Source organism: Citrus clementina, unplaced genomic scaffold, assembly GCF_000493195.1.
Source record: "Citrus clementina cultivar Clemenules unplaced genomic scaffold, Citrus_clementina_v1.0 scaffold_4, whole genome shotgun sequence".
NCBI classification, from domain to species: Eukaryota; Viridiplantae; Streptophyta; class Magnoliopsida; order Sapindales; family Rutaceae; genus Citrus; species Citrus x clementina.
The window spans coordinates 24,228,818-24,362,845 of record NW_006262274.1 but is presented as its reverse complement, the minus strand read 5'-3'; the positions used below and the strand labels follow the sequence as shown (position 1 = coordinate 24,362,845).

Genomic DNA, 134,028 nt, shown 5'->3' with positions numbered 1-134,028 from the left:
TATGCACCAATCTCTGGTCAGCTGAGGTCTCAAAGCTTGCTGCCAATGCCTTCCTGGCGCAAAGAATTTCTTCTGTCAATGCCATGTCAGCACTCTGTGAGGCAACCGGTGCAGATGTCTCTCAAGTATCACATGCTATTGGTTTTGACTCAAGAATCGGGCCCAAGTTCTTGAATGCCAGTGTGGGATTTGGAGGATCTTGTTTCCAGAAGGATATCCTGAACTTGGTTTATATTTGTGAGTGCAATGGCCTTCCTGAGGTTGCAAACTACTGGAAGCAGGTCATTAAGGTGAATGACTATCAGAAAACCCGGTTTGTGAACCGTGTGGTTTCATCCATGTTCAATACTGTTTCAGGCAAGAAGATTGCTATTTTAGGATTTGCTTTCAAGAAGGACACTGGTGATACCAGGGAGACCCCTGCCATTGATGTATGTAAAGGGTTGATGGGTGACAAGGCTCGCTTGAGTATATATGATCCTCAGGTTCCCGAGGAACACATTCAAAGGGATCTTCAAATGAATAAGTTTGATTGGGACCATCCAATTCATCTTCAGCCCACGAGTCCTTCAACAATCAATCAAGTTATAGTTGCCTCAGATGCTTATGAGGCAACAAAGGATTCTCATGGTGTTTGCATTCTGACCGAGTGGGATGAGTTCAAAAATCTTGATTACCAGAAAATTTACAACAACATGCAGAAGCCTGCATTTGTTTTCGATGGTCGGAATATTCTCGACGTGGAGAAGCTCAGGAAAATTGGGTTCATTGTTTACTCCATTGGTAAGCCACTGGATAAATGGCTCAAGGACATGCCTGCTGTGGCATAAAAGACTGAAATAGCATAACAAAGCAAGGCTTGTGACTTGGTTGAGTGTTAGAATAGATATTTGAGAGATTTAAGTATCATCCTATATTTTTGTTTTAATTATCATTTTTATATCTTATTTTTACATTTCATATCTTCAAGTTCTGATATCATGTCGTTTGTTAATTTTTATATTGTAATCCCATGTCAGTAGAATATCAGAATTTGTTGTTCACTACTTGGATTAGTTTAATGAAATCAGAAACTTGGCAAATTTTTTATACTGATTGTCTGTCTTATCCCTGACCGTGTCGTTATTTCATCCATTATTAAATTTTCCAATGAATTTCTTGGAGATGATGGATTTTTCATGAATATTTATCTGCGACTCATGATGAGTTGATGGACCTTTATATAATGAATTAGAGGATTTTGTTCCAGACTTCTAGTTAATGGCAGGGCTAAAATAAAGCATGTTTGCAAACAGTAACTGTGTTCACATTTAAAAAACCAACTCAATTATAATTCCCTTTTGTTGGAATTATGTTTAAATGATACTTAAAATTGATGATAACTTTATAGTTCCTAGCTACTTGGAATTATTTAAAATAATTGGATAATGGCACATAAAATTTGTTTGATGGGATTTGAAAAAATAATGTATTATCATTATGTATACTTCCATGGCCTATGGTTGGCGTATTTTTCATGACACAATTCTATAACTAGTTATTTTATAATTCGAAATAAGTAGTTTATGAATGTATATTTACATAAATTAAAAATATTTATTGTTTTAGATCTTCACTTTGATCTATTTTTGACTTTTAAAAAAATTAATTGTCTTCGATACTTTAGTCGTTTTACAAATTTCCTCTCATCTAAATCAGGAATGTTAATAATAATACGAATAATTAATACAAAAAATTCCTTGGCAAATTTGGAAAAAGGGGAAAGACATAGTAAATAACGCAATGTAGGGAGCTTTACGTAAATTTCCCTATACATGGGCCGGTTTAGCTTAAATAGGAGGAGTCTGATCCAACTCTGAATTCACAAGGATCCCACAACCAAGAAAAAATAACCGGGTTCTTTTATTTGGACCGCTTTCTTTACAGAGAAAAACACGAACCGTATCTCTCTTCTCGGCGTCTCTTCGTTACGTCAACCCCCCCCCCCCCCAAAAAAAACGATCTCTTTTTATAATCTGAAATTGCTATCTAATCGTCAACTGTAAAATCAATTGTTTTCGATTCTCAATCTTCTCTACAGATCAATAATTCTTTTATTCCCGGCCGTTAATTTCATTCAATTCTAGGGTTAGGGTTTCGATCTCCTCAATTAACGATTATAACCTCTTGATCTGCTGGATTTTGCATCGATTCTCGATCTATGCTAATATTTATCCTAATTAGGTTCAATTTTTGTGGATAAGTCTCTATCCGTTTTCGTTATTTAGGTTTCGGAAGTTTCGAAGTTTTCGATTCCTCAGTGTTTGATTGAATCTGTAAATTCATAGAGGGCTTTTGCTTCTTTCATTGATTCGTATTCTTTCGTGCGTTTTTGGGTGGTAATTTCGTGGTATTGATCTGCAATTGAGAATCTAGGGTTAGGGTTTCTGTAAAAATTAGGGGTTTTTACTGTTGTGTAATTCGATTGGAAAAACGTACTTTCTCGTCAAATTAGCCAGACTTCGGATATAATTGAGTGTGTTCCCAACTAAAGTAAGGTCTCTAGGGTATCAAGTCGCTTGAAGTTTGAATTTTGCATACTTGTTAAGGTAAATTTTGTTATTGACTGTAATTGTTTATATGTCAGTGCTATTTAACCTTCTTTTTATGTATTGATATTTGGCAATTTTTTTTCATTGAGTTGAATGTAATTCTGTTTCTAAATGTATTATGTTATTTGTTTGTTAAGACTTAGATACTGATAAGCTTACTTTTCTCTGTAAGTTTCTTTTGGATATTTATTTATCAGTGCTGGAATGTGAGTGGTGCTCTTCGTAGCAAATACATTTTTGGAATATTTTTTTAATAGTGCATTTATACTTCAAAGAATGCCCCAATTGTGTCTTTGTTCTACGTGTTATTTGTTTGAATTAGTGGATGCACTGATTTCAAGCAACATCTTGTTTGACAAGGATCAGTGTGCCTAGCTGTGCCATTGTGCATAAATAAAAGGATTTTTTATTTTGTTTTATATTTGGTCGCTGGTTGAGAATATGCACAAAGGGGATGACCTAAATTTGAAGTTTCAATTTGGCTTAGTGCCTATTTGGTATGACTTATTTAAGAGCCATAAGTGCTTATTTAATTGTATAAGCACTTTTTAAAAAATTTTATGGTGTTTGGTTATTTTTTTAGTAGAGTTTTTTTAGCGTAAATAAGCTAATTTACCTCTACTAGCAAAAGCCCAAAATTTAAGCTTTTGGGAGTAGAGGTTAGAGAACTTTTCTAAAAATATATAATATAAAAAATATCACACAGTTCAATAGTTCAAAAGTGCTTTTTTTATTGACAACCAAACACCCAATGACTTTTTGTCCAAAAGCTCTATTGGTATAAGCTCTACTGTTATAAGCTCTATTTAATAAGTTGTACCAAACGGAGCCTTAATGTTGGTTGGTTGTCCTTCAGGTCGAGGTAAAGAATGGGATTTAAAAGGCCTTTTGATGATGAAGAGTTCCAGGAGCTCCCTTATAAGCATTCCAGACAGCTTGATATAAACAATAAGATGATTCGATTTTCAGAGTTTGGTCCTTGTGATGCTGCCTCTCAGAAACATGATACTTCGGGTAAGATGGCAGTCCATATCTGAATCTGCATATACGGCGCAGATGGTATAAATTGTAATTAACTGATTAAGATGTTGAAATTGTAGTTGATCTCAATATTGGCTGTTCTTATCTTTATATGAACTAGGTGAGGATGGGAGTGGCTTTTATGAACATCAATGGCATGAGGCATCTGAAAATGGTACTGTCGCTAATGAACTGACGAATTTGGTTGACAAGGATTTTGAGACCAGTGCCCCCTTGTCATGGGTCACAAGCAGTTCTTGTGAGGAAGATGCTGGGTCTGGTTCTACAACACATGCGCCTCTTTCCTTGGAACATATTGAATACGACTACCCACGGAGAACATTTGTTCCTTTTGAAGATTCTTATTCTTCTCTGTTGGACCGTTCTCCTAGAAAACAAGTTCCTCTTGGACCAAATCATCAAGCTATTCTTCCATCATGGGACAGGAGCATGGGGAAGAACATATTAGATGGTAAAGCTACGTTGCGTGGGAACAATTCCTTAGATCACCTGGGATCACATAATGTTGTTGACAATGACAATGAAGAAAAATGGATGGGGACTTGTATCATTCCAATGCCTGACTCAAATTCGTTTGCTCACAACATTGACCAGGTTGGACGGGGTATTATGGACTGTGACTGCCTGGATGAAGGCTCTATCAGATGTGTGCAACAACATGTCATGGAAGCCCGGGAAAAGCTATTGAAATCCCTTGGCCATGAAAAATTTGTAAAGTTGGGTTTATGTGACATGGGAGAGGAGGTGTCTTGTAAATGGAGTGAAGAAGAGGAACAAGTTTTCCATGAAGTTGTTTACTCCAATCCTTTTTCATTGGGTAGAAATTTCTGGAAGCAATTGTCAGCAGTGTTCCCTTCTAGAACCAAAAAAGAAATTGTCAGCTATTATTTTAATGTTTTTGTACTCCGTAGGCGGGCCGTTCAGAATAGATCTGACCTACTAGAAATTGACAGTGATGATGATGAGTGGCATGGAGGTTATGGCGGTTCGGATGAAATTCGAATTTCAGAGGAAGATGAAGACTCTGCTATCGAGTCTCCTGTTGATCAAGAGAATGCAGACTGTGGAGAGGATTCTTCTGATGAAGATGACGACGACGGAGGTGACAGTGATGGTGATGTGGGAGATGGTGGGGGAGAGGTAACTGGAGAAACCTGTGGGACTGACCATGTATCTGACACTAATATTGCAAAGTCATTTGATGAGGGTGGGTTTGATGCTGTAGTTCCTCACATGGATAAAATTCCAGGGGACGCTGGGGATGATTTCAATGTTGAAGATGAATCGTGTACATCTTTTGAGTTTCAGCCTGATATGTCTGATTCTTGTGGGGCAATTGATGCTGAACATGCTTTGCAATTAAGTGGAGTAAGGACGGAACACGGCAAAGCTTTGCACGGCAGACTTGATGGGTATAACGATCTAGTTGGTCACATGAATTTATTGGATTCCTGTGATGCTAAAGTTTGGGATGCCAGATACCTGAGCCCTATAAAAGGAGTGGAGCTCCTGCCTACATGCAACATCATTGAAGAGATATTTGGCCAAGGCACTTGGGATACCAAGACAAGAAATGACTAAGACATCTAGCATGTTGAGTCTCAATTTGTTAATGGGTTCCCCCAAATGGCCAAAGATTGAGACTTTCGTAGTGAAGGTTTTAATGGAAGAAAACTTCTATCTGAATGATGGGAGATTTTTGCCTTTTGTTCCATCTTTGTAAATTCTTCTGTGGTATGAAATGTGCTTCAGCAAGTTGAAGCACCCGTAGAGAAATCTCAGTGTTGTTTTTGAATTGCACAAAACCTCAACACGCATTCCGGTCCTTAAACCGACACCTGGAACACATTTACTGGGAAAAATATTATTGATTTAACTTTGTTGAACAACCCTTGTTAATTATCTCACTGTTGGGTTTGTACACATGGGATTGAGAAAAGGAATCCAAGTGTTTTGACGAAAAGAACATTAGGTATATTCTTCCTTTTCGTTTTCTCTTTTTCTTTTCTTATTTGAAAAAACTTTATTGTATGGATGAATTTAACTCCACCACCACAAGAATTATGCTACTCTTGTGGTAATTCAAGAAAGTAGAGAGAGAAGGAAAAAAAAAAAAGTGTTGCTAGTATTTGCGACATTTCATTTACCCGTCATTAAAATTACTGCGTTATAATTTTGGCTGTAACGTGTAGATTCTTCGTTTCATCGGTATAATTATCTTCTTATCTTCAAAGTCAATGCTATCAAATTGGTGATTTTTTTTTTTTTTTGAGAAGAAAGTGGTGATATTTTATTAACTTGGTTTGGCTCAACTCAAACTTGGTCAACTCCGGAGATAATTACTCAAAGAATAAAAACAACCTAAAGCATAAATACACGTTAGGTCATATTCAATCTAACCACCAAGAAGAGAGAATCTCTAATATTTGATAAAATAAATCCCATTAATCTCTCTTTCTTTGTGACTCATGAGATTCATGCGTTGCCAAGATATCATTCCCAATGGCTTTTGAAAATAATTCTGGTTACCTCATTTGGTACTTCAATTTCTCGTAGTATCTGTCCGACCTTTCAATGAAGCTAGGTCCTCGATACCTCATTGTTTTGTTTATAAAATCCAAGTCCGTCCAACCAAACCAAGGCAGATGCGTTGCACGGAAGACACAGGAAACAAAGCAAAATAAGGGTCATTACAAAGATGCCTTGACTTGAAGTCTTGAACATTGAATGAAATCTACAACCAATTCTTTTGAGAGACCAAAACCAATACCTAAACCTGCTTTTCTTTAGCTGCAAAATTAGACTATCAATTTCATGACGTTGGAAAGTGAAAACTGTTACATTCATGTGCCATTTTTATCTTAAATTTGTAGGGAAAAAAGGACTCTGATGCTCTTAAGATTTACACCGAGATAAAAAGTAAATCCTCCACAAAGTTTTTGGAATAAATACACAAACCTTTATTATTATTATTTTTTTATTATTTTTCTATTTATTTGAGGATATCAAGCATACCATCGCATCTCTTGTTCTTGACTGCGGCAGTCCAAACTAAAAGGGAGTTGTGTATCCATTTCAAGTACTTGATATTTTAATTGTGGAGAGGACATTAATTATTGAGAAATGCAACGACTTTGCAAACTGGTTTGGTTAATGGGATTGTAAATAAAAGAATTGACCAAAAGCGTTATACAATAAGATCCGAGTACATAAATAGGTGGAATCGGTTTAATTGGGGTTGCAAAAGTGGGAGTGGGAAGGTGAAAGGCGTAGCAAGGCAATAACGGTTGGAGATTCTGACCTTCCACTTGAACGTATGTGAATGTGAGGGAGCTTACAAGCAAGACAAAGTAAGGCATCGTTTGGATGCTTGAGTTCGCTAATTTAATGTATCTAGTACTCCTCATTCCTTGGGATCCTCAAAAGACCTCAAAATCCTGACCGTCCAATTCAACAGCGAAGGGTCCTCACTTGAGTACACGTGCTGCCTATCTTTTCTTCCCTTTTTAATCTTTTGCTTCCATGCATGGAATTCTCCTCCAACTACACAACACAAAACAAAGAAGAGAGAGAGAGAGAGAGAGGGAGAGAGAGAAAGAGTCATGGTTTTTGGTTTGATTGTTCTCTTCTTAGGCCTCTTCATCGCCATCATTGGCGGCCTGTTTCTTTGAAATTTCAATCTCTTCTTTTGAACCCCCATTGAATTTGAAACATTCAAGATAAAAAAGAAAAAAAAATGAGTAGTTGTTGTATATGTCATAATATCTAATTGTTGGAAATGGGATTCAAGGGCCTTTGCCTTTCTCTCTTTTTTCTTTTTTTAACCCTTTTCTTTTTTTCTCTTTGGGTCGGATCTCGTAATTAACAAGAACTGTCACATCTCAATTCGTAAATGGTAGTTGATTTGATCCTCTTCTTCTGATCATCATCAACCACCGGTAGTAAAAGCAAGGCAAAAGTTTCAATCTTTGGGTGCTCATCGATCTGGGTTGATTGATTCTTGCTGGTTCTTGTTTCTTCAGCATTCTTGAGGCTTCTCTAAGATTACGAAATGCAGCATTCTTGAAGATTTGAGTTAAAGGTATGAGTTACTGATCTTGTTTCCCTTAGTGGGTAATTTTTCTTTTGTGCTTAAAGTCATCAGATCAATAATACATGGAAGCAGCAAATCAAAAGAAGAAGTTGTTTGTATGCAAGTATTGCAACAAGAGGTACCCATGTGGCAAGTCTCTAGGTGGTCACATCAGGACTCATATGAATAATGGGAAATCAGCTGAAGCTGAAGGTGAAGGGGAAGTCAAGCTCAACATAGACAAGATTTTCTCAGGAAGAAACATTAAGAAAGATTCATGCTTTGAAGCTGGTGGCCAATCTGGTTACGTTCTTAGAGAGAATCCCAAGAGAACTAGAAGGTTTGTTGATTCAAACACGCTTACTTCACAGCAAGAAATGGTTTGTAAAGAATGTGGTAAAGTGTTTCAGTCGCTCAAAGCTCTTTGTGGTCACATGGCTTGTCACTCTGAGAAAGATAATAAGATGAAAACAAGTTTTCAAGATCATTTAGAGGGTAGTGATTTGAAGCAAAAGCTAGTAATGGATAGTGAATCAGATACTGAAACATCTGCTCCGAGTAGGCGAAGGAGATCCAAAGGAACTGGATACATGACCATGGGTGCTTACTCTTCCTCTGTTGATGTCGCAAATGGTTCTTCATCTGTTTCAGAACTTGAGCAAGAACAAGAAGAGGTGGCTATATGTTTAATGATGCTGTCGAGGGATTCTTCTGGTTGTAAGAAAGGCTTGAATTCATTTGCTGATTCTTCTGATAATAATTCAGTGGTTTTAGAGGCTAAGTCATCGTCAATAGATATGAAAATTAGTGGTGCGAATTGTGTCCCTAACGGTAATGAGTTTGTGGAAATGAACAAATCTAACGACAGCAAGTTCAAGTCTGCTGAAATCGATGATGTTTCTGATAATTCTGATTCTGGGTATTTTAGGAATGGACCCAAGAAGGCCGAATCAAATGCTTCTTTTGATGGATTTATCAGGACTGGTAAATGTAAGAAGTCTGGAGTGGAATATGGACCTGGATTTGAGGAGTTCGATGCAAAATTTGAGAAAAGTTCCAACAAGAGAACTGAATTTGGCAAGCATTTGACCAAGGAAGAAGATTTTGCTTTAGTAGATAGAGCTTCAACAAAGCATGGTTCAAGAAAGAGAGCTAAGAATGATTCTTCAAGTCCTCAGATTTTCCGCAACAATGCTCAGAAGAGAAGTCAGTTTAAGTGTTTGACATGTAACAAAGTTTTCCACTCTCCTCGGTCTCTATGGGGACACACAGCCAGCCATAGTAAGATAAACGGCTGCTGTGAATCCATAAATGAAAGCAGTGAGAACAGCAGGGAGACTGATTCATTTCCTGTTCCGATGCCTAATAGTAAATTTTGCAAGTCTGTCAATGGCAAGACCCCAATTGCACAAAATTTGTCTACCAATGTCGATAAAAGACTGGGGTCAAAGAAAAGCAAGGGGCACGAATGCCCATTCTGCTTCAGGGTTTTCAAGTCAGGCCAAGCCTTAGGCGGTCACAAGAGGTCCCATTTTGTTGGGGGAAGTGAAGATAAAACAGTGGTAATTAAGCAAGAGCTAGATGAGATGCATGGTCTAATTGACCTTAATCTTCCTGCTCCAGTCGAGAATGAGGTGATTAGAGATGCAGAGTTTTCGCGATGGTAGTTTGGGAGCAACACAAGCATGAGTTGCTGCTGGTGGGTTTTTGAACTCTAGCCGAAAATTTTTTTTAGCATAGTTTCATCAGGATGCAAGAAATCTTGAGTGTACAGACAAGCTTGATGAATTGCCTTTTATGTTTTTCTTTTGCTTCAGATTCAAGGATATCTTACAAAGGTAAATGTTCCATTTGTTGCTCATACATATATGCGCTGTAAGAAGTCTTTAGAAAGTATCTTCATCTTTGGAAGTTTTTGTTCGCCATGATGTAATGATTTGTTTCATCTTGAAGCATTGATTTTTTTTTCCCTTAAATTTCTTCTTTGTGTATTGCATTTTCCATGATAATTACCAAACTCAGGTAACATGAAATTCTGGTTTTACATATAGCTAAGATGATGGACTAAATTGTCTCTGTCAGCATTGGTCCATTGGGTAGAGAACATGAACTCCAAATTCTATAAAGAGCATTAGCCATAATTTAGACTTTTGTACTTTATGCAAGTAATCAAAAATTGGTCTCTAAATTAAGATATAACTTGAATGAATTTCACTGTTCTAACTTTTGGGTGTTCCCTCCCCCCCCCCCCGGCCTTCCTAAAAGAATCTGGGACCACCTCTGCTTTATGGGGAAACACTTAAAAAAAGTGCCATTTTAAAATTAGGAGAGAAGCTTCCTTTTACAATTTACATGCCCAACTCTGTTTTTAACATTAACTTATGCATGTTACATGTATTGCATTTATAAGGCAAAGCTAAAGATTTTCAACTAGAAGGTCTTAAATATATATAAATATTCCTGCTTGAAGTCACTTGTTAACATGCTCTTGAGTAAATGCATTTGCTAATGTTTAATGCAACCTTCCCTTTACATTAAAAGAGGTTCTTCTTTTACACAACATACCTCACATGCCCCAATTATTGTCACATTTCTCTTTACCTTATAATAATTCAACGTTTTCGATCAACCCGGTGTCTTATTCGCAAGAACAGTTCCAATAGGCGTTTCAAAGAGCATTGAAATGAAATATATGGAGTGGTTGGGCAACTCTTAAGATCCAAGACAAGAAAGGGTGTGTATGAAATTATGAGGAATCACATATACAAACTTTGATGCACTTTTCATTATTCAAGAGGAAATGTCACTCAAGGTGGTGGTTGTGTACTCACCTACCATTAAGCAAAAATAATTCGTCAGCTCATTCTTGTGAATACTCCTTGCCTTTCATTTTCACTTTCATTTGAGAGGTGTAAGATTCTTATTCATCTTTATTTTGCACATCATATATATATTCTTTTGAGTGTGTTAGGGGTGAGAAATAAAGGAGATTGGCTTTGGGTCAACTGGCATTATATTGAATGTTGTTTTAGTTTCCAAGAAAGCTTCAAATTGACTATTAAAATATAGAGCAAGCAATGAAATTAGATTTTTCCAATGGGTCATCATTGACTTTTAGCCATGCTCAATTCGGTCACATTTGGTTGCTTGCTAATGCTTGCGTAAAGAAATTTGCCAATGGGCCTTGTCATTGGGCTTTTTCCCTCTTTTTTCTAGCACTGAGTTTGGAGTAATGATTTTCTTTATCTTCAGAATTGTTTCGCCGGCCCTTACTTTTTACTTTTTAATTTATCTTACGATGAGATTTGTTGTACTCTAAAAATTATGTTAAACATTTTATTATCTTGTACAATCATTTATTATTTTAAGAAAATTAAGTTTCACTTTATGCATTCTTAAAAATTTTTTAAAAAAATCCTTATTCAAATTAATTAACATTATTACTTAAAACATCAACAAAATTATTTACTACACCTAATTTTAAAAAATTTAATATATACTTACAAGTTACAACAATATATTGAATTCAAGTTGTAAACAAATTATTTAAGACAATTTTAGTTGTTAATTTCTTGTTTATCTGTGCTCAATAATTTGATATTGAGAAGGACCTTGAAGAGAAGGATTATCATGAATTACGATTGTTGGATAATTGCTCATATGGTGCACAGTTTGGAGGAGGATGACAAGATGTTTTCTTTTTGCAATGATTGTTCATTCTTTGTCTCATCTAATGAGTTTCTGGGACTCGAAAAGAATTGTTTTTATTTTGATGGTGGAGAGCCCCCACAGTTTCTAGGCCACCACCAACTTGGCTGAAGAGTGGAGAGAATTATACTTTGAACAATAAGTGTTCAAAGTAATTATACAGTATCAAATTATAATCAATTGTTGATAATGGTAATTCACATTATAGGCACTTTTGTAATAATTTTTTTAGTACAATTAGATTGTTCTGAGTAATTTTTAGAGTATAAATAGCCCCAATCCTTATCTTATTATTTTTTAAAATTATCTTTATTAAAATTAAAATATTTTTATTTTCTCTCTCCCCTCGACAATCCTCTCTCTCTAGCATAACCATCACCCTCGTCACATATCTTTTTCACCATCAATCCATTAGATCAATTAGCATATAATGAGTTTTCATATTAGGCTTTGTTAAAATTTATGAACAAGTGGTAGATTTTGTTGTTAATGATAATGGTTTTTCTTTGTGTGATAATTTAAGATTTTTTTGAAATTTTAATTTGGGATTTGATTAAGACTTAAGAGTTAAGAGTTGGTATTTAATTCACATTTTGAATTAATTTTTTTTTTTAAAAAAAAGAGGGAGATGAGAAGTTAATCTGTTGAGAGATTGAGTGAGAAAAAAATATTTATTTTTTATTTTTAATAAAAACAAAAATTTTAAAATAAAAGATTAATTAAAAAATAAAGGCTTATGAGATAAATTGAGAATGTCAAATATCACCACTTACGAGTTTGTTGGGATATTAAAATTCTGATAATGTCTCGTTATAGAATCTAGAGTTAACTAATCTGTGTGATTTGACGGTGAAAAGTGAAAACGGAAGATAAGATCAAAGGATTATTTATTTTTTTGGCAAATCAAAACAAAATATGTGTTGTGTTGTGGGCTGGGCGAATGATTTTTCTTGGGCTGGAAGTCTTAAAAGCAATGGGCTAAAATGTGGATCAATTTAAAATGTAGACCTTGATGATTGAGTGACGACCCACTTAGATACCACTTTCAAATTTAGGGCGGCACCTTCTATTTTTAGCTCTTTAAAACAATGAGATCACGCATGTGAAGCACAGGAATATCTATGAGTATTTATCCAACTTTCTAAAAATACTATTGGCGGCTAGTTTTTAGGTGTTATTCTCAAAATTCTGGCCCACCATTTCAAAATTCCAATGCAAGACATGAGTTAATGGGCCCCCTTAACGATTTAGTTGATCTGACGGTTCAGCGGCTAGTGGACTCATGATCAGTATTTAACGTTTTGTCGGCATCAATTTTTATGTTTTGCTTCTACACGTGCAATAAGGCCCAGCAAAGATCCACAAAGAGATGCTTGGTCCATCTTTTTGATTTTACAGCACAGGAGTCGCTCATGGCCGGTTAAGTATTGGAGTGGGAATGACTGCATGGGAGTAAAAAATTCCGCAAGAATGATGCAACAAACTTTTACCTAAAAGGCCGCGGAGGAATCGGCGATGAAATGAGCGATAACCGCCCGAACAAAGCGGCGAATAACGCGGCATTTTTTCAGTGGCGACTTGGGCGATGCCGCTAAAGCTAACGTTACTGAGTCAGGCATTGGTAGCAACGCGTAAGGTAGCTACAGGATTTGATCAATTTGAAAACTACACATGTATAGAGCATCATTACGTTCACGCGCGCCCATTCATTTTGACGGGGACCCCTCTCTCTCTCTCTCTCTCGGTCTTTCGCTTTCTTTGACCCTATTCTTCTCGGGAAATTTTTACACGAGGCACGATCCTCCTTTGTCTTTTCCCGCTTGATCTGACATCAACTTCATTTGTACCGTATGAACTCATGTCTGTTTTCAGCAAGTCTCTGAAGCAGTCAGACGATATTGGTTATTTATTTATTTAGGTTTCTTTTATAAAAGAGTTCACAGCTTTCTGTGAGTAAGATTCATTATCAATTATCAACCAATACGAGCCTTAATTAGAAAACCTACCAAAAGGGGTAGCTTTGCTCTCAAAAATCTTTTAAACTTTTCCTCCAGCAAACCAGGATCTTTTTTCCTAGCTAGTTTAAACATACTGGTATTACTATGGGCTGATATCATAATAAGAAATCTACCAAAACCGCTTCTTAGATAGTTTTGTTGTGGTGCAATAATATATGGGCTGAGAACTGGTCAAATTTGCTTTTACATATTCGAAAAGAAAACAACTCCTCTCAGAACCCCAAAAAAGTTAATAATAATAATAAAAAATGAACTTCTTTCCCAATATGTGAGAACCGAAGTGATCAAAATAATCTTACTACTTGATGAGTTGATATATCTTCCTCCACTACTTGCCATCTAGAACAAAATATTCTCTGTCCACTGCAGTTTAGTGCTCCACCTTCGCATTCCAGGCAAATCTTGATTCTTGGGTGACTGTTATATTCATATAATGCTGGTTTTTACATCCGACGCTGGGTATGACAAACTAGTCCATTCAAATTGAATACCTATGTATCTAGTTCAATTAGACTAGATCTTTTTGAATATGGATATAGATATTTTTTAAACTATCCGATATTGAATGGACGTGAATATTAGATGGATATCTAATGTCTAATCCATTTATTTGATTGTTAGATAAAAATGAATAAATACAAAAGCATCTTAAACAACAACATTTAGTATCTAATTACCCTCAAAATAAAATTATAGAAAAATGTTTTAATTTAAGAAAAAATATAAAATCATTCATCGGTGACTCTGTCTCGTCGCCGGTAGCGGTGCCATCTTCGGCGATGGTGAAAAAGGTCATGGGTAACGAATTTCGTATCACTGGACTCGCCACTTTGTGATCTATACGTTGATACTAATTTTATCAACAAAAAGGAAACAGTGGTGGCAAAAATGCCACCTAAAAGTGTGGTGGATGCATTACGCCGACATCAGATGAAGTTGCAGTGATGTGCCCTGCCACTTTGATCAAATATATCACACGCTGCCAGTTTTGATCCAAGTGGCCGTGCTCTTCATTGCAATGCCTAAGACAGTGAAATCAAGTTGTAGCTGGTCTTTTATATGGCATTTGCGCCACCACCGTTTAGTGTTTGTTGACAAAATCTATACTATTATATGGATCACCAAATTTCAAGTCCGATGGTATGGAATTTGTCACTAGTTGGCCACCTTCATCATCACTGGCAGCGGCACTATTAGTCGAAATAGTAACACCGATGATTTTATTTTAGTGTTATATTTTGAAACAATATAATTCTGATTAATTTTTAAAATAAAAAATAATAAGAATTTCTTAGTGTAATACATTATTAATTAGCTTTTACTATATTAATACGTTATATTATTAATTCAAAATGTACGGACGTTGTTAGATATTCATATTTATCCATGTCCAACATTATTAATTACCCATTTTTTACACATTTTTTAAAAATACACAATTTCTTTATTTTTTGACTGGAATCCACCTAAAGTTACATTTTGTTTCACTTTTCAACTTCCGTTTGAAATCCGTTAAGAAAACTAACGGAAACTTTAAAAAATGACCATTTTACCCCCAAAACGAAAATTACAATTTCACTTTAAAAATTACCAAAAATAATCAGATTAAATCTAATTATTTTTTCCATTGGTCAATAAAGAAATTAATTCCACAACCATCAAATGCAGGTTTTTTTTAAATATGTCTGTAATTAGAATGCTAAATTATAACAGTAGTATTAAAAATAGCCCAATCTCGCAAACCATCAATTGAATTTAAGATAAGTAGAGTTTTATTATTCATTAAGTTATAATCTCTAGTAGTTAAGATTTTTTTTGTACTTCATTAACGTACCAATAATGATATTCATCATTAAATCTTATTATTTTTGGCATTTTTTAGGATGAAATTGTAACTTTCGTTTTGGGGGTAAAATGGTCATTTTTTTAAGTTTCCGTTAGTTTTCTTAACAGATTCTAAACGGAAGTGGAAAAGTGAAACAAAATGTAACTTTAGGTGGATTCCAGCCAAAAAATAAAAGAATTGTGTATTTTTAAAAAATGTATAAAAAACGGGTGGACGATAGATATTTTTCTAAAAATAAATATAAATATAAAAAAATCTATCATAGATAATTATGAATTTACATAACGATGAATAATCAGCTAGATATCGTAATCCCTAAATCATACTTGATTTATGAAAGTAATAAAGCCAGGGAGCTAATTGCAGCATTATGCTGTTATGCCCTTCCATTTTCTTCTTTTTTATATACTAATGGGAGAGGACAAAAGTGTGCGGTGAAGTCAGAATGACATGAAATGAAAAGTGATCTAACGTAGCCCTAAAGGGGAAGAAAAAAAAAGGGGTAACAGGAGTGTAAAGTCCAAAATAGCCAGTGAAAAATAAAGCAATGTTTGGAGGAAAAGGTTAAATTGCAAAAGAAGCGAAAAAAAGGAGAGAGAGAAAGTTTTGTCGGCTGACTCTCTGACTCTGAAGCAACATTGAAATCCACGCAACTGAGAGAGAAAAGGGGCAAAAAATCGTTGGCCCCCCAATTTTGCTGTCTTTCTGTCAACTTAATTCAAATTACAATCACGTACGAAACCATGAAGAAATCTTAGAGAGAAGGAGTGAGAGAGAGACCATACAGGATGCATCCATGTCCATTACGGCATTACCCAACAAAAGCAAATTAAATGCAGCATATGTACTTGAGATCTAATTCTCTTTCACAAATACTAAAATAATTATATGAATAATTACGGGTGATTACAGATGAATCAGAAGATTGTTTTGGATCTAAAATAATAACCTATCTCGTTATCTAACCTAAATCAGAAGAGTTAAAAGTGTGAATCCACTAGCTAATAGATATAGCTTTGGCAGCTGTATGTTCGATATTTACATATTTAAATATCTAATATCTCATCGATCATCAAATGAAAGTTAAAAATGAGATAATCCCAACAGAGATATATAAACAGTTCTTAGTTTCAGGTCGATTCATCACTTCCAGTTAACAGCATCAAGTTCATGGTCCTTAAATGAATGGCTTTGCTTTGTATCAGCGGCACTGGGCATGGCCTGCACTGAAATACATTTCGAGAGAGGTTAGTTTGCTTAGACTTTTTCTTTTTCGTCTTCTTCCAGTCTGACAGTATGCTAATGGAATCAAAGTGCTAACCTGGCTTCTTAAAAACACAACCGAAAGCACATGAATACAAGTAAAATTTTGTAAAGAAAAAAGCGACAGCCAGCCCAGCATCAATTCATCAAATATAAGCCAAGAATATTAACATTCAGATATTCCACACCTCACGTATGCTTTGTTCCAAATAGACGGCGAGGGCGAGTGGCTTATATTCTGTAAGGCTTAGACCTGCAACTGGATGCAGTGTACTTTTCTTTCTTTTTTTAACTTTTTTTTTCCTTAAACGGATGGGTGGGCGTATGTATTTGCTTCGCCATTCTGGCCTCCGGTACTGATCGGGCAACAATAATAATACTAATAATCTTGATGGTCATAATAGAGAATATATACCGGCCCCCTAAAATAAATAAAACAAAAAAAAAATCTATTTATCAGAGCTAGATTCAATAGCTAATTAAACCTCTTTTAACATATAATATAATTATAACCACATCGAGCTTACCGATATTAGCAAATGGGCACCTACAACATATAGCAAATTCGCATGACTTTAGGACTAACATATATAGTTGAGGGTAATACAAGATTATAGATTTTCATAAGACATGACGAAAATACTGAACTAACAACAAATCTAGCATTTATTTATGCATCAGTCTCAAAGCAGCTGTAGCCAATTTCTCCCTTTAAATACATTAAAGTAATCAAAAGTTCAAAACTAATACTAAAATTTAGAGGAGGGGGGAAGGCACTCTACTGAAAATGAGTTTGTGCTCTTGTCGAGTGCATTGGAACTTTTTACTAATCTAGTCAGTTTCTTGCAGTTCAAAGAGTGGTTATATGATATATAATTGAAGAAAGAATACATGAAACCAGTAACTCTGGAAGAATTATGTCATATGACCAGTTGAGTGTCTGTATCTCCCTTGCACAACTAGACACCTTAAATTAAAGGACAGTGCACCAATGGACTGTTTGGGAAATTAAAAAAACAATTAAAAAATAAAAATAAATAAAAGGAAAAGGACTTACAAAAGGGGAGACGCAAAGTATAGCAAACATGCACAACGAAGGAAATATGTGATTCTCATTTTTTTTATCCTGATTAAAAATAAGTATGTATGTGTTCAATATATGGGTCCTACTTTATTAAGTTTACATCTTTTTATTTATTGTGAGGGAGGACAGCTATTACGTCATTTGAGACCATTTGGGTGGTTCTTAGAGGTCTTTCAATAAAGTTGCTCGGTATCACACTTGCCCAAAAGGACTTTTTGAAATACTAGACTAGGACACTAGGTCTAATAAATTAAGTTGGGGAAAATTAGTATAGGGGGAGTCCACGAGCTCTAAATCAGAAGCTCCAAGTCATAAATTTATAGTCAATGAGAACTACTACACTTTCGTAATGATGTTTTGTAATGGGGAAACAAGTATACATTGCACATCGCAATTCACAAGCGAAGCGAGAGAATGGCCTACCACAGCACCAAATTTCGGCTTGATGAGTCAAATCAAATGTCCTAATGTAAGGAATTGATGGTTCTAGCTAAGATTATCTAGCACTAGTGGAAACCATCTCATTTCATGTTATTGGGGTATTTATCGAAGGCCTAGTCACCATTAATTTTAGGGCGATAGCGAATCAAAAGAAAAAAAAAATTGTAATCATATATATTATTACTAAAATTTAAACTATATTGAATAAAGTGATGCCTGATGCGTACCAATTTTTTTCAAAGACTCATCTATTGCGCATCCCAGGAGGCACAATATCTCCTAGTAATCCTTCATCCGTGGGGGGTGGTAAGGCTGGTGGTTCGGGCAACGCATTTGGTTCATGTTCTCTTGCTTCAACTGGGATTAATTCTTCTTCATGTGACTGCTGCTTGATACCGGGAGTTTCTTGGGTTATCTGAACTCCTTGATGATAATAATATGGTGGGATTGCGTGAGTCAAATGGCTAGCAAAAGCAGCTGCTTCATGATTAATTAGTCCACCACGAGGAAATCCAACGGTATGATGGCAGTGTTGACCTTCATACGTAGTAATTACAATGGTGGGATCTTCAGATGATCGTTCCACCCTCTTCTTCACTGTACATTTACTGTTTGTGCAGCGGTAGTAGCTCCTGCAATTCATTTACTAGTAAGAAGTTTCATAACATTTCCATCTAATGTGTATAAATTAAAGAGAGCAGCTGAACTAATATTTCTAATCTATCTCATTTCTCATTCACAAGGTGATCCGAAGCATGCACAAATCGATAAAATTACTTGCAAAATCATGAAGTATTGATTCTAACAAATATATGACTTTATAAAAAGTTCCCCTTATATCTCTAGCATAACAAAGGCTAAAGGAAAACTCCTAACAATCATCGGCGTGATTAAAGATTCAATTAACTATCTGTTTGAGATTGTGATAGATTGTCAAATAAATTTCTTGATGATACTTGTATATTTAGTTCAAAAGAAAAATATATCCGAATAAATATGTTTGGTAAAATAATTTCACAATTCAATTATAATTTAGGTATTAAATTCTCAAATAAATAATAATTTGAGAAACCTAAAATGCACTAGATTAGAAAGTAGAAAAGTGTCGGTTTTCTTTTAATTAAAGGGAAATAAGTACGGACCTAGGGAACGGACTATTTTTTACAGCCTTCTGACCATACTTTCGCCATCTGTATCCATCTTCAAGGTGATCAACTTCACTCTTGGTCATAAATGCAAAACGTGGCTGCCGAATTCGCTTTTGTCCTTTCTTTCTTGCTTTGCTTCTGCAAAATATTTCACCTACAATTATGAAAAGGAAAGCAAAACCCAAAGTTTTTCAAAATAAATGATTGAGTGGAGGCATGCTCTCGAGCAGAAAGAAATCATGTGATAAATTGTCAATCGTATCCATTCTTTTGCTCTTGAGGAATAATTGGACTGAACCCTATCAATGCAATGGACTATATGTGTAATTGCATGAAGAAAAGTGTTTCCCTTGATGATTGTTGTCATTCAAAATCTGCTTTACAAGGTCAAGGACCAGTGTTCGGATGTGAAAAGTTAGATATTCACCTCCACATAATTGCGATACCATAATTATAATAATAATAATAATAATAATAATAAGGGAGCTCTACTAACATAAAGAAGGTTAATTATTTATTAAATCAGAAGTTAGTTAAATAAAAAGGGTCAACAAACAGATGCATATGCAGCTATATATGCCAGCACAATTATTCCTAAAAATTAAATATATAATTAATCGCAATCAGCATGAAGATTTCTCGAGTCTACTACTAAAGAAAATAAACAAAGAAAATCTTTCAGTAGGGTTGAGATTTGCAAATAGCAAGTGACTCGAAACTGCTGAAATGAATGGAGAAAGAAATGATTTCACTACAAGGAACACAATGAGTTCATTGCAAACTACATACACAGCAGCAGTTGATATGAAAGCAATTCTATACGCTATATATGAAAGCAATTAAATTTTAATTCAGTAAACATTAACGCTAGTAATCTTCAAGAAAACCTGAAGAATCTAATACAGCATTCATTACATGAAATGCCCAGAACCCGCTAAGCAAACAACATTTGAACATCTAACTTCAAGAACCCGCTAAAAGTAAAACACTAAAAACTCCTTAAAGCAAAGCAAGCTATATGTCATACAGATGAAAAACAAGAGACAGTTTTCAAAAACAAGCATCAAATAAACAAATAAATAAGAATCTTTCTAACACTTTCTATATATTCTCTTCACTTGTTTTTGTTACGTATTATCGAACCAAAAAATATTCCTAAAAAAAAAAAAAAAAGAGAGCACGCCGCAACGCCATTTCTGCCGCAATAACGGCGCTGTTGAAAAAAAAAAAAAAAAAAAAAAAAAAGACACTTTCATTTATTGAAAATTCTCTTTCACCAGACCCAATGGATTCGCTAAAATTACAAAACTACCTTTCAGCTTCATAGATCTACATGCATGAACCTCATCTTTTTTTTTCTTTTTTTTTTTTTTGGGACAGATTTTTGGCCGCACGGAGACACAGCGTCATTTGCACCCGTTACAGAAACGACAACAGAAAGAATTGAGTCAGACAAACCGTTGACGGATTTAATACGGTTTCTGATGTAATCCTCTGTTTTGGTTTTAAAATTTTAAATTGTTAAAAAAGAAAACTGGATATGGCATTTGCCACTGAAAAAAGCATGTAATTACGAAATTACTCATTTTGATTTTCATTTGCACTCACGGTATCTCAGGAGGTTTACCGCCGGAGCCCGTAGACTTCTCCGTCGGATCCTCGCTGGAGCTCGACGAAACCGACGGATTCGAAGTCGACACGTCAGCAGACCTTCCAGGATTTGTCAAACCGCCACCGTCAGTAGTAGTTTCGGCCGGAAAACTGCTGCTGATATTTCCCGCCAAATCGGATCTTTCATGATCAGCAGCGAAGTAGCTGGTCGAACTCTCATGCTCTTGCAGATTCCATCCAAACTCGCTCAAAATATAACTCACGCAGCCCGCGTCCGGTGGCTCCCCTAGCTTCCAGCTCGACTGGCCTCGATCCGATTTCTCTTTGCTACTATCATCCATAAGAAACTCCGTGGAGCTCAATGAATTTTACAAAGGTAAAATGAAAGAGTATTCTGTTCAAAGCAAGTGTTATTAGGGTTTTTGGTGACAGATAGGGGAGGTAGGAAGGACTACGCGTAGTTTTTTTAATTTTTTTTTTTTAAAAAAAAATTCTGTTCAAGGCTTTTGCTTTTTCCTTTTTTAATTTTTTCTGCTATGCGCGTGTGTGGGTCGCGTCCAATACACAGAGAACGGAAGAGAGAGATTGACAGAGAAGGGAATAGAAAGGAGATAAGTTAGAAAAATCGCCGTCAACTGAAATAGTTCGGGAGGCTGTTATTTAGCGCGAGATGGGCCGTGGGGCCCACACGCATGAATTAATAGTATTTTAATGGAGGGTGATTGGAGGGAAGGGATACTTTCCGAAATGGGGGAGCGCCTTGTTTTCACGAAGGCAATTCGGGATTTTAGTTGATTAGGTAATTATTTTACTATTTAGTTATAATTCAATTATACAGCTTAATTAGTGAAACAACCTCGCGTTGATCTTACTAGCTACATCAACTTCATTTTATTTTTTGGTGCTCCAAGTGTGCGATTCCAACATTTGAGCCTTATAAATACTTGTTGTTATTTTCAAATATATATCTAGAAAAAAAAATAAATTTATTTTATTTTACAATACTTGACTAAAGTAGACAAAAGTGGATTGTCATATTATGATAAAAATATATTTTCGTAAACCAAAACTGTCGCTGCCAAACATTTTCAATAGGAGCGATTTTATTCTTTAATATTCACTAAACTAAAGTTTACAACCGGATAAAAATTAATATACATACATTCTTTAATTTTTTTTCTTTTATGTCCAAAAAAAAAGAAATTTTGTTGTAAAAAGAAAATATTATAAAAGCAAGCTAAAAGGAACAAAACGTAAGGATAAGAGTGTCAATAATTTAACTGCAATGATTTTTGAGGTTTTTTTTTTTTAAATATAAGGATTAAAAGAGAATTAACCTCAAAATATAGGGACAAAACGAACTTCAAATTTAGTATTATATATATGATAGGTTTAATTAGGATTCAAGTTTGCAGGTTTAATTTTGAGAAGCGTGAATGTAATTTGGGACTCGCCTATCGTGCAACAGTGGCACCGTGCCACTGCTTTTGTCTTTTTTGTGTAAAATTTCATGAAGCCCTTTCATTTATTCTTATTTAAATTTTGCTTCACAAATATTAAGTTCATTTCTCCCAAACCCGTGAATCCTTCAACGGCCCTTCAACGGCAAATCGGCTCCTCCGGTGGCTGTGGTTGGTCAGAAAAGACAGAGGGAATTGTGGAGAACAAAACTCAAGTGGTGGCGTCACCGGAAACTAGAGAAACAGTGGCGAATTGAAGCGGGGATTCTGTGACTTTTCACGGCTTCGATCGGCAGCTTTCCGAAATGCTTTACAGCGACAAGGATGGCATGGAGATGACCGGCGTCATACGAGCTTCCGATCGGTACCAACCTTGGCCGGTGGAGTTGCCGGAAACGGAAATAAAATCTGGGTTGGGTTCGCGGGTCGGGTTGACCCGGTTATTTTTGTGACAAGGATGGTGTGGAGATGACCGGCGTCGCGCGATCTTCCGATCGGTACCAACCTTCGCCGGTGGCGTGGACGGAAATGGAAACAAAATTCGGGTCGGGTTCGCCGGTATTTGTGATAAAGAGAGGGGTATTGTGATAAAAGTGTAATATTGAAGAAAAATGTATAAATAACAAATAGTATAAGGTGCTAATTATAATGTTTATATGGATGCAATAGAAATTAATTTAATATTTATGAAGTAAAGCTTAAATAAAAATGAATGAAAGGGGTTCAATGAAATTTTACAACACTGCTGGCACAAAAGACAAAACCAGTGGTACAGATACCACGGTGGTAGCGTAGCTGGATCCTGTAATTTGCTTCTTTAAAAAAACAACAATATAGATTTAAAAAATGAATAGTATTAATTACGCCATATTTCAATCATAAATAAATTTTTAAAAAAGTAATTTCATCCTTCTTAAAAAAAAGAAAAAAGAAAGAGAGAGTGCTAGATATTCTAAAATTTTATCTCTAAATTTCATTAAAATTATGTGGCATTCATAGATGGTGAGATGGTGAAATTAATTCACTTTAAACTTGTGAAAAATTATTAATCATTTGATGAATGACACCTCAAAAAAAAAATGCATTTCACACAACAAAATTAAAAAAAAAAAAGAGACAACTTAGAATAATACTGTATCATTTAATTAGCAACATCATTAATTTGTGAATAACAAGTGATCAAACTTTTACAATAATTTGATTTCTTCTTCTTCTTCTTTCCCCCCCCCCCCTTTTTTTCCTCAATACGGCCCACCAATAGAAGGCTTGATGTTGATATTAAAAGTTAAAACTAAGCTTTTGGATTCATTAACTTGAACTCATTTTAGATAATGGCACCTTTTAAATGCAAGGACCGATTATAGCGATTCCAAAAGACATTTTCCAAATGGTTATAAGAGAATTTATTATTACTCATAATACCACATTATTGAAATAGGTAAATTTCCCTTTAGTATTTACGGTTAAACATCAATTTTCAACTGGTTCTCCTACTACTAAAAAATAAATTGAAATATCTTTATTGTTGCTTCTGTTAATGTTTAACTAATGTTATAAGTAAGGGGACACCTTACAAAAAAAAAAAAAATCGTTTTTCCCCTAAAACAATTAACATTTAACATCATATATTAACGATATCAATATTTCAAATTATTTTCGAAAATTCAAGGACCTAACTAAGGTTGGGAGTCAATGCCGCCTAACCTTCTAAACTAAAAGTGAATTTTCCCATCGAAATATATCAATGGATATAGCTCATGTAGTAGATTCTGCACTAAATAAATTAAAAGCAACATCGTTTTTTTTTTTTTGGGGTAGCTGAACCGCAGAAGCAAAGAATACGAAGCAAATTAAGCAAACAATGTAGCAACCAGCAAAGACGTACGTGCAGATCTTCGTTTAATTTGGCCTAATTTTGTGATTCTATTTTCTTTCTTCTCACGATGAAACAAAAAATTGCTGTATGGGAAAAGTATAGTAGGTGCTTGAAATCTAGAGCCTAGTATCAATTCATAAGAGTTTGATTGGTTTGAAACTCGACGGCTGCGCGCTTTTCTGTTATTAAAGGTGGCGAAATTAATTATATCTATTTGTTTTGGCTAACAATTGATCCGTGCACATTTGATTGACGTGGAGGTGTTATGTCCTTGTATGCCAATCTCAATTATCAATCATCTTGATATATATATATATATTTTTTGGGGGTGTAGGTTAATTGCCTTAAATTAATAACGTTTAGACGGAATCACGCAACGTTAGGGGATGACATAACCAATTATTGGGCAAAGCTTATATACATATGTATACGGTGAAAGCAACATGATATTTTATGATCATTATTCCTTTCTTTCGTTGCTGGTAATCTTTGTCATTGTATATTTAATTATTTAGTATTTTAATGTTTCATTTAATGAATAAAATCGTGGGTTGCTTATAAACAGTTGAATGGAAACCGTTTTCACATATGATCCAATTGATTCTCGTTGCAAATATAGTGACCAAAGAGATAAGAAGAAATAACCACAATCAATTTGAGAAATACAAACAGGTAATATTACCCCCAAAAAAACAAAGTTTTAGATATTCTTAGTTTTATCTCTTAACCAATTGGGTAAAACCAGACATACATTGACTAGAATTTAATGAATAATTAACCAATTGGGTAAAAGTAAACATACATTGACAAGAATTTAATGAATAATCTGTATACAACACAAGCACCCAAAATGTTTTCACTCATTCGCAAAATAAAAATAAAAGTTGTCGTTTTTTTTTAATATTAAACATGTAAATAACTATTGGGGAAAACAATGACAAAGATTACCAGCAACGATGTGAAAGTCCACAAATTAATGCCGACATTTGCAATTTACTGAATAAAATCACAGAAATACAAAGTTATTTTGCTTTTATTTTTTCACAAAACAATGGTGTTGTTTTTGTTTTATAGCAACAATATTATTGTACTGATGAAAGCCGACGTTTGCAAGATAAACCTACAAGCACGGAGCTACAGTATTTTGATCAACAAGATTCACAGGTTTCTTGCTTGTGAACATTTTGTCAATTGCCTATTTTTATATTTTTAGAACAACATGATTCACGAATTTCTCCTTTTTTTTTTTCTAAAATACGATGTTACAAAACAAAACGATCCCATTTTACTATGTTTTTGGTATGGCTAGATAGAGACAAGTGTACATTTTGTGTCCATAAAAGAATTATCGTTTTTTTTTTTAAATTGAGATGAGATCAACAATGATATTAAAACCTTGAACATAATTAAAATAAGTTATCTCTTCGTGGTCCCAACATTAAGATTATAGCCAAGAATCAACTATTTTGTTAGCATAAAAGAAAGTTTTATAATTGCATTTAGAGTCTAGACACTTTATGAGCTTTAATTGATTAATTACAATTGAGAAAGAACCAGAAATAAAGAAGCTTTTCTTTGTAGGTCGATCGAGAGGAAAGGGCACGACTGTTTGATGGAGAAAGAGCCAAATGTGGGGACTGATTCGAATCTCCTTTTATTAATATAGAACTATTATCATATACGGTTAACAGGTTAACTTGATTCTTAAGCAAAGGAAAATAATCACCTGTGGCATGTTCCATTATATTATCACTTACTGTCGAATTAAAGATCTACACGTGTTAGGAGATGGCCCCGCGGGTCAAATCGCGGAATCTTCCAAGTGGAAGGATGAGATTAGATGGGTGGTGGGGTAATTAGATGGTCGCGTATTCGAGTGGATGCAAGAGCTGCTGGACCGTCAACTAATGTGAATTTTGGGCAGTCAAACATCGGGATCTCCGTTGGACTGTTGTTGAAAGGCTTTCTATCCACGTGTTTGGGAGGGAAGGGCTAAATGTTCATTTTGTTCCTATGACTTGAATTAGTAGTAATGGCTTAATTAGCTTGCATATCAATATATCATCAAAAATTAGCAAAATGGCTCATGTTACATGTCAAATTTTGCTCAAGTTATATCATGCATAATTTGCATTTTATATTTTATCCTTGAAAATTTAGATTCAACGGTTCCGAAAATAATGTTATTTTAGATAATATTTTGAAATATAAAGACTACTTAATTAGTCGATTGACTTAATTGAGTAATCACTACACGAACGTTTGTCCCATACAAGAGATGAGCAGGTTTATATTTGCAAGGAACCGAATGGTCCTCCGAACAACAGTGATTGGACAACTATTAGATGAGCCCTTTGTGTGGATCTCATCTCGAGTGAAAAAAAAAAAAAAAGATCATTAAATTAACCTTCAAGGCATGTCTCAATAGACAACCAGATCTCACCTTTTTAGAAATGGATTGCTAGATCTCCGGTATCTCATAAATGGGAATTTAAGTTCGCTTGTGCGAGTGATTCCATCTGCATGGATGGGATAAGGGCATTATGGCACATTGATTTTGGTGATATAAAATATGCATACTACTTTATATTCTTAGCGAGTATTATGGTAATTTAGTGTCATTATCTCCGTCAAAATTGGTGGAAATCACTAATTGGGGAGAATTTGAATGCTAATTTCTAAAACTATATGGATTTAAAATTATCTATTGAAATGGCCTATTGACTCTGAATGTATTTTTCTCAGAGATAAGTTGTCAAAGTATAGTATAAAAACTCATTTTACCAGCTCTTTATATACATCAAATTCTTCGTATAGCATGATAAAATCAGAGAACTCCGCAAGGTAAGATCAAAAGAAATAACAATGTTAATTAATATTTTGCTCAGCCCCAAGGTCGCAATCAACTTGATGGGTCAATTCAATTCGGTTGCGGTTTCGTCTTCAGCGTACAGTGCGGAACCCTCGGCGTTCTTACCTTTAACAAAGCAATTGGCTCCACCGATTTCGATTGAATTTATTTTTATTTAATCATTACTTTTTCTACACACACACACACATACATATATATATATATTTTCCGTCATAATCACAATTTTTAATAAACGTTTAATACACGAAAAGAACACCACCAACATTTTGATCGCAGATCTTGTGAGATCAGTCTTTTGTTGTTTCCATATGCTGAATTGCAGTTACGATAATTCATTTAAAGAGGAAATGAGGTAACAAACATTTGTTATTAAAATTTAGGTCTAAAACATGCATTCCGCCTCCCCGTTACACTAATGGTTATAGTGTACATGTTTCATATGATATTTAGGGCTCCATGCATAATTCTGAAGAAGGATGAGAAGAACAAGAACCCAGTAACAACAATAACTCAATAATTAAGCAGCAAAATTGAAAGTAACTGTGCCTTGAGCTCTTTTGGCCATTGATTTCAAGTACCAGATCTCTGCCGACATATTTTAAGCAATGGATGGGATCGATGCACAAATTACGCATAACCCGTTTTCATAAGTATGTATATGTATGTATACATAATAATTATAAATAAATAAAGCACGGTCCGTTATCAATTGTGCCCATGCTATGAAACTCACATCACTTCTCTATCAAAACCCTCTTGGCTCTTGCTTAGATTACTGCTTATTCATAAGGCACCAAGCCCCGTTTTTAGGGTCATGTATTTTTATATATACAGGCCTGCGCATTCTAAAACTTCGAGATGATTTTGATTTTTTAGTGCATATATGTTATACATGATCGTCATCATATTGTTAAATTCTTTCAGGACCACCTTATTTTATTTCGTTTTAATAATTTTTTTTTTAATTTATTCTACAGCTAGTGGGATTCTTATTCATGTAATCCAAAAAGAACCAATTGGATCCAGCTCCCCTTTTTCGGTTTACACCGGCTTTCATGAAATGATAGCGTCACAACTCACAAGTGTCACAGCCTCGACTCTATTTTATAGGTGCTCGCATATATGAAAGAAAATTAATGAATAATTACGTTGTACCGATCAGAGATCGGACGGCTTAAAAAACTTATGGCCGACACAGGGTACTATTTACTTGCAGTGGGCCATTGGAGGTTGATTGTACCATAACTAGAAGCATTGAACCTCGACGATACATTATCTGTATCGTCACAAATGTTCCCTTATTAGTTAGTAATTAAATTGAGTAATCATCATTGCAGTTAGTGGAGGGTAGAGCCATAATTCTTGAACCAACCATTTTATGCTCCCTTTAAGAACCCCCTAGTCAAAGTGACTTTCACTGCAATTTCGGTAACAATTAAAATATTCAAATTATTTGTGTATCTTTCTTCACTAGTTAGTGTGACTGAGATAATAATAAGCACAAAGAAGAAGCATGAGTATGCGCATGACCCTCTGTTTGCTGTAAATATTTCACTGACACTTAATAGTTTAGCTTACGATTAGTTTACTAATGGAGCCAACACAACTGGCTAAGAGTCCGTTTGGGAGCGTGCTAAGATGGTTGGACTGTCAAAGTCCAGCTATTAAGGTGTTTGATAACATTTATAACTGGACTTTGACAGCTTAGTAAATTTTTTTTTTCAACTTCTACTCTACAACTATAGCTTTTACTCCACAGCAGTCGTAGCTTAAAATTTACAATACCTCACTCCTAATCACACCTAGGGATGGCAATGGGGAGGGGAGGGGAGGGGACCGATCTCCCCGTACCCATCTCGATATTTTGCGTATGTCCCCGTCCCCTCCCCATCCCCGTCAAAATTATTTAAGAGAATCCTCATCCCCTCCCCGAATAATAACAGGGGATCCCCAAGGGTCCCCGATCCCTGAATAACTAATACATTTTTTTTTGTTTTCGATTTTGAGTTAATCATATTAAAATAAAAAATTCAAATAAAAGTAAAGTTCGAAATATATCTTACATTAATATCCATTATAAAAGTCACATACATTAAATTAGTAAGTAACACAATATACGAGGGATACAAACTATTATGAATAAATTAATAGCCTAATACAAAATTGTTACAAATAAAATCAAATTTAGATTCAAAATTAACTTTTCAATGGTGGCGTGAGCACTTTATAAATGTGGACTATTCCTTTTACAACACAATAGTTAAGTCGAAGCAAATCAAGAGCAAATATTAGATTAGATTAGATATTAAAATTGTGATTTGCTGTGGGCAAATATAACATCTAAAAATAAATAAATAATAGATTTAAGATAAATAAAAAATAGATTTAAGTTTAAAATATTTAATGAATATTAAAATTAAAACAAAAGTTTTGGGCTAATAGAATTTGTCCGGTCTTTTTAATGTCCTAAATAAAAATTTAGGACTTTAATTAGTTAATTAGGCCTAAAAGTTTAATAATATAAATATTTTTATTTTTTTATTTTTACCAATACTTATAATTTTATAATTCAAATTTTATTATTTATTTACTAATAATTTTAAAAATTAAAAATTAAATTAAAAATTAAAATGGGGAAATGGGTAGGGGATGGGGATTCCACCTCATCCCCGTTCCCTCCCCGAATAAGAAATTGGGTAAAAAAATTTCTCCGTCCCTTCCTCGAATAAGAAATTGGGTATGAAATTATCCTCATACCCTCCCCGAATGGAAAAAATCCCTGAGAGTACCCGTCCCCGTGGAGATTTTTGCCATCCCTAATCACACCCTAAGTTAAATCGTAATATTGTTTAAATCGTAATATTGTTTCTATGGAGTTACAAAATCATGAATAGCCTGCGTGCTGCCCACCAAGTTTTTACGACAATATCACACACACACACACACACACACACATATATATAAATGAACTGGGGATGATTATTTTGTAAAATCCAATTCTTTAATCTAACGAATTAAAGAAAAAAAATTGAGAGAAGTTGAAATATAATCAAATATATGTAGGGCAAAGAGTAAGAGAGGATTGGATGGAGCGAAAGAAATTGAGACTTAGATGAATAAATTAAAAACTATGAAGAAACGTTGAAGTATTATCAAATGTAACGAAAAAATTGATAATATAATTATTGTCAAATCTATTTCTCTAGAATAACTTATTCGGAACTTTTCGCAAAATATTGAGCCCATCCTAGCCCACAAGTCGCTCCGCCGTATGTGGAAACCTCATGCATGGGTTTTAAATTAATACTTGGGTTCGGAATTCACTTTGTTGAGCCGAAGTGATCACATGCAAGGCAATGCATGCATGACATGTAGGTTATGGGCTGAGGAATCTTTATAGATAGCGAGAGGGTGATGAGTTCCCTCATTCACGCAAATAATTTCTCCTTGAATTTGCTTTGTGGTGTTCTTTTGCATGCTTGCTTCTTGGGGGGGACATGGACACAAAATGGAAGCATGCCTAACTTGATGTGAGAAAAAGAGAAAGAGAAACCGCAACTAATTTGAAATTTTAACATCCAAGAAGGGAAACAATGAAAGGAAGTAAAGCGATCACTTTTTTTATGAGACAAAAAAAGTGCTTTTATTAGTTTGCTGCATGCTCTAGTCTAGTGACTTGTAGACTTTTTGCATAGAGCTGGGCTTTCACACAGGTCTTGGTGGTGAGTTATTAACATCAATTTTCCATCGACAACATGGGCATCAAAGCACCCCCATCAAAATGAGTTCTTATTTTGTCAGATGCCAAAATTTGCATTTTAAAAGGTTACGGAAGAATAATAACTCTTTGAATGCTGCTAAAATAAATAAATATATAAATATATAAAATGGTATTTAATTTTTTATATAGACAATAAGGGAATTTTCTTTTTTCATCTTTTGGACAAATCTTTATAAAAAAAATTTCACCTGTATTTGGGCGTTCACACGAGATAAAGACTTATACCTATATTTATATGCCTTATTGGAATATTAGGCTGGTTTCCATCCACTTTTAATGGCAAACAAGCACATTTTTTAAAAATGATTCTATAAAGAACTTTAAAGCAATTGACGACCCAACAAAAGCGTGCAAGTTTTTAATTATATAAAATTAATTAGGAAATGGGTTTCTCCTTGAGGTTGTGCAGGAATATATATTTAAGGGTATGAAATAAATTAGAATTGTATAAAAGTAAAATTTGATATTAATAAAAGTTAATCTTGCTCAAGTGATTGGCCAGTAACGTTGCTACCATTATAAAGATGAAAAATTAGATTGATCTCACTGCCTATTTCTTGTTGGACGATGGGGAACCAAAGATTCAATTAATATAAGTGCTTGGAACTCCAAAAGTGTTTTGTCAAAACTTTCAGGGTGTAGAAGTACAAGAGCCACTTTGAGAGATTTTTCCCCTTTATATATTTATGTTTAACTAATAATTTTGTATATCAAAAGTTTATAACCAAAAGCCCAAAGCCCATAAAGGCCTACACTGTCATTAATCTGTAGTATTGTCGCAAAGCCTAAGTGGCATTATGCCTGAGCAAGTGAAAAATTAAACATAAAAATATATACTAACGTTAAAACTAGTTAATTAATGAAAATTAATTTCAGTAATTATTTGATTGTAAATATTAATAGTGTTCTAATGTAGTGTCAGTAGCAATCTCATATAATATAATTAAAATTTGAGTAATATTATCATATAATTAATAAATAAATAAATAAAACTAGCATCTAGCAAATAGCATTTTGGTATTCTTATTTATAACGTCATCCAACATCTGGGAGCTGGTTCTTAATTTCTACCAGATGCAACTGCAATACTTTTATTGACCCATTAACAAAAGCTGCGGTAACGACGAAATCATATTTATAGCTTGTACTCTCTACTTACGTTTGGTAATACAGCAAGTTCAATCCTCCATATATCTCTAGCATATTCATGAATTGTCCGATCACTGCTGAGCTTATAGGAGCCGGCTGTGTTCAAGATTGACATTTTGGTCCATCTCTGCTCACAGTTCCAATCATGTCATTAATCATAGTGTAAAAAGTATTTGCACAGCCAAATTTAAGGAACCGTTACTCACTTTCAGGTCTCTGTATGCCTCATCAACTTTCTCTTGGCACTCAATATAACTTGGAAAGTCCTTGCCAACAAGGAAATAATCAGCGCGGCCATAACCTTCATTTCCTTCCAGTGATCCCATTAATTCTTCATAATTGTATATATAACAATTCATAGACCAATTTTGAATAACATTGCGATAATCTTTTTTTTTTTTTTTTTCCTACTTTGTGATATGTTGTTGTATTGGTAATGCTGATTGCTGACCTTGCCCTCAGCTCTTTCTTTCCTTAGCCCTGCAATTTCGTGAGCCCTTGCACCAAAGAGGAAAAAGCTCTCTTCTCCAACTTCTTGTCTTATTTTGACATTAGCTCCATCTAGTGTTCCAATTCAGATGCATCCATTCATTGCAAATTAATTTTATATTGCTCATTTCGTTGGCTTCCATTCCAGCGGTACTAATACATATGAGATGGATCAGTTATCAGTGCGAAAAGATGATAACGCTGCATATATTATTCATTGTAGTATGTGGCAACCTCATAGTACAAGCAAATTTAGCAAATACCTTATATTGCCAGGACAGCTCACTGCTAGGAATGAGCACCTCAGCGACACTGACATTGTAATCAGGAACAAAGACAACCTACAACCAAGATTATCAATGGCAAAAAAAAAAAAAAAAAAAAAATTGTAACCAGATTTCATGATTTGTTGACATTATGCACAAAGTCATACCTTCAGAAGATCACCAATATCTGGATCATGGTTCACAGTGACTCCACCATCGGTGATGAATTTGACAATCCTTTTGGCTTGGACATATGTAGCAAATGCCTTTCCTCCAAATATGCATACCCTAGGAGTAAAGCTCGCTTTCCTTTCTTCAGGACTCATTTCTTTCATTTTCTTACAGCGGTAAACAATTCTCATTATGTTGAATAACTGTCTTTTGTATTCATGGATGCACTTAAGTACTTAACCTAGAAATACATCATTTTTAATGCTTATGAAAATAGAAGTAGAAAAAGTGGGCCTTCTTTTCTCTGGTTTGTTATCACTTTTAACTCTCACTTTTATGGGGGAAAAATATTACAAAAATAATATTTGAAATATATCAAACAAAGCTCTTATTTTTTCTTTGCCAGTAAAAAACCGATTAATCATTACTAAATAATGAAAAGTTAGGTGGGTGTTTGATAATTTTCTAATAATATTTAAAAATAGTGAATTTCTTGTGAATGATTATATAGTCCCAAACACTTGTGTGGTGTGTGTAGATATATGTATACAAAGCGGAGATGAATTGGTTTCAAAATGATGGTCGTTAATGAATATAATTATGTGAGTCCTATGGAATAACTCTGCTGGTTTGGATTTGGATCACGTTGCCAGATCCACAAATTGGGCCCAAAGCTATCCCACCCCCCCCCAAAAAAAAGCCTGAAAATAACCCAACGGTCAAAAAAAGTTCTACAAAAGCTGTCTGTCACTCTTAACTCTCTTCTTTTACGCCGTGCCTCTCATCTGTTTGATTTCTTCAAAGGGATAAATTGAGAAAAATCGCATATAAAGTAAACAAAATTTACCAAAGTGTTAAATTGTTTCCCGCTTCTCTCGTTTCCGCACAACCCATTTGCGGTTTGTGTACGAAGCTTCTTCTCAGAAATACAATCCCAATTATTTTTTTCCTCCGATTCTTTGAAAAGAATGAATTTCAGGTGCCCATTTGTTGTTAAGCGTCTACCTTTTCATTTTCTACAATCATAATCATTTTTGGGACAGTGTAGTTACGTTATCAAACATGGTGGTTGGTGTTAATTGACGTGTCTGTCTTTGCCCGTATTGCCACGTGCCACCATCTGTTTAATCTAAATTTTTCTTTTTTTAAATAATTGTGTCACATGTCCATTGTCCAATTGCCCACTACGTGATGGGAAACTTGCTCCGTGTTGGTACCCCAATTTCCATATGCTTTTGATGTTTGATTTATGGTTTTATCATAGTTATTGAATTATATGCATTAGTCACCGGTTAATTGATCATTATTTCCAGATTGTTGGGGCTGGTGTTGGATGATATTTGTTGCTACTTTTTTTCGTTATGATTCATGTAAGATTGGCGGATGATGCAGCAGTGATATATTATCAATTCTGTGACTGCAACCGATTGAGATTGCTTATTTTTTCTTAGGCTCTCTTCTACCGGGATCAAGTAATTGGCTTGGCTTTCGGTACTTTGGAGACCAGCAATCGTTTCTGGTTGTTTAGTTGATAGATACAATCAAAATGTTCGATTTCTTTAGATCACCTGCAAAGCCAAAGCAGAAGAAAGTAAACCCAGTAGCGGCTTCAGACGATGAATGTGATAAGAAGGCAGCTATAAAGCCTGCAAGAAGAACTTCTTCCGAGCCTGTGCTTATAACGCCGGACTTCAGCAACGATCACAAGGGAAGAGACCATTACAAGAATGATTTCCGCGATTCAGGAGGATTAGAGAACCAAAGTGTGCAGGAATTGGAGAATTACGCCGTCTACAAGGCTGAGGAAACAACAAACAGCGTCAATAATTGCCTGAAGATTGCTGAGAATATCAGAGAGGACGCTACAAAGACACTCGACATGTTGCATCAGCAGGGAGAGCAAATCCATAGGACTCACAATATGGTTGCTGATACAGAGAAAGATTTGAGTAAGGTAATTAAGCTCATTATATGGTGCTCTTCTTTTGTTTTGGCTTCAGTGTGTTGTTATCATAATTGATTTCTCAATGCCAGGGTGAGAAGCAGTTAAATAATCTTGGGGGCATGTTCTCAAAGACGTGGAAGCCGAAGAAGACCCGAAATATTGCAGGGCCTTTAGACACACCAGGTTTTCTTCTAATACAATACAAATTTCTTCTTTTTCATTTACTTGCATAACTCCATTTCGATGAAACATGAAAATTGTGGTTAACTTTGTTGGCTTGGCAGATCATTCGTCCAAAAAAGGTGTAAACAAAGGGGAGAGGGAAAAATTGGGCGTAGCACCTGTACCCAAGCCACGCTCAGCTGGTCGAACACCCCCTCCTGAACCAGCAAATGCAATGCAGAAAGTTGAGGTTAGTGCTATGCAAATGTTGTGGATCACTTGTGTACACGTTTTAATGGCTTTGACTTATCAGACTGGCATTTATTTACGTGTTATCAAAACCAGATGGAGAAAGCCGAACAAGATGATGCACTTTCAGATCTAAGTAATATCTTGGGTGATCTAAAGGGCATGGCAGTCGATATGGGGAGTGAACTTGACAGGTTAGTTGCTTTGTACCAAATTCTAACAAATGCACATACACACACTCAGTGTCTCAGTCTCTATTCTAATAATCTCTATAAAATGTAGGCAAAACAAATCTCTGGATCATCTTGACGCGGATGTGGATGAGCTCAACTCTCGGGTTAAAGGTGCGAACCAGCGTGCACGCCATTTGCTTGGAAAGTAAAATCACCATGGATTTCTGCGTATACCAACACCATGAACTTTCCTATAATCGCTCCAATGGCCTTTTTCCTCCCTCCTTTTGATTCAATCTTTTCACCTCACACTATTGGATTCTTTAATCTCCCTTCTTAATCTTATGCGTAATATATGCAATTGTTATCTTCTTCATTTTTGTTCACGTGGGGATTTAATGATGGGATGAATATCATTTTTTGAATTCTTTTTGTGTTCTTGTATACTTTCAAATAGATACAATGAAACAAATCGTTCAGCGAACCATGTAAAGCCGCAAAATTACTTTTTTCTTTTTTAATCAAATGATCAATTTGATGATACGTTAATCTAATGGCTTGCATGATATATTGTTTGCAGAAATTTTTTTCATTAAAATTTTAAGAAATCTAAAGATGGATTAATAATCATCATTAGATGTTACTTTAATATTCAATATCTATAATTGAATTATTAGAAATCAATAGCTCAAAATTTATGTCAAATTTTTAAGTTAAAATAACTCCATTCAAGAAATCTAAAGATGGATCAACAATCATCATTAGATGCTACTTTGATATTCAATATTTATCATTAGATTACTAGAAATCAATAGCTCAAAATTTATGTCAAAATTTTAAGTTAAAATAACCCCATTCTGATTTGAAAGTTGGCTACTCAAGAAATGGAAAGAAACAGATTACTGTCACGTAGCTTTTAATAGGCTTATGACAAATGATCCTTCAAAAATCCTAAAACAATGAGACAGCCTCAGTAGCCCTCTTTCACTAGAGTTTCCAACAAAATGTACGCTATACATAAGCTAAAAATACTAAGGTTGAAATAATACGAGATATCAAACACATTCATCCGAGCATTACAACACAACTCAAAAACTCAATTCTATATACTAAGTGAAACACCTCGTCTAGTATTTTTATTTCACAATAAATATGTTGATAACTTTCGTATTTACAAAAACTTGTACATGTGGCCTGCAATTTTGGCCATAGCCAAATTGCAGGCCAAGAAGTAGAATACCATTGCTTCGAAAGTTCAAAACCTAATCCCATGGAGGAAACAAGTTTCGAAAATTAAAAAACACAATCATTTGCAATTTCTAGCAAAATATTATCACTGCTATTTATAGTTCATGCATCTTCGTTAGTCTTAACAGGAGTCCAGCTCCTTCCTGATGTAGCTGCCTTCTTGGTGTGTGAAATGTAGCCAATGACATAGCCCACAAAAGCCCCCAGCACCAAGATACTTGCTCCCTGGACAAACCATGAAAAAGTAGACTTGGTTAACTCACCTCTAGGTCCAGAACCAGACCCACTACCACTACCACTGGTAGTTTCACTTTCCTTGACACTCGCAGTAACATCACCACTGAGAACCTGTCCAGATGCAAGGATCTCAACCATATCATGCACCTCTCCGTCATGATTCCCTACATAAGAAAGTGTGAGCTTCTCCTTTGTGGCAACCAACCTCGTATATCCAAATTCACCCCCACGGTACAAAGATCGCATAGGCTGAGGGAAGACTGGATCATCTGGGTGGTCTGGTCTAGGTTGCCATATCGGCTGCCAGTCTTGTCCAGCCATCCCGATCACAATATGAACCAGAAATGCCTCTGAGTGCTCCCCATCCATGCCCATGCTTCCACATGTGAAATTATTCAGTGGGCAGAACCTCTCATATCTATGGACATGACCCCATAATGCAAGAGTCACATTGTTTTCCACAAACAAAGGTTCCAAGTGCTCAAGCATTCTATTCCTCAACGGGGCATCTCTGTTTTCATTGCTTGTAGTGTACATTGGCCTGTGCCCTTGGACTACAACAAATGGGGTCTTCTTCCGATCAACTGACTCTAGATCATGCTTTATGAAGTTATATTGGTTACTTCCCCGAAGGAAATTGGTCTCGGTTGATATGTAAACAAAATGTACCACCCCCATATCAAATGAGTAATAGAGATTTCGAGTGGCTGGAGCACGGGTTCCAGTTGGCTCTAATGAGTTCCCAGGCATGTGAAATTTAAGGCTGTAGGGTACTCCACATTCACCACCACCATCGGTCCCATAAACTGTGTATGACCAATCAGGATTCCAAGGCTGCAACGGCCAATCATACTCATGATTGCCAATGCAGACATGATATGCTACTCTGGAAGCAACAGGCTCAATAAGTGCGAAAAACTCGTCCCACAACCATGAGTATCCCCTTGCATAGCTGATATCTCCAATATGCGAAACAAAAGCAGGTTTGTCACCAAGAGCTTCGATATCGCGAAGGATCCACTTCATGGTTGATATACTTTCATCCTGTGTACGTTCAAATGTTGTATATGGTGTTGCAGCCCCCATATCTCCAAATAGGAAAGCTATAGTTTCATTTGAGTCTTCATTCCGAGACACAAAGCTATGAGTCTCACTCCAACCTTTAGAGTCACTCCCAACCTGCAACAACAAAGCATAGTTGTTCTAACTCAGATACTGGGAAGAATCTAATACATAGATTAATCACATGCATATAAATCGCAATCATGCTAAGTGAATAAATCTTCGGGAGGCACATTTAGAGCAGGTTTTTGAACCATAGACTACCAAAAAAACGAGATGTTACAACTCATAAATCACGCCTCATTATTACTTGAAAAATAATATTAGCACAGCAGCCAGGCTAAATTATGCAATATTGCAAATGAAGCCGCTCGTCTACTCATAGTAGCAGCGATTTATTCCAAAAGTGGCGCGACCTGATCAAGCTACCAAACTAAAGCTAAACACGCAATGAAGCTAATTAGCTGACAACGATAACACAGTAATCAAAACAAAATTTAAACAACAAATAATGAAGAAATGATTAAATACCTTATAATAATACCTCACACCTTTCTTCAAACCCTTGATAACAGCATCAAAAATCCAGCCAGGATCCCTCCAGCCAATGCTCGAATTCGCAGGCTTATCGCACATTTGATCCCTCTCATACCTCTCCACACTTGTCGCCGCCACTTGTCCCATCTGATCCTTCTTCTCACCGTACTTCACATACCTCTTTTCCCCATCTTCCGCCAGAAACATCACCCTCATCTCACTCGCATCCTCCGTGAACGCCAAGTGCACCTGCTCGGGGCCCCGTCCCGTCTCGAACCCGACAGACCCGGCACTAGCCAACAAGTGGGCCGTACCGGGGAGAGGGTTGTGATCGTGGTCTTGCTTCTTGGGGTTGATTTCGGAGTCGGCCCAGCGGAAGATCCGGAAGGAGTACGAGGAGCGGAGGTTGGTGAGGGGAATTGAAATTGAGCCCGACCCGGAAGCCCATGTGGGTGATTCGGAGAGGAACTTGTAGCCGATGAAATGGTCGTGGCGCGAGTCGGGCGGGGAGTAGATGCCGAGCCAGTCGAGCTTTGAAGGGGAGGGGACGTTTGACCATTGGATTGAAACACTGTCGCCTGATTTGGTAAGGGTTTTGGGGGTGACTGTGAGCGTGGTGGGTGCGGATAGAGATGGGGTGGGGGCTAGAAAGAGGAGAATTAAGAGAGGGATCATTTTCATCTCCGTCGTGGTGGTGGAGGAGAAACTGTTTGTTGAAGGAGGATGAAGAAGAAGAAGAAGAATATGAAATGAAAATGAGTGATAAAATAATATTGAAGAAATAGAGATTCGAATATGCTTTCTGTTTTCACTTTTAACTAACGTTACTACGGACCAATTACAAGGACCACAAAAAAATAATTAAACTAAAAAAGAGTTTATCGTAAATTGGCCAACGAAAAATGTCTCCTGTTATCTCATCAAATCTCACCAAAAAAAAAAAAAAAAAAGGTCTCATATGAAATTAAATATAAATTTACTTCTCTTATATATAGTTTTTTTTTTGGGGAATCTTGTATATAGATTTACTTTGACAAATAAACGAACGAATTTCTAAAAATCATCCGCGTATTATTATTAATGAAGTACTCTTATTGTTCGTCTTAAAAAAACGTTTGTTTATTGTTGAGGGGGAAAAAATTAGAATAAGAGTATTGATGAAGAAATATTACATTTTTTTAAAAATAAAATAAGTTTATTTTTTGATAAATCTAAGAAAATAAACTTGGTTAAATATAAAGGGAGTATATCTTATCAATTGTTGTGGATAATTAATAAACTTTTAAGTCATCATTTTGAGAGTTATTTGGTTTATCAAACACCATTGATTAATATAAAAAATAACACATACATAATCATTAAAGGAAAATATATTCTTTATTATAAGACATTTTTTTTTGTTTACTTTGACTTTAGTGTTGTTGTGCAAAATTTTTGTACAAATATATCATTATTCAAAACTCGGTGTTAATCTTTTCGAAAGAACTCGAGATAATAAGCTATTTTAATTATTTAGTTAGTAGATGTGTCATTTTATTTCCTTTAAACTTTGTTTTTATCAATTTAGTTATATTTTTTAATTCATCCATTATGGTAAAGCAATGACAGAAAAAAAAATACAGAAAATAACTTGTCGAAGTATAATTGTGACAGTTTCACATATATTTTGATTAGTCGATAGTTTAAAAAAATTAAAACTAAGTTAATTAATTTATTAAAAAAAAAAATAGTCTCATATATGAGCCGCCTCTTGCGATGGCAGGCGCACCTGTCGCAAATGTCACTAAACACTTCGCCTTAGAAACCATAGCCCATCCAGTTCACACGGGCTCATACCAATTCACATGGGCTCAGACAAATAAGTCCAAATAAGTTCCAAATTCTTATCCAAAAAAAACAAGTTCCAAATTAGATTCATTGATCAGATTTTATTTTATTTTATTTTATTTTTCATGAAAATCCCATTTCTCTTGTGGTGAAGGTAAATTTAAATTTTATACCACAACATCGTAAATAATAATTAATAATAATAATAATAATAATAATGTGGCGTAGGCCTTATCATTATGTAACAAAACTTTGAATTTTAAAATCTTGAAGACGTAAACTTTAATAAAATCATTAACAAAAAAAATAAATTTAAAAATACTGTGTACAAGCACCTCAAAGAGTCAAAATATGCGGAACTACGTATTTTGTATAGTTAATGTGTCCGATCATCCATTGCGTAAATTTTACCCAGAAAAGGTCCCCAAAACGGAAAAAAAAAATAAATAAATAAATAAATAAAAGAAAAGAAAAGAAATCGCAGCTTTCTTAAAGCTATATTAAAAGCACTAAGTGTTACTACAGACCTACGAAAATACGTGATCCATTTGATGAGAGAGAGGAGATGTAGTGAATGCAGTGACTAAAACAACTTCATAAGTCCCTTGCTGCCTGCTTTCTTTGCATTATTAGAAACACACTACCAGTGAAAGTGAGTCCCTTTCTGCATATGCCAGTTTCCCACAACACCATCAATCCATCATCCACATACATCCGTCCCTCGATCGATCTCTTTCACTACAAATCGCTCCCATCGCCCTCTCCGTATTCCAAGAAATTGAAATCAAAATTAATTAATCAATAAAAGCCATGGCCATGCAGAGGCAGAGCTCTCCCTCCGGCATGCACATGCACGGCCATCATCGCTTCTTGATGATGATAGTCTTGCTTCCTCTTCTTCTTCTTCTGCTCATCTCTTTCGCATCGTCGTCGTCAGCCGCCCGGTTTCCCATTCCCAAGCCCTACGACATAAAGAATCCCAATTCTTGTGACACGTTCTTGAACAAGAACTCGCGTTCTTTGTGCATTCAACTCCAAATAAACCACCACCAACACTACTCCCCACCACCACCTCCACTTGGTCATGATCAGATCGTTGATCCCAGATACGGCGTCGAAAAAAGACTCGTTCCCACCGGCCCAAACCCTCTTCACAATTGATGGTCATCCCCCTTCTTTAACTTATCATTTCTTTCACGCATTTTCTTTCATCTTCCTGCTCATGGTATCTTTCTTGTTCGAGAAACATTTGGGTGCAGCTTAATTTTCAGGAATTCCTGAGGATATATGATGTCATGATCTCTCTTCTCAACGTACGAGGTTCTACCTAGGTGTTATTGTCTAATTAAGTGTTATGTCTTCAATTTGTTTTTGATATTATATCTGTGGTTAATTGGTTGCAAATTAAGTGGTTGCTATTTCCATGCTTGTTTCGGGATTAATGGGTCCTGCTCTTTAGGTGGTAATTAAAGAGTATTCATTACTATGACATGAGTGGTATGTACATTTGAGATTGAAAGTTTTGTGGGAGGCAGCAACCAGAAACAAGCATGGAAATGGTGAACCCTCTAGCCTAGCTAGTGTGTTTTAATTACGAGTACGGCCTACTGGATCAAGTATTATTGGACGGAGGTGAGCTTCAAGAGAAACCCATGAGTTTCATTAATTTGGATCTATCTGCCAATTGCAATTTGCAAGCTTTTTGAGTTTAAGAGATATATCTTTTTTACATCTGCAATAATATCATATTCATGTTCTTATGTATAGTGACGTCTGAATTTTTTGATATATATATATATATATATATATACATATCTATACGTATGCATATGTATGTAGCAATAACAATTACATTTACGTATAATTGATATATTTTTTGGCTTAAACACATTAAAATATGTGATGAGAACTTCACTAGTGTATTTAAAGAAAATTTTGGTATAATTGGATGCTTGAAACGTCGTGACATTTCAATATTTCATCTAATTTACAAAAAAAATATAGACATGTCATCGAATATTTTAACCCAAAAACAGGACTATCGTAAACAATATGCTTGGAGGTAATCATTTACAATGAATCGTCTATACAGAATTTTGAAAAGACATGTCGTTTACTTTATAAACATAGAGACAACATGTCATCTATTGTTTTAAGTAACAGATGACAAGTACTTCCATGATTACTTTACAAATTTAAATTAAGCAGTGTTCGTTTATGCTTAACAAATTTGAACAAAAAATGGAGATGGATGACGTTCAGTGACAATATTGTGCTTAATATGGTGATAACTACATATGAGTAAAGAACATAACCATTGTGTTGCTAATTTAATTTAAATTTCGATTGGTTTTTTCCTATCGCATTGTGAATCAATTGCTCCGTTGGTTGTAGTTACCTGTCACGCAACAAAATGACTGGAGGCATACCATCTGGACTTGCTCATATCCCTAAATCAACTTGCGATTTATAGTCGCACAGAATTTATGAGTGATTACTTTTGACAAATGGTTCTACTGGGAAGGTTGGGCTAGAATATGCATATCTTTTGATTAGTGATTACTTCTGATTTAAATTAATGGCTTCAAAAGGGAATATGCATATCTTTTGACATTGATCTACGTCTGGTGGAATGAGTATATTGCACAGTTTGTAATATGTACATATGTTCATAGGTCTTTTTAATTGATTTTCAGATACATGGACTACAGACACCCAATTTTAAAAGAAATGCGAGATTCCTTGTTTTATTTCCTCAAGAAAAGTCATGGAAAGCTACTTAGATATATTCCATCTAATTCTGTAATTTATACGAAAATTCATCTAAGCCCGGTGTAAAGGCTAAGAAACCTTGGAACTTTCTAACTCAAGAGTCTTTTGATTAGCATGGAACTTCACTCCGTTCTAAATACTGAGATTGTTTTCGTAGCTCGGTTGGTTAGAGCACCCGTTTAGTAAATGGAAGGTTTTGAGTTCGACGACTCCGACTAAAGCATCATTTTTTTTTATTAAAAAAACAAAAATTGTATCTTAAATTGGAATAAAAATCCCAGATGTACGCGAGAAGTAATTTAATCATAATTGACATGAAAGCAGAAATGGTTGAATTTTGTATCTAAAATTGGAATAAAAATTAGAAGAAAAACAGAAGATATAAAACACTTTATAATTATCTTCCACTTAAATACGAATGGGATAAGATTAGACAACTAAGAAGAACAAGATAACATCAAGAGACTAAGAAGGAAAGAATCATGAATCATCTAACAAATTAGATAATGCTAAAAAGATTAGATTTTCTCTCTCTCTCTCTAATTTTTTGGGGTTATTTTTTCGGTTCAAAGTATAGTAAAATTAGATGAATTGGTTATCAACTTCTAACAGAATTACTCTTCTGTTACACCACTTTTATGCACTGTACTGGCAGTATATATATAATGTCTTTGTACGTATGTCAGTCACATCATTTTATTTTTTTAATTGCAGTTTGATTCTTGATCATTGTGGTGATAATGATAGCTAAAGTGACAGTATTGTCTATTCTTCTGCTACTGCTTTCAGCAGTTTCTTCTTCAGCAGAAGATGTAAAGGTGACGGTTCAAGGAGTGACCTCTATAGCCAACACTGACGACAACTTTGTTTGCGCAACTATTGACTGGTGGCCAATTAACAAATGTGATTATAACCAGTGCCCCTGGGGAAAGTCTGGCGTTCTCAATCTGGTATTTTTTTTCTTTTTTTCTTTTTTCCCCATGTTATATACATGAAGCAGAAACTTATTTAGTTTTCTGGGTTTTTAAATATTTGCAGGACTTGAAAAACAAGATACTTTCCAATGCAATCAAGGGTAAATATAGCGTTATGCTTAGCCAAGCCTTTGTTAGCTTGTTTTATTTTTGTTTTTGTTCTTACTTTAAATGTGGCGAACGTTTTCAGCGTTCCAGCCTTTGAGAATCAGAGTTGGAGGTTCATTGCAAGATCAGGTCTTGTACAAAGTTGGCAATTCTGCAAAGAAGTGCCCCCATTTTAAACTTAGGAAAGATGGTTTGTTTGGCTTCAGCAAAGGCTGCCTCTCAATGAATAGATGGGATGAGATCAATGATTTATTTAACCAAACAGGGTATTTACTGCACGAAAAATTCAAAATCCTTCTATTCTAAACACGTATAAGATTGAACAGTAATTAACTAAGATGCATTTGTTTCCAGAGCTGTGATGACATTTGGATTGAACGCTCTCATTGGAAGGAAAAAATCTAAAACTGATGACACACTTTGGGAGGGTGATTGGAACGCACAAAATGCTCGAGATTTGATGAAGTACACAATCTCTAAAGGATACAAGATTGAATCCTACGAACTCGGTAAAAATTAAGATTGTAACAGAATTGGTAGAATCTTTTTTTTTGCATAATGCAAAGTTGTGCATATAATTTCTGTTATGTTTATCATTATCAGGGAATGAACTTTGTGCATCTGGGGTATCTGCTAAAGTTTCTGCTGAGCAGTATGCTAAAGACATTGTGGCACTCAAAAATCTTGTGAGAGAAATGTACCCTGACGCCACAACACAGCCTAAAGTATTGGGACCTGCTGGCTTTTTTGATAAGCAATGGTTTAATACTTTTCTAGAGAAATCAGGCCAAGATGTTGTCGATGGACTAACGCACCATATCTATAACCTTGGACCAGGTTTGTCATATTTACTGTATTTTTCCTTGAAAATTTTTAGGAATCTTATTGGGTTCTGGCTTAAGAAAATTCTTTGTTATTTGCAGGAAATGATCCTGAACTTATTAACAGGATTCAGGATCCGTATTACTTGGATCAGATTGCTCAGACATACAAAGATATTTCCGAGACTGTCAAGGAATTTGGGCCGTGGTCAGGAGCTTGGGTGGGGGAAGCTGGTGGAGCTTTCAACAGTGGTGGCAAATATGTGTCACATACCTTTGCTGACGGCTTCTGGTAAAAACCATTTTGCCTATAAACCTTTGTACACATGTATTTATTTACACATAGTGAAGTGGTATTTTATTGAAATAGGTTCTTGGACCAACTGGGCATGACATCAACTTTCAATCACAAGGTTTTCTGCAGACAAGCTTTGATTGGTGGAAACTATGCTCTCCTTAATACTACAACATTCATTCCTAATCCTGATTATTATGGGTAATTATTTAGCAGGGTGCTTCAGTGGTTCAACAAGTTTGAGTTATTAAAATTTCACTAACATTCTGTGTCGCCTTTTGTGCCAGTTCTCTTCTGTGGCATCGCCTGATGGGCAAGAATGTGCTTGCTACTACTCAGAATGCCTCTCCATATTTGAGAGTATATTCTCATTGTTCCAAGGAAAAGGTAAATTAAGTTTCTCTATCTTACAAATACAGCATGCAGTTATTCTTTTATTATAACATGATTAAAAATGCTACATTATTTTGCAGCCTGGGATTACTGTACTTCTGATCAACTTGTCAAACTCGACCTCCTTCGATGTTTCGGTTATCAATGATATGAATCTGTACCCTTCACAAGAACAAACCCAGGATTCTCAAGATGAAAAACCAAGAGAAGAGTACCATTTGACGCCAGAGGGTGGAAATATTCAAAGTGACGTTGTATTACTTAATGGTACTCCATTGAAGCTCACGAATTCATTAGATATCCCTTCAATGGAGCCAAAGCTTGCGGATCGTTATTCTCCTATCACAGTTGCTCCTCATTCTATTGTTTTTGCAACTCTCAGAGATTTTAAAGCCCCCGCTTGTGCTTAGAAACATTTTCAGAGTCCAATTTCAACTTCTTATTAGTCTTAGGTTGCGTGCTTTACTATTACTTTATTTGTGGACACTCCAAAAATATAGGCACCGTAGAAGTTTCCTCAATTGCTTGAGGGGGATCAAGTGATTAAAGTGGTCAATTCTTCTTCTTTATTTCTTATCATTGATGTTGGATAAAGGCGTTTGTTCGTTTTAATTTCAATCCCATCTATTGCACAAAAATATAATCTTATTTATATTTAAATTTTGTTCTTTTTCAAGATTATTCTCAACCCTTCTTGAGAGCAACTTCATTGCATAAGCTAGAGGTTGTATTTATTTTATTTGAAGCTAAGAGTGAAGGCAAAGAATAATTTGCAAGAAAGTAAAAAGGTGAGAGGGGAAAGAATACTTTTCTTGATGCAGTAGCCCTTTTAAAATCCAAACCAGTGCTTGAATGCAAAGCACATCAAACTTTGCGTGCGCCCTCTCCACGCCTAGCCATACCCTAAGACTAACAATGTGAAGCCTTCTCTTAGGGCTTCTTCTTTGTATAAACGCCGAAGCCATGAGTAAGGCATGCGGATCATTCTTAAGAAAGTTGAGATTTGAGAAGGGTCTTAATAAACAACGATGGATAGTTTGATCAAGCAAGTGAGGTAAGGTAACTAATTTCTTGAATCAGAAAATACTCACAAACAAATCTTTGCATGTGTTTCATTGAAATTAAATTCTATGATTGAACGGATGAAAAGAGAACGAATTTTTTTGGTGTTTTTAATGTACTATCGAGAAGCTGTAGCAATTGCCCGTTTTGTAACATAACTGACCACTTGTGTTAGGGTAAGATTTTCTAGTGTAGGACAAGAGAATCCTGAAGAACCTATCAGCTTCAAAGAACGGCGAATACTACTCCAGAAAACACAATATTTCAAAGGAGGTACCACTAGATTTCTCATCCTGTAGCATCTTATCTTTAAAATGGTTCATCACAATGAATTGATATAGCCACAGGAAATCATCAAAAAATTTTACTTGAAAACTTTTGACATATGATTGGTATTTTGCAGAGAAGAGAACTCGGAACTGGTTAAGGAGACAATTTTCTAGGCAAATGAGCGGGGAATTTGATCCCAACACCCAAATGGACCATGCAACTGCGGTGGCAGCTGCTGCCTATGCCATTAACAAATCAATAGAAGAATCGCGCATCCCAGGTCAAAGAAAGACCAGTGTAGTTGCTCCCCAGCCCTCTATGAGCAGGGTCAAAAGCCAAAAGGAAGATGCATTAATCTCAAATATGTCAGAACAGAAAAAGAACAGTGATGGCCCCGATGCATCTTTGAGAAGGCAAAAGAGCAAAAAAGACGATACACCAATACCAATTACAGAACCTGGTAGAATATCAAAAAGGTTCTCAGGTAAATATTCTGAACTTGTGAAACAACTTTAAAATACGTCAAATGAAAGTACAAACATAATGGAATTGTTTGTAACAGAAGACATTGCAACGACAAGTTTGGCAAGTCCGGATAGGGAAGTGCCAGTAACTGCTGCTAAAGATGAAGGGGCTCCTGAAAAAGCCATTGATCCATCACCAATTAAAAAGACTCCAACATTTCGGGATGAGCTATTGAAGAAGAGCCCTGACGGTACAAAACCTAAAAGATCACCAAGCAAGGTCACTGATCCCAGTCCATCATCAATGAAAAAAGCTCCAACTTTTGCTGATGAAGTCTCGAACAGAACCAGCAGCAAAAAACCTGAAGGAGATAGGCAGAAAATTGATCTGCCCCCGAGAAGCCCCGGAGGGACAAAATCAAAACCTGATATTCCTCCCCCCATTAAGCCTGCTACCCCACCAACTGAAACAAAAAGACAGATTCCAGCAAGGCCTCCAACAACTGAAACTCAAGCAGATGCCTGGGAGAAGGCTGAGATGGCCAGGATCAAGGAGAGGTAACTGAAACATTTGCTTCAACATGTTCTTTGCAATTTGCGCAAGCACTTAGAAGTAGTAACAGATAGAATTGTCAGGTATGAGAAGTTAAATGAGACAATACTTTCCTGGGAGGAGAGGAAGAAGAAGAAAGCCAGAAGAAAATTGGACAGAGCAGAGGTAAGTTTCTTGTTGCCTCGAGTGAGTCCTAATTAAAACTGATTCTTAGGAACTGATAAGCGATATCTCTCCCATGTCTTCTTGGAGATGCAGGGTGAATTGGAGAAAAGACGGGTAAAAGCCTTGCAAAAATTTCGCAGTGACATGGAATCTATTGATCGGATAGCAGGAGGAGCAAGAGCACAGGCACAGGAGAAGCGAAGAAAAGCAGAGTTTAAGGCAAAAGAAAAGGCTAATAAAATCAGAACGACGGGGAAAATTCCTGCCACCACATGTTCCTGCTTCTGAATATCATCACTTCACCAATGTAAATATTTCTTTAGGATTCTGTAAATGCTCAGATTGTAATTTCCATCAGATTTATAAAAATATAAATGATCCAGTTATTATTTCTAATTAAAGGAATGCGTATCTTTGACTTCTTTACATAAAAAACAACTGTCAAAAGTAAAATATCAAACATAATCATACATAAAGAACAACCAAGCGCATCGCTTGAGCCTTGATGAATGATCCAATATCAGTCTATATGACAATATCAAAGACTCAATGCTTCCTAATTAAACCTTCAGCTATCTTCAAGTAATCTTCATACACGCCACCAGAATCCTTATGACCACCACTAGGATTTGTCTTAGAGCTGCCAGAGTGGCCATAATGATCATCATGAAGAGCTGGGTTTATCGCCGTGACCTGAGTGGCCAGAATGAGAGCTCGAATAGGTATCCTTGGAAAGTAGCTTATTATTGTAATTTGTGCAAATAATCCTCAGCCTTCCTAAAAACTTGCCATAGCCCGTCTCATCTTCACTTTCCGTAACGAGACCCGGCTTTAAGAAGATCTCCGGCGGCATGGGCAACCTTAGTCTTGTCTACCTTGTCATGATCACTGTTCAACGTGTCTTTCGCTGCGTCAGCAACCAATTTGGCGCTAGAAAGGAGCTCAGCATTGGATGGTTGATGGTTTTTGGCAGGTTTGCCTGATTTGTCATACTCAGAATATTGATGGGGCTTGGGGGGCTTGTCATTACAGGAAGGATATTGTTCATTATGGCCCTTGCAGGGCTTGTCACCATAGGAAGAACATTCAACATTGTGATTCCTGAACGGCTCACTGTAGGAAGAATTTACATTTTGGTGCTTGTAGGGCTAGTCTCCACAGGAAGAATGTTCGTTGCGGTGCTTATATGGATCTCACCATAGGAAGAAATAAGAGTGCTCGTTGTGGTGCATGTTGGACTTGCCATCATGGGAAGAATATTGTTCATTGTGCACGTGATGATTGTCACGTTGTTTGTTTGGCTTGTGAAAAATGAATTCATTTTTGCTCAATTATATGCAAAAGAAAAGAAGAAAGATAAAAAATGATGCTGTATAACTCAATAGATCTATTGACTCATTGACCGTGCAACCGACGTATACATCATATAGGTGGTTAAAGTTTCATAATCTACGGGGAACCGATTTCTTTTTAGCATTGGATATGTTTCCTGGTTTTAATTTCTCACAGGGTCTGGACTTAATATTGCCTGTCTGTTCACAGAAATGTTGGCTGTGAAATCTCGGTCGCCAAATGTTATTAGACATTTTGGAGCCATGAAAATTGTAAATATTCCTAATAATTATATTTCCTGCTAACCAAGCCAACACGCGAGGCCCGAGGTCCACTAAAATGAAATTCCATCCAATCACAAAAGAATTTTAGAATACAAATCAGAATCAATATCTACAAGATTCCCACAATACAGGAAACAAGGAGAAAGTTAATGCACTTGAGATAGATCGTGATGTATATCAATATATGAGAGGGGTGTGTGTGTGTGTGTGTGTGTATACATACATACATGCACAACCAGTAGAAATACCTTCTATAGCTAAAGTGTCACACACACACATCTATAAAATCATTATTTAGAGAAGCAGATTATAGTAGTTAAATGATCCAAACATTACAATATGACATTAGTTAACAATAAGCACGCACATATACAGATATGGCTAGCTTTAGCAAGCAAGCCCAATCTGGAAAGTTGACACATTAATACACAAATTTGTAGTTTATAAGAACAAAAGACACAATTAAAAGGAAACATACAGAACAGATTATTTATTTGTCCTAGCTCATCAACAATACTAGAGTCTATTAGATAAGAGTCACTACTTGTTCAAGAAACCTTGAGCCGTCTTCAGGTAGTCTCCATAGCCACCTCCAGACTTTTCATCACCACCACCTCCAGATGGAACTGATGATGAATCATGACCACCTTGGGCTGAGTGGCCAGAGGTGTCGGTCTGGGCAGTGGAATGAGAAGAGTGGTATTGGTGAAGATAATCCTTAGCCTTGTCTACATACTTGTTTTCTTCAAGGTTGCCATATTTGGAACCAGCAGCCACAAGATTTTCAGCAGCCCCAGCAACTTTGGCCTTGTCCACCTTGTCTGATTCTTTGCTGAATGTGGCCTTTGCTGCCTCTGCTACACATTTAGCACTAGCCATGAGCTCAGCGTTTGACGGCTGGTGGTGCTCCTTGGTGGGATTTTCATTGTGAGCAGTAGCTGACTTTGAATCCTCCTTGTTTTGTAGTTTAGAAAATAGAGAGTCCATGCTTTGTTTCAGAAAATATGCAAGAGAAGAAAATTGAGAGATTCAGAGAACTGATCAAGCATAGGCTGGCCTTAATGATATTTATCTTTGAAAGTGTAATTGCATTTGCTGCCAAAAGATCAAGCAATAATTGAAGACAGGTGGCGGTTGTTATTAACGGTTAGCTAATAAATGGACAGCGATGGCTTTCTTTTGCTGCCGGTGTCGGTAATTGACTTTGTTGATATTTTTTCATGACTCTTTATGCATCTGGAAGACAATGGAAACTGGAACTCGCATTGGCCACATATTTTTGTGTGGCTCCTCCACCGTCCATCTGCAGATATTTTTTTTTTCAATGTCCTCACTTTTGCTGGGTAATTGTAATTTGTAATGTCACACAAAAGCTGCGGTGTGGATATAATGGGGTAAAAAATCTGAACGTGCATGGTTGCCGCATATGAGGCGCCCTCCCAATTCACGCGGCAAAGTATGATTTGAAGAACATCACAATAAACAGTGACCTGGAGCTGGGCGATTGATTCATTTGGATATATTACTTTACATAGAAAAGCTATGACATAATTTTATTGGATTTGGGTATGTATTTCAATTGGCCCACGTTGTATGCAAGATGACGACATTCTATTCTATATTAATTGCTCATATATATATCTGTACATATAAGATGTTGATATTATGACCACATTGTGTCATGAGTTTGCGCGTGTGTGTATATATACATATATATGTAGGGTTATAAAAGGAGAGAGATGAAGTCGACCACCCATCATTTTGTGAACCATTAAGATATATATTATGGCTGCATAATGCAACAGATGTGAAACCCCAGAGGAGTGAACCTGAGAACAGAGGGTGGCGTTGGCTTAAATTTGATTTGCATTGCTGCTGCCTGCTCCTGCCATACATTAAATCAAAAAGATTGTATGTGGCCAACGCACCTTGTGTTCTCAGGTCACCCCTTTGGGAATTCAATTGTCAATCAGCACGTGTCATCAAGTTACTCAATTGCTCTAACATTCGCTGCTTCTGATTCAATCTTTAATTTTACCTGATAACATGCATACGCTTTCTATCTTGCATGTTTCAGGGAAATTGCGCGAAGGTCGACGCAGTTCGTCGTGTAGTGCGTACGTCTGTCACGGCATAATCGAGTAATGAAGCATTACGTGGCCGAAGGGATGCGGCAAGTTATGCTCTGGTTGCAAATAATTCATTTCAATTTCCCCATAATTCTGTGAAAAGCCATGAAATGTAAGGAGAAGAAACAAACAGTCACGATGTCCCCATCATCATGTTGCACACGCAACTTGAATACATTTACGCGGTGGATGTTTGAAAATTTTCATTATCTTTTTATTGGGTTTTTTTTTTTCCTTAAGTAAATCCTTTTTTACTAGTAAGTTAGAGTCAAATAAGGATGCATGAGGTACCAAAAATTCATCCTTCAAAAAAAAAAAATCAAAATTAATCAATTCCACAAATTGGAAAACGATATCCATTATATAAATGAGATTATTATTATTATTATTATTTTGTTTTGAATATCATTACATTACAAGTTTTTCTTTACCTAACCCTTTCTTTCCAATGGAATGCTTATTTTATTTTGTATTTTAGGCTTTTGATTGTCTTCCCTCCTTTTACAAAATACATGTCCATCTAAATCTAAAACCTATGATGATTTCTCTTCACTTAGATTTTGATTGATGGTGGTTTTGATAGGTTCTGATCTTTTTATATGGCTTATGGGCTAATTGTTTCTAGACTTAAAAAGAAAAAAATATATATATCAAACTACAATAGATTGATAGATCTGTATTTATATTAGTCAGAAGAGCTAGCTTAATCTAGTAAACTAAAAGATTGACCGATTATGTAACTGTATTTATTGTACCGTTATCTGTGTTGTAGAGTAATTAAATTGGGGACTGGCTTAGATATAATTTAATTGAAGCTTATTTCGAGATGTGCTCTAATTGAAAATTAAGTGAAAAGAGAGGTATATTCCGAGAACATGTGCATACTTCTTCAAGGAGTAAAGTGACGAACCGCGCACCGGGTGAGAACCGGACACAACCGAACCGCACCATACCATTGCACCGCTTTCGACTTGCAACTAGCTCGCCGCTGGACCAAATCACACCGTCAAAACTCTAATTCTCGGCAAATTGACAGTACAATTCCGGTATGGACATGGACATCGATCAAACAATCAAGGACAAAGACCTCTTCAAAGCCGCCGAAACTGGAGATTCCTCAACATTCAAATCCCTCTCAAAACAGCAGCTCTTAAAATCTCTCTCCTTGCGGAACGACGACGACCGCACCCTCCTCCACGTCGCCGCCTCATGTGGTCACCCCGAGGTCCCCGACTCTTACCTAATTTTTCTTCTACTCGGGAAAGTTTCGTTTTTCTTTTTTGTACGGTAATTTTTTTTTTTTTTCCGTAAAATCAGGTGGTGGAAATATTGTTGAGTGTTGATGAGTCGGCGAATGTAGTAAACGCTGTTGATGAAGAAGGGTGGGCTCCGATTCATTCTGCGGCTAGCATTGGCAATGTGACAATCGTGGAAATGTTGTTAAGCAAAGGTTAGAACAAAGAAATAGTTTTTATACATGATTTAGGGTTTGTTTGCTGTAGTATCTTAGAAAGCATTTTTTTTTCTTTTTTAGTACAATCACTTTCTGTGAAATTAATTTGATAGTGAATAATGATATCCTTCCTCCATTGATAATTAAAAAAAAATTTGGGAAGTGCTTCTTGAAAATGCACTACATTTTTTTTTTTTCAAATCCCAAAAAGCACTAGCTTACACGAAGCGTTGTGAAATGAAGATAGCAGCAGATTTGGTTGTTTTAAAGCACTTCTAATTATTATCAGTCATCACCAATGTTCAGATTTGTGATACTTTCTTAGCTATTATGGGTTGTTTGTGAGCAGGAGCTGATGTAAATTTGAAGAATGATGGTGGGCGAACCGCTCTTCACTATGCTGCCAGCAAGGGATGGTTGAAGATTGTGGAACTTCTGATCTCACGTGGTGCAAAAATTAACTCCAAGGACAAGGCTTGTAACTTCTTATATCAGTAATTAGATGTTCCTTCATTTTATTTTATTTTTGTTTCATCATATGATTATGTAATACACATTGCATTCAGGTTGGTTGCACAGCATTGCACCGGGGAGCTAGTACAGGGAATTCAGCATTGTGTGAACTCTTAATTGAAGAAGGAGCAGAGGTTGATGCTACTGATAAAGCCGGACAAACTCCTCTTATGAATGCAGTGATTTGCTATAACAAAGAGGTAATCTCTGTTAAATTCATATAAGTTGTGATTGGAACCCGTGGGGCTTTTCTCTGTTTAATGATAAAATTTCATCGTTGTATGTTTTCTTCTTTCTTTTAACTTTCCTAGTTTTCAGGTTGCTCTTCTTCTAATAAGACATGGAGCGGATGTTGATGTGGAAGACAAGGAAGGCTACACTGTGCTGGGTCGGGCTTCAAATGATTTTAGACCCATACTGATTGATGCTGCCAAAGCTATGCTCGAAGGATGAATTCTTAGTTTGTAGCAAAAAGTGTAGCTAATGGTAAGTGGCAGGCTGTGCATGCTGAAGGAATAATTGTACTGCAAGGACAAGATCCATGAACAATTTTTGGAGAAAAATAGGCAAAGAAATCATTGTTCAACTTTAGCTAATGTCCTAGCTTTTTAAGATTATGAAGAAGCAATGAAAGAGGATTTTTCTTCCTTCACATTGTTATGGCAAAACCTTTATATGAATTCTGGGTGCCTTGCGCAGGTGAAGGTTGCTGTTTGTCTGTACTGTCTTGTTTAAATTCTAGACTTATTGTGCTATGATCTGCAATTCTCTTAGTTTTGGAGGGAAATTTTAGTTGTTATTGATATTTTTTCGGCTCACTGCGCGTTGCTTCTTTAGTGGCCTTGTCTGATTACATCCTTGTTTTTGTGTGTTCCCAAACTGGGTTGCAACCTGCGATTACTTGTCGCATCATTCATGCTATATTTTAAGAATAGATGTAGTGATGCACAGCATTTGGAACTTGCAAGATTGGTGGAGAGTGGGGACCGTCAGTAAGGAGAAGGGCAAAAAAAAGAAAAAAAGGGTGAAACTTCTGCTTCTGCATATATTAATTGATTTACATGAATAGGAGAGCTTACCAAAGAGCTTTGGCTTCCTTCCCTTGGTTCATCCAGGATTTACCTAACCCACATCTTGGCAGCATCAAGAGTGTCAACTTCCGGTGGCGTTGGCTTCCATCCCCATGTTGCTCTCCTCGTCTAAAACCCTTTCTTCGACTTGCAGCATCACTTGTTCGTCACAACTGCCATATCACCCTAATCACCCCTCATCCGACGTCTTACTGGCTGAGTCTCAATATTTATCTGACTTCCTATCTGCTTTTCCCCAGGTCAGGGAAAAGCAGTTTCATCTCCTCCCTATTGATCCACCTTCAGCAGACTCTTTTGACCCTTTTTTTTCCTGCAGTGGGGATCCATTCGCCACTTTGCTCACCTTCTCTTTCTATCCTCTCTTCGGTATCTCCTCCCCTTAATGCTGTGATCACTGATGTGACTTTGATATCCTCTGTTCTTCCAGTTACCATAAACTTGCATCTCCCAAACTACATCTTTTTCATTCATATGCAAGAATGGGTGACTTGTTGAGTCTTTCCCTTCTAATGTTGCATCCAAAACCAGCTCTGGTTCCATTCGATTTGACGATGACCTTGAAATTCCAGGCTGTCCTTCAATGCCCATACAATCATTACCTCCAGCACTTCTGGATTTAAGTAGTCTATTTTCAACTACATTAAGAGAAAGTGGTCAGAGTTTCATGTATTCAAATGGTATCTTGATCAACACATTTGAAGCATTTGCACCCTTATACACCATTAGACCACTTTTGCCATTTGAGTTTGAAAAAGAGACTCTAGCACACGTTTGAATTGGCTCGATGATCAACCATAAGGGTCAGTGCTATATATGTTAGCTTTGGCAGTCGACTTGCCTTGTCGAGGGAGAAAATGAAGGAGCGAGGAAATGGATTATTACTCACTGGGTGTAGATTCTTGTGGGTAGTGAAAGGCAAGAAAGTTGATAAGAAAGTATAGCTCCGTCCATCCCACCGACAATTGCCCACCGGAGTCCGTAGACATCAAATTTATTACCGATAGAATTCTCATCACCGAATCTACACAACCATAATACAGCTTATTACCGCAGAAACCGGGGGGTTGAGTGCCGGTCAAAATAATACAGCTTTTTTTTAAAAAAAAATAATTGATATAGTACATGTATATTTATTTCAGCATAGACCCTCTTAGAACAGGTTACCAAACAAGCCATACGAGCAACAAAAGCATCAGAGATCGGAGGGATCGCCTGCCCTTTTTTTTTTTTGCCCTTTTTATATTTTTTGAGTTCTCATATTTATCCCTACTTATCAATTGCATAGAAATCAAAATCCTAATTACCCTTACTTATTAATAGGAGTAGAATTAAAATCTCAATACCAATTTTTTGTTGGTAGTAGAATTCGAACAAACATCCTGATCTATTAATAGAAGGAGAATTAAAGTTCCAACACTAACTTTTAGTGGTAAGACTCGAATTTACGTTCCTCAACTTTCAAAGATTTTAAAGCTATCTCCAAAAGGTATTATTAATTTTAGTTTTTAAATATCTATTTGCTTACCTATGTAGTAAAAAAGAGAGTGAAAAAATATGTTATTTTCTAAAAAGTTTTTCAAATAGAAATAAGTTAATATTACTTTAATCAAATAAATATTTTTTAAAGAAAAAATAAATGGTAATTAAAGCACTTTTCTCACTCTCACCAATAAAAAATAATAAAATATGAATTGAAGAGAGAGAAAGCAACTCTATAAAATTGAAGAGAGAAAATAATTTCTTATTTAAAGAATCTTAATTGAAGTATTTTTTTTAGTTTTAAATATTGACATGACTCTTTAAATAAGTAATAAAATCTTATTTGAATATTTTTTTGGAGATGCTCTTAGGTTCTCCTATTAAGTTACAAAATTTACTAGTGTGACTGAATTCTTTATCTGATAAAAAATAATTTTATTATATACTTAATGTTTAAACATTAAAATATATGGCATAACTAATATTTCATTTTAATCATGTTAAATAATACATGAATTTGTCAAAGGCCAAGTCAACCTAAAATCAAAATTAAATAGTAAATTAAAATGGTTTGGGTTGAGTTGTGAAAAACTTGGATTAGTTTGGTTCAGTCCAAATTTTTTTTGTTCGGTTTGGGATAAGAGTGGAACTTTCAACAAACCTCAAAAATCCTTGTAACACCCCTTTTGATTTTTATTCCCAAAATATCTCTATCTTAATTTATAAAATAATAAGCCATACATTACTATTAATCTTCTTGTCATTAAGTTTCACCTTAAAAAAGTATTATTATTTTTTATTTATAGATGCATACAAATCCTAAAGTCTTAAATTATTATTTTTATTACATAATTTCTATTTCCATAATTTGTAAATCCTTAAACGTTTCTCAAAATTTATTTTTAATTATTTTTAAAATATAAAATAAAATATGAAATGAGGTGAGTGTAAAAAAATTATTGAAAAATAATTTATTTAAGTATTTAATTAAATTTTTATTTAAAATAAAAAGAACTAATTTCTTATGAAAAAATTTTCGTTAAAAGAGAGATTTTATGAGAAATTCAAAAGTCATGTCGGAAGACCTACTCTGTGATTAACCTTACATCCAATGTAAGCCTGCACATGTCATCCAATCTAAGTCTACACATGTCCACCTAAAATTTAAAGAATTTAGTAGGTAGGGTAGTTTTTTTTTTTATGACATGAGACTATTACTCAAATTACAACTCATATTACATGAGAGTATAATTGATATGTACAATTATATATATATATATATACTGAGACCTGTTGATATCAATGTTGATATGACACTGCTCAGATTTTTCACCCTCTCAAATATTCGAGGGACGTTAACTCCCAGTCTGGGAAAAAAACCGCCTTCACTCAAGATCTAAGACTCCAAAAAATAGCATTTAAATTAAACTCCTACGATACATCTACGGAGGCTCGAACCACTTCCCTCACATTTGCAAGGGGGTAGCTCTAGCCACTTGGGCTAAGCCCAAGTGATTGGTAGGTAGGGTCGTTGGTTGGCTGCAAAGGTTGGTTGACCACATTTCGAAGGCTGGTTACATTATATAACTGGACAAAACTATGGTACACAGTAGATCCAGCCATTTAATCAGTCTACAGTAGTTTTCATAATTGAATTTAATGACCGGACCATAGCTGTACCCAACTTACATAACTGGGGAAATTCCAGTTTGAAAATAGTAAAAAGAAAAAGGAAAATGAAAAATGACAAATCAGGACTCAACTGGATTCACACGGCACAGGCGCACAGCCAGATCCACGTTTATTACTTATATGCGAAGGAGAGGGAGACAGAGCTTTGACCTCCATCGCTTGAAGGCTTGAACACGCATCGAGGCTTTGAGTGTAACGTACTTGTTGTGCCAGATCAAGATTCAAGCATGTCAGATTCCGGCGGCTTTGATTCCCATCCTCATGTAGCTCTCATCCCAAGTGCTGGCATGGGCCATCTAACGCCCTTTCTTCGACTTGCTGCATCGCTTGTTCAGCATCACTGTCGCGTCACCTTAATAACCACTTACCCCACTGTCTCACTTGCTGAGACTCAACATGTTTCTCACTTTCTATCTGCTTATCCTCAGGTCACCGAAAAGCGGTTTCATCTCCTCCCTTTTGATCCCAATTCAGCCAACGCTACTGACCCTTTCTTGCTCCGGTGGGAAGCCATTCGCCGCTCAGCTCACCTTCTTGCTCCTCTGCTTTCTCCCCCGCTCTCTGCTCTCATCACAGATGTGACTCTGATCTCCGCCGTTCTTCCTGTTACCATAAATTTACATCTCCCAAACTACGTCCTTTTCACAGCATCTGCCAAGATGTTTTCTCTTACCGCGTCTTTTCCTGCCATTGTTGCATCCAAATCAACCAGCTCTGGTTCTGTTGAATTTGATGATGATTTTATTGAAATTCCAGGCCTTCCTCCAATACCCTTATCATCAGTCCCTCCGGCGGTTATGGATTCTAAGAGTCTATTTGCAACTTCATTCCTTGAAAATGGTAATAGTTTCGTAAAATCGAATGGTGTGTTGATCAACAGCTTTGATGCATTAGAAGCAGACACTCTGGTTGCACTTAATGGAAGAAGAGTTGTTGCTGGACTTCCCCCGGTGTACGCCGTTGGACCTCTTTTGCCTTGTGAGTTTGAAAAAAGAGACGACCCTAGTACATCTCTGATTCTGAAGTGGCTCGATGATCAACCAGAAGGGTCGGTAGTGTATGTCAGTTTTGGCAGTCGATTGGCCTTGTCAATGGAGCAAACGAAGGAGCTGGGAGATGGGTTACTAAGCAGTGGCTGCAGATTTTTGTGGGTGGTGAAAGGTAAGATCGTTGACAAGGAAGATGAGGAAAGCTTAAAAAATGTGCTTGGTCATGAACTCACGGAGAAGATCAAAGATCAGGGGTTGGTGGTAAAGAATTGGGTGGATCAAGATAAGGTACTGAGTCACAGGGCTGTCGGTGGATTCGTTTCTCATGGCGGTTGGAACTCACTGGTTGAAGCTGCACGGCACGGGGTGCCTCTGTTAGTTTGGCCGCATTTTGGGGATCAGAAGATCAATGCAGAGGCAGTGGAGAGAGCTGGGTTGGGGATGTGGGTCAGGAGCTGGGGTTGGGGTACAGAGCTGAGGGCGAAAGGAGATGAAATTGGTTTGAAAATTAAAGATTTGATGGCAAACGACTTTCTGAGAGAGCAAGCTAAACGTATTGAAGAAGAGGCAAGGAAAGCCATTGGAGTTGGTGGAAGCTCCGAGAGAACATTCAAGGAGCTCATTGACAAGTGGAAGTGCAACAACAACACCCATTAAAATGAAAAATTGAATGTTTTTGGCTTCAGTTTTATTCAAAACTGAATTCTAGCTTTCCTATCCTGCTTGCTTTGATTTTTGATATGTAGAATGTGTATCATTATGTGTCAATGCAAGATTGAAAATAAAATAATTATCTATGTATGAATTATGATCCCAATTTAGAATGGTTTTATTTATCTTTGTAAATGAAGCTTGTGGAGTTGTCGTAGTTGGCCTAAATCAATCCTGGTTGACCAGTACTGGTAGATAATTGTTGAATGAATTTGTTTATAACATTGAAAGATGCAGAAATTTTAGAATATATTTAAAGTACAACTTCAGTTATATAATAAATAAATAATATTATAATATATATATATATATATATATATTTATTTTAAAAAATAAGTAATAATTATATTAAATTGAACTATAAATGATTAATTAATTGTAATTCATAAAATTTATCGGACGGATGATATGATGCCATTTAGTTGAATTACGTGGGGCCCAGTGATATGATGCCACGACTGCATCTTATCGAATTTCAGTTGATATAATATGGACCGTCCGTAGGTTCTTTCCCTCCCTATCATCTCTGTCTCTCCTCGAGTTAGGAGAGAAGAGAACCATGGTTTCCTCCTCATTTTCGCCTCTCTTGTCCGCCAATTTCACTGTTTGTGGAAACCCAAACAACCTCCACGCGATAATACCATCTGGGTGTAATAAAAAACACACACATTTTTCTGAATCTTCTCTGTCTTCTTCATCTTCTTTATCTTTTCAGCGTGTCATTCACAAAGCTGTTGTTCCTTTGGCTGCCTCAGCTACCGTTCTTCTCTCTCCAGTCCCAGGTAAAAAAGATTTTTTTTTTCTTTTTCTAATACGTAACTCCACTTAAGTGGGTTCTCATCAATTATATGTCACGTGCGACGGTGCGATGGGAATCAATCTCTTGAACTCTTGCTGCTGCAGCAAGAACCAAGCCAATTGGGCTATCCCTTTCTTTGAATTGACGCATTATTATCGTAGCATCTGTTACAGCATTTCATTTAATTTATACAAAATTCTTCATTCATCTATCATTTTATTCCCCTTGTTAAGCAGTATCGTCGGAAGTTAAAATTTCAAAGTTGATGATATAGCAAGCGATATGAGTTGCCGCATGCCCAGCTCACTTGCTTTACTAAATTTTCAGTTTTGCTCTTCGGAATATCCGCTTCTGTAGTTAGGCGGTCTGATGGAAGTGATTCATTAGCTATTGATGCTCGTCTTGGGGACTTTGTTTAATTATATGTGTGTAACTGAAATTCTAAGCAATTAACATGCAGTTTAGTATATAACTGATCATGTAAGCTTATGAGCTTTTCAGCTAAAGCGGGTTTTTTATCTGGATTCTCCGGAATTGAATCAGTACCCGGTCCTGAGTTGCCTCAGATCGAATTTCTTAATCGATTCAATGGTTTGATCTCTCACTTGTAGTCTTGTTATTTTTACTCTCATTTCATGGCTTGATGTGATATAACAGCTTCTTTTTGCAGAAGAAAACCAGAAGAAGTACGCCGAATTTGATGCAAGATTTAAAGAATCTCCCTTACTAAAGAAGCTTCTAGAGATATCCAAGGAGAACAAAGAAAGGTAAATTCTTGGTTATGTTCGACTCAATTGGATTATTTTTCGACAGCTCCAAATGTGAATTAAGCCTTGCAAATCTATAGTTTAGATAGTTGAAAAATTTCTTAAGAGTTATATATAAGCCAAGCATTAATAATGCTCAGTGAGGCTATGCTGTTGAAGGGGTTTCATGTTATTTGTTAATTTACAAGTTAGAAGAAAATTTTTATGTTGATCATGCATACATATGATACAAGGGAATAAATGGTAATGCTACAGAATCATTGAAAATTTCAGGAACCGGCAAGAAATTGAGAACAAATACTGCTTGCGTGGGGCAGAGTGGGGAGTAGGAGACTGTTCTGCAGAGGGAATGTCACCGGAGGAGAGGGAGAACTTCATTTCAATGCTGAAGCAAAAGGCTGGAGTAAATGAATGAAGCATTTGAATTTGGAGCAACTGTTGCATAGGAAATCATCATTTAGAACTGAAATAGTTTCTTTTTGTAGGATTACTGGAGAGATTATCAGCTGTCTCTTTCTTGTTTTTCCGGATGATATGCATATGATGCCAATATTCTAACAGAGCCAGTATGCTCTTGAGTTCATTTCACAAATACATTTGTATTTATCTTTCCTCTTCCTTCACCCTTGCACAATACTAATGGATATTGCCATGTATAAATCAACATAGCAATAAATCTGTCAGCAGTTGCAACATGCAAATACACACAGTGAACCAGCTGTGCTTCATCTTAATTTTTTTTTTCTCAATCAAATATCAATTACATTGTTATTTACTCCCAATAATCAAACCAACCAGTGAACCAGGCAGCCATGCATATTAATTTAGTAAAAGAATAGACATGTAATTGCTATTACAAAATACAAGCATTGAACAACTGACAACTCAGTACTCACCTTCACCGGCACGAGAGCAACGACGAGAGAGGCTGCAACGGCCGGCGAGATGAATGAGGTGACGACTGACGAACAGTGGCTGGCGAAGATGAGGCAGTAAACGAGCGGCGGCTGACAGTGGTGGATCCTTAAAAGTTTGTTTGACGATGAATTCCCCCATCCTTGCCCAGCGGATATACGATTAGCCAATTATTTACCTGTAATTGCCGAATTGACCAAACCGATTGGGTTCATTGAGAAATAGTATCTAGTGATGGGGCATTAGCGATATTTATAGAAAATTGGAGGAGTGGTTTTGTCAAATTCCACAAAAGACAAATTCCAATTTTAACTCGAGTAATCATTTGATTCATTTCTGGCCAAATGAGCTTCGGCCTCTGCAAGCTCATCGGCCCAGCAATAATAGTTGTATTTTCCCTCGTCATCGAGATCAATTTATCAACAAAATTATTGTTATTATTATTATTATTATTATTTTTTTTTTTTTGTGAACTCCGAGATTGCTAATCACAGGTAAGTTTCCTTTTGCCCCTCAATTTACTTGCTTAGGGTTCTTTGAATTTGTGTTTTCGATGCTATTGTTCATTGTTTTAATGTTAGGGCTTCAATTAATGTAATTGTACAAGCTGGAATTTTTTTTTTTTTGGTGGTTGTATAAAGTAATTGGCGATGATCATTAACAAAGAGGGTTTAGTTTATTTTGTTTATCGAGTTTGTGGTTGAGTTCGGATCTTATGTGTTTTTGTTAGTATTTAATGATGATATAGGTTTTCAATCTGTTGTTTGCAGGGTAATTTGTTTGATTAGTTTGGTTTCATGTTCTAAAGTTCTTCTGGAGCATTAAATTTTTTTTGAAATTTTGGGATTGGATTTGAGAAGGAAAGTGACATTCTAATTGGGGGTGGCAAAAATGTACCGGCCTGTGGCTACAGCCACGCCGCGGGGAGGATTACCAAGTGATAGTGGGGATTCTGTGGTGACTTTAGATCAAGTTCCACGGTGGAGTGATGCAGAGCATAGGCTGTCGTTGGATTATGAGAGTGAAGATCCTTCATTCTCTAATTCTTATTTTGCTGATCCCTTAGCCTCTTCTTCTGGGGCAGAAAGTAGTGGCAATGGGATGGTTTCGAGGTTTCCGGTGGATCATGAGATTAATTCGAAGATATACTTGTGGAGAGGAAACCCCTGGAATCTGGAAGTTGATACTGTTGTGAATTCTACAAACGAGGTGAGCACTAACTAGTTACCTTATTCAACCTTGTTTGGTTTCTAATTCTTTGATGATTGTGGTGTGGACAGCATTTAACCATCTTACTTATGTGTCTTATGCTATGTAGTCATGCTTTTCAGCAGTTTGGTCTTTTGGAAATATGTTGCTACCAATAGATTTATTCTTGGCTTGTATGAGTTGGGCTCATATACATGCTTCAATTAATCTGAATTTTTTTTTTTTTTTTTGCTTTTTTTGAATCACAGCCATTATGGAAAATGGTATTAGTATATATATTTGTGTTCAACAATGCACTGTAATATTAATCTCACTGTTGCCTTCCGCTAGAACTTTGATGAGTATACCATGCCCATGGGATGACTATCCTAGGAAAGTCCTTTCTTGAGGAGTGATTAGAAAAGCTGGATGACCCTTCAGGAAGTGTATATTCCAGCCAATCCATCACCTTATCTAATACATTTCATTACTGATCTGATACTTTTGCGGTTTGTTGACAGAACTTGGATGAAGCACACAGCAGCCCTGGTTTGCATGCTGCAGCTGGGCCTGGTCTTGCTGAAGAATGTGCAACATTGGTATGCTAACTAGAATTGTTTGCTTTTCTGTAATTGTTTCTAATATTTTTCCATTTCTATGCAATGTCAATTGGTTATGGCCATGATACATCTGTTATACTTTCATTGCTTATCTGTTAGTTCAAAATTTGGATGTAATTCTCAGATGTGAGAACATAGGATGTTAAATAGTGCTTGATATGCTGGTTTTATTTGAAGCCTTATTTTTTGGAAGATTGGCTGTCTAATCGTTAACAACATTGTTGGAAGATAGATAGTTCGGACTGGGATTGACCTGATGTACTTTCTGTTTCCTGGCAGGGTGGATGCCGAACGGGGATGGCAAAAGTTACTAATGCGTATGATCTTCCTGCCAGGTTTGATGTTGATGCATTTTCATACATGCAGAGTAAAATGAGTGGAATCTGTAAAAGCATTTAGAGGCCTTTTTTTTTTCTTTTTTGGGTACTCCATTGCCTTCAGTAGTGTGCTTTGGACATCAGAGACATTGAGAATGCATCAGTATATGTAATACACAAGTTTTTGCATTGGCAAATTTTATGCTTTTCTTGCCTAGGCTGTTGGTAATAATATAAGTATTGTATTATGCCATCTCATGCACTTAGTTTTCAATTATATCTGGAGACCTTTGACATTTTCTATGCATTGTTTTAAATTCATAAAATTTCTGTATTTACTTGAAAATTCATTTTTCCCCCTTTTTTAAATGATGATTTTAGGAGGGTTATCCATACTGTTGGCCCCAAGTATGCTGTAAAATATCATACTGCTGCAGAGAATGCTCTTAGTCACTGCTACCGGTCTTGCCTTGAACTTCTTATTGAAAATGGGCTTAAGAGGTATTGTGGTAGTTATGGTACATCATTTTCTTTCATGCAACTTATGGAATTATTTTGATTCTCCTATGGTCTTATTAAACCTGAAACTTATATCTGCTTCACACATGAATGCAGCATTGCTATGGGCTGTATATACACAGAGGCTAAAAACTATCCACGTGAACCGGCTGCGCATGTGGCAATTAGTGAGAACTTACCCTATCCGTTTTTATCATGGTTCACTTGATTCTTTTGATGTTTTTGAGGCATGAGGAATGTTTGGGCATTGCAGAAATTTAATTTAAATTATTTGATAAGTAAAATTGCATTGCTGAAATTTTGAATTTAAATGCTAATGACCAAAAGTTTGAAATGCTTTTCTTATTAAATTTTTTTTTTTTAAAAAGCCTTAAAAATGGTGTCAGTTATTTAAGTATTAAACCAATCCCATACCAATACAATGGTTGTGACATTAGTACTTTTCTTTGAGGGCGTCTCTTCATCTAATAGATCTTTAACTTCAAATTTTATAGAAGAAGCCATGAAACCATTAATGTTTCATGAGCTTCATAAATCTCCATCTAATGAACTTGTGACATTTAGGTCATGTGCATCCATTGGTGTAAATGTTGCTTATGTGTTTATAGAAAGGTCAAAGTACTTATACCTTTGTTCTTGTGAATTAATGTTTTAATGGGTGCATCTTGAAGGTCTAGTGTGCTTCCTGGCATTCATTGTTTTCCATCTTTTTTTCACTTTATGTTAAGGGACTGTACGACGGTTTCTCGAGAAGCAGAAAGATAAAATCAGTGCTGTTGTTTTCTGCACAACCACAGCATCAGATACAGAGATATATAAAAGGTAGTGTACTACAGATTTATATTATTACCTTGCTGGTGCAAGATATGTCCCTTCTTTAGATTTTAAGTTGGTATAAGACCACTGTTTCTCTTAGCTATTGCTATTATTTCTGTAATTGATGTATTTTTTAGTAATTCTGTAGGTTTAGAAATATATGTATTTTAATATTATTCACAATGTAGATTGCTTCCACTTTACTTTCCTCGAGATAAACATGAGGAGGAGGTGGCCATTTCGAAGCTTCCCGCTGATGTTGGGGATGAAAATGGTGAGACAATTATAGATGAACGTAAGATCAGAATAAAGCCATTGCCCAAAAAGAATATTCCAAAGCCTCCCAAAGCTCCAGTTGAACCTCCTGTTAGTGATGTTGGCTTGATACGAAGGTCGGTTAATTTGATTTTGTTGTAAATATTATGTGCTTTTTCTTTCTATTTACGTTGTTTTCTTCTTTAAGCTATAGATGATTTTTTGAAAGTGTGCATGTTGCTCTTCGAGCTTTTGTTTGCTCTTACCGTAACTTGCCCTTCTTTGTTTGATGAGTCAGCTTTGTTCTATTTGTTTCTTATACTCTTATATTTATGCATCATAGCAATGAGACTATTACTAGCTGGACTGAAGGAAAACTATCAAATGTCTTAAGTGGATGTTTGTTATTCTTACAGGAACTCGTCATACTTGGATTCATATTTGGGATCCTGCCTTTATGTCCCTAATTAAAGATCCAGATCAAAGACGCAAGGAGCAATGGGAAAAAACTGCTCAAGCTCAAAGTGGTTGGAATTGTGCTAAAATGCTTGGGTTTGGTGACCTAGGTGGACCTCCACTGTCAGCTGCTGAAGAATACTCGCTACACTCTAGATACCTCGCCAAAGCAAATTCTCTTAATCTTTCTGAAATTGCAGAGATGAAAATTGTGTAAGCATCTGTACATCTATGGTTTGTGTGCCTACTTCAGCTTGTATTTGCTTTTGCGGATTTTTATGCCTTTCATGCATTATCTGGTTCTCAAAATTCACCCTTTTGGGCTAGATAATTGGTGTTGACGGTTAAGTGTTCAGGTGGCAATCCACTTTCATTAATTGCAAACCTTGTCTTCATCATATTTCTTTTCATGTGCACACTTTATCAACACTTCACGTGCTTTTTGTGATTGATGGTCTTGTGTTGGATATAATATCAAGTTAGCTCTACTCTTTCTATTTCAGTTACCGTGGTGGAGTCGACAGCGAGGGACGTCCTGTAATGGTGGTTGTGGGAGCGCACTTTTTGCTACGATGTCTTGATCTTGAGCGTTTTGTGCTCTATGTGGTGAAGGTAATCTAGTTACAAGTCACTTCAGCTGAAGATTTCGGATCTATGAACTTTTAATGTTTTTGGCTTTGGTAATTGTTTACTTGTCTTTCCTGTGGTTTTTTTCCCTTATTGAACTTTTATATGATGCTGACAAACAGAGACAATTGTTGATTGTCAAATTTCAGGAATTTGAGCCCTTGATTCAGAAGCCTTATTCTATTGTGTATTTTCACTCTGCAGCTTCTCTGCAGCTGTAAGTATTACATTGCGGACTTGCAATCATGCTTGCAAAGTTGGCTTGCCATTTTTTGCAATGTGTTGTGGCTTTTTCCAATTGAATGACTCACCAATACTTGAGTTTCTTAGTCCTCTTTTCTAGTCCTACTTTGTCCACTTTATGACCATCTGTTTCTGGAATAACAGGCAACCGGACTTGGGATGGATGAGAAGATTACAACAAGTACTTGGTCGGAAACACCAACGCAACCTCCATGTATGCAACATTAATGACCTCCCTTTAACAAGAAAACACATTGTGAATTTTGGTTCTGATTGTCCTATGTGCTCTTGCAGGCAATATATGTTCTTCACCCTACTTTTCACTTGAAGGCTACCATTTTTACACTGCAATTGTTGGTGGACAATGTGGTATGTCTGAAATTGTTTCTCATTGAAACCTATTATTTCTTTCACCCAAAAGGAAGGGGGGAAAAACTTTTATGCAGGCTTACTGTTTCTGAATTTGTTTTGGAAACTAATTGCACTCTCCAGGTCTGGAAGAAAGTGGTATATGTTGATCGGCTTCTGCAACTCTTCCGATATGTTCCTCGTGAGCAGTTGACCATTCCTGACTTTGTCTTTCAGTGAGTTTTCCCGTTCTTAGTTCCACAGTGGTTCTACTTCACATTTTATGTCTTGCATGCCATTTTTTTCAGTGGATAGTCCTAATGATCAAAGTAGAAATAACGAAAATTGATTCCAGAATTGCTATAATGCATTTGATGCAGGCATGATTTGGAAGTGAATGGGGGAAAGGGTCTTATTGTGGACCCTAGAACAAAATATGTATATCAACGACCGTAAGAATCACACAAAACAGTTCACCACCCGGGGATGAAGCAGTGATTTCTCATTTGTTATCATTTTTGTTGTCTTGAGTAGGGGAAGGGGATTGTATTTGGGTGTTTACTCCTGTACAATTAGTGTTTTATTTATTTATTTTTTCATGAAATATGTTGAGCAATGATCTTTGTCTGTGCCTGATGGAAATAAGTTGGTTCCCTTTTGTATCATCTTGGATAATTCTCAAAATAATAATTGAAGGTGATTTGAGCTTTGTTTATGGTTGGGTGCTTGACTTTGTGAGGACCATTTGTTGCCAAATATGAATTATTTTCACATTCTTTTCTAAACAATCTTTCTTTGTACAATGTGACTCTGCCTGGCCATTTTTGCATAATTTAATTCAAGTTGATCTAATTCTATGAAATGCAATTGAAAGCTTGACAATTTTTCTTTTTGGGGTAACGTTTACCAAACAATTGTAAAGATAACATAGTGGTAATAATGAATTAGTGTGATCATGTCTGAAAAATCCATGAATAAACAAAAAGCAATTATCACTAGACCCCTTATGGTTATCTCAAGTTAAACCCTAACCATCATTGGACTATTTAGTAACCCTCCACATAAGTGTGCAGGGAGGGGTACGTACGATCATCTGACGTGGAAGGGTGAATAGCTACCAGGCCCTGGCCCCACGAGAAAGAATTGTAGGGATTGTCAAATGATGTTTTGACATGTGGTAAGAGTATCGGTTATACATAAGGTGGGATTTTATCAGATTTAATATTAAAAATATCAATAGATTTTTGCAATCAGATTTATTTTATCTCACAATTTTATCATATCACAAAATATTTTTGAGATGCCCCATCTGAAGTGGTAAAGACACGTAAGTTTTTTCCGCCCCCATATATAATATGAAAGGAAAAATCACGAGGCACTGGGTTCGTTTGAAGCATAATACGTGTCAAGAAATCTGACATTGGGTAATAACACATGGATCCTAATATTCTGTGATCTCTCTAAAAAAAAAAAAAGACTGAAAAAATTATTAAAAGTTAGTTACATCATACATGCTGACTGCCGTGGTGTGTGATCAAAATAAAATTTTTTGAATTTCATCATTTCAAGGGGAGATTAGTCTATGGATACTAATTTGATCATTTCGAAAGATGATCGGATTAAGGAGACACACAGATGGGGACTTTTTTTTTTTTCCTTCATATAAAAATAGAACAATTATGTCTTTATTTGAGAAATTAAAATCTTTAAGGGACCGATATCGTATTCGGCCATTCCCAAATTCTTTTTTGATATTTGTTAACGAACTTTATTTTTTGAGGACGAAAGTTGGATTTTCTCGAGCAGTTATCTGTTGCTTCGCGGCATCAGCTTTCAGGTGAGCTCTCTATCTTTCTCTTTCTCTTTCTCTTTCTCTTTCTCTTTTCTTATTCTGCTTCTACTTTTTAGTAAGAGTGAAGGATTGAAACTGTTCTTCCGTTACTTCTCGACGCTTCTAATTCAACATTAAGTCGATAAAAACGTAGTGGCAGAATCGAATGATGTATTCATTGTGCAGAACACTAAAACTCAACTGGCTTTTAATTATTTATTGTTATTATTATTTTTGAATTGGGGTTCAGTACAATTGAACCAAAGGGAGCTATTGCTAATATTCATGTCTGTTTTACTGCTCAAGTACCCAATAATGCTTCGGTAATTTCATCATAAGAATTAAGATGGCCTCCGTGTAATTTTAAGCTTCTTTTCCCCCCTAAGCTTGTGGTAGCTCGGAGAAAGACAATAACTCTTTAAAATAATAATTTTTTTTTTTTAGATTTTCCGACGATCCTGAATTGACAATTGAGGTTTTTTTTTTTTTTTAAAAAAAAAAAGAATGTGGGTTTAGATGTGAAGACTGGCAGCTGGTTTTGCTCATATTGTAATATAAAGTTTCATTTCCAGGTTAAAATATGGTGCAAGTTCTGTCATTAAGCACGCTAACAACCTCCGGGAATGGTGGGTTTTATGGGTCACCTGCTTTGTGGAGAAGGCATTTCAAGCTATTAGAGAAAAGCCGAATTGGGATTGATCGGCCATGCTTTTGTCATCAATTTGTTCAAGGCTTACACTTAAGAGTTACTTTTAATCTATTAAGACAAAGAAACTTGAGGGCCAATGCTGGATGGCTGTTTAAAGGAGGTAGTGACCAGGGATTGGATGCAAGCTCAGAGCGTAGTGAAAGTGCTAACGAGGATATACTGTTTTTCTTTTTTCAGCTAGATTTGGCAACTCGAGTGCAGGTTTGACAGCTTATACAAGGTGAAATGGTTTAATGTTTCTCCCAGATTGAGGGTTGTGTTAACAAGATTTAGTTGTTTTGGTTTCGTGAAATTGCAGTGTGCTTTAAACATGGAGGAATACGACATTGCACAACAATTGAGAAACAAGCTTACTGAGGTTAGATTTATCATTTTGTTTATGTAAGAAAACACTCAATTGGAGAATGTTTCCTTTCATTACCTTACTTGAGGACTTGGTCAGAAGCAAGTTTTTCACTTGTTGTGACATTCAAATCTCCTTGAAAGTTGTGATATTTGTGTTTACTCTGACTATTATATCTCATTTTTGCAAGACTGCTGGTAAGTAGGCTTATGGGGTTCTAATTTCGAACATCTTAAAATTGTGCTCTTGCCTGCATTAACATATGATCATGTGCATGTGAATTAGCTTCCTATTCTATGAACTGCGAACTATATTTAATAGGTGTTCATCTTGGAAGGTGGAGGAAGAAATATCTAGGCAGCTAGAAGCGAAAAGGGGATTATCCTCAAAGAGTGAAGCCCAAGATAAGGCTTTAAGTATCATACGTCTACGGTAAGTCAAGCCGTGTTTCCACTGTAGTTTTGTGGCATGTTGATTCAACATGAGACTTTTATTGGACTGATTGTTTATTTATTTATTTTTTCCTTTTTCTCCTTGCAGTGCAGATCTGCAGAAAGCAATTGACAGTGAGAATTATGCTTTAGCAGCTGACCTACGGGATCAAATTTGCAAACTGGAGGCAGAGTCTTTGGCTGCCTCGGCAACAGCTCTGGCGTTTGAAAATGCACGATTTGCATTTCGTTTAGGGCAGAAAGTGAATCATAAAATTTTTGGTAACAATATGCCTTTCATTGGATGAATCAACTTTTCCTCTATTTACTTATTTGTGCTTTTAAGTGTGACTTAAGCACATATGTTAACTTGTACAATATAGATGTACTTCTTTCCCAGTTGTAATCATTTATTATGAACGGGATATCAACTGCCTCATAATCTTGGTCAGTCTCAGTCGAAGTTCAGAGGATCGGATGCAAAAAGTAGAAATGAGAGTTGGCTACACCGTTCTCTTATTCCTTTTCACTGCTTGTAAATGTTGCTGAAATCTCATGTTATGGTTTTAGGATATCGAGCTGTGATTTGTGGTATGGATCCAGTTTGCTGTGAATCTAGTTCATGGATGGAAATTGCACAAGTGGAAAAGTTGCAACGAGGTCCTAGTCAGCCATTTTATCAGGTTCATTAACCTTGTGTTTGGTTACTTTAGTTTCATTTGTATCATAAGATGAACATTTTCCTCAATATTTTTGATATACAAATGTTTCTTCTGAATGGAATTTTGAGGTTTACTCCCTAATCCTTCGCTGTAATTTTTGCTTCTTGTGAAGTTTCACAATGCTTGCTTCTCCTATCTCTGATCATGCCTTTTCATTTTCTTCCCCCTTATTAGGTCTTGGTTGACGTACATGCTGACCCCAATATACTGGTCGCTTATGGTAATTGCATTTTGCTTGATCCAACTCCTTAGAGATATAAGTTGCCTTTTAGTTCTGTACAAAAGGCACATTGTCAGCATTGTTATCAGTATTCAACTTTGTAATAGCATAATATCAGACTTAGAGGCATGACTGTAAATGCTTTTAGATTGCAATATCCTGTTTTGGATCTTGCTGTTTTTCTATGCTAATGCTCTGTTGAACTCATGGAATATGGAATGGTTTTACATTACTGCAGTTGCTGAGGAGAATTTGTTGGCTTCTGACCAACCAGACATGGTGAGTAGATTTCTGAAAATCATGAAAGTTGCGCCCTGCAACCCTACTATTTTATTCCTGATTATTTGTGGGCTGTACTTAATTCACAGGCAAGGTTTGATCATCCCTATATTTCTTTCCTGTTTTACGGGACGGATACAGCTGGAGATTTCATCCCAATCAAGCAGCTGCGAGAGAAGTACAACAGGCCTCGATATGAAGTTCCCACAGATCCAGAAGATGAGGAGCTGCAGTAATGCTTAAAATGAATGATGTCTGCAATCCTATTTGCGCGAGTTGAGTTTTGCCGGATCTAGAGCTCAAGAACATAGTCCTCTAATGCATGTCCATTCTGACATTAGCTCCTGCTTGTATACGATTCCGATTTCTGCATACCCTGTATTTTTGTTTTATTGGGAAGTCGGATGGGGCCATCCATAACAACCGCTGCACCTAAGCTAAAAGAAAAGGCGATCATGTAGTAATTCGACTGCCCTCTGAGGATCAAAAGTTTTATTTTTGTTTTTGTAAATGAACGTCATTCATGAGATCAAGAGGCTTCAAAATTCTACTATGAACAATACGATCCCTGTACATCTTTATTTAAATCAGCAAGTATGTATCTTTGTTTAAAATACAAGAAATAGTCAATTTGCCTTGCTCTTTGCTGCCGCAGTTTATCAAATTGGAGTATGAACTTCGATCCAGTCTCTACTGTGCTTATCTTTTTTTTTTATTCTTGTTGAATAGTATTCTTGTCATCTTAGGAAAGAAAACAAGGATATCCTTAGTTGTTTTGTTTTTTTAAGACAAGGATGAATAACATTTAAATTCTTAGATAATTAGAAAATAAAATTAATTGAAAATCACTCAACTAAATTCGGCGGCCACCTCATTACTATTGTCGTTATATGAGTTTCCGAGGGATTTGTCATTTTAATAAATTTTTGATAATCATGTTAAACCAAAAAAAAAAAAACACGAATTTAAATGCGTAAACGACATTGTTTTTGAGCATCTGTTCTTCTCTTCTTTAGTTAAAACGAGGACCGTCATTGCTAATGAAATCATAACAATTAACAGAGTAAACTAAGTTTTCCTTCCTATTGGAGAAAACATTGAGTCAAAGTATAATAGTAAGAATAATGCATAAATAAACAACTGAATGCACCTACTAGGGGATGCGCTTTTTGTCCGCCAACAGTTATTAACTAACTTAACAGATTCTGCTTTGACCTTTGACTTCGGTTTCTCTCTCAACAGAGGCAAAACTAGCATAGTTGCCACAAACAAAAGGGATGACTCGTTACATGCCCTTGTTCAGATCATGCACCAACTTGAGAAAATTAACACGACTCCATGCACACCTCTTGGTCACCGGTCTTCACTATGACCCACCAGCCTCCACCAGGCTCATTGAGTCATATGCTGAAATGGGTTCTCTGCGATCTTCAAGACTTGTCTTTGATACTTTCAAAGAACCTGATTCTTTCATGTGGGCTGTACTCATCAAATGCTATATGTGGAACAACTTCTTTGAAGAATCCATTTTACTTTACCATAAAATGATACGCGAGCAAGCCACAATCAGTAACTTCATTTACCCATCTGTTTTGAGAGCCTGCTCAAGTTTAGGTGATCTGGGTTCTGGTGAAAAAGTCCATGGAAGGATAATCAAATGTGGGTTTGATAAGGATGATGTTATTCAGACTTCAATCCTTTGTACGTACGGTGAATTTGGCTGTTTAGATGATGCTAGGAAAGTGTTTGACAAAATGACGAGTAGGGATGTGGTTTCGTGGAGTTCGATTATTGCTAGTTATTTTGATAATGGGGATGTCAGTGAAGGGTTGAAGATGTTTCATTCAATGGTGCGTGAAGGTGTTGAGCCGGACTTTGTGACAATGCTTAGCCTAGCTGAGGCTTGTGGTGAATTATGTTCCTTAAGACCTGCGAGGTCGATTCATGGCCATGTATTGAGGAGAAAAATTAAGATTGATGGACCTTTGGGTAATTCTTTCATTGTAATGTATAGTAAATGTGGTGACTTGTTGAGTGCAGAGAGAACCTTTGTAAAGATTGAGAAAAGATGTACTACTTCATGGACAGCGATGATTTCTTGCTACAATAGAAGCGGCTGGTTTCAGAAGGCTTTAGAATCTTTTGTTAAGATGCTGGAGGTTAAAGAGGAACCTAATTTGATAACCTTGATTACTGTTTTAGGTTCCTGTGCTGGGTTGGGCTGGCTTAGGGAAGGGAAGTCAGTTCATTGTCAGATTATCAGAAAAGGTATGGGACCCGAGTATGATTATTTGGGGCCAGCATTGATAGAATTCTATGCTGAATGTGGGAAAATGAGTGAATGCGAGAAGGTTATTCATGCAATTGGAGAAAGGAATATTCTATCATGGAATATGCTCATATCAGAATATGCTCGGAAAGGAATGTCGAAGGAGGCATTAGAACTTCTTGTTCAGATGCAGACGTGGGGTCTAATGCCAGATTCATTTAGTGTTGCAAGTTCTCTCTCAGCTTGTGGAAATGTGGGTTCGTTGCAGCTTGGTCTGCAGATACATGGTCTTGTCATTAAAATAGACTGCAAAGATGAGTTTGTTCAGAGTTCTTTGATTGATATGTATTCCAAATGTGGTTTCGAGAATTTAGCATACCTATTATTCGAGAGAATTCAACAGAAAAGTGTTGTCACGTGGAATTCTATGATTTGTGGGTTCTACCAGAATGGTAATTCACTTGAGGCGATCAATCTCTTTCATCAAATGTACTTGAACTGTCTGGAGATGGATGAAGTGACCTTCTTAACTGCAATTCAAGCTTGTTCCAACATAGGTCAGCTTGAAAAGGGTAAGTGGGTTCATCACAAGCTCATTAGCTACGGTGTAAGGAAGGATATTTATATTGATACAGCGCTAACTGACATGTACGCAAAGTGTGGAGACCTTCAAACAGCCCAAAGAGTCTTTGATAGCATGTCGGAAAGGAATGTGGTGTCCTGGAGTGCCATGATTGACTGTTATGGAATGCATGGTCAGCTAAATGATGCGGCCTCCCTCTTCAAGCAAATGTTAGATTCAGGAATAAAACCTAATGAAGTTACCTTCATGAATATCTTATGGGCTTGCAGTCATTCAGGGTCTGTAGAAGAAGGGAAGTTCTATTTTAATGCAATGAGGATTTTTGGAGTTGAGCCAGACTTACAACATTATGCTTGTATGGTTGACCTTCTAAGTCGTAGTGGTGACATCGAAGGAGCATTTAAAATGATCCATTCAATGCCGTTCCCTGCCAATGGTAGCATTTGGGGTGCACTGCTTAACGGATGTAGAATCCACAAACGAATAGATGTAATGAAAACAATTGAGAAAGAACTTTCAGTTACTGGTACAAATGATAACGGATATTATACTTTATTATCTAACATATATGCTGAAGAAGGCAACTGGGATGAATTTGGAAAGGTGAGATCAATAATGGAAGTTACAGGTCTAAAAAAGGTCCCTGGGTACAGTACAATTTAGCTTGATAAGTCAATTTAGAGCTGGTGAGACATCTCATATGTAATCAGAAATGTACATATTCTCCTATTTTTGAAAAAATTTATCACTCATTTCATACATTTCGTAGTACCTCCTCGTTTCTTTTGATGGTTGTCATCTCAAATCCACACAATAAGGAGTAGCAACTTCCATTGGCTTGGCTGATTAAGTTGTTCGGATTCAGCAGTGCATTTACATACTTTAGCCTTGGCAAGATCACAGAACAGGTCTACCTTTGTAAAAACATCCCATATACAAGAGGAAAAAGAGAAATAAAATTAGATAAATTAAAATAGTGCTCAATTTGATCTTAGCCAACTCCTAACTCTCAGGATTTCATTAGTATACGGTACAATTAATAGGGGGGAAAAAAATGTGTGCGCACGCGCACTTGTGTGTATCTCTGAATAATGTACACGATATGGCCTTCCCTCCAAAAAAACGCCCTCCCTCCTTCCGAAATCCCTCGTGTAAATATTTACTCAATTTTTCACTGAATCAGTATAATTGCAAATCAGCATACCATCTTATCAGCCTTCACCATTTACTGGAATGCACATAGATTTACCAACTCATAAACTCATGTTGGGCAACTGGAGTGAGCCCCCTATAACATGAGGCATGAGCTTTCTTAAACTCATGGAGTGCATGGTCTTTAAGATAACTCTTCAGGGTCATCTTTAATGATCAAATAATGCCGGGAAGTTCTTCATGTTCATAATAGAGGAGCACAAGGACTTCACAGGATATTGCAGGACGATAATTCTTTGATACTATGGATTCAGTGACTGAGCTGCAGTCCAACAGTCATCCTTTCAACTGATATTCCTAGCAAAGCTTCCTGGTATAAATCTCTAAGGCATTCCAGGTAAACAGGGTTGAATCATTATCGAAGATACTTTCCACAAGGACCAAGGTTCCGTCATGCAAATTTGTAGCAGAATTAGGCTTCTTGTGGTAGCTTTGGTTCCAATGCCTGGTTACTTCAAGTTCCACTGACTGCAACTAAGCAAGAGATACCACCCTAGAGAATGAGAAATCGTTTGCATTATCCAAATCCACCAGGCTGCAGCCAGGGGACTTGCTCAAACCTCTCTGCTTCATCAATTCTCTCACCTGATTGACCCGAATCCATCTTCCATCCGAAGCATACAAGTTAGACACGAGCACATAGTAACAAGCTTTATCAGGATGTAGCTCTAGCATTTTCTTAATCATCACCTCTCCAAGATCAAATCTTGAATACAGTCCGCATCCATGGAGAAAAGCTCCAAACAAACTAACATCAGGTTCAATAGGCATATTCTCCATAAATTCCAAGGCTTCTTCAAGCCTCCCAGCACGAGCTAATAGATCCACCATACACACATAATGCTTCATGGAAGGCACGAATTTAAAGTCCCGGCACATTGAGTAGAAACATTTCCAGCCCTCTCCAACCATCCCAGTGTGACTACAGGCGGACAAAATTGTTGTAAAGATTACTTCATTGGGCTGCACTTCTTCGTTCAACATGTCACTGAAAAGTGCAAGGGACCCACCACCATCTCCTTGCATTCCATAGCCACCGATCATTGCACTCCATGTTACAGTGTTTTTCTCTCGCATGGCATCAAAAACCATTCGAGCAGATTGAGCATCCCCACATTTGGCATAAAAGTTTAGAAGCGCGGTCCCTACATACACATTAGATGATAGCAGGCCCTGTTTTGTAGAGTATGCATGAAGAGAGGAACCAACTTGGACCGCACCAAGTGAAGCACAAGCTGAAATGACACTCACCAATGTGACTGCATCAGGTGAGACATTGTCGTCTAATCTCATTTGATGAAACAGCTCAAGTGATGCGTAAGCAGGCCCATTTTGGGAATACCCAGATATAATGGAATTCCAGGCAATTACATCCTTTTCTGAAGTTGTCTCGAATATGTACCGGGCATCTGCAATCACATGGCACTTGGCATACATGTCCACCAGAGCATTTATCACTGTATAATCCTCTAGCCCAAGCCTAATCCCAAGACTATGTACCATCCTTCCCATATTCAAATTGCCCAGCTGTGCACTTGCTGAGAGCACGCTTGCAATGGTTACATGATTAGGAAAGAAATCAGCCCATTTCTTATCCGTAAACAATTTTAAAGCCTTGTCAGGGTAGCCACTTTGAGTATACCCAACAATCATAGCTGTCCATGACACGAGATCAATACTACAAAGCTCATCAAATACCGACCTAGCATCTCTAATATTTCCACACTTGACATACATATCTAAAAGTGCCGTCACCAAGTGAGAATTAATCTCAATACCAATTTTAAGAATATAACCGTGAAGCCACTTTCCCTGATGCAAAGCTCTTAACTTTGCACAGGCAGTAACCAAGCTCCCTAATGTAATTTGATTGCCTTCAACAAACCCTTCTCTCATCCGATTAAACAAAACCAATCCTTCCTGTGCACAATCATTCTGAACATAACCCGCAATCATAGAAGTCCATGAAACCACATTTTTATCGAGCGTTTCATCAAATACTTGACGAGAAGACCCAATATCTCTGCACTTAGCATACATATCAACAAGACCCGTCAACACAAAACTATCAGGACCTCCTACTTTGACAATTTCACAATGTACCTTCATCCCCTCATCAATATCTCGCAGTTCACAACACGCCTTCAACACTTTCGAAAATACAAAATTATCATGCTCTTTCAGGCGTTTTCTCATACACTTATAAAACTCCACTATGTCTTTGTACAAATCATTCAGAAAATACCATCTTATCATAACCTGAAACGAATAGAAGTCTGGGTTAGGCATTGAATCAAACACGGATCGGGCATACTTTACGTGCCCAAAAGAACCGTACATACTAACAAGTTTAGTATTACATTTGTCATTCGTTAGGCCATCTACAATTAACAACGCGTGAAATGCCTTGAGAGAACCGGTGCTTTTGCAAAGACCCAGAAGATTGAGACATGGGATTGAAGGGAGAGAGTGAAACGAAGCGAAAGTTTGATCGAGTTCATGTTGTGTTGGTGTTTGCTGGTTTGTGTAAGAGAGAAATCTTAGTTGCAATTTCGGTTTTTTGGTACGAGATACGTGCCTTTGCAAGAGAGAGATCAGTTTCATTATGTCTTTCGGGTTTTTTCATTTGATTTCTGTCACTTCCTTGTTGTTTATTTTGAAGAAGAAGAAGAAGAAGAAGAAGAGTAGTAGTAGTTGTGCCGCCAAATTTTGATTAAAAGAATGTGAGGCAAACATATCTCTGTCCACAATTGTCAAATAGGTTTGGCTTTGTGGACCCCCAAATCCAAGTACAATTGTGTTTTTCTTTATTAATCATGGTGGTAACTGTGTGTTTTTTTTTAAGTTGAAGAATAATAATAATAACTTGTCTAAAAAAAAATTGAAGAATAATTATGACTTTACAATTATTAAATTTATGTATCTTTAACTGACGTGACATTGTTCATTTAATGATTTGATGAGATGGTATGTAACCAAGGCTGATTAAAAATTTATTTTGAAATATTGTTAAGCAATGACCTTTTACGGTGTTAAATAAGACTATGATTATTTTGAATTTATTTTAAAATAGAATAGGAATTATATATGTTAAGTGATAAATTATAAAAAATATGTTATAATTTTAATCGTGTGATTATAAAAAAAATACTTCAATATAGAGGGATGCCGACATAAGATACCCAAAGTGAAATATCGTTATGTCCCAATATTCAAATACTTGATTCTCAAGCCTCTGCGGAGGTAAGACAATAAATCCAAGGTAATATTCTACTATTTTAAGCCCAAGGACATAAATGAAAATTCCCCAAGAACCGAATGAATGGGCAATGGACATAATTTCCGCCTACGCCCAAAAGTTTCAACAAATATCAATGTATGCTCAAAAGTTTCGACAATTACCGTTACGTAATTTAAAGGAAATAAGGATGTGCATTAACAGTTTGTCGGAACTTATGGGAGTGGGCAAAAATTAACCCCTTTGTTTTTATTTAAATTGAATTCAAATATAACAAAATTGAATACTTTGTCTTTCTTTTCTTTTTCTTTTTTTTTTTAACGTCAACAATAATATTTGATAGTTAGACACTATTTGACAACGTCAAGGTTTGTACTGATATTCATCGAAACTTATAGGTGCAGGCAGAAATTAACCGTAAAACTAATCATGAAAGAAGATATTCTCAAATTAAAAAAGTAATAATAATAAAAACAATGAAAGATATGGATAGAACAAATAAATAAAAGAGGAAGGGGTCAAAAGCGCAAATAAAGTCAGTCCAAAAGAACTACAAAAAGTAAGAAAACAAGCGTATGGAAAAAGGCCAAGAAAAGGACAGACTAGTGAGGAGTCGCGCTAAAGCAAAGTGCGTGGGTGGGTGAGGCCTTTGCTTTTTGCATGATTAAAAAATAGCAAATAAAATAAATAAATAAAAGAAGCGAGACTTTTGGTTGAATTTGATTGGTTGATTGAGTATCTACTAGACCTATTTATATCATATGACTATGACCGGAGAGATTTGTACAAGCGAATCAAACTCCCTCCCTCCTCAACTCATCAGTCTCCAGACACCGACACGGACACTTGTGTTTTGTGCTCTTTCCCGCCCCTCTGCGTACAAAAATGATACATAGATAGATCTTCCCAGTCTCGGTCCCACCCCCACGCGCTTTCCCCTCGCGTGCGAAAACCACATTCTCATCTCGTTTTTTTTTTTTCTCTCTGAATTTTACAATCTTATTTCAAAATGAAAAAGATACCCAATGTTGTTTTATAATTCAACCTTCTGTCCCATTCCAGTAAGTATATCAAAGTTATGCATCAATATTGAAGTTTTTTTTTTTTTTATCTCTATTCAAATAAATAAAATTCACCAACAACAAGAGAAGGTTTAGATCCATTTCTTAAAAAAAGAAAAGAAAAATAGATTTAGATGCCTATTGAGACAAATTTTGAAACCTGAATGGTGCCCTTCTTACCACTCCAGAGTCCAGACTAAGTTGAATTATTACACTTACGTATAAATAATAGTTGATCTTGTGGTCCTTTCCGTAATTTTGTGGTTCGAAAAGCAACTTGTCTGATTTTTTAAAACAATTATTATTATTATTTACGAAGAAGAATATTACCTTCAATTATAATAAAAGCATAGGTGGGACAAGCAGAGCCAGACAGTTGCCACATTTCTGAACAAAAGCACAGAGACAACGAATTAAAAGCTCTTTATGACAATCAAACCCTATTACGAGCAACACACTGCCTTGTGTTACGTGTGCAGGTGCACAGACCATGCCCCCCGTCAAATCATAAAATTTTTAACCCCATTTGATGGATGGGTTGATCAACCTTGGCTTGCCCTGATCCTGAAATATTCTTAGCGTGTTATCATTGAGTGTGTTGTGTGGCCTTATCATTTCACTACATTTTTAGGTGAGATTCCTTCACAATTGCGTCATCTGGATGCTGCTTTTGTTGCCTCTTTCATGTCGCACACTTTCCTTAGCTCCTTTTGATGCTTGCTCACTTGAGCAGGACAACATACACGATTTCACCTTGCCCTAACGCTGTTTTTAATTTCAAACTTAACTATTCGGTTCCAGGTTCCTTACCCATTTTCCTTTAATTCATGGTCCCAAAAAAAAAAACAAAAACAAAAAAGGGATCAAAACCCTGTCCTCAAAATGTAAATAATGCTCCCTTCGAACATAAATTTGATACAAAAGCTAAATATATATCCCGAAAAGAAATCATTCAACATTATTTATGAATAATACAAAGTCTGTAACCACCCAAAGACAGACAGATAATTAAGAGAACCCGAATTTATGGGCTATGGAATGTACAAGGACAATCCCCATGTCTTACAATAAGCATCACTCCTCAAAGCCATGGAAACAACTCCCTACTTCCCTCTATAGAATGTTCAAATCATAAAATTTGGATCCTACTTCCCGTTATTACGTTAATAGAGCTGGAGGATTACCTGCAGGGCATCTTTGGCGACGAGGCCTTCTAGTTGTTTTACCCCATCCTGTTAGGCTTTTATCATCCAGTGCCACCACTTCAATATTAACAAGCTGCTGCACCAGTGGACTGCAAGCTATGGTTGCTGGTGTGGGGGGTGGGGGACTAACTACAGCACGCCGCCTCCCCCTTGCAGATCCATTTCTAGTGGAGTTCCTTCTTGTCAATGCGGACCATGAATGACCCGTAGCTCTCATCATCCCTCCAAATGTCTGAAGATCTTCAGTTACCTCGTGCCTCGATAAAGAAGCAAGGCCCGGAAGGATGTCCCTTTGGAAGTCCCTCCGCTGCCTCCCTCTCCTTGCCTGGCCCTTTCGGGGTCTATTTGGTAATACGGTGGTTCCTGTTTCTTCAAATTTAAGGTTTTCTGGAACCAGAGGCTGCGGCATGTAATCTTCTTCCTTGGTCTCTGTCAATTTCAATGTCATGGACTCAAAATAATCTAACTCTTCAGAGGAAGAATCCCCATTATCCTCACCATCTTTGCCTCTCAAAGCTGCATCAAACTTTCTCATAATATCATCCCCACAAGATGAAATTATCTCGACAAACCAATTAAGCGGGTCCTTTATTGAAGCTTCAGATGAATTGCATGTGGCATCATCTAAACGAATTTGGGAAGCAGATGATGAGATCCAAACTATTGCCTCTGCCGCTGCCCTTGCAACATCATCATCATGCACCAGCTCAGTTTTGCGTTGCTGCAGAGGTACTTTCAGTGCCTTTTCTGGAGATTCTTCTCCGGAAATGACCATCTCCTCGGTCTCTGGAACTATGGGTGCTTCCAAATCTATCCCAGAAGTCTTCACATTGGAGCTCGGAGCAGCTGGCGTGAATGAAGCTTCATCCTCGCTCACACACGAGTTTAAATCAATTTCATGTCTGAAACCGGCAACCCTTACATCTGATTTCTTCTCAATGAGCACCAGTGCTTCTGTTGCACCTTGTTGGCTCAAGTCAGGAACTGCAGCATCAAAAGGCAAGTTAATATCAAGCACTCTATTTTTCTTGTTTTCTTCAACTTCTACTTCAGATGTGGGAGGAACGGACACAGATGGGGAGGTAAGAGATGAAGATTCATTCGCAGAAATGTGAGGCTTCTCGAGAAAAGGAAACCCAAGAATTTTCCTACTACTCAAAAAGTCATTTCTTTCAACCCTGCTGGCCTCAACATTATTAGAACCCGATCCTGACTTCAACTTCTGAGCAAACATTTGGCTGCTTCCAGTTTCATTTTTATTCACTGATTGATTCAGAGAAGATTGCAAGAAACTCAAGTCCCCTGCATTCAAATCCCTCCCAGTATTAGTGCCCTCGTTCTTACTAGAAGGCTTAGCCCTTAGCCAAGGCAGAATTGCAACGGGGTCCTCTTGCTTCCTTCCTTCATCTTCGACTTCAACATTTCTTTGTGGAACTGAATCCTGAAGTCTGTTTGAAAGGACCACATTCAAACTCACATCTTTTGCAGCCTTCATGTCCGTGCTACTTGAACCATTGCAGAGCTTTGCAGAACCATGAGTGATGACATTTTCAGAGGCAAAATGATTATTATTGCCATAATTCACATAATTGTAGCTAATTGAAGGGACTTGAACCAGAGGCTCCTTGGAGCCTGATGAAGACCGTTGGTAAAATCCATTTTGCTTTGGCAATTCACTTTCTAAACTTAAGTTAGGTCTAGAATTTCTGTTAAGATGCCACCCATCTCCAAAGATCCCATAGGACTGAGCTGATGTATGAGAATTCCGAGTCAATGTATCGGATGAGTTCAAAAATGGGAGTGTTTGGACTGATATTGACTTCTCATTTAAGCAACTACGGGGCTTTTCCCAAGTTGAAGCCGAGTGAGACCAAGAGTTGAACAAATCAGAGGAAGAAGCAACAGGATATGAACTGGGTATACTGGAAGCTACAATTGATTCAGGAAGGTTATTGTTTGAGATATCACGATTTTTTTCTGAGACCTCTAAACCATGAATTGTCCTCTCTCTCCATAGGTCCACCTTGCTTTGATCAGTTAGCAAGAAAGGAGGGTGCTCCTGAGCTTTGTTAAACAGAACTTGTATTGGCTGTGATGATATAGGAGACTTTTCATTTTGAAGACCTTGAGAAACAGACTTACTGGGGCCTGTTTAAAAAGACAGCACTATCCACATTAAAAGACCAGAACTAACAGCAACAATCCCATAGGACGTAAATGCAGAAAAGTTAACAATTATTTAGTCAGGTCAATTAAAGGCCAGGAAGATTTGTCCATGAGCTAGTCTGTATGAGAAATAAATGAACATAGCAGAATCTAATTTCCTTACAAAACTACAACCAAAGTATTATGGTTAGCCTCACTCCCATGAAACAAGATACTAAAGAGCAAGCAGGGCATGCATTCTGTATCTACTTTACAAGAAGTTGAAAATGCAAGTTCCAAATGGGAACAACCAAGGAATTTAACTGGAACTATATGAAAAATCACTACCTGCTTCAAACATAGGGGAAAACCACCCTCTACCATTTTCATTATTCTGCAAATGTCGATTCTTTGAACTCCCATTACTGCTTTCAAGATGTGAGTTCCTAGAAACTTCCTTGAGCAAACGTGGAAGCTGTGACTTTAATTTAGCAGATAGTTCATGATCTTTAGTCTCCCTATCAGTGGGGGCACAACCTAGCAGATCAAGATATCTGGAAGTATTTGTTTCTTCAGTTGGAATAGGCTCATTCAAGTCAGCCAAACCATTTGTTCTGCTTAAATATGAATCAGATCTCAAGACCTCTTTCTGACAACCAATATTCTCACTGTCCCCAACATACAACTTTACACCACTCTCAGCTGCAATTTTCTGACTTCCATTCGGAAGATAACTTGACGTGGCTGATTTTGTTTCGTCCCTACAATGTCCCTCTTCTTCAGTGTCAATGTAAGCATCCGCTGGAAGTTGAAGATCGATCATCTTTCTTCGAACCTTTGAGGGTCTGGAATCCAGCAATTCAACCTCCTTAGAACTACCACCATTTTGAAAAGGTAAAGGGCGAACTTGTGTGCTGCTTCCTTTAATGGAACTCAGAGGAGAATGAATGTCTTCGATGCCTGAAATTGACGGTCTAGCACAGACAGAGTTTGCCAAAGGGAAGCTGGGAATCTGCCATTTCCGAGCATCTTCAGATGTAATCTGAGAGTTCAAGGGGCTTGATGACAATGATGACTCAACAGCCATTTGATTCTTGTGTAGCTCTTTCCTTTTCACTTCATCCATCAAGTCTATTTGTATTCGGTACAGACGGTGAAGTTCATATACCTTTGTAAATAAAGAATTGAAATACATTCAAATGAGCAAAAAGCAAATCAGATGCAAAATCAGACAACATTCAACCTGACTTCAATTAAATAATATCAGAGCAAGTATAACCTTCTTATAGATTTAAGAAAAATCATCTGATCACGAACTTTTAACAGTCATACCTGATCCTTAAAAATTGCCTCATGCTCAAGCATTGTCCGCTTTACTACATCCTTGTCATACTCGGAATAAGAATCTGTAACAGCCCTAGGCAAGAAACCATTGTAATACTGCCCATTTGTCAATGTTTTATCTCCATAATACAGTGGCCAGCTAGTAGAATCCTGATTAAGATCCCTCATTGAGTAATATCCTGGCAAGTAGCTTTTACACTGCACTTTTGTTCCCATTCCTGGTAATCAAATAAGAAATGTTATTGTGTGAAATTAAGGCAGAGATCAATAATAGAAGTGCTCAACTATACAAATCGAATAAATAAATGAGTTTCCCTGAGAGAAATTTAATTAGTAATATAGCTTCCAATTCTCAATAATTTTTTTTTTTTTTTTTTTTGGGGAGGGGAAAAAAAAGTGAACGACAATCTGAAACATATGAGAGGACGGCAAATTTCCTACAAGAATTTTGGAAATTTCCCAGACAAGGAACTCGGATAAATTGACTAAAGTTACTGATAAAATATGGTATGAAGTTAATTCAATTCTAACTTCATTATAATAGAATTCAATGAAATGTAGCTCAGAGAAGTAGGATTGATGTTCCTTGTTGTCCGGCAAAGTACCAAGAAACTAATTGATATGCAGTAACTATCTGCTGCTAAAAGTAGTTATTAAACCAATAAGCCATTTCATTACTTGAGAACATCAATGATTGGTCAAGAAACTGAATTCATTCAATCAGTCTCTCAATTATAGTGATTGATAAAATTATACCAATATAATTCTGACATCTCTATAAATCCACAATTGAGCCTGTGTTTTGCAGAAAATTCCAGACACACTAAAAAATTAAGAAACCCTATTATCAGAAAATAAATAAATAAGTAGATAAATACAATTTTATCCACGAATTTATCAAGCTATAAATAAAAACCATAATAAAAAAAAATTGTCGAATTGGCAACAAAAAGTTAACAGAACAGATCCTATACAACTACAATGTTTCACCGACGAGAAGCTAGCAAATATTAATAAAGAGAAACTAACATACCAAGAACTATAATCACCTATCAAATCAAAATTACAATCAAACTAATCGAAAAACAAGAAATAAAATAATTAACCAGCAAAACAAGAAGGAAGTAAACACAGGCAAGTGTATAGGTGAACTGAGAGAAGAAATGCATAAACCAATTAGCTAAATCATCAGATTAAATACACTAATAAATCAGCATAAGGTAAAATTAAATTAATTAATTAGAATAAAAATTAAAGTTTACCTCAGACCCACATCCTCTTATCACCTCTCGTTTAAGAATCCAACATAGATTCAATCATTTAAAAATAAAAATAAAAATAAAAATCACATGATGGAAAATTCAGACTCCAAAACTCGCGGTATCAACGAAAAATAAATAAGTGAATAAAGCTTGAAATTTTTCACAAAAAACAATAGTTAAAGAAGTGGGTATTTTTGCAACACCATTGAAAAAGCTTAGATCGTCATCTGGGAGAAGATTTCGATCTGCTGGGCCAGTCTCTTTCTTTCTTTCCCTCAACACAAAAGGAAGCATAGAAGAGTTTTTTTTTTTTTTTAAAAAAAAAAAGAATTCTCTTCTTCTTGTAGAGAGAGAAAGTGAGTTTTATGTTAATTTTTTTGAGAGAGAGAAAGAGAGAGATCCCAGATAAGAAATCTTCACACAAACAAACGACCTTCTAAGAACAGTGACATTAAATTTGTCAACATCCGGTCTCTTTTTATTCTCTGCTTTTTCTTCACTTCTTTCTCTCTCTAAAAACATTTCTTTTCTTTTTTTTTTATAATATTCCTTTTACATTTTTTTAAATTCTCAGAATTTTTTTTTTTAATTTTGGAATACATGTGTACAAGTACACCTCCAGAGCCAGTGATAGTCTTAAATTGAGTAGAAACTTTGGATTTATAAAACACTATTACTTAACAAAACAATGCGATCAAGTTTAAATAACGAGTAAAATTACTCACTAGATTGTTGTTAATTGTTTTCATACTACACCAACAAAAACAAGAAAATGAAAGTTTCATTTTCTTGTCAAAAAAAACATGAAAACTTGAAAATATTCAATTAAATTCTTTGGTTTTTTTGGAAGTAATATTCTATTGAGTTTTTACAAGTAGTTGTTAGATTGAATTAAGAGTAATTAATTAGTTCAAAATCACATTCAAGATTTTCCTAATTAAGTAGTGTATAATTGGTTAATACAGCGGACAGCAAGTGGGGCCCACGACACTGTGGAAAGGATGAGGTTTTTCGAAGCGGAGGGTTAAGGTGATAAATGACATCATAAGTTGAGTTTATTTACGAGATTGGGATTTGATATGATCCCTGGTTCTTTGTTTTTGATTGGCTGATCCTCTGCACTGTGTCTTAACTTAACAGGAGAGAAAAGTCTTCTGAAAAAAATATGATAATTAATTCTTATTACACGTGGCTTCTTTTTGCTGGTCATCGAGATCTTCATATTAGTACTGTGAGTGCCTGGTCAATTAGAATGTTTAATCACATTAATTATTACGACCAGGGTTTAAGGTCTTTTAAAAAATATTCCACATCATTATTACATAGAAAAAAAAAAAAAAAGGTTTCTTCCATAATTGACAATTGAAAAAAAATATATATGATATATTAAATGCTATTAGTGTTGCAAATTTTTTTTTTTATAATTTTGGTTACAAGAGTCGATTAACTTACAGTTGCTCTAACTTATATATTTAATTTTAATACCGAATATTACTTGCACTTATAAACTTTTCCTCTCTCTTCTGGGATGCGTGTGATCTTCTCATTTGATGTGCAAGTAACAGAAACTGTAACATAACAAAATCCTTAATTACATGACATAAGGTCATATTTTTAGATAACTTTATAATGTCAAATTTAATATTTAAACATCATCCAAAATGCAGTATATAATTGCACTGCAAATGCTAGCATGTTTTATAAGATGAACAATATCTCTTATCAGAATATAATTATTTGAATCATTTTAAGTTAGTAAAAAGATAAAGAAGTAATTATTGACATTCAAGTCATTATCTTAATACGGGAGAATAAATATTTTTTTATTGTAAATACTTGTAAGTATGGGATAGATTTTATTGATATTTGCCGTAGAGTTTTGAACTAATATAATTATATATACGCTTTTTTAAAATGAATATTTTTTTATATAAGAGTTCTTTTTTATTTTATTGAAACTAAAATAACTGTATACATAACTGGTGATTATTGGTTAATAGATACAGGAAAATCTTGGGATGCTGCCATTTAGGTTGAAAGGAAGAGCCGGGTGCTCCTTTACTTTTGGTTCGGTCATTTCTGGTGTCACACTTAATAAAGCATTTGGATTTTTGTGTATGTAGCGACTGAGAGTTGTCAACATTAAAGGCCAATTACGCTATGGTCTTCACATCCATCTCATTTATTTGGATTTTTTTTTTTAATAATTTGAAAGTATTTTTAAAAAGTGCTTGTGAGTTGTGACTAAAAAGAGCTTTTATGAATGACCAAATTATTGAAGCAAAAAGGCATCAGAATTGCTTAATTTCGATAGTGTAATTTATTTATATAATTTGTTTTCCTTAAAATTATTTTTCTGTCATTACAACATCAAGATTAAGGAAAATGGCGCAAAGGTTGAATGTCAATATGGGTTATATATATCAAGAGTTAATACCTGACCAACTACGAAACAAAATAATAAGGTTTAATGTCTGATGAACTATATGGCAAAATCTAAATGGATTAATCCCAAGGCAAATTCAATTTTTGAAATGAATTTGCTTCGCATGATCATTAGTTATTTAAAAAATTATTGATTGTATTCAATTTTTGTACGTTAAATATTTATAAAATACGATTAACTTAATCATTGGAGTTAAAGATTGTGACACAGTCTTAAGATTAAATCAAAGCGATTAAACTAAGTTTTTGGATCTCACAAGAATCAAAATCCTCGAATCTTGTGAGAGTAGATCATTGTTTTAATATTTCAATTACCCCACCTTCATTTCTAATGAAAATAACTATTAGTCAATTTTAAAAATTCTACTAATATTACATTAAAAAAAATTCAACACCAATGTGGAAGAAATACAGTGGTGACAAATTTGGGTCTGAATTATTATTTCTTTTTTGGGGGGAGGGGGGTGTTAAGGGGGAAAATAAGGTTCAAACAAAATTTTGAAAAAATATATTCTCTATTAAATAGATGGATAGTTAGGGATGGTAATAGTACGTGGTGGGGGTAGGGAGGCCTACTTCATTTTCCATCCCATTAAAATTTCGTCTCCATTCTCCATTCCATCTCCCAATAAATTTAGTGAGGTGGGGATAGAGAATCTCCTTGTTGGGAATGATTTTCTCATCACTACCTCATTCCCCATTTATTTATTTTATTGTAGATATGGATAGATGGTTTTAGTAAATAAAAAAGTAAAGACTTCAATAAAATCATTACCATATTATAAAGTATTCAAATTATTTTTAAAAATCTTCAAAAGGTTAAAATAATATCTTGAAATGATATCAAAACTAAAAAATATTTGAAGATAGCAGTACCTCGAGAGGGAAAAGAAAACATAACAATATTTTAAGATTGAATAAGAATTATAATACAAAGTTTTATTTTTGTTATAACTTAATTATATTAAGTAAAAATAAAAAAATTTTATTAACTAACAATATAATTAATAAAACAAAAATTAAAAACATATTCATATAAAAAAGAGATTGGGGTGGAAAATATAAAATCAAACCTTACCTCATTAAGAATTTAGAAATTATTTTTTCTCATTCCCATCTTATTCTCTAAAAATTATTTAAAATTCTCCCCTATTTGAAGTGGGGACTTACAAGACTCCAAACTTAGTGCCTGTTTGGTATGGCTTATTTAATCGTATAAGCACTTTTTAAAATTTTTTATGGTGTTTGATTATTTTTTTAGTAGAGTTTTTTTAGTTTAAATAAGCTAATTTACCTCTACTAGCAAAAGCCCAAAATTTGAGTTTTTGGGAGTAAAGGTTATAGAGCTTTTCTAAAAATATATAATATAAAAAATATCACGCAGTTTAATGGTTCAAAAGTACTTTTTTTATTGACAAGCAAACACCCAATGAGTTTTTGTCCAAAAACTCTATTAGTATAAGCTCTAGTGCTATAAGCTCTACTGTTATAAACTATATTTAATAAGTTGTACCAAACGGAACCTTACACGAAGGATTTTGTCGTCTAAAAAAAAAAAAAAAAAAGGGGGTGGATAGTTGGATTCAATTGCTCAGAGTTTGAGGCTGGCGCTGGCGCTGAAACCACTGTAGGATCGTCGTTCATCAAGTGCAGCGGAGGCGGTCCACAATAATCAAGCATTATGATTCACCACCAACCATATCCGTAATTAGGGTCTACCTAGGGTACAGCCCACACACAAACATTAAATAATACAACAAAACATACTGCCATGCCATCTTTGCACTAGATTGAGCCAGAAAAAGTCGGTCCATTTATCATGTAAGTAGTCTCTGTCCAGGATTTTGTTGCCAGGTTCTTTCATGGTTTCTTATGTCAACAAAAAATAAAAAAAGGTGGCCCATGTCATCGTCAACTAACTAATCACAAAATTAATTAACTCAGCTATTCATGCCCAACAACATATCTACAAGAAATCAATTTAGAAAAAAAAAAAAAGATTTCAAAATTAAGCAGAATCAGAGTCATATGTAAAAAAATACATTCTCTTAATTAAGTGGGTTGCGAGTCAAGTAAGTTTTAATGATTTTTGAGTCATTAAGAGATATTTTTCTTTTTTGCGAAGACTATAATTTGGAGGTTAATGTGGTCCCTAATGATACTTAAATGGTCACTGTCATGGAAAACGAGTGAAGTTTTGCCTTTTTTCTCAAGTTCCAACTAATGGAAGATTTAGCCTAACCTAACTACGTGAGTGGGTCCCATTTCCATGGCTTTGTTGTGACCCCAGAAAAGCTGAATGTTGACTTGAGTGTTTTGCAATTGTTTGATTTTGGGTCTTATTTCTAATGATTTTATTTTCCACTTGTGGGTGTCTACATTTTATAAATCAAACGCCGTTGATGTCAACCCCTAATTGATGATGAGTCTATTTAACAAACAAACTTATGACATAAATCAATTTTATTGAACAAACCAAAATTCAATTTTATTATTTAAAATATGCAATGAAGAATGTTTTACATATGTATCAATCTAACTAGCAAATTTTTATTTGAGTTGAGTTCAATTTGATTGCATTAATCATTAACAAATACTCAAAACAATCAAATAATCAATTGTCAAAGCAACATTACTCACTCTTTCAATTAAAAAAAAAAATATTAATAACAATAATTTACATAAATGCCTTTTTTTAAAAATGTATAACAATTTTGACGATGAGATTGTTGGAAATAATAAAACAAGGTTAATACACATAATGATAGCAGGATAATGATGTCCATAAATATATTAAAGATAAGACTAAGAATTGTTTTATCGAAGATTAGTCTCGAATTTCTTACTGTATCAACTTTTTTTTGTCTCCCATCATAGAAAGAAAACTAACAAGATTTATGTGCACGTAACGTTTTATATGGTGAAAACCACAAGATCAGATGCACACCAATTTGCACAAAGCTGTCGTTTATTATGATCTAGTTCTACAGCTGCCCAAAACGACATCACATCAAATGCTGCATGTGGATTCTTTAAATGTGAAACAGAAATGCCAAAATTTGTGAAATGTGATTTTAAAGGCAAGAAAAAGAGCCTGAAAGCTTCTTTCCACGGCATGTTTGGTGGGCTTCGACATGGATAATTTACGTATATAGGCTGCTGCTGGTCCACAAAAGAAACCCTCTTCTTGTGAAATTTTATTTGAATAAAGTAGTAGATGGGAATGGGAATATGGGATCTGTTTGTTATTATTCACACATTAGCACCAACGAGGAGGCAGGCATTTACCAATAATTGCAATTTAATGAGATGTCATTGGTGATAGTCACATGGCTAACAACTCCCTATTCCTTCATACTGAAAAATGAAAATTCATCCCGCCTTAGATTTATGAACAAATTCAAATGTCTTTTAAAGTTTTTGATTCACCCACATTTTACTTACTTCGAACAAGAAAGGTAGAGATAAATATAAAATTCAAATATAAATGCTCATAAAATTGTTGTCATAATAATAAAATAATGAAATTATTTTAGTAATGTTTATAGCTTGTACAATTAATTTCATAAAAATTAAGATGTTATGACATGATTGGTTGGATAAAAATAAAAAATAAAAAATAATAATAACGTGTGTCACGTGATGTTTTCATTCAATAACCCATGTAATACCCACATCTATTTATATATATATATATATATAATTATAATTATATCGAGTATTACACGTAATCTTTTTGGTCAAAAGAAAATTTAAGTTTGAAATACCCCTAATTCATTTTAAGATGCAAATGTTTGTTGAGTTTCAATTAGAGGAAATTCATATTTTCATTCACAAGATGGAGAAAAAAAAATTAAAGTTGATCACCTACTTGTCCATACACATCTTTAAACAATTAATAAAAATTCTCAAACATTATATTTTAAAAGTCAATCAATATCTTATATGTATGTAAGATACATTCTCTTCACATAAATAATACATGTGTGAAACTCACATACTGTACATATGAAAAAAACATATGTTATATGTATGTAAGATAGAGCGATCCACTTCAAAATAACACTAAAACTAAAACGAAAGACGTATTTAATTATTTAACCAGTCTCTCTCAAATCCCAATGTGGATCTGCGTCCATGAATCTAGGGCTTCTAAACAACATCCCCATAAAACCAATTGAATAAAATACCCTTCGCTTTTCGACAAAATAACAAAACCGGCCCTCTTAGAGTTTCTCGGACGAAATTACCCCTATACGAATAAGAAGAGTGGTCCCCGCGTGTTTTCGTCACGGCGACTGTTATTACCTCATCTAAAAATCAAGCTGTCGCTCTCAGTCTCACGACTCCCAGAGATGGAGAATCTCATGTCTTTTAATTTCCCGGCTTTATCGAGAAAGTCACGCTGTCTCTGTCTCCCCACCACCTTCAAAGTTTTTACCATTTCCGTCTTTTTATCAGAAACTTCCCATCATTATCCCGGCTTTAATTATCAGTCTTGTTTTGTAACTATACATTGAATTAGTTGATTAAACCCACAGAATTTGCATCTTTAATCTAAGTAAACACCATCATCTCCTGAAAATTGGATTGTATTCTCATTCCCATTTTAAGATCTCCAAAGTCACATGAGATTGAATATATTACATGTATATATTAATTTTTTTTTCACTTTTTTGTTGTCTTTTATTTTAATTTTAAACATTTATTTTCACTTTCTTATTACATTCTCAAATTTCTTTTTTCGTTTAATTTTTTTTTAACAAAACATTTTTATTGTCACTTCTTTCATGAAGTTTTTTTTTTTACTTTTTGAATATTTTTCGATACTTCCTTATTGATTAAATTATCAATATTTATAGATTTTTCTTACGATTCTAGTTATTATTTTTCTCAATAATTCTCGTTGTGTTCTCCTAAATCTCTCAATATTCATTGTCCTATTCTTATGCATTCTCAACAACTATCTTCATTTATAATAATACCCTCAACATTTGTAGTCACATTTTGTATATATTGTTAGTGGCTTAAACATTAGGCAAACAACTGCTTCACTTGATAGATAAACAATCGCTTTACTTCATTTTACTCAACGCAATTAATAGCTAAATAAGTAATGACCATATTCCACATATGTCTCTCAATACCAAATCTACTCTAAATTGAAAAACTAAGCGCCATTAGAATTGCATTATTCTAAACAATCCGATGCAAGTAGTATACTCTAAACAAGGGATTAACTAAAACAAATTTCCATAAGGATATCGGGGATTACCATGTTAATTAATTAATTCATTCATTTTATCTTATTTTTTATAGTAAGTGATTCTATTTATGGTATGTTGCGTGTAATGAAACTATTTCGAAATGAGGAAGAGGTGATCATATCATGTTCACGTGTGGCCTACCACAACTTTTATATGATGAAAATGATCCATTTATGGTGTTCGGTAGGGTCCACAGCGGGGTTTGTCACTGTAACAGTAACGGCCATAATTGTTCATGTCTATCGATTAGGCATCTCTTTTCATTCATTTTTAAAAACGATGGGGAATTTTATTCCCCCTAGTGTATGTAGTCATTTCGAGTTGTGTGGCTGCAGGTGCAGGCTGCTGCTACTACTACTACGATGCATCGCGCAACAGGCAGACTCTTGACACTTCAAAACGAGAGACATTAATTTCGGGCCGAGATGCCCAAAACTGGATTAGGCATTATGAATTGTGCAGCCCAATAGCGTAGGCTAGTCAAATGTGAATTATTCTTGATTATCAGATTACAATCATTACTGTGATTATCTCTGTTAATAGTTGTAAAATCAGATCCTCTCCTAAGTCCTAACTCCTAACTACGAATGTGAGTGTGAGCCAATAATTAATTTAAGGGATTTTAGTGAAAGCAAAAAGTAAAAAATAAAATAAATTGTTGCTAGACAAATTTTGACGTCATAAGCAAGCCAACCACCAGCAGCACCTTGTACGAGGGACAGTCTAATCCAGTAGTTCCAATTGCACGGCTGGCGACTCCATGCGGACTCTGAACTGATTGATACTTTTGGACCATCGACAACATTCGGTACACTCTCTCTTTAAATAATTTCATATCTGCATATTATATTCTGCAATATGCTACAACAACCTGTGGGGCCCATCCGATCTACCAAATTTGTCAGAGGATAAATAATCTGCTGCGGCAGCTCCCCGCTATCGTCACCAAATCTGGATAATCAATAACCGCACAGATCATCAGTGTGCCGTGCGTCCGCCGCAATATCACTTCATTTCTAGCCACGTCAGCGAAAGCAACCGACCCAGCCTTTTTCAACTTCTTGCCCAACCTAAACTATTGGCCAATTTTTTCCCACACGTCGGTCCGCTCACTTCTATTCTATCTCCTGCGACAACCTACGGCTGACACGTACATTAGTTCGGAACCATTTTGTTTTTGTGTGTGTCCCCTTCATAATAGCATGTGGTTAATGTAAAATATGTAGTTAATGCAAGCTTTGACTCGGGTTCCCAAGCAAGGCTTCGTTTGGTAGGTTTCGGATTTGCACAATTAATGCAGAGGTGCAATTTAGCTTTTTAATCCCGTTAAATCCCAATCTTGGGCAACAACAACAACTAAACGATCTCCCAAGACCCACCCATAGTCGTTCTTCTTCCTCTTCTTCTTCTTTTAAAGTTTTTTTGGACAATTATATGCTGGAATTATGGGCAAGATGGTAGCTATTGAAGGCTGTCAAGATAAATATATTTCCAGAGGATCGATGAAGAGAAATAATTTGGCATCGGCTTCCATGGTGACTGCATGCTTCGTGTTCATTGTGTTCTTCTTTGCGCTGGAGAGCAATCTCTCAATCGTATCGAAAATTAACGTATCACGCTCAATCACACATCAAGGTGCGTGTTACTTATTGCAATTTAATTACTATACCCTCTTGTTATTCGCTTTTATTTATTTATTTTTGTTAATCGACATTTGCTGCCACCAACTCGTTTCTTAAGTAGCAATAAAATGATCCGTATATGTATATATGGAAATTCATTATTGACTCAATAACTGCATGCTCTAGCTAGCCTCTAGAAAGTAACAATCCTGAAATCTAGCTAGAACCATAATTTTAGGATTCAAACAGCCAATTGTATATTTACATACATACATAATAGTCTTTGGTTGGGATTTTAATTTTTAATTTAATTATTTGAATAAGAAATGATAAGATTTAATATAACTAACTATCGCTAGAACCTGTCTTAGTGATAATAATAGGCTAATAAGGGGGTTTATTACTGCGCAAACACCTACGTTTCAACATCTTTATGATACTAAACTCCTTATATTGACTTGCTAATATGATTAGAGTATGTAGTTTATTGTGGCGTTTAAGTTTAATTTAAAAATCGGTCGTTAGAAGGCCGCATGATTTATTTTTTAACGTGCAATTTTTCATTATGCATTAAGTGATACCGACGTAATTTTATGAATTCGATTTCTGATGCATTAATTGGGCTAGTGGTAAAGCAAAGAGAATAAAATTTAAAATAAAAATGCATTATTTTGGCTATTGGCAAAGTGAAGAGAATTAAAAAAAAAAAGATACCTTACATCACGTTGGAGATTAATGAATTTATTAATATTTTAATAACATACAATTTTTCAAGTTAAAATTGTTGGCACGTTGCAGACAAAAAGCGCTTGGAACTGAAATCCGCAAGCAAGTGGGGCTCGCTCTTGCTTCCTCAAGGACCTTCGCCATATCCTCAAGGCAGCCAAATCAGCTGCGACCGCTCCCACCAAAACTATGATATTTGCTCAATCAACGGACCAACAACGTTGGATCCCACGACCTCCACATTCTTCCTCGTGGACCCCGCACCAGCATCAGCGGAAAAGATCAGGCCGTACCCTCGAAAATGGGAAAATTACCTGATGCAGAGAATCGAAGAGGTTACTATAAGTTCAGGCCCGTCAAGCCCAAAATGTGAAGTCCAACACAACGTTCCAGCTCTGGTATTCAGTGTGGGCGGGTACACAGGAAACTTCTGGCACGAGTTCAATGATGGGTTCATTCCCCTCTTTATCACCGTCCATTCAATATTCCCAAATCAAGAAATTGTCCTCGTGATCGACAAAGCTCGTGGTTGGTGGATCAGCAAGTACGCAGAGTTGTTGCACGCTTTCAGTAAGCAGCCTATCATTCTGCTGGACAATGATACCGCCACTCATTGCTTTACTTCTGCCACCATAGGCCTTATATCCCATGGATATATGACCGTAGACCCTACACTAATGCCAAATTCAAAAACGTTCGTCCATTTCCGTGGCTTGCTTGAGGAAGCATATTCCCATGGCCGAATTCGGAATCGGAACAATTCTCCGTCGACTCGGCCGCGGCTCATGTTGATGAGTCGAAGAGGTGGCCTCGGACGTGTCATATTGAATCAAGTGGAGGTAAAACGAGTGTCAGAAGATATGGGTTTTGAAGTCACCGTATTTGAACCTACTCCTAAGACCTCGTTGCGTCAAGCTTATGCACTAATAAATTCGAGTCACGCCATGGTCGGGGTACACGGTGCGGCTCTTACACATTCGTTGTTTCTCAGGCCAGGCTCGGTGTTCGTGCAGGTGGTGCCGCTAGGGCTTGAATGGGTGGCCGAGGTATGCTTCGGGACATCGGCTAAGGCTATGGGGTTAGATTACATGGAGTACAAGATCAATGCTGAAGAAAGTAGCTTGATCGAAAAGTATAACAAGAATGATACGGTGATAAAGGACCCAGTTGCATTTCGAGGGAAAGGTTGGTCGGATGCTGCCATGAATATATATTTGAAGGAGCAAAATGTGAAACTCGATTTGTTTAGATTTAGGGAATACTTGAAGAAAGTTTATAAGAAGGCCAAGAGATTCATGGACAAGGGAGAAGGATAATAAATAATAACTCTTTTGTGAGCATGTGGGACGATGTCGCTTTTATATAATAATAAGAGCAACAACGTATATTTCTTGCATCTTAGAATTGTGTTGTAACAACTATTTACTCCATGAAAAATAATTTTAGTCTCATTTTTTTTGCCGACCAACGAGTACTACCCTCTCATGTTTTGGAGGAACTAAGTCAAACTCTCTTACTGTTACAATGGTGTAAACTTTACGTGCCATTTAAAATTTACTCTTGATTTTAGTAATAAAATTTAAATATTTTAAAAATATAAATTAAGTAAAATAACTTGTATACCTTTAATGATTAAATTAAGAGAATAATAAACTGTATATTATGGAGAAGATTTTCTGGTAGAGGAAAAGTCGGGATATCCTTTATATTTGTATATAAGTATTTATTTAAATTGAAATAACATTGGGTTATATGTGTCCATTGTGATATATACGTTTGAATATTACAAAAAAAAATGATTAAAAGGTTCCCTCAAATATATGGGTATATGCGTTCATTGTGATATGTATGGGTTTACTCTTCTAGATACAAATACCATGAACAAATCACTCGGTACCTTAATAATTCATGGCAATATATTAAAGGAAAATTATCAACCACATATCCTTAAATAACACTCGTATCAAACGTGCTACAACATTTTTTAAGTGTATCACTCGTATATTCTAAGTTGACAAAACACTTTTGCCGTCCACCAATCCGTTAACTTCCGTTAGAAAGTTAACAGAATTGTGGAAAATTGACTATTTCGCCCTTGAAACTCAAAATAAGATAAAAAGATAAATTTACCCCAAAAATTAACGTAAATTTTCAATACACAATTTTTTTTATTAACAATACATTTTTATTAAAAACAATATGAATTATTAATGGTACATATTATTAACAATTATCCGTAAAAAAATCCATATTATACCATAAAAAAATACTAACAACATATTATTTACAATTATACATATTATACCATAAAAAAACTTAGTTGGAGCTTGGAGGAGTAGATCTTCAAAAATTTAGGTTAAATTTTGGAGGAGTAGATTCGGTTGTAAAGTAGTTTTTTTGTTCAGTAATTATTAACAACTATCCAATAAATTGGATGCCATGTCATTTTTTACTAGGTAAATTGGATGACACGTCGTTTTTTAAAAAGACTATATTACCCTTATGATATCAGTGCTTGCAAACGACAATTAATAGATTGGTGGACGGTAGAAGTGTTTTGTCAACTTAGGGTATACGAGTGATATATTTAAAAAGTGTTGTAGCACTTTGATACTAGTGTCATTTAAGAGTATATGACTGATAATTTCCCTATTTTAAAACACAACATAAAAAAATTGAGATTATGTACTAAATGCTACTTGCATTTGTGAATCAATTTTTGTTATCAATTAACAAGATAGTTGGTATTCAAACCAAAGCTACAGCATTGCATCATTCCTGGAACTCGAACAGAACAAATAAACATAAGTTATACTGTTAAAGGTCTCAAAATGCCCATTGGGCGCCGATGGCTGACTGGAACACACTTTCATGTTTCCTGTACTTCGTGATTCATGTTTCCTGTACTTCGTGATTCCTGTTTCTTGGGATTTGGTTTAGCGGCTGCTGCACCATTTACTTGAGATGGCTTTGTGAATTTTTCCCTGCATCGAGCCTTGTTTACTGTTTGATTGCTAGCCACCGGCTTGAAATTGTGGAGTTTATTATTGTAGGGATATAAAATAGTTACAATTGTGAAATTTCAATTTAAAAAAATATTAAGAAATTTTAAATCAAGAAAACCTTACAATAGTAGCAACAATAATGATGATCATGATCATGATAACGGTAACGGAAAAAACAAATTGGCCTTGTATGAGAAATATGTGGCGAAGAACGTCCGTTGAACCGACAATCAGAGTCGTCACCAGCTACGCTTGGGCTCAATTTCCCCAAATCATCAAAGAAATAGATCGTAATGCGAAGCATCTATAACAAAAATTAAAGTTAATTAAGCAGATCAAGAACCTTCTGTTGAAATTGATTAAAAAAAAAAGGAAAAGTCAAATGGGAACACATTGATTGCATTCAAATGGGTGGATGGACTTTGACAAGCAAAATGCCAATTTTGAACCGCATGATGAATTTGTCAAAAAAGGAAGAAAGTTGTTGCCGACTTATTAGATTTTTGGTGTGATAGTTTGGCTATAAATTGGAATGTCATTTGATGAGAAATGAGTAGCAATGAGCTTCGGCATTGCTCAAGAAAATAGACATGAAATGTTGACCATTGAGAGAAGCAATCCAAATCCCAGAGAAGGAATCCAAGTTTTGGTGAGAAATTGAGAGAGAGAAAAGTTCTTAAGCATGTAGTTATATTGAAGGAGCATTTGGCTCCTCAATATGGGTATTACGGGTTTGCTTTGTTAAGGGATATTTCTCAGGATTATGTATTTGGGGCTTGGCTGAGAGAAAATTATTTATGAGAGTGTGGTTGTAATAATTTTCCATATAGTGAATATTTTTCTCTGGTTATCTTTTTGACAACGGCTGTGGTTTTTCTCCAGATTTAGAGTTTTCCACGTAAATCTTGTGTTGTGTGATTGGTGTATTCTCCATTAAATTTTTCTGTTAATTTGTTGCTTGACAAATTGCTTGGAGTGATCTTGGGAGGAAGCTCAATTTCCTAACAGTGGTATCAGAGCCAATAGTTTGTACTTGGGGTATACGGTACTGTTTATGTAAAGCATATATGTCAGCAGCTGGTGTTTTTTAAACTTGGTGGAGTTTGATGTTGTTAAAAAAAAATTAATGGAAGAATGATTTTATTGGCTTGTGGAGAATTCAAGTCAAAGGTGTATCCAATCTGGTATGCACAAAGATTTGAAGGTGTGGACAATTTTTGGCACCTCAAGAAAATTGTCAAGAAGGTGGAGTGGGCTCGGCAAATTACTCCAGAATCAGTAAAGGAGATAATAATATTCTCGTAGATGGTGAGTTTCCTTTTGATAGGAGATTGAGTTAGTTCTTTTGGGATGTAAATCTCCAAGTTGCCATGAAAGAGAACATGCTATGATCAGCGGGGTACACAAGTTTGCACGCGGGCATTGGCTTGGTATAAATGCAAGGTGTGTGGTGGAAAAGTTATGTCATGGCTGAAGAATTCTCAGGGAAACCAAGCATGAGAATTGCACCATAAATTTCAGCAAGATATTTTGACATGTGCCGAAAAAAATCTTAGAATGGTTGTTTCTAAGTGGTATACTTTTTATGGTGAAGTATGATAATTCTCTATGTTGAGAATTATGACTGTTGGTGAAGACAGTGTTTTGTAGCAGTAGTTATGAATTTTTTTTTTTTAATCAAGGTGGAGATTGTTGAAATTGATTAAAAAAAAAAGGAAAAGTCAAATGGGAACACATTGATTGCATTCAAATGGGTGGATGGACTTTGACAAGCAAAATGCCAATTTTGAACCGCATGATGAATTTGTCAAAAAGGAAGAAAGTTGTTGCTGACTTATTAGATTTTTGGTGTGATAGTTTGGCTATAAATTGGAATGTCATTTGATGAGAAATGAGTAGCAATGAGCTTCGGCATTGCTCAAGAAAATAGACATGAAATGTTGGCCTTGAGAGAAGCAATCCAAATCCCAGAGAAGGAATCCAAGTTTTGGTGAGAAATTGAGAGAGAGAAAAGTTCTTAAGCATGTAGTTATATTGAAGGAGCATTTGGCTCCTCAATATGGGTATTACAGGTTTGCTTTGTTAAGGGATATTTCTCAGGATTATGTATTTGGGGTTTGGGTGAGAGAAAATTATTTATGAGAGTGTGGTTATAATAATTTTTCATATAGTGAATATTTTTCTCTGGTTATCTTTTTGACAACGGCTGTGGTTTTTCTCCGGATTTAGAGTTTTCCACGTAAATCTTGTGTTGTGTGATTGGTGTATTCTCCATTAAATTTTTCTGTTAATTTGTTGCTTGACAAATTGCTTGGAGTGATCTTGGGAGGAAGCTCAATTTCCTAACACCTTCAGCTTCTCAAAGCTCCTCTCTCAATCTAAAAGCGTCTGATTCAGAAGATGGATGCTCGGCATTTTGATATTGGCTGTGGAGAATCTTTGATAGGAGAAGAGAAATGGTGACTACAGATGCGAGCTTTATTGATTCGTCGTTTTGTGAAGAACAACTTGCGTTTTGTGTTCTGCCTTTCGTGTGAAATGGGCATACGACACGTCGATTGTTTGATTGTTCTGTTTTTCACTTTTTTTTTAGTAGTTTTTTTTTTTTTTGAGAGGTAGTAGTATGTTTTATTTAATAAGGGCAAATCGGCTTCTTTTTTAATTTTAAAACCTAATGCTTAATTTAGAAAACATCAAATGTGTTTCATGTTTACACTAACTGTGATTTATATTTGAGACGTATTTATTATTTGATAGTTTTTATACCTATTTTTGTCATGCATCAGATAAGATTTTGGCTGTCTTGGGTACGTAACAACTTAAGTCCAGATTCTTGAAATTACTTTTCCTAGAAGTATTCAACGGATTTAGGGGGGGAAAATCTGATACATATCTGGGTCATGTTAATAATTTTGGAAGGACTATAATTGCATTTAAACTGATTTATATAGTGCAGATATGCTTAACGCTTCAATTACGCAATATATATGTATTCAAGATGAAGAACAAAAGAAGTTTAACGGCCACAGCGACTTATTTCTCAGTGTTAATTTTCTTTCTCCATTTTACTTCCACACCTTTCACTGATTCAAGCCGATTTCAAGGTGGATAGATTAATCCTTTTTAGTTCCGTCTTTGTTTTTGAATAGTTTTTAATCCGCATAACGAAAACGTTTTTGTTTATTATATGTTTGAGTTATTTTGTATGACATATATGAATTGAAGTGAATGTATGCGGCAAGATTCTATTGGAGGGTTTCACTTGGTTGTATGTTCTGATTACAGAATTCAAGGCTTGGGCAATGAAACTGAGGCCTGCGGCACTTTCACCAGCAAAATCAATCACTTGTGATCGCTCTCACAGAAGCTATGATCTCTGCTTGATCAACGGTTCAGCGCTCTTCGACCCCAAAACTTCAACATTTTTCTCCGTAGGTCATACGGATTCGACTCCATCACAGCCATCCTTACGAATCAAAACTCAGCCTTACCCCCGCAAATCAGACAAATCAGCAATGTCCAAAGTCAAAGAGCTTACTATCACCACCTCCGCTCCACCTAACCTTTCGTGCGGAGTCACACACACTAGTCCAGCTTTAGTGTTCAGCGCAGGCGGGTACAATGGAAACTTCTTTCATGAATTCATGGACTGCTTCGTTCCTCTCTTCATCACCATCAATTCCCACTTCCCTGATCAGGATGTCATCCTCGTCATAGCTGATTGTAACGATCAGTGGGCCCGAAAGTATGCCCAGTTACTTCCTCGATTTACGCGCCACCCGATAATCAACATTAACAATCAAGCTATCACACATTGTTTCCCATCAGTAACCTTAGGGCTTATATCCCATGGTCGGATGGTCATAAACCCCACGTTGCTACCAAAACCAAAAACTCTTGTGGATTTCCAATCCTTCCTGGCGAATGCTTATAACGAAAATACTAATACCTCTTCATCGTTTCATCACACAAAACCTAAGCTTGTTTTGGTAAACAGAAATGTTAGGGTTGGGCGCACGATTTTAAACCTAAGAGAAGTTAAGAAGGCAGCTGAGGAATTAGGCTTTGATGTAACAATCTTTGAGCCAGAAGAAAGCACTTCATTGGCTGACTCGTTCAGGTTTATTCATGCTTGCCATGCAATGGTGGGCGTTCATGGCGCAGCGTTGACACATTCTTTGTTCCTGAGGCCAGGCTCTGTGTTAATGCAAGTGGTGCCAATTGGGACACAATGGCTATCGAAGGTGTATTTCGAAAAGCCGGCTAGGGTTTTGGGATTGGAGTACATAGAATATAAAATTAAACAAGAGGAGAGTAGCTTGGTGGAAAAATATGGAGCCAATGACTTGGTGTTAAAGAACCCTCAAGCTTTTGCTGGAGCGAATTGGAGCAGTATGCGTGTGTATCTCAAGACACAAAATGTTAAGCTTGATATAGATAGGTTTCGGATATACTTGAAGGATGCTTATAAGAAGGCCAAGAAATTGATGGACAAGGAAATTAAGTTAGCGTATTGAATGCTGCTTGTATCACAAGGTATTTTTTTTTTTAATGTAATTTTTATGTGGCTTTCATGTTAATTAAAATATAGTATAGTTGAAATAATTTGGTTGTCATTTCTTCACTTCCACGGTGAGAATTAAGGTAACTAGACTATCCTTTATGGATAACATAGTGTGTGTGTATAAATGTATTAACATTAAACTTGAATTTTACAGTGTGTCGGTTATCTAAACCAAATAATTCTCGATGATTGTAAATTCATGGCAAAAGAAAATGATAAGATCATATTAGAAAGGGCCAAGGGAGGCGTTCACCATTTGCGTAAGTGACAAAACGAATGATTGAGGAATTAATGGTTATGAAAATTTTCATGGAAGAAAATTGGGATCTTTGTCAACTTTTGAGCTGGCAAATGCATCTTCTTTTGCCCCACCATGTGGAAATTAGTATTGGAAAAGCTAGCATCCTCGATGCCTTTATTTGATCATCAAATAGTGATAAGATGGACCGTGATCATAAAGTAATATTGGCTACGAAAGGGTATATTAGATAAATACTTTATCGATCGATATTCGATAAATACTATGTTACAATTAATGTAACATACATATTCAATAATAACCACACAAATTATGTGGATCCATCATTTATGTGGTTGTTATTAAATGTATATGTTACATTAATTGTAACATAGGAGTTTCAATTCTTTCAAATTACTTTTTATAATGTATATAGCCTACAACAGTGAGTAGTATAGTATTTTTCAAAAAACACCCCCGCAAACCCATCGATATGGCTGCCAAGCTGGCGCCAACCCTTAACCTGAAATTCCAAAAACACCCTCACGCGAGTGGTGATTTTCCATCGAAAACAGTGAGCGCCGCTATTTTGACAGCACACTTACACATACATGTCTACCAATGTCTTGTCTTGTCTCTCTATAAATGAAACCTGTGAGGCGAAGACAGTAAGTACTTTCAGTGGCTTGTACTCACACAAAAGAGCTTTGCGTGTGTGAGAGAGAGATCCAAACAGAGAGAGTACTTAAAATTTAGGGAAAAAAAAAAGAGGGAAATGGAGAAAGCGCTAACAAAAGTGAGTAGCTTAAAGGTAGGAGGCTCATGGATCTCGAAGAAAGCTAAGGAGGAGCTCTCTAACATCACTCAAGACATCAATGTGCGTTCTGATTTTTTGTTTTTAAATTCATTTTCTTGTACAAGTTTCGCTCTTTAATCTTGTAATTAAAGTAAGCACATCATGTTTGCTTGTTATTGTTATTGTTTACTGATGGGTTTTTGGTTATCTGTTGATTTTGTCAATGTGGCTTGATTGAGTGATACCCACTTGATTTTGCTGGGTTTATTTTTCATGGGAAATTACTAGTGGAGTGTAAGATCTTTGGATTTTTCTTGAGTAGGGATGGATTTGTGAGATGGGTTTCAATTTGTCGATTGCTCTTTCGTTTTGGATAAAGTTGGCATTTTTTTTTCTGAAACTCGTTTCATTTTGTGTCTCTTCGTTTGTTTCTCCGTGTTCTGTTTACAATTTCAAGCCCTTCAGATTTTTGTTTGGATTAATGAGACATTTCGATCCCTTCTATATTCTAATACATTAAAGAAAACAAACTATGATTTACAGTCATTTCGTAAATGTGAAATCTGGATGTAATCAATCTTACAGCTCCAGTGCTTAACTGCTGTTTATACTGCTCAAAATTCGAGTAAATATGTTGTTTATCGATTCGTAAAGTTTCTAACGGTTTGTTGTGATGAAATCAGATAAAATATTCCCCTCTTTCCCACTGATTTTCTGTAGTTACGAGCTATTGCAATTTGCAACAGCTTTGCATCTTACTTTTAAGTGAGTTATTTACGGTTGAGGTGAGAGATGAATGTAAAGAATCCAATCGTGTTTCTTTGTTAAACAAATTGTTGACCTAAGTAATTGCCTAGAACTAGAAGTGATTTTAACTTTCGATATCTGTAGTGTAGGCCAGTTAGCAGGACTTTTATCATTTAATAGATTTGATTTGTATAATAGGGGCTGGAAACTGGAAAAATGTTATTTTGAATGCTTTTATATCTTATCAAAAGAAAAATAGATAAGGAATCTCCTTTTATGGAAGATAACATATTGCATCTTCAATATTTCTACTTGGTAGCCCTTATTCCCTTAGAAGATTGCATCAGAAAGGGGCATTTTTATTCTTTGATATGAAATTTTGTCATCATTTGGAATGTGGTGTAGTTTAGGTATGATGGTACTACTTTCTTTTTTCTAACAGCTTTCACATTGTTGCAGACTATCTCCAGTACTGTTGAAGAGAAGGCGAAATGGATTTTCAACAAGCTGAAAGGTGCAAGTGCTAAATTTTACTTGAATTTGTGTATGTCGAAGTATAGAAAAAAATGTAACCTAGAAATGACTAAATATGGAAGAAACCCTTGTCTTCGCTTGTGAATATACTCTTTGCATAGTGCTCATTGTGACTTTCTGATACTTAGTCTCATGGAATGCATTCTATCAAAAGGACACTAGAATATGGTAAATGCATTCCAATCTTCAGCATTTTCCTTTGCTTGTTTTTTTTTTTCACTTTAAATAATTAGGAAATGCATGTATGCTGCTAATGGCAAGATGCTTATGTATGCACTTTCCCCATCACAGGAAAGCCCACGAAAAGCTTGCCAGAACTTCTTCGCGAGTACAACTTACCAGCAGGCCTCTTTCCCCAGAACATAATCTGTTATGAATTGGATGAAACAAAAGCCAAACTGACTGTGTACTTGCCCTCGGTGTGTGAAGTCATTTTCAAGGACTCCTCAGTTATAAGGTATGCAACGCGGGTGAAAGCGAATCTAATGAGGGGAAAGCTCTCAGGTATAGAGGGAATGAAGACTAAGGTCCTTGTATGGGTTAAAGTCACATCTGTTTCCATTGAGAGCTACAAGTCCGATAAGGTATGGTTCACAGCTGGAGTGATGAAATCAAGGCCAAAGGATGCTTATTTAGCCCTGCAGAATGCTATAAGAGTTGAAGAATTTTGAGTTCTAGTATATTCATTATTGCTGTTGCTGCTGGAGGTTGATGGCTTATATATCTAGTAATATTTTAGATAGATCAGGCAGTAACACTGTTCATCATCTTTATGAGAAACAAATTGGACTATGTTATTGGCTCCATTTTTGAAATCCCATGGATGGCTTACATTTAGCTAATAGCGTATTTAGGATTTGGTGACGATGTATTTTTTTATCTTCATGCTTCTTTTCCTACATTTGTAGGGAATGATTAAGCAATTATTAATATTTTTTTTGACGAATCCTTGTGATCAAAGGACTAAATCGATTTAGTAAACTTAGTTGTAAGTTCTTGCAACCAAGGAAACAGAGTTAAGGTAGGTATAGGAAACTGAGTAACCTTCTCCTACTGGCTAATAGGTTTTGGTAAAAAATCTCTCTTCCATAAGTAGACACGCAGAAGCATAGTTCTTGAAGCAGAGAGAGTAACAAGAGCTAGAAAAAGGCTTGTACTATACGGTTTATGGAAAACTCAAACTCAAACTCAAGAGGCAATCTAATCATGACTTCGCTTGAACAAAAGCATCAGAAATCTCAGAGGAAACGGCCAAGGACGCAACAACAGGGACAACAGCAGATAAAGGGAGAAGAACACAATCGGAAACCCGAACAAAATCTTGTTCTTGGCCGTGAATCCAACATCGACAATTCAAAACTGACATCTTTCTTAGTGCAAGAAGACTCATTCCTCACGCCGTGGAATTGGAGTGGCAACAATAAATCCGAAGGAAAGGATGGCCAGAATCATTCTACTTCTAACTCAAGGATTGGAGAGCAACAGCGCCTCCACTTGGAACCTGGTTCATATTTCAGTTACAATGTGTGTGAGGATGCACTGCCTTATTTTTTCAGTGTTGTAGTTAATAGAGTAACTTGACCAACTTGTTTTCATTCTTGTTTTCACTTTGCAGCTGTTTTCAGTCACCCGGAGCATGAAAGCACAGTAGAATCTAATTAGGACCCAATCTGCCGCAGGTGTTAACATATATGTATATTTAATTAACCAGAGCAATGTTATCATTAATATATATATATATATATATATATATATATATATTGAATGAGCAATATACTGTTTTTAAAGACAATTACTAGTTGCTACAAATAAATAGTAACAAATCGATTTGCACTATATATTGAATGAATTCAGGTATAGTGGCTTCATTTAGCTGTCAAAAGTTTCCTAATCTGCATGCCAAATCAAGTGATACTCCGGTCGAATCACGAACGATCTCATATACTGAAATAACATTCTCAATAGTCAACAGGAAAATGATGCACCACTCCAGAAGATCTGACCGCCTATTTTGTATAACTTCTTGAAGGAAATGAATGTTGTGCTGCAAGACGAATGTTGTTTATAATGATAAACAAAAGAATATCACGATGCAGTTGAATCATTACCATCACAGCCAAGTAATTGTGAAACTTACGCACATCATAAAAAGAGAACCAATATAGAGCCCCAAAACACATTCCAAATTTTGATCACAATGAAATTGAGAGAAATTTGCTGATTTAGTTGTTTATTGTTTCTAGGAGGTGTTTTATTATTTATGCGGAGGTGAAATAGCTATCTAATTATAGCATTGCGCATTTGGCATTTTGATTTAAAAAAAAAATCAGCACCAAAACTCTCAATTGTTTTCCAAACTGAAAGGGTAAGATAAATAGTTCTTTAAAGTTCGGTATAAGCCAAAACAGAAATACACATTCTTAAGGGATAAGAGCTGACATACCTCCACAAATTTCAATTTGAAATCCAGATTTCCAAAGCGTTGTGCAACCTCATACTCCTCCCTAAGGTACTCATATATTTGAGCATATTTTGCATCCCTCCAAGCAATTTCTGATCTGAATAACAAAAGACATCATGAAAAGGGAGAATCAATCATGATTCACAAAGAAAGACTCCTATCAAAATTCAGGATGCTTTTTCTTCACTGGAAAAGAAGGTGAATATTTTAGGAAAACCATCTCTCACAAAACCCACCCAAAAAGTACAAAAGAGGGAAAAACTAAATGAGAAGGATCCCCTAATTCATGATGACATTCATGCCTCATGTAACAAATAATCACTGTGGAATATACAGTAGGCATGTCGACTCTTACAAGTCTGTGGGAGCACACAGGACTATAGAAGTTTCAGGTCCAAAAGAGAAATTTCAATTTCATTAGGTGGTGTAGAAGAAGACTTGAAACTCATCGGATGCAAAGAATTATCTAACCACCTAAAAAACAAGCATTGGCAGTTACCTTTCAAAAAGACCCACTTTGAGAATTTCAATTTCATTAGGTGGTGTAGAAGAAGACTTGAAACTCATCGGATGCAAAGAATTATCTAACCACCTAAAAAACAAGCATTGGCAGTTACCTTTCAAAAAGACCCACTTTGAGAATCACATCGGCTAGATTTGAATTAGCCTTCCCCACAAGTTGAATAAGCTTTGTCCTATCCATTGTGAAAGTTCCAGTTTTTTCCATTGCACGGTTTATGCCTGCAAACTCTTCAACCAGACAATCAACCTGAGAGACAAAGTAGTCCAAAGCCATGCTTTGGCCAAGCACACTTCCGATAACGCGGACACTATCAGTATCCAAATTCTTAAGAACAATGTAGTCTGGGCCGCCCTGCATGTCCTCAGCCAACAGTGGCTTCTCTTTTATTGCATAATCTAAATCAGGATTTCAACAACCAAATACAATTAGTATCACACACACCCAGAAACTTTCCTAGCTAAGGAGAAAACGTGAAAGGAAATTGTAGAAGCTTCGCATGGAAGAACAAGGAAATCCAAAGTTTTAATGTCTATGATTACACATACACACACATATGAGATGAATTTGAAGAAAACAGAGTCTAAATAAGAAACTTACCATCTTTCCTCATCTCAGGGAGCATTCCAGATGCATGTCTTCTAATAATATGCAGGTAATTTTCAACTTCATGATCCTCGATATTAAACAGAACAGCAGATCCATAATGGAACACAACCATGTAACGGCAGTGGCTCACATTCCCGTGGACTCCAAGCGCCTAAATCATAGTGACATGTTAACACCGAAAAAGAGGAGGAAAAAAGTGAACAAGCAAACAAATTAAGAGCCATAATAGATTTTATTATTTTATATTTTAATTTTGAAGATCTAAAACTAAAACCATTGCCTAATGACTAGTGGTATTATAAATCTAGCTACAACAACTACTAGACCCAAACAATTACTTCTTACATCTAACAACTCAAAATTAAAGGTAAAAAAAAAAAAAAACACGATTAACATGGTAATTAAGTTAAACAAAGTTGAATGAACACGTTGTTCCTGAATAATCTTACAGAAATTTCTGAAGGAAAATCGGAGTATCTGAGGGCAATGTATTTGGTTGAGCGAGAGGAAGGAGGAACAACATGGGTCAAATTCTCGGCTTGCATGCTCTTCAAATCGATACTGCCAAAACCATGAATCTGAGAAGCCAAATCATAGTAAAAAAAGGGCGAACGATAAAAACCAAAATAGGCAATGCAAAGCTATAAAACTGGTATTTCTTCTTCAACAAACCCAAGATATGATCAGGCTAACCTGGTGGAAAGAAAGTAAGCTTTAACGGGTATTTTTCCAATTTCCTCATCTTCGTCGGCGAGTCCATAATTAGGGTGAAAATCAACCGAACCAGAATCTAACTCGGTGCAAAGTCGGTGTGGGATTGCAGAAAAATGTCTTAAATTGAAGAAGAAACAACGGTCAAATAAAGGAGATTTAAGGGATTGAAGATGTTCTAGATGGGAAAAAAGGTTAAAGTTGCAATTTTCATGAGTGCGGGCCATGTGGGTGAGGAGAAGAGACGGTAATCGCCATCTACCCATTCACAGTGTAATGTGTAAATGGGATTTTCGCTGTTGTGCTCAATGAATTATGCAGGAGGAGTTGGACATGGCAAGTGTTGTTGTGTTGATTTTGTTTTTGGTCAGCTTTTGCAGCAAGTGAGGAAAAAATGAGATCTGTTCTTCCCTACAAACTTCAAAGACGGCTTTCTAGTTCTCGTGTTGTGCAATCGTATTTTTCTTCTATTGAGAAAGCAAAACATGCATATTGATGGAATTTTTTTCTTTGAATAACCTAATTCTAATTTCTGAAAGATTGTGGTTCTATAAATAAATATTTAGAAAATAAAATCTTTCTTTTATTAGACTAATTAAGCCTAAGCTATGTTATATATTTGGCTTGTGCTATTTAATTTTAATATTTTGACATAAATTTTTATCCATTAATTTTGAACAATCTAATTATAAATATTGAAGGTACAAATAATATTTAATAATGTATATTCATCAACTATTAAATTTTACTGTGTGTATATTTATATGTATGTATGTATGTATGTATGCCTGTATATATATAATAAAAATTTAAAATTATCCTTATTAATTGAGAAATAAAATTATTAATTTTAAAGAGATTATTATTATTACCAGTTATATTAAAATAATAAATAAAAAACTAAAATTAATAACATAAAATATTTATTATAGTTATCAATTATTATATGCACACAATAAAAAAATATTTTATGTTAATGTTTATAAATATTTAAATAAAATTTATTTAATATTATATCTAATTTAGTCATATATAATTTTTTAATAATTTAATGATAGAATTTAATAAATACATATGACTATTTTTAAAACTGACAATATTTTTAAAAATAAATTTTATTAAATATTTAATTAATTTTTACCGTTGATTATTTCTATAAGATAATTAACAGTAATTATTTCAAAAATTACAGCATTAACAAATTGGCTCTGAGACTTAGAAACCAATTTGTGTTCTGCCCCCTACAATTTTTAACACGAATTAAAAAAAAAAATTGCTAATATTGTCAATTTATATAAATACAATAATAAGATCGAACATTAAACGTCATCGTTTGGCACGGTTATGTGCAAGTGCTCCCCAGCAGTCGAAGAATCAGCCAAGTGAGCAAAAAGCGTAGCATTTGACAGAGAACGAGAATTGAGAAAATCGAGAATGGCAATATCAGGGGACTTGAGGGTCGCCGCAACACTGGCATCTTATCATCAACACCCACTTCGTAGCTCGTTACCTTCTTCAAAGGTCCTCAATTCTTTCTTAATTTTTCTTATCCTATTTATCCTTCTCCTGATACGGGTCTCGTGAAATTTGCCCAATATACTTTTTATTAATATGCTTGTTTGTTGATAAAATGAAGTACATACTTGGATTTTTAATGAATGAGTTTAGGTTGGAGTGATAATTGCTTTTTGTGTTTTGTGTAATTTAGGCTCATTTCTTGGTTCAATTTAAATCAGTAAGATCTTATGCATGTGTAGCTTAATTCAGTTTCTAAGTTAGCACATAAATGTAAATATAGCGCATTATTATACTCAGATTATAAGCTATCTCCTTATTAGCTTGATAATGTTTCAGTTGTTCTTCTGACTTTTCTGTTTTGCCACTCTGTAGAATTTAAGAGCAACTATTGTTGAAAACTTTATTTCATTTATTCTTATTCCACTGGTATGCCCATCTAGACCTAGTAGTGTGTAATAAAATCTCATAAAAGGTATCGGATAGCAAGAAAAGTAAATCAATTAATTTCTCAGGCTTTGTATTGATTCTAAATAGGCAGTTTCTATTGTTATCGTGATTTTTCGTTTCCATTTTTCTTTTGCGATATTCAGTTTTTAAATGTTTTTTGTGTTTTGGAGTGAATCATCTGATACTGAGGGTTTTGGTGTTTCAGACTAGTCTGTTGTGTGCAGCTAAGGTCTATTCCTTGTTTACTTGGCAATAACAACCGACTAATTAGTCATGAACTATGAAGTTTTATATAACCATGGACAACAAATGCAAAGACATAATGGTGCCTGTTGACATGTAAGGGTTATAACTATGGTGGCGATTGGTTGTAGGTGTCCATCATAGGTGGCTGTAGTGAAGTCAGATGGGAATATATTTGGAAAGTGATTATGTTTAACTGATTTCATAGCTAATGAAGAATGCTTCACAGAATGTACAGTGAACTTCAAAATTTTCAATTTTTTGACTACGCTGGTGAACGTGGCCATAGTGCTGGTGGGGATGGTGGTATTGTTTCTGTTTTCCTCAATTTATTCTCATCATTGTTACACAACATCAAAAACAGCATGTTGGCCCAGCTATGGGGAAGCTAATAAGTGCATGGTTGTCTGGTTAAATCATGATGATCTGGGATGTCCAAATGCTATTTAATTAGTTTTTGTTGTTGTCATTGATGAAATGTGCTGTTGCAGAGGATAAATTTTGGTTCCTCTTAATTCTTGGATTGAATTGGATTCAAAGTAATATGAAGGGTTAGGCAGGCTGCTTTTTAGTATTCATACTGTATAAGCTATTTTAAAAGTAAATAAATGCCTAGCAACACTAAACTATCTCATATAATCTACTGTTTTGTAGGTAGATTTTGCTGGTTTCCCTTCTGAAATCACACCCAAATGGCCTGGCATGGCTATTGATAATTGTAGCATGCGTCAATCTAAACTGTTTTCTAGGATCTCGGGTGATTATAAGCTCTCCCCAAATCCCATTAGTCATGAAGTTGAGAGTTTCCTGCTCAATGCAATAAATATGAGCTTCTTTGATCGTCTAAACTTAGCTTGGAAGATAGTATTCCCATCTCCGACAACCAGAAGAAACTCGAATGCAAGGATTGCCAAGCAGCGATTGCAGATGATTCTCTTCTCTGACCGATGTGCTGTTAGTGATGAGGCAAAACGGAAGATTGTGAACAACATTGTGCATGCTTTATCAGATTTTGTGGAGATAGAATCACAGGATAAAGTTCAGCTTAATGTCTCTACTGATACAGATCTCGGTACCATTTATTCTGTCACTGTGCCTGTACGACGGGTGAAGCCAGAATATCTAGATTCTTATGATGTGGGAACGATAGCAAATGTTGAGTACAAAGACACCGGAGAAACCTCTGGTTCTGTAGATGTCAGGTTTGATTTCTTTGTTCCAGATGAATAACTGCTTGGTCCTCAACTTCCAAGTGTCGAAGAAAACAATTGTGTTTCCCAGTTTGACAAGTTTATGTTCAGATGTTTCAATGTTTAGTCCTCAAGAAAACTTTACACTTGTGTATATAATTTAAATTTCGTGTATGATAGTTAGTAATTTTGCTCTGTGAGATTCTAGTTTGCTTGGATGTTCAGTTTATGTTTAGAAATAGATGGCTTGTTTCTCCTAGCCTGGCATTAAAGTTTTTTAACTCTTAATCTTAGTATGGGGAAAGTCCGGATGGAGAAATCCAATAAAACTTTTTTTTACAAGTATTTTGAAATTTGTTTCTTATTTACATAATAATCAACACGATTTTCCTCAATTTTAAAATGTATATGGGAATGCAATAAGATTTGCACGGGGCTAGGATGATTGAGAAACACCACTTTTGCAACCTTTTTTATTTTATTTTATTTTTGAATCTGCAAATCTTACGCTAGTATTTTATGAACTACAATAGAAAATGCACTACAAGTAGGCAAGTCATGTTAATAATCACTTTACCAAAAGTTATTTATTTTACTGAACGTAAAAGAACAAATTCATTTACAGATTTCATACTACAAATAATTTTCAAAATAATAATAAGTCAATCAGGCAAAGGGTCGTGCTACAAAATTAGGACCGATTAATACACTGCTCTTAGGAGTTAGAAAATAGAAACAGACGGCAATGGAGAAAATTTCCTTCCCGGGTTGAATTTGAAAAGCGAGGGGTAGATTAGTAAATCAATATTATATTGCAATTTTATCCCCAAGATGTAAATTTGGGCGGGAAATTTTCAGGTTGAAAAACAAATCCTCGTCAATGTTCACATTTATCAGACAATTAGTAAGAGGTGTAGAGTAGAACTAGGGTTTCTGTTTCACTTAACTGAGACTGAGAGATTGACAGATGTGTTGAGTTCATTCTCTTGATTTTCGAAATGAAAGGCTTTCGTTTAGAGTTCGAGAAACCGATTGCAGACGCAATTTCCAGGATCCGATTCGCTTCGCATTCTAATAATCTCCTAATTTCTTCTTGGGACTCCGTGAGCGTCCTTTTCACTTTTCGTTCTCATTTTCTTTTTCTGAGAAATATTATTACAAACTGCACTTTTACATTTTATATATAACTCGTAATTTCTTTTTTAATTGTTTATTTCTAGAGCCTTCGTTTGTACGATGTGGATAGTTCTCAGCTCAGGTTAGAATCCCCCGGGGAGCCTCCACTTCTCGATTGCTGTTTCCAAAACGACGCCGTTGTTTTCACCGCCGCCTCTGACGGTTTCATTAGAAGGTTCATTTACCTTATATCACATTTTCTGGAGTTTTAGTTTCTTGATTTTATTGTGATTCTTAATTTAAATCATGAGAAATATATATATATATTTTCTGACATGTGATTTTAAAATGTGAGAAAATTTGAAAAAAATTTAAAAGTGTGTGATTTAATAGTATTGTGAAATTAAACTTTAAAACTGCACGGCCTTTTGTAAAATTTCTTACATTTTAAAATCTTGAATTGGAAAATATATTAAGTCTACTACTAAATTTTCATTTTATTTACATAAAATTTGCAACTACAGAAAAAATATATATAAAAAATAATTATTATTGTTTTTGGTTTCATTTAAATACTTATACTGGTATCAAAGTTTTGATTGTGAATATCATTATTACAGGTGCGACTTGCATTTGGGAATTAATGATGCTGTTGGAAATCATGACGATATTGCAACCTGCCTTCAGTTTTCTGAAGAAACTAGTGAGCCACTATTTCCAATTTAGTGCTTCTACCATGTTATCTTGTTTGGGCTTCTTTTGTCGAACAAGTTTTTATCAATAGTTTTCAGAAATACAACTGCGGGAGATGTGAGGAGCCCTATGGTTTTTATTAACGTGAGTTACGTAATTCACTCTCTTGGGATGTGGTAGGCCAAGTAGTTACTGCTGGTTTGGACAAGAAGATAATGTTTTGGGACATACGCATGGGGAGAGCTTCGGGAAATTTAGATGCAGACGTGGCGTCTATGTCGCTCTCTGGGTATGACTTGATAGTGGCCGTTGGAGCATCAGTAAATATGTATGACTTACGATATTTAGGCAGGTCTGTTCAATCAAGTGAATTGCGTATGGATGTACAAATAAAATGTGTCAGTTCAAATCCTTATTCTAGAGGTATTAAAAATGTGGGTTCTCACCTTTGCATGTCACATTTATATCAGTTATGCATGAGTGATTCAGATTTTAAGCATGCACTCTAGTGTTCAAGATTTCCAGATTTTCAGATCAGATTTCTGATATTGATGTTACAATCACACCAAATTTTCTTAATTTATTCTATCACTTATTGGGGAATTCATGTCCTTGCAGGACATGTGGTTGGATCAATAGATGGGCGGGTAGCAGTTGAGATCTCTCATCCATCTGATTCAAATAACTCAGGGTCAGTTTTTAACTGGTATTTCTTCAAATCATAAAGATGATTCTTTGTACATTCTATAGACATTGTTGTTGCTTCTGTAGCACATGAAAAACTAAGGAGATCGTAGATGAATTCCAGTTAAAATTTCACAGCCAGAAGTACTTGTCTTATCTGATATTTTTGTTCATTCTTGGTTGTTGCATGCTATCATTTGTGTTGAAAAGGTGAATCTTCTTTTGTTGATTTTTGAGAATAGAATGACTTTTAGAATGTTTCCAAAACCCTACCATAGTATTTGGTATTAAGTTTCATGTTTTCAATTTTCTGTTGCAGGATTGACAGGCCATTGTATAATGAAAATCATTTGCTCAAGCATAGAGCTAAAACTAGCTCCTGACAACCTCTATTTTTTATTTAATTGTTTCATGATGGGTTTACTTTCAGATTTCAAAGCCAAGTTGTTTAGAACATTGAGCATGCTATTTGGTGTGGACTAAAATGCTGTTTGAGATGTAGTATATTTTCAGTATGCTTGTAGGCCACGTTATCTTACGTGTCTTATACTCTGTGACAGATACATGTTCCGGTGTCATCCAAAGTCCAAGGATGGAAGACATCATCTAGTTCCTGTGAACGATGTTGTATTCAGTCCACTGTATGTGCATTTCATTCTGCGGCTTCTTCTCATAGATTTTTTGATGTTATATTGATGATCAGATGTTTTTGATTTAGTTCTCGTGGTGCTTTTGTTACTGGTGATAACGAGGGGTATGTTGCTGCATGGGATGCCCAAAGTAGACGAAGATTATTTGAGGTACGTTCATCTCATTTTTGAGACTTTCCACATGATGGTTCTCACTGTGCATGTAATGTCTGATTCGTCAGTATATAAAAACTACCCTTGTTAGATTTTAATGCAAATCATAACATCACCTCTATTAAAAGAGATCAACATGTTGAATCATCTGGCTCTTTAATTTGGAAACTGATGAGTATTGTTATCACATCATGTAGTACGATAATCTGGATATGAATTTCGTTCTATGCAAATGATACCTTCAATCAACGTGCATGTGCATATACAGTTCTTGCGTTGCCCTAACATTCTATTGCTTTCAGTTGCCTAGATTCTCAAATAGTGTGGCATCATTATCATACAACCATGGGGGACAACTTCTGGCTGTTGCATCAAGCTGCACTTACCAAGAAGCTACTGCAATGTTAGTGATTACCTTGTTCTTTTCTTTTTGTTCTGTAAATGATTTTTCAATTTGACTGTTACCCTCAAATTGTCATTGACAATATAGGAGGTTGGGGCTTCACTTCAGATTTGTTCATGTTTTTGTGTGCACTTGTTGCAGAGAAGAGACGCCTCAAATATTTATTATCAGAATAGATGACATCCAACAGCAATCAGCTTGTGTTGGAAGCTCTAGTAGGCATTGATACTGCAAGGTATCCTTCCAAAGAAGGTAACGATGAAAGTCTATAAAGGTGTCACTTACTGATTAGCACTGCAGCTGCAGCTGTGTGGGCAGCACTGAGATTTTGCAATTTGTCCCATATTTCAGCAAGACGCAAGCACTCAATTGTTTGATTGATTAGATATGAAGAATTAGATTATTAAAGCCCGTTAACATCTCCAATACTTGTATCAAAAGCAAAAATCCTGGAAATATTTAAGTGCAGGAACAGTAATGCTTAGATTTTGGAAGTGTGCCTGTTGGCAAATGTTGTTTGTAGGTTGATTTTTGTAATATTCCATGTCCCCTAAAACGGATACCACTTCGATTGACTGGTTTTGTTGTTCAGCTATAAGCCTATAACTAACAGTCTTCAATTATTGCTTACACTAGTTTGCATTGCAAAAAAAAAATATTTACATGATAAATGGTCATCTTGAGCTTTGATTGCCTATTGAGATCTTTGATAAGCAAATATTTGAATTGATTATCATAAAGATGTAAAGGATAAATTTTGTTGATAGATTAGACATGGATACAATATTGTTTTATCCATCCTATCTAGTTTTATTCAGAAATTAAATCAATCATGTTAAGTAACACATAAATCCAATTAACACGGGTCATCAGATGTAATCATGAATAAAAAAATATTAATTTTTTCTATTTTTATTTACGAAATTATTTTCTACGTCGACTGATACAAGATTCTAAAATTGGATAAAAAAAATTGTCCAACCTCATCAATTGAAAGTAATTAAGTAATTAAAATGCCCTATTTAGTAAGCTATCTATTTTACTTTTTTTTTTAAAAGTTGTCCGACTTATGTTCGGTTGAAAATTAATTATACTATCATTTTGATTTGCTAACAACTTTTTTAGTGAAGTCAAATGTTAACTTCGTACTTTTTTTTAATTTAAATTTGACTACAATCTAAATGAGTCTAAATATAAATTTTGATTGATTTATTTGTTTTTAAGTAGTATTTTGTTTATTTTATAAATAAAATATTTTTTAAATATAATTATTTAATATTTATGTCTCAAAATGAAAAGGAGTTAGAGTTTATAGTTTAAGAAATAAGTACATTTGATAGATATATTTTTAAAATTTACCTTTTATTCAATTTTTTAATTAAATAGAAGTCATTAATTTTTTTATGCAAATATAGATATCTAAAAATTAAATATAAGTTATAAAAATAAATAAATAAATTTTTAAAAAATCAAAAAGTTTAAATAAAAAAAAAAACCTGAAATTAATAAAATTTCAGGATGTCTAAGAAATGAAGCTCATTTATTGGTTCGCAGTCGGGACCCCTCGCCATTCTTGATCGTGGAAATACAAATATTAAAACTTAAAAGAATATAGTTTTGTTTTTTGTTAAATAATATCCCAAATATTTAATTAAGGCCAAGAATATATGAACTATGAAGTAACCCTTAAATATGGATAGGTGCATGCACGAACGCATCATCAAGATGCCCACGTGCCACTCCCTGACTCTCAGCGTCAACACAACGCAACTAAAGATATTGACTTACAGAAATCTGGACCGTACAAAAAAGGAAATCCAACGGCTGAAACCTGGATAGATTTGAAGTCTTATTCTCTTTCACCCTCTTTACCCAGCTCATTATAAATATCCGAAACCCTTCTGCATCAAAAATTTTCTCCTGGTGATTGAAGGTATAGTTCGATTCTAACAAAATTTGGTTGTCGAAGCTCTAATTGTGAATCGCAGGAACCAGACGATATGTCGGACGAAGAGCACCACTTTGAGTCGAAGGCCGACGCCGGCGCCTCCAAGACATTTCCTCAGCAGGCCGGAACGATTCGCAAAAACGGTTATATCGTCATCAAAGGTCGTCCTTGCAAGGTAAGCTTGCTCAGATCTGAAGTTTCGTTTGGATCCCTTTTTCGTTTTCTGCGCTTGTTTGAGATCTGCATTCACCGCATAGCTTTCCCTAAATTTATCAAAAAAATATATATATCTTAGTAGAAATTTTTTTTAACCCGTCACGTGTTGTCGTGTGATATCATGAATTAGTTTTGAATGTTGAAACAATGATGGATAAATCACTTCACCTGTGAAATTAATTGTCTAATTATTACATAGAACTGAGATATGAGATATATGTTAGAGGAATATTTAATTTATGCAAAATTTTTTTGAAGGATTAATTATGCAAATTAAGATAACGGTTGATGCAGGAAATTTTTTGGAGATTTTCTATTGACCTAGCAAATATGTAGAGAAAAAATCAGTTTTAGTGTTAGTGTGTGTGTGTCGTTAAGCTAATTTTTGATACAGTACTTTCTGGTTTATTATTTTGACCAAAAAATAAAAAATAAAATAAAATGAGCGATCCCACGGCGTCGATTCAGCAATTAAACTACTTTGTTTGCTTTGTTACAGGTTGTTGAGGTTTCAACTTCCAAGACTGGAAAGCACGGTCATGCTAAGTGTCACTTTGTAGGAATTGACATCTTCAATGGCAAGAAGCTTGAGGATATTGTTCCCTCTTCCCACAACTGTGATGTATTGATTTATGCTTCTTTGAGTGCATTTAACTTTATAATTTTTTACTTCTTTTAAATAAATAAATAAAATTTGCGTGAGGTTAATGTGTTTTATTTCACTTTATAGGTTCCTCATGTCACTCGCACTGACTACCAGCTGATTGATATCTCTGAGGATGGATTTGTATGTTCTTACTTTGTTTTGTCATGTTCATTTTACTTGTCTTTTTTGCTGTAAATGCGATTAGTTAATTTCTGGTACTCTAATAAATTGCAGGTTAGCCTGCTGACTGAGAATGGCAATACCAAGGATGACCTGAGACTTCCAACTGATGAAAATCTGCTTTCACAGGTTAGTTGACTGATTTCCATTTTTACAAGGACCCCCATGTTGCAGTGTGTTATAATTTTAGTGTTGTTATGGTTTGGAGGTATGAGATAAAAATTGGTATGCTGTGTTCTATTACTAGTCCAATCTGTCATATTAAAAGTTGAATCTTGTTTGATCATAATGGCAACCTTACAAATTTTTCCATTGTTGAATTTGAAGTTTTAGAAGCTTGGATCGTCAGGTTTTGATTATTGACAATTGAGACTTATATGAGCAGTTGCTGCTTGTGATGCCTTTCTTCAGGATAATGATAAAGTAAATTTTTGCATGAATTTTTGCTCATATCCAAATATTTATGTGATTTTTCAATTGCAATTATAGAGTTCCATCTTTCCGCTATCTTATTGAAAGTAGTAATCTACGTAATTATAATGTTTATTTTGATTTTTTTTTTGTTTCTTTAATTTTAATTTTTCTTTTTTACAGATCAAGGATGGATTTGAGAGTGGGAAAGATCTGGTTGTCTCAGTTCAGTGTGCTATGGGAGAGGAGCAGATCAATGCCCTGAAGGACATTGGCCCCAAGTAAAAGACTTTTTGCTTGATCGAGAAGCAGATTGCTGAAAGCTGTGGGAAGGTGGATAGTAGTGTAGCTTACTGGTGTCCGGTTTCAAGATGAATGTCATCATTTCATATAAAATGACTCTTACCATATTATTAATTGTTTTCTATCGACAATATTTTTATTCTGTTTGATTGCTTGAAAGTTGAAACATGGTTGTTCTCGGTGTGCAGAAGTTGTATCCGCCAACGTGACTGTATATACACTTCGAAGCACCTTTTGGTTGTTTCAAACATGCAATTTACAGCTTCGTGGTATCACCTCGCATTTCAATCTTTTTCGGTTCTGCAGATATCGTGCATAGTCTCACAGCGTGTATTCTGCTGAATTACTAATTTTCGAAAGTGCTTGGTATGGATTTGAAATTGATCCATGCTCGAATTTTGCTTTGTTTCGGTTAAAAAAAGTAAGTTACAATGACAATATGATTTAGCTTTGTCTTGGGAAAAAAAAATTAATCGGATATGGATAGGCTATGCTGTGAAACCTAAACTGCAAGATGACTGAAAAAGCCTTGCACAAGCACTTTTGTCAAAAATCAATCAACACATCCGAAGAGCAGATAGGAATTGGAGTCACAATTGGTCACCTCAACAAGTTATTCGAAATATTTATCATTTGATTCTGTGAAATAAAAAGGGCCATCAACAAATTACAAAGGGATCACGGCGTTTCCAAACAGTCCCTAAGCTCACCAGTTTGCCATGAGCCTCTGTTTCTCGAGTTTCTGTATGTGAAACTCTTGAAGATAAAATCAACAGCAATGATGAGATCAACTACTGGACCTCCTCTCTTGAAAAGTGGATAACAGTACCAAGCCAATCATCAGGAATTTTTTCTCTCAATTCTCCACTTAGAGCCTTCACCGAGTGGCTGGAGGCTGCCTGTAGATAGCTAAACATCTCAATACTACAGAAAGAGAATTGCCTATAGAAAGCAAAAGGGTAAAAGAGTAACATGACAGAAAGTTACTACCTTCACTATGTATACATCAATACCAAGCTTTGCAATCATGGCAGCTTCTGATATCTTGGTCACCATTCCTCCAGTTGTATCGTGGGCAGCCACGGTTATTTCAACTGTTTGGCAGGTAAAAGTTTAGCAAGCTTTGAATGACGATGTCATAGATAGTCTGCTATGAGATTAGATAGCTTATTAAATTTTTGGAATGTCATAACTATGTTTTTACCATAAAAGCTCATCCACTAACCTTGGTTATTCATATGCTGAAGTGTTGGTTTTGTTATGGACCAGCTCCCGTCTTCCCCTACGGCTGCCAAATATTTAAAAACAGAAAAAGAAAAGAAAGAAATTGTCATTTCAATATAAAAAAAAATGAGTATCATCTACATACCTATGGCCAACAGAGAGTGCTCACCAATCTCTCTCAACAGAACTGCATTAGGTTCAGTTGGTGGATGGCTGTATACGCCCAAAACATCAGTCTTTAATCCCCATTAATCGGACAACACTCATCAGATGAAGTTTGATGTAAGAATGCAGCAACATAAATTTTTCACTTAATAGAAATCACTATGGGGTTATGCCTAGCAATCAGATGGGCAGATCGGTACTTTTTAAACGACAACTATTATTAATTACACAGAAACAAACACAATGGTTGAAGAGTTTAACTATATGTGAGTCATCTAGATCTGATGGTGCATAGACAAATTCAAAACATTGTTGGGTGCAATCCATAAAGCTCCGTCCAAGATACAAATGCATTGAATGAAATTCGTCATTGACAGAGGATACAAGAAAAACAACATAGTCAGGCTTCATGTATGCTGCTAGATGACGCATAATTACATCTCCACTCAATATGGTGCATCCCTGCCATAAACAAGTGAAAAAATGTCAATTCCAAAACAAAGACAAGAATTGTGACTGCTAATTATCAGAGATAGCATACCTGTACATCGTCAAGCACAGCATCACCATGAAGAACCTACAAAGGCAGACCATAATCAGCATCATACAGATTACAATATAAATATTAGAATTTCTAGCTTTGGAAACTTACAGGAACAAAACCAGATTTAATTGTCTTGGCCACTACAGACAAATCAGCCACTGGTAACTGTGGAAATACAAGAGTTCAAGCTTAGGAAGAAAAATTACTCCGGGAAAAAGGAATTTTAATAGAGAATTAATTGGTGCTAAAAAATCTAACAAAATAGAGTCATTCTGAATGTTTCTAACATTTCCCCCAGAGGTTGACCACCCACAAGAAAATGGAGACATCCCAACAGAAGGAATACCCTCTGCAAAAAAAGCAAAAAATCATTTTAAAGTGGTGTGTTTCACTTCCACGGATATTGAGTGAAGAAGAAACATTGGGCCGGCTATATAGGTATTTTACATACAAAAAATTGGAAGGAAATGAAACAAACAAACAGAAAAGAAGATACAAAATTTACATAGATTCACATAAATTTATTTCCAGGTTGTGAAAGTTTTGGCATCTATTAATGCAGAATATGACAAGTCACAGAATCATACACTACCTCGGGCAAGTGCTCTAACAATCTCAAGGTTGAGAGTTGTAACCTGAAATAGATAAACAATAACAGAATAAAATATCAATATGGGAACAAAAAAGACGAGATCACTGTTTCACAAAGCTCAAAAAAGGAAAAGGAAAAATCATAAGCTCAGTGAATGAACATACGGAAATGCGTGTTGCAACAAAGCCAGCCTTGACAAGAGGCTGTTGCAATCCTCCTTTGTGAACCCCAGAATTGCTAGCCTGAAAGTGCCCAAAAGAACCTAAGACCAACCACACATCTTTAGAACACTTGAAAAGAATTTAAATACCATTTTGACAAATTCAAATTCAATAAATGAGCTCATTGAACAGACCTCCTCCATGAACAACAATAAAGTTGGTAGAGTCCACTCTTAGCTTATCTCGAAAACCAGCTACATTACAAGCAATATCGGAAATTCCAGGTCTCTTGCTCCAATCCATCCCAACAACCTTATCAGAACTAAGCAACGCTTGCCTCAGCTGTGTAGAAACTATCTCAAGATTTTCTTCATTAATTTTCTCTAATTCATTTTTGCAAGTGATTGCCGCCCCTCCTATATTTCATGAACCCATTTGCAAAGTATTAGTCATGCATTATTTATTTGAGAGTTGAGATTAATAAACCAATAAACATTTTAGAGCCTGAACACGAAAAGATAGCCAAGACTAAACTGTTAAATGTCATAAATATAGGAAATTTAACAACTTTCAAGTGCTAATTCAATAAAAAAACTCCATGAAGCAATTTGATTAATGATCTGAATAAATAAATTTAATGACAAAGAGACGGACCCAGTTTCACGATACAACGTATTGGTTTGGTCTGATTGACATCGGTTGCTGTCTGGTTACCGTTCAACTCCATCTAGTTGTGCTCTGTGTGGTTAGTTTCTTCCTCCCAGCTCACCTTTGGCTTCTGCTTCTGCTCTAGTGACTCTTCACTCGCCCATTATCGAAATGAAATTAAAAAAATTAAACTAGGGCATCGTCGTGTTACTTACCACTGGAGAATCTTCTTATTATTCACAAGCTATAATTAATTCATTAAGCGGTGTATTGTTTAAATATCATTTCCTTTCCTCTATTTTAAATTAACTTTGGACGCGCTTGAGATTGTAGTGTATTGTAATTTTTAAATTATAATTATTGAAGGAAAAAAATATAATTATAAAATATAAATTTAAAATAATAATTTTAATAAAATTATTAAAGATATAATAAATTTTTTATTATATAAATAAAAAATTATATTAATATAATTTTTAAGTTACGATTATTAGTGTTTAATAAATATTTTAATATTATAATTTTTTAATTACAATTGTCCAGAACATATTTTTTGTTGGGGGACCTCGGCCGAGTTGCGGTGATGACTTAAAGCAAGACAAATGGTTGGGCCCAAATGAGTAAGCCCACATTTTCCGTGTAATCTTATTGGGCTTCGAGCCCAATATTGTAGACTTATCGGACCAACTTGAATTTGGGCACTCTCCCATTTCGGTTCCATTTATAATTGAATCAATCAAAAAACATTTGTTTCGCGAACTGTTGTTGACCAATAAAAATAGGGTTGGTAACTTAAGCCCGGCCCGAGCCCATTATAATAGAAGTGCAAGGGCTGAATCTGAGCTGGCCCAATGCAGGCCTGACCAGACTTAGATTTTTACTTATTTTTTTAATTTTTTAAAATTATTATAAACTTAAAATGAATTAATAATAATTAAATTATTGTAATTAACAATGGATTGAAAAAAATAAATATTTTAAAATAAAAAAATAAAATAAATAAAAATTTTAAAATTTAATTTTTTAGTACTGAATTCTTTAATTCCAACACTCCCTTAAATAATTAACACTTAAAAAAAAATAATTTAAAAGCTTATCCCTTGCTCAAGGTGGGCAGAGCAGCCAGGAGCTAGCTATAGGTAGCTATGCTAGGGTTCTTGAATGGATTGAAATTTTTAATTTGAAGGAAAAGGAAAAGGAAAAGGACAATCATTGGTTTTAGAAGTAGACAGGTGACGTTTTTATTATTAGTTTAGTGGATCGAGACACATTTGAAGAAAACGTGATGTGAATGGCGTGCAGTGCGCAGACACAGAGACATTGCAGTTAGGCAACAATAGCAACTAAGTATACAACATTAAACATAACAATAATAGTAGACGAACACCTGCTGCTGTTTCCAGCTACTAATAAGAGTAACAGACCAATCATATCTATGCTTCCCTCCCGCTAATCATAAACAAGAAAGAAACAGCATGCATGGATCCACATTTTGTTTTATGACTGACTGGTACTTTTAACCCGTCTTTATTGACAAGGGAAGGGAGCAGGCCTACCCCTTTTCGTTGAGTATTCATTCCTGCCTGCTCCCGTTGAAAATTTCTAGGCAAACCCCATTTTTTCCATAATTGAATGTAACATTATTATATTTATTTTATATTAATAATTAATTATCCTTATTTTTATTCTTATTTCACATTTTCATTATTATAATATAAATAAATAATCTACTCTTAATTCTACTCCATACTTATTATATCAAAATTCTCATTTTTCAGAATTTTCAATCTAATACAAAAATAAATAAATAAATACTACGTTTTAAGTGAAGCACGATCCAAAAGATCAAGGTTTACGTCGGACAAACTTTCTCAGTCATTCATCTGGTGGCAGTTGTGGCACGATTTCTTTTTCTTTCTTTTCTCTTTTTCTTGAAAGAAAGGAAATTAAAGTACGGACAAATAGATGATGTATATGGGGGGGGGGGGGGGTTGGGAATTTTGTATTTTAGGGGTAGAAAGAAACAAACGAATTCTAATTTCGGGTTTAAGGGAAACACTCTATCCAAACGCAAGGTAGGCGTGGTGGCCCCCAGGAAAGCAACGACTTTTAGACAATTAAAAGTCAAATTTATATTGCAAAGACGTGACAAAGTTTGGAGTTTTTGTTGGCATGTCTCATACCATAAGTTTTTCCCTCAACTTCCCCAACTCTCCCGTTGAAGAAACACGTGTGCGTCCACTGCACGTCTCCATCTTAACCCCTTGTTTACATTTTTCCCTCAATTTCTTTGGATTTTTTTTCCCCCGCAAGTGTTTTGTTTACATATTTTATGCAACCTTTTTTTTTTTTTTTGAGATTAAGAAAAATAAATATTATAAATTAAATTACTGATATTTATTATTAAATATCCACGTAACTCTGGCTGGCTACTGGCTGCTAGCCATTTTGAGTGGCCCACACTTCATCTTGTTAAACTTACATGTATGACAGTAATAATTAGGCAATTTCCTAATTTGCTATATTGGAACAATACTACTAATAATACTTCATCACATGAACATGATGGAGATAATCTGGACTTGTTTTTTTTATTTTGCGTCTAAAGGAATAATAATAATAAATAAATAAAAGACAACTCACAACAAGCAGCCCATAATCACTGATTTTTTTTAAAAAAAAATTTATTTAGCGGGGCCGGGCCGAACTCATCCAAGCATTTACTGCCACGTAGAGAAACCACATATAAATAATACAAAACAAAAGTTGTAACAAGAGCAGATGTCACGTATCTACTGGCGCCAGCGCAGCTAATAAAAAAATGTTCGATAGAAGAGAGTGAATGAAAAAAAAGAGGCTGCTAACTGCTGCCGTCATCTAAAGGGCAGGAAAGTCAAATCGCGTTGAAGACGGAAGCGGCCCCCCAATCAGATTGCTTCGCCTGAGCAAGCTGAGAAACAGACAAAAAAAGAAAAAAAAAAAAAAAAGAGACAAAAAGTGAAGAAGGAAAGAAGAGAAGTAAAGAAAAAAATCTCCAGGAGGAGAGCCGATGGCTTTTCGTTGTGTGATGTTGTGGTGGGGGGGCCGTGGACTTTTTTTTCACTGAACTTCAGATCCGCTCAAGTGCTGAACCAAGCGACGTAAAACTCACAACACTAAACGACAACGCGTAGACATAACTATAGAGGGGAGAAGAGACGAGACCTATTACTTGCTCAGTTACTTGTTGCTTCTTTTGTAGTTTCGGTTTGTTTATTTGAAATCTAATGGCTGGAAATGAAGACCGGGCGTCAACGGCCTCATCAGCGTCGTTAAAACCATCGACCACTCCTTCACGACCGACAATCACTCTCCCGCCACGTGCCTCATTTACCGAGTCTTTATTTAATAACAACGGGCCGGGTTCCGGGTTCGGCTTCGGATTCAGCCCCGGCCCCATGACTTTAGTTTCCAACTTCTTCGCCGACTCCGACGACTGCAAGTCCTTCTCTCAGCTACTCGCCGGCGCCATGTCCTCTCCCGCCGCCGGCCACTTGAGACCGAATTTTTCGGAACAGGCGGGGAGGGGTTCGGGCGATGCCGAAGCTGGTGACGCGGACTTCCGGTTCAAGCAGAATAGACCGGCTGGTCTGGTGATTGCGCAACCGCCGCCGATTTTTGCCGTGCCGCCCGGGTTGAGCCCCGCAACTCTGCTTGAATCGCCGAATTTCGGTTTGTTTTCGCCTGCACAGGTAATTCAATTTAACTCCGTCTCACTTAAAGATTGTTCATTTATTCATTAGATTTTAGCATGTTTACGAAAGCTTTCATTTTTATCGGGTTTCGCATTTGATTTCTAATAATTCTCGGGTTTGAATTTTGACTCTTTTTTTTTGGGGGGGGGGGGGGGGAAGATTTTCTTCGTTGCCTTGATTTGTTAGCGATCAGTTAGAATTTTGAATTAGAGCCTGCTGAAGCATTTACTATTTGATTGATAAATTTTTCCTGTAATTGGGATAAAAACTCTTGACTTAATTAATGTAAAGGAAGAACATTTTGAGCAATGTTGTAATGTGATTGCATTGCTGAGATAAACTTATCTTGTTTTGGTATTCTAAATATCCAAATGGACTGTACACTAGGCTATACAGGTCAAATTTTGATGGTAATGGAACATTTTTCTTTCCTAATTTTACTTTCATCTCTTTTTAGACAAAGCATATGGTTAATGCAACCCACTAACAAAAGAAAAGCTGTTGGTATTATTGGTGTTGGAGAGCTGGTTGTCTTCATGTGAACCGTGAACACTTTTTATCTCCCATATCCAAGATATAAACATCTTTATGCAGCTTTAAACCAAATATATGAGAAATTATTCAATCTAGTCACAACTTTATTAGCAACCATGAATGAAAGAGCATTAGATTCCAGTCATAATTTGAGGACTGAAGATTGAATGAGTGAGTGGTAACTTGTATTGCCTATACTGTTTTGTATGTCATGCCTCATCAGCATTATGTTACATGCGTATCCAAATTTTACATGTATCTATTACTAATTTTCTTGATTCATTGGATGCAACCTAGGGAGCATTTGGAATGACGCACCAGCAAGCCCTAGCACAGGTCACTGCCCAAGCTGCACAAGCCCAATCTCATACACAAATCCCTGCTGAATATCCATCTTCTTTATCATCAGCACCCACCACATCTATGACGCAAGTTTCATCTTTGACTGCCAATACAACCACAAACCAACAGATGACACCCCTAATGCCGGACTCTAGTGTACAAATGAAGGAATCCTCAGATTTCTCTCACTCTGATCAGAGACCCCAATCTTCTTCTTATGTTTCTGATAAGCCTGCTGATGATCCCTACAACTGGCGAAAATATGGGCAGAAGCATGTGAAGGGCAGTGAATTTCCTCGAAGTTATTACAAATGCACACATCCTAATTGTCCTGTCAAGAAGAAGGTTGAACGATCTTTAGATGGTCAAGTAACTGAAATTATCTACAAGGGGCAGCATAACCATCCGCCACCTCAATCAAATAAACGTGCCAAGGATGCTGGAAGTTTAAATGGGAATTTAAATAACCAGGGGAGTTCTGAATTAGCTCCCCAATTGAAAGAAGGGGCTGGTTATTCCATGTCTAAAAAGGATCAAGAATCTAGCCAGGTTACACCGGAAAATATATCTGGTACAAGTGACAGCGAAGAAGTGGGTGATGCTGAAACTGCTGTATTTGAGAAAGATGAAGATGAGCCTGATGCAAAAAGACGGTAATGTTTTAGAAAGGAAATATATCTGCTCATAGAGGGCTCTTTGTTTATTTGTCTCTGTCATTTTTCTAATAAAACCTATTGCTTGTGCAGAAGTACAGAAATCAGAGTTTCAGAGCCAACGGCCTCACATAGGACTGTTACAGAGCCTAGAATTATTGTTCAGACAACTAGTGAAGTTGATCTTTTGGATGACGGCTACAGATGGCGCAAGTATGGCCAGAAAGTTGTAAAAGGCAATCCTTATCCAAGGTCATATATCTTTTCCCTAGTTGTATGCTAGTAGTTTAACATTATTGTGATGGTTTAATGAAGCGATAGTTATTGAGAATTACTCCAGCCAAAGCCATCATTTACCGGTTCAGAATTCTTCTGTTGTTTAGATGTAACTGATTTTACACTGATCAAATTATAATCCCATTGCAAGATTTGGACCAAGCTATTCAACTATACTCTGAACCTTTTAAGCCATGCTTTTTTTATCATTATCTGTTGTTTTGATGATGGAAATACATACAAAAGCGAAAATGAGTAGTTAGTACGTCTATTTGAGCAATAAAAAGCATCTACAATTCCTGTTCACCAAAAGGAAAAAGGCCTAAACTTTTCAATGGATGTTGGCTTTAACATACCTGATTGTGAAGGTTGTCAGTATTTCTTGTAGTAATCCCACAATGATTGTTTTTCTAGGATTGCTGAACTCTGTAACCGTGTGCAAAATGTGTTTTTTCACGTAGTGTTACGCCTGATTCCTTTCTAAGGAAATTGGGGTCTTTACTCATAGTATTTATCAATTACTCTTGATGCATTTTTCTTTTCTTTTTTTGATTTACAGGAGCTATTATAAATGCACAACCACTGGTTGCAATGTCCGTAAGCACGTTGAGAGAGCATCTACGGACCCTAAAGCTGTCATAACAACATACGAAGGCAAACATAATCATGATGTACCGGCTGGTAAGAATAGTAGCCACAACACAGCCAACAGTAATGCATCACAGATAAAACCACACAATACTGGGACAAACTTAGGGAACAATAATCAACAGCCCATAGCTCGTTTACGGCTAAAAGAAGAGCATTTGACGTAAGTTCTCTGAGTTGAAATCATGATAAGAGGCCAGAGTACGAGTAGACAATGAAATCTGTCATTTGGGAAAAGCCGTAAGCCATCTTTTCATAAATCTGTTTCTCACCTGTGGCTGTTATTTTGATCTCGACCATCCATCTGCCAAATAATATACAGGAAAAAAAAATGGAAAGTCAAGAAAGAAGGGAGAGATGTCTGAAAGCAAACTATAGTGTGTAGACTAGTTTAGTTCTTATATTGTATTGAAATTTGGTTCTGTGCATTCTTTTGTACATGTATACTGTATTTCTGTAATTTTTTATTTTTTAATTTAAAAATGTTGCCTTTGGACTTCATGTTTGATTGACAGAATCTCTTTTATTCACCCAATTATTGCTTTGCTTTTCAAGTTCTTTTTCTGTGCTTTTCTTATTCCGTGTTCTGGTAGCTCTTGGGGAAATCTCTGCAAGTCCATTAATGGATCAATAACAAGAGAGTAACAAAAGTGGTAAGTGAACATTCACTTTGTTACTTGAAAAAGCTCAAGGATAAATGGACATTTGCAATTTTAAGGTTTATTGATTTTTAAACTACACAAATAAATAATTGTAACATTTTTAGAGGTAAACTACACTAAAATAGTGGTACTTTCTCCATCAAAAGAGGGAACAGATGCGTAAAAGTTAAAAGGCTTTGTGGGAAAATGTGTACTTCCACTGAAAAGAAATTATCTTCTTCGGATGGCACGCAAATTTTTCTAAATTTAATATATTAGATGGTTAAGAGGATTTAAGAGAGGGGACTGGAATTATTTGTTTAACATTTAGCCTTCAACACAGAAAAGCTGAACGTATAAATCCATTTGTTGCATTGCATAAAGGTTTGTTAACCCTGTGAGAGGAGTTGATTTACTAATTCGGAATCAAGATTTCAGATTAATTAACTTTTGGACTAAAAAAGCTGGAGAAAAATCTTCTTTTCTATTTTTCATTTGTCAATCACATGGAGGTCATGAACTTGGTGGCCCAACTTTTACAAAATACAACTGTTGATCCTTCTTCATTCGGCTTTGCCCGAATTTTTTTGGGCTCTGAATGACATTACCTTCAGCTGCCTCTTGGAATTAATCATGATTGTGGAACAATGGTTGGTATTTGGCCATGATTTTCAAAGCCAATCTTATTCAAGCGTACACAGCACAAGACTTGCTCCGGCAATTCCTCAGGCTTCTGAGCCTGTAAACATTATCAAAGGAAAGTTAGAAGTTATTCAGCACCCGTGAAGCAGCTCAATCCTACAATCAAAGTAAGAGACAACACTTGAGAGTAGCTTCGTCTAGCTAAAACTGATAAGTTTGCAATGACCATTCATCTATTGCTGCATTTTAACTGTTTTAAATTAGGTTCCTAGAGATGACATTGTAGTTCTCTTTTCAAAGTTTGGCAGAAAAGTATAGGTACCTGAATAGTTAAACCAAGATCGATTATCCCCTCTTTCAAACGATTCCGAAATGATTCAAATCCTTTTCTTGATATGTAGCTGAATCGGTGGATGTCCAAGTCAATCTCAAAGTAGTTGGGTCCCTGGTTAAGAAGAAGTGTCATGTTTACTCTGTTCAAAAGACCAATTTGAGCCACACTTTGTTTTTCTTAATGAAATGTTTAGTGAGAGCTTGAGAGAGAACTCTTTCCTTACCTTAAAGAAATCGTGCTGAGGGCGTGAAAGCACCGGCTTATCATTATAAGCTTGCATAAGCTTCCTTTCGGTAGAACTCAAATGAAGGTCCTCTGGGTTAACCACCCCAGCCATAATCTTCAATCTTTCTCTGAAGGGAACTGTGGATTCCCTTGCAAACCCTTTGACCTTTTCCATCTCATCGTCAACAAATCTCTGCAGCAGAAACCCACTTTGATAATCAACTAAAATACTAAGGGTGGAAAGAAAATCTATGAGCAGTGCCAAGTAAATCCAGTTTTCCTCCCACACTAGAAAGAAATGGGCAATATTATGTGGTTTCAAAGCAAGAGTTTGAAGTTGTCATGCTAAACATTTTCACTTTAAAACATCCAGAACCAAGTCAGATAAATGTGTGTTGAACCTTCAATTCAAAATATTTTTCTCTAAAATGAGTAGCTGATTCCCATTAAGAGGAAATGAAAATATGTTGAGTCTGTTTGTTTAACTAAATTTGTATGAAGGTATTGTTCGAAAAATACCTTGATGCTGTCCTGAAAATGAACAGATATCTCTTTCTCAAAAGTCTCTGATACTCTGAAATATAGAACGAGACTCATGCCCTCCCCATCAGATTCGCCAAACATACACGCGGGATATGTAGGCAGCTGGCAGAAGAAATACCCAAAATCATATCATAATCAGCCATCACTGTGCAGTCTAGTAACCATTATATAATCGTAAAGACCACGGATTAATCAGACCCCTTTTTCACTTTGATAGTGTCATAAACTGGATGGTTGCCAAGGAAATGAACGCATTTCTATTCACCAAAATGGATAAATCACAATCTAAATTAGCCATGTCATTTATCCTACTGTATAGTTAATGCACGATTTGCTTGGATTTATGGTAAATGACAACATGGGAAAAAAATCCCATTTTAGTTGTCTGAGACGCGACCACACCAAGATATCAAAATCAAATGGACAGTAAGAGTGCATACCTGTATGTTAACAATTAGGAGTGATGGTACTTTCT

General features: G+C 35.7%; 28 protein-coding genes and 1 pseudogene across 40 annotated transcripts in view; 20 read left to right on the top strand and 9 right to left on the bottom strand.

Moving 5' to 3' along the window:
* LOC18045292 (UDP-glucose 6-dehydrogenase 3) overlaps positions 1–1,089 on the top strand; it is a 2,305-nt gene extending 1,216 nt beyond the window's left edge. Inside the window, exon 2 of the mRNA XM_006438748.2 lies at positions 1–1,089. This exon is cut by the window's left edge and continues 623 nt beyond it. Coding sequence (XP_006438811.1) covers positions 1–830 — 830 coding nt within the window. The 3' untranslated portion in view covers positions 831–1,089.
* A 771-nt stretch (positions 1,090–1,860) lies between these two features.
* On the top strand, positions 1,861–5,791 carry LOC18045291. Its single transcript, XM_006438747.2, has 3 exons — positions 1,861–2,588; positions 3,448–3,605; positions 3,733–5,791. Exons 2-3 carry the CDS (start codon positions 3,461–3,463, stop codon positions 5,211–5,213), a joined length of 1,626 nt encoding a protein of 541 aa, XP_006438810.1. The 5' UTR covers positions 1,861–2,588; positions 3,448–3,460; the 3' UTR covers positions 5,214–5,791.
* A 1,416-nt stretch (positions 5,792–7,207) lies between these two features.
* On the top strand, positions 7,208–9,622 carry LOC18045290. Its single transcript, XM_006438746.2, has one exon. It carries the CDS (start codon positions 7,788–7,790, stop codon positions 9,369–9,371), a length of 1,584 nt encoding a protein of 527 aa, XP_006438809.1. The 5' UTR covers positions 7,208–7,787; the 3' UTR covers positions 9,372–9,622.
* A 6,555-nt stretch (positions 9,623–16,177) lies between these two features.
* LOC18043901 (probable WRKY transcription factor 57) lies at positions 16,178–21,441 on the bottom strand. 2 transcript variants are annotated; one of them, XR_002906125.1, is made up of 5 exons: positions 20,821–21,441; positions 19,207–19,350; positions 18,292–18,696; positions 16,728–16,961; positions 16,178–16,502 (listed from the first exon to the last, which is right to left on the bottom strand). XR_002906125.1 is itself a non-coding variant. In XM_006438745.2 (4 exons), the coding sequence occupies exons 1-3, from the start codon at positions 21,162–21,164 to the stop codon at positions 18,309–18,311; spliced, it is 876 nt and encodes a 291-aa protein (XP_006438808.1). In that variant the 5' UTR covers positions 21,165–21,441; the 3' UTR covers positions 16,178–16,502; positions 18,292–18,308. The 2 variants fall into 2 exon arrangements, 1 of the variants encoding a protein (XP_006438808.1); XM_006438745.2 differs by lacking the exon at positions 16,728–16,961.
* Positions 21,442–31,607: 10,166 nt separating this feature from the next.
* Positions 31,608–33,051, bottom strand: LOC18043900 (alpha-1,4 glucan phosphorylase L-2 isozyme, chloroplastic/amyloplastic). The gene is made up of 6 exons (XM_024186333.1): positions 32,884–33,051; positions 32,714–32,791; positions 32,413–32,535; positions 32,168–32,368; positions 31,972–32,088; positions 31,608–31,613 (listed from the first exon to the last, which is right to left on the bottom strand). The coding sequence occupies exons 1-6, from the start codon at positions 33,049–33,051 to the stop codon at positions 31,608–31,610; spliced, it is 693 nt and encodes a 230-aa protein (XP_024042101.1).
* Positions 33,052–33,679: 628 nt separating this feature from the next.
* LOC18043899 (putative SNAP25 homologous protein SNAP30) lies at positions 33,680–35,908 on the top strand. 2 transcript variants are annotated; one of them, XM_024186050.1, is made up of 6 exons: positions 33,680–33,866; positions 34,339–34,841; positions 34,922–35,015; positions 35,117–35,244; positions 35,340–35,437; positions 35,526–35,908. In XM_024186050.1, exons 2-6 carry the CDS (start codon positions 34,434–34,436, stop codon positions 35,623–35,625), a joined length of 828 nt encoding a protein of 275 aa, XP_024041818.1. In that variant the 5' UTR covers positions 33,680–33,866; positions 34,339–34,433; the 3' UTR covers positions 35,626–35,908. The 2 variants fall into 2 exon arrangements, with proteins under 2 accessions (XP_024041818.1, XP_006438803.1); XM_006438740.2 differs by lacking the exon at positions 33,680–33,866 and having other exon boundaries at positions 34,026–34,841.
* A 393-nt stretch (positions 35,909–36,301) lies between these two features.
* Positions 36,302–39,265, bottom strand: LOC18043898 (probable inactive purple acid phosphatase 2). Its single transcript, XM_006438739.2, has 2 exons — positions 38,495–39,265; positions 36,302–38,080 (listed from the first exon to the last, which is right to left on the bottom strand). Exons 1-2 carry the CDS (start codon positions 39,179–39,181, stop codon positions 36,767–36,769), a joined length of 2,001 nt encoding a protein of 666 aa, XP_006438802.1. The 5' UTR covers positions 39,182–39,265; the 3' UTR covers positions 36,302–36,766.
* A 1,856-nt stretch (positions 39,266–41,121) lies between these two features.
* Positions 41,122–41,538, top strand: LOC18043897 (CLAVATA3/ESR (CLE)-related protein 9). Its single transcript, XM_006438738.2, has one exon. The coding sequence runs from the start codon at positions 41,138–41,140 to the stop codon at positions 41,486–41,488; it is 351 nt and encodes a 116-aa protein (XP_006438801.1). The 5' UTR covers positions 41,122–41,137; the 3' UTR covers positions 41,489–41,538.
* Positions 41,539–43,806: 2,268 nt separating this feature from the next.
* LOC18043896 (heparanase-like protein 2) lies at positions 43,807–46,315 on the top strand. The gene is made up of 9 exons (XM_006438737.2): positions 43,807–44,049; positions 44,138–44,174; positions 44,264–44,447; positions 44,536–44,690; positions 44,785–45,018; positions 45,105–45,294; positions 45,373–45,498; positions 45,585–45,684; positions 45,771–46,315. Exons 1-9 carry the CDS (start codon positions 43,840–43,842, stop codon positions 46,098–46,100), a joined length of 1,566 nt encoding a protein of 521 aa, XP_006438800.2. The 5' UTR covers positions 43,807–43,839; the 3' UTR covers positions 46,101–46,315.
* A 262-nt stretch (positions 46,316–46,577) lies between these two features.
* Positions 46,578–48,581, top strand: LOC18043895 (uncharacterized protein At3g61260). 3 transcript variants are annotated; one of them, XM_024186207.1, is made up of 6 exons: positions 46,578–46,744; positions 46,928–47,025; positions 47,156–47,506; positions 47,588–48,044; positions 48,123–48,204; positions 48,298–48,581. In XM_024186207.1, the coding sequence occupies exons 1-6, from the start codon at positions 46,719–46,721 to the stop codon at positions 48,490–48,492; spliced, it is 1,209 nt and encodes a 402-aa protein (XP_024041975.1). In that variant the 5' UTR covers positions 46,578–46,718; the 3' UTR covers positions 48,493–48,581. The 3 variants fall into 3 exon arrangements, with proteins under 3 accessions (XP_024041975.1, XP_024041974.1, XP_024041976.1); XM_024186206.1 differs by having other exon boundaries at positions 47,585–48,044; XM_024186208.1 differs by having other exon boundaries at positions 46,698–46,749; positions 47,585–48,044.
* A 1,532-nt stretch (positions 48,582–50,113) lies between these two features.
* Positions 50,114–51,005, bottom strand: LOC18043894 (nodulin-related protein 1). The gene has a single exon (XM_006438735.2). The coding sequence runs from the start codon at positions 50,805–50,807 to the stop codon at positions 50,361–50,363; it is 447 nt and encodes a 148-aa protein (XP_006438798.1). The 5' UTR covers positions 50,808–51,005; the 3' UTR covers positions 50,114–50,360.
* A 559-nt stretch (positions 51,006–51,564) lies between these two features.
* LOC18043893 (26S proteasome non-ATPase regulatory subunit 10) lies at positions 51,565–54,733 on the top strand. 2 transcript variants are annotated; one of them, XM_006438733.2, is made up of 5 exons: positions 51,565–53,174; positions 53,267–53,399; positions 53,752–53,876; positions 53,969–54,115; positions 54,234–54,733. In XM_006438733.2, the coding sequence occupies exons 1-5, from the start codon at positions 52,998–53,000 to the stop codon at positions 54,366–54,368; spliced, it is 717 nt and encodes a 238-aa protein (XP_006438796.1). In that variant the 5' UTR covers positions 51,565–52,997; the 3' UTR covers positions 54,369–54,733. The 2 variants fall into 2 exon arrangements, with proteins under 2 accessions (XP_006438796.1, XP_006438795.1); XM_006438732.2 differs by having other exon boundaries at positions 54,227–54,362.
* Positions 54,734–54,954: 221 nt separating this feature from the next.
* LOC112099262 lies at positions 54,955–56,081 on the top strand (annotated as a pseudogene).
* Positions 56,082–58,209: 2,128 nt separating this feature from the next.
* On the top strand, positions 58,210–60,022 carry LOC18043864 (UDP-glycosyltransferase 13). Its single transcript, XM_006438730.2, has one exon. It carries the CDS (start codon positions 58,405–58,407, stop codon positions 59,821–59,823), a length of 1,419 nt encoding a protein of 472 aa, XP_006438793.1. The 5' UTR covers positions 58,210–58,404; the 3' UTR covers positions 59,824–60,022.
* A 362-nt stretch (positions 60,023–60,384) lies between these two features.
* Positions 60,385–62,153, top strand: LOC18043863. Of its 2 annotated transcripts, XM_024186014.1 has the most exons (4): positions 60,385–60,659; positions 61,178–61,267; positions 61,347–61,443; positions 61,717–62,153. In XM_024186014.1, exons 1-4 carry the CDS (start codon positions 60,437–60,439, stop codon positions 61,856–61,858), a joined length of 552 nt encoding a protein of 183 aa, XP_024041782.1. In that variant the 5' UTR covers positions 60,385–60,436; the 3' UTR covers positions 61,859–62,153. The 2 variants fall into 2 exon arrangements, with proteins under 2 accessions (XP_024041782.1, XP_024041783.1); XM_024186015.1 differs by lacking the exon at positions 61,178–61,267.
* A 549-nt stretch (positions 62,154–62,702) lies between these two features.
* LOC18043862 (protein GDAP2 homolog) lies at positions 62,703–68,462 on the top strand. Its single transcript, XM_024185859.1, is given in 16 exon segments — positions 62,703–62,852; positions 63,129–63,567; positions 64,068–64,145; positions 64,446–64,501; positions 64,865–64,984; positions 65,099–65,169; positions 65,731–65,824; positions 66,007–66,210; positions 66,490–66,517; positions 66,519–66,742; positions 67,033–67,141; positions 67,306–67,373; positions 67,544–67,613; positions 67,694–67,768; positions 67,892–67,983; positions 68,128–68,462. Coding segments are annotated over 15 exon segments (1,683 nt in total). The 5' UTR covers positions 62,703–62,852; positions 63,129–63,249; the 3' UTR covers positions 68,204–68,462.
* Positions 68,463–69,217: 755 nt separating this feature from the next.
* Positions 69,218–72,936, top strand: LOC18043861 (clp protease adapter protein ClpF, chloroplastic). Of its 2 annotated transcripts, XM_006438722.2 has the most exons (9): positions 69,218–69,584; positions 70,151–70,488; positions 70,586–70,645; positions 70,968–71,062; positions 71,171–71,343; positions 71,632–71,744; positions 71,958–72,003; positions 72,242–72,282; positions 72,372–72,936. In XM_006438722.2, exons 2-9 carry the CDS (start codon positions 70,159–70,161, stop codon positions 72,516–72,518), a joined length of 1,005 nt encoding a protein of 334 aa, XP_006438785.1. In that variant the 5' UTR covers positions 69,218–69,584; positions 70,151–70,158; the 3' UTR covers positions 72,519–72,936. The 2 variants fall into 2 exon arrangements, with proteins under 2 accessions (XP_006438785.1, XP_024042522.1); XM_024186754.1 differs by lacking the exon at positions 69,218–69,584 and having other exon boundaries at positions 69,653–70,488.
* Positions 72,937–73,496: 560 nt separating this feature from the next.
* On the top strand, positions 73,497–75,870 carry LOC18043860 (putative pentatricopeptide repeat-containing protein At1g69350, mitochondrial). The gene has a single exon (XM_006438719.2). The coding sequence runs from the start codon at positions 73,560–73,562 to the stop codon at positions 75,795–75,797; it is 2,238 nt and encodes a 745-aa protein (XP_006438782.1). The 5' UTR covers positions 73,497–73,559; the 3' UTR covers positions 75,798–75,870.
* Positions 75,871–76,114: 244 nt separating this feature from the next.
* Positions 76,115–78,987, bottom strand: LOC18043619 (pentatricopeptide repeat-containing protein At2g03380, mitochondrial). 2 transcript variants are annotated; one of them, XM_024186832.1, is made up of 2 exons: positions 78,707–78,789; positions 76,115–78,605 (listed from the first exon to the last, which is right to left on the bottom strand). In XM_024186832.1, exons 1-2 carry the CDS (start codon positions 78,713–78,715, stop codon positions 76,821–76,823), a joined length of 1,794 nt encoding a protein of 597 aa, XP_024042600.1. In that variant the 5' UTR covers positions 78,716–78,789; the 3' UTR covers positions 76,115–76,820. The 2 variants fall into 2 exon arrangements, with proteins under 2 accessions (XP_024042600.1, XP_024042599.1); XM_024186831.1 differs by having other exon boundaries at positions 76,115–78,987.
* A 2,593-nt stretch (positions 78,988–81,580) lies between these two features.
* On the bottom strand, positions 81,581–87,049 carry LOC18043618. Its single transcript, XM_006438717.2, has 4 exons — positions 86,602–87,049; positions 85,328–85,557; positions 84,344–85,163; positions 81,581–83,998 (listed from the first exon to the last, which is right to left on the bottom strand). The coding sequence occupies exons 2-4, from the start codon at positions 85,553–85,555 to the stop codon at positions 81,804–81,806; spliced, it is 3,243 nt and encodes a 1,080-aa protein (XP_006438780.1). The 5' UTR covers positions 85,556–85,557; positions 86,602–87,049; the 3' UTR covers positions 81,581–81,803.
* An 8,686-nt stretch (positions 87,050–95,735) lies between these two features.
* LOC18043617 lies at positions 95,736–97,977 on the top strand. Its single transcript, XM_024186581.1, has 2 exons — positions 95,736–95,948; positions 96,734–97,977. The coding sequence occupies exons 1-2, from the start codon at positions 95,759–95,761 to the stop codon at positions 97,975–97,977; spliced, it is 1,434 nt and encodes a 477-aa protein (XP_024042349.1). The 5' UTR covers positions 95,736–95,758.
* A 4,991-nt stretch (positions 97,978–102,968) lies between these two features.
* Positions 102,969–104,183, top strand: LOC18043616 (EGF domain-specific O-linked N-acetylglucosamine transferase). The gene has a single exon (XM_006438715.1). The coding sequence runs from the start codon at positions 102,969–102,971 to the stop codon at positions 104,181–104,183; it is 1,215 nt and encodes a 404-aa protein (XP_006438778.1).
* A 921-nt stretch (positions 104,184–105,104) lies between these two features.
* On the top strand, positions 105,105–108,213 carry LOC18043615 (uncharacterized protein At5g01610). Of its 2 annotated transcripts, XR_002906021.1 has the most exons (4): positions 105,105–105,345; positions 106,471–106,525; positions 106,837–108,069; positions 108,161–108,213. XR_002906021.1 is itself a non-coding variant. In XM_006438714.2 (3 exons), exons 1-3 carry the CDS (start codon positions 105,244–105,246, stop codon positions 107,214–107,216), a joined length of 537 nt encoding a protein of 178 aa, XP_006438777.1. In that variant the 5' UTR covers positions 105,105–105,243; the 3' UTR covers positions 107,217–108,201. The 2 variants fall into 2 exon arrangements, 1 of the variants encoding a protein (XP_006438777.1); XM_006438714.2 differs by having other exon boundaries at positions 106,837–108,201.
* A 106-nt stretch (positions 108,214–108,319) lies between these two features.
* LOC18043614 lies at positions 108,320–111,383 on the bottom strand. Of its 2 annotated transcripts, none has more exons than XM_006438713.2 (6): positions 110,829–111,383; positions 110,585–110,696; positions 110,127–110,286; positions 109,624–109,924; positions 108,989–109,103; positions 108,320–108,589 (listed from the first exon to the last, which is right to left on the bottom strand). In XM_006438713.2, the coding sequence occupies exons 1-6, from the start codon at positions 111,110–111,112 to the stop codon at positions 108,422–108,424; spliced, it is 1,140 nt and encodes a 379-aa protein (XP_006438776.1). In that variant the 5' UTR covers positions 111,113–111,383; the 3' UTR covers positions 108,320–108,421. The 2 variants fall into 2 exon arrangements, with proteins under 2 accessions (XP_006438776.1, XP_024041830.1); XM_024186062.1 differs by having other exon boundaries at positions 110,585–110,713; positions 110,829–110,917.
* Positions 111,384–112,189: 806 nt separating this feature from the next.
* Positions 112,190–114,444, top strand: LOC18043613 (cell division topological specificity factor homolog, chloroplastic). The gene is made up of 2 exons (XM_006438712.2): positions 112,190–112,367; positions 113,709–114,444. The coding sequence occupies exons 1-2, from the start codon at positions 112,281–112,283 to the stop codon at positions 114,282–114,284; spliced, it is 663 nt and encodes a 220-aa protein (XP_006438775.1). The 5' UTR covers positions 112,190–112,280; the 3' UTR covers positions 114,285–114,444.
* Positions 114,445–115,227: 783 nt separating this feature from the next.
* On the top strand, positions 115,228–121,902 carry LOC18045631 (mitotic checkpoint protein BUB3.3). The gene is made up of 14 exons (XM_006438711.2): positions 115,228–115,347; positions 115,465–115,595; positions 115,981–116,063; positions 116,234–116,476; positions 116,672–116,744; positions 117,298–117,378; positions 117,456–117,537; positions 117,843–117,943; positions 118,085–118,162; positions 119,877–120,066; positions 120,607–120,729; positions 120,838–120,894; positions 120,988–121,062; positions 121,528–121,902. Exons 1-14 carry the CDS (start codon positions 115,243–115,245, stop codon positions 121,627–121,629), a joined length of 1,524 nt encoding a protein of 507 aa, XP_006438774.2. The 5' UTR covers positions 115,228–115,242; the 3' UTR covers positions 121,630–121,902.
* A 118-nt stretch (positions 121,903–122,020) lies between these two features.
* Positions 122,021–125,274, bottom strand: LOC18045630 (glutamate 5-kinase). 2 transcript variants are annotated; one of them, XM_006438710.2, is made up of 12 exons: positions 124,988–125,274; positions 124,528–124,749; positions 124,337–124,434; positions 124,173–124,215; positions 123,868–123,929; positions 123,689–123,745; positions 123,578–123,613; positions 123,421–123,498; positions 123,041–123,107; positions 122,873–122,935; positions 122,638–122,741; positions 122,021–122,546 (listed from the first exon to the last, which is right to left on the bottom strand). In XM_006438710.2, the coding sequence occupies exons 1-12, from the start codon at positions 125,058–125,060 to the stop codon at positions 122,439–122,441; spliced, it is 1,011 nt and encodes a 336-aa protein (XP_006438773.1). In that variant the 5' UTR covers positions 125,061–125,274; the 3' UTR covers positions 122,021–122,438. The 2 variants fall into 2 exon arrangements, with proteins under 2 accessions (XP_006438773.1, XP_024041192.1); XM_024185424.1 differs by lacking the exon at positions 122,021–122,546 and having other exon boundaries at positions 122,713–122,794.
* Positions 125,275–127,798: 2,524 nt separating this feature from the next.
* On the top strand, positions 127,799–131,698 carry LOC18045629 (probable WRKY transcription factor 3). The gene is made up of 4 exons (XM_006438704.2): positions 127,799–128,712; positions 129,547–130,244; positions 130,338–130,496; positions 131,080–131,698. The coding sequence occupies exons 1-4, from the start codon at positions 128,248–128,250 to the stop codon at positions 131,333–131,335; spliced, it is 1,578 nt and encodes a 525-aa protein (XP_006438767.1). The 5' UTR covers positions 127,799–128,247; the 3' UTR covers positions 131,336–131,698.
* A 480-nt stretch (positions 131,699–132,178) lies between these two features.
* The window catches only part of LOC18045628, a 4,363-nt gene continuing 2,513 nt past the window's right edge, over positions 132,179–134,028 (bottom strand). For both annotated transcript variants that reach the window (XM_024185464.1, XM_006438703.2), the window contains 5 exons: positions 133,994–134,028; positions 133,530–133,655; positions 133,009–133,203; positions 132,774–132,896; positions 132,179–132,548 (listed from right to left, as the gene is read on the bottom strand). The exon at positions 133,994–134,028 is cut by the window's right edge and continues 128 nt beyond it. In XM_024185464.1, the coding sequence (XP_024041232.1) occupies positions 132,441–132,548; positions 132,774–132,896; positions 133,009–133,203; positions 133,530–133,655; positions 133,994–134,028 (587 nt within the window). In that variant the 3' untranslated portion in view covers positions 132,179–132,440. The remainder of the gene's footprint in view (positions 132,549–132,773; positions 132,897–133,008; positions 133,204–133,529; positions 133,656–133,993) is intronic.

What these genes read in the sequence shown, in the direction of transcription:
- LOC18043901 (XM_006438745.2), bottom strand. Translation starts at nt 21,164, where the DNA reads ATGGATGATAGTAGCAAAGAGAAATCGGATCGAGGCCAGTCGAGCTGG. An exon ending in GGTAAACCTCCTGAGATACC is followed by an intron (nt 19,351 to 20,820) that starts GTGAGTGCAAAT and finishes AATATTTTGCAG; the next exon opens with AAGCAAAGCAAGAAAGAAAG. An exon ending in AAAAATAGTCCGTTCCCTAG is followed by an intron (nt 18,697 to 19,206) that starts GTCCGTACTTAT and finishes AATGAATTGCAG; the next exon opens with GAGCTACTACCGCTGCACAA.
- LOC18043895 (XM_024186206.1), top strand. Translation starts at nt 46,719, where the DNA reads ATGGATAGTTTGATCAAGCAAGTGAG. An exon ending in AGTTTGATCAAGCAAGTGAG is followed by an intron (nt 46,745 to 46,927) that starts GTAAGGTAACTA and finishes CACTTGTGTTAG; the next exon opens with GGTAAGATTTTCTAGTGTAG. An exon ending in AATATCAAAAAGGTTCTCAG is followed by an intron (nt 47,507 to 47,584) that starts GTAAATATTCTG and finishes TGTTTGTAACAG; the next exon opens with AAGACATTGCAACGACAAGT.
- LOC18045629 (XM_006438704.2), top strand. Translation starts at nt 128,248, where the DNA reads ATGGCTGGAAATGAAGACCGGGCGTCAACGGCCTCATCAGCGTCGTTA. An exon ending in GTTTGTTTTCGCCTGCACAG is followed by an intron (nt 128,713 to 129,546) that starts GTAATTCAATTT and finishes GATGCAACCTAG; the next exon opens with GGAGCATTTGGAATGACGCA. An exon ending in AAAGGCAATCCTTATCCAAG is followed by an intron (nt 130,497 to 131,079) that starts GTCATATATCTT and finishes TTTGATTTACAG; the next exon opens with GAGCTATTATAAATGCACAA.
- LOC18043619 (XM_024186831.1), bottom strand. Translation starts at nt 78,950, where the DNA reads ATGAAACTGATCTCTCTCTTGCAAAGGCACGTATCTCGTACCAAAAAA.
- LOC18045291 (XM_006438747.2), top strand. Translation starts at nt 3,461, where the DNA reads ATGGGATTTAAAAGGCCTTTTGATGATGAAGAGTTCCAGGAGCTCCCT. An exon ending in TCAGAAACATGATACTTCGG is followed by an intron (nt 3,606 to 3,732) that starts GTAAGATGGCAG and finishes TATATGAACTAG; the next exon opens with GTGAGGATGGGAGTGGCTTT.
- LOC18043894 (XM_006438735.2), bottom strand. Translation starts at nt 50,807, where the DNA reads ATGGACTCTCTATTTTCTAAACTACAAAACAAGGAGGATTCAAAGTCA.
- LOC18043897 (XM_006438738.2), top strand. Translation starts at nt 41,138, where the DNA reads ATGGCCATGCAGAGGCAGAGCTCTCCCTCCGGCATGCACATGCACGGC.
- LOC18043898 (XM_006438739.2), bottom strand. Translation starts at nt 39,181, where the DNA reads ATGAAAATGATCCCTCTCTTAATTCTCCTCTTTCTAGCCCCCACCCCA. An exon ending in GTGTGAGGTATTATTATAAG is followed by an intron (nt 38,081 to 38,494) that starts GTATTTAATCAT and finishes TTGTTGTTGCAG; the next exon opens with GTTGGGAGTGACTCTAAAGG.
- LOC18043618 (XM_006438717.2), bottom strand. Translation starts at nt 85,555, where the DNA reads ATGGGAACAAAAGTGCAGTGTAAAAGCTACTTGCCAGGATATTACTCA. An exon ending in AGGCAATTTTTAAGGATCAG is followed by an intron (nt 85,164 to 85,327) that starts GTATGACTGTTA and finishes TTATTTACAAAG; the next exon opens with GTATATGAACTTCACCGTCT. An exon ending in TTCCCCTATGTTTGAAGCAG is followed by an intron (nt 83,999 to 84,343) that starts GTAGTGATTTTT and finishes CTTTTTAAACAG; the next exon opens with GCCCCAGTAAGTCTGTTTCT.
- LOC18045631 (XM_006438711.2), top strand. Translation starts at nt 115,243, where the DNA reads ATGAAAGGCTTTCGTTTAGAGTTCGAGAAACCGATTGCAGACGCAATT. An exon ending in TAATTTCTTCTTGGGACTCC is followed by an intron (nt 115,348 to 115,464) that starts GTGAGCGTCCTT and finishes GTTTATTTCTAG; the next exon opens with AGCCTTCGTTTGTACGATGT. An exon ending in TCTGACGGTTTCATTAGAAG is followed by an intron (nt 115,596 to 115,980) that starts GTTCATTTACCT and finishes TCATTATTACAG; the next exon opens with GTGCGACTTGCATTTGGGAA.
- LOC18045290 (XM_006438746.2), top strand. Translation starts at nt 7,788, where the DNA reads ATGGAAGCAGCAAATCAAAAGAAGAAGTTGTTTGTATGCAAGTATTGC.
- LOC18043899 (XM_024186050.1), top strand. Translation starts at nt 34,434, where the DNA reads ATGTTCGATTTCTTTAGATCACCTGCAAAGCCAAAGCAGAAGAAAGTA. An exon ending in CAGAGAAAGATTTGAGTAAG is followed by an intron (nt 34,842 to 34,921) that starts GTAATTAAGCTC and finishes TCTCAATGCCAG; the next exon opens with GGTGAGAAGCAGTTAAATAA. An exon ending in ATGGGGAGTGAACTTGACAG is followed by an intron (nt 35,438 to 35,525) that starts GTTAGTTGCTTT and finishes TATAAAATGTAG; the next exon opens with GCAAAACAAATCTCTGGATC.
- LOC18043614 (XM_006438713.2), bottom strand. Translation starts at nt 111,112, where the DNA reads ATGGGTAGATGGCGATTACCGTCTCTTCTCCTCACCCACATGGCCCGC. An exon ending in GCTTACTTTCTTTCCACCAG is followed by an intron (nt 110,697 to 110,828) that starts GTTAGCCTGATC and finishes TGGTTTTGGCAG; the next exon opens with TATCGATTTGAAGAGCATGC. An exon ending in TCAAATTGAAATTTGTGGAG is followed by an intron (nt 108,590 to 108,988) that starts GTATGTCAGCTC and finishes TTCGTCTTGCAG; the next exon opens with CACAACATTCATTTCCTTCA.
- LOC18045630 (XM_006438710.2), bottom strand. Translation starts at nt 125,060, where the DNA reads ATGGAGTTGAACGGTAACCAGACAGCAACCGATGTCAATCAGACCAAA. An exon ending in CTGTGCTTGACGATGTACAG is followed by an intron (nt 123,499 to 123,577) that starts GTATGCTATCTC and finishes TGTTTATGGCAG; the next exon opens with GGATGCACCATATTGAGTGG. An exon ending in AGTTCTGTTGAGAGAGATTG is followed by an intron (nt 122,936 to 123,040) that starts GTGAGCACTCTC and finishes AATATTTGGCAG; the next exon opens with CCGTAGGGGAAGACGGGAGC.
- LOC18043615 (XM_006438714.2), top strand. Translation starts at nt 105,244, where the DNA reads ATGGAGAAAGCGCTAACAAAAGTGAGTAGCTTAAAGGTAGGAGGCTCA. An exon ending in ACATCACTCAAGACATCAAT is followed by an intron (nt 105,346 to 106,470) that starts GTGCGTTCTGAT and finishes ACATTGTTGCAG; the next exon opens with ACTATCTCCAGTACTGTTGA. An exon ending in GATTTTCAACAAGCTGAAAG is followed by an intron (nt 106,526 to 106,836) that starts GTGCAAGTGCTA and finishes TCCCCATCACAG; the next exon opens with GAAAGCCCACGAAAAGCTTG.
- LOC18043860 (XM_006438719.2), top strand. Translation starts at nt 73,560, where the DNA reads ATGACTCGTTACATGCCCTTGTTCAGATCATGCACCAACTTGAGAAAA.
- LOC18043900 (XM_024186333.1), bottom strand. Translation starts at nt 33,051, where the DNA reads ATGAAAGAAATGAGTCCTGAAGAAAGGAAAGCGAGCTTTACTCCTAGG. An exon ending in ATATTGGTGATCTTCTGAAG is followed by an intron (nt 32,792 to 32,883) that starts GTATGACTTTGT and finishes TCTTGGTTGTAG; the next exon opens with GTTGTCTTTGTTCCTGATTA. An exon ending in AGGCATACAGAGACCTGAAA is followed by an intron (nt 32,089 to 32,167) that starts GTGAGTAACGGT and finishes AACTGTGAGCAG; the next exon opens with AGATGGACCAAAATGTCAAT.
- LOC18043863 (XM_024186014.1), top strand. Translation starts at nt 60,437, where the DNA reads ATGGTTTCCTCCTCATTTTCGCCTCTCTTGTCCGCCAATTTCACTGTT. An exon ending in ATTTCTTAATCGATTCAATG is followed by an intron (nt 61,268 to 61,346) that starts GTTTGATCTCTC and finishes TTCTTTTTGCAG; the next exon opens with AAGAAAACCAGAAGAAGTAC. An exon ending in TCCAAGGAGAACAAAGAAAG is followed by an intron (nt 61,444 to 61,716) that starts GTAAATTCTTGG and finishes TGAAAATTTCAG; the next exon opens with GAACCGGCAAGAAATTGAGA.
- LOC18043896 (XM_006438737.2), top strand. Translation starts at nt 43,840, where the DNA reads ATGATAGCTAAAGTGACAGTATTGTCTATTCTTCTGCTACTGCTTTCA. An exon ending in AGTCTGGCGTTCTCAATCTG is followed by an intron (nt 44,050 to 44,137) that starts GTATTTTTTTTC and finishes AAATATTTGCAG; the next exon opens with GACTTGAAAAACAAGATACT. An exon ending in GATTGAATCCTACGAACTCG is followed by an intron (nt 44,691 to 44,784) that starts GTAAAAATTAAG and finishes TATCATTATCAG; the next exon opens with GGAATGAACTTTGTGCATCT.
- LOC18043616 (XM_006438715.1), top strand. Translation starts at nt 102,969, where the DNA reads ATGAAACTGAGGCCTGCGGCACTTTCACCAGCAAAATCAATCACTTGT.
- LOC18043861 (XM_006438722.2), top strand. Translation starts at nt 70,159, where the DNA reads ATGGTGCAAGTTCTGTCATTAAGCACGCTAACAACCTCCGGGAATGGT. An exon ending in TGAGAAACAAGCTTACTGAG is followed by an intron (nt 70,646 to 70,967) that starts GTTAGATTTATC and finishes TCATCTTGGAAG; the next exon opens with GTGGAGGAAGAAATATCTAG. An exon ending in CTAGTCAGCCATTTTATCAG is followed by an intron (nt 71,745 to 71,957) that starts GTTCATTAACCT and finishes CCCCCTTATTAG; the next exon opens with GTCTTGGTTGACGTACATGC.
- LOC18043864 (XM_006438730.2), top strand. Translation starts at nt 58,405, where the DNA reads ATGTCAGATTCCGGCGGCTTTGATTCCCATCCTCATGTAGCTCTCATC.
- LOC18043613 (XM_006438712.2), top strand. Translation starts at nt 112,281, where the DNA reads ATGGCAATATCAGGGGACTTGAGGGTCGCCGCAACACTGGCATCTTAT. An exon ending in GCTCGTTACCTTCTTCAAAG is followed by an intron (nt 112,368 to 113,708) that starts GTCCTCAATTCT and finishes ACTGTTTTGTAG; the next exon opens with GTAGATTTTGCTGGTTTCCC.
- LOC18043617 (XM_024186581.1), top strand. Translation starts at nt 95,759, where the DNA reads ATGGGCAAGATGGTAGCTATTGAAGGCTGTCAAGATAAATATATTTCC. An exon ending in ACGCTCAATCACACATCAAG is followed by an intron (nt 95,949 to 96,733) that starts GTGCGTGTTACT and finishes GGCACGTTGCAG; the next exon opens with ACAAAAAGCGCTTGGAACTG.
- LOC18043893 (XM_006438733.2), top strand. Translation starts at nt 52,998, where the DNA reads ATGGACATGGACATCGATCAAACAATCAAGGACAAAGACCTCTTCAAA. An exon ending in AAATTAACTCCAAGGACAAG is followed by an intron (nt 53,877 to 53,968) that starts GCTTGTAACTTC and finishes CATTGCATTCAG; the next exon opens with GTTGGTTGCACAGCATTGCA. An exon ending in TGATTTGCTATAACAAAGAG is followed by an intron (nt 54,116 to 54,233) that starts GTAATCTCTGTT and finishes CCTAGTTTTCAG; the next exon opens with GTTGCTCTTCTTCTAATAAG.